Raw genomic sequence first — 144,179 nt, forward strand, 5'->3', positions numbered from 1 at the left:
ACCACTTCCGTCTCTTCACTTCTTTCTTTATGGTCCTCACCACTCTCCTGCTGGACGAATCTTCCCCTCTTTTACTTTAAATCCAATGAAACAGTGACACACTCCTCCATAATGCTGAAACAGCATTATGCTATTATAATAAAAAAAAAGCAGTTCCCTTTAAGCCAGAGAAGTGTCAAATTCATCAGATTGAATTTCTTGATGTCAACTCTTTATTTAACAGTATACTAGTTTGTCCATTCAGTTCTCAGTATTTTTGTTTTGCTTTTTAAGTAAAACAGAACTCATAGCAAACTCCTTAGGTTGGCTTTCTGGGTAATCCAAACATATCTAGCCAGCTCTTCATTCAACTTTACCCTGCTTTGTCCAATCAAGTTCTAAAAGTAAAGTAGATGCAGAATTTGTCTTTTTCCTTCTGTTTCTCCCTATCAAAACAGCAATAGCAATAGAAAACAACCAGCACGTCTGAGAACTTTCATCTCCCTCAATCTGTAGATGACACTGGAGAACAATAAGCAGAATCTCTCTTGCCATGAGCTTACATCTTTCCCCATCCAATCAATAACTCCCAGCCCAACAGCCGAAGCATTCCTATCACATTGACTCCCCTGTTGCCTTCTTAATCGCCTCCTTATGCCTCCTCCACCCAGGTCCCTCCATTCTTCTCCTGCTGGATCCTTCAACTTTCTCAAAGGTAAAATCAGAGCCTCCCAAAGCTCAGTGATTCCTTCCTCCCTTATGAAGTAAAATTCACAAAACCCATCTTTCTGTTAATTACGAAACAAATAGTCATTATTTAATCATCCCATGGTCTCCAGCTTCAGCTCTAAAAACAATTACATGTAAATGAGCCAAGAGACGTCAATGCCCTGTAGCCTTGGTCATTTTTCTGTCCTCATTTTCTGTCCTCATTTCTCTAGTTAGTTCTCATAATGGTCTGTGTCTTTCTACTTTTTATCTGAAAACTGTGTTTCTTTACAGGCAGATTTCATCAGTTTTCCCTACACAAAAGTTCTTTTCCTGCCCTTTTTTCACAGTTCATGCATGAAAGACAGAGTACTTTACATCCTTCCCCAGTGGATTTAAAATTTTTTCTTAACACAACAGCTCATTTTCTCACCCAAATGCTCATTTCCACCCTCCTTTTAGCAACCGAACTGCTCACATGCAAAAGGGGCAGTGTATCTTCTACAAAAAATGAATAAGGGTTAAACTGAATGATTTCTGAAGTCCCTCTGAATCTATGAATCCTCATAAATCTATGATCGTATGGAGTGTTAAGGTTGACTTTGGAGTGATTCGTGGTGTGAATTAGAGAGAAGGGAAAGCGAAGGGAATATAAGCATTTATATAGCAACTACTATGTACCATATGGGTATTTTGGTACAGTGGGTAGGGTGCCAGGCCTGCACTCAGGAGGACTCATCTTCCTGAATTCAAATCTGCCCTCAGACACTTACTAGCTGTGTGACCCTGGGCAAGTCACATAACTCTGCTTGCCTCAGTTTCCTCACCTGTAAAATGAGCTGGAGAAGGAAATGGTGAACCACTCTTTGCCAAGAAAACCACAAATAGGGTCACAAAGAATCAGACATGACTGAAACAACTGAACAACAACAAAAAAATGTGCTAAACACTGTTCTAAGCACTTTACAAATGTCGCCTCATTTGATTCTCACCATAGCCCTTAGAGGTAGGTGCTGTTATAATCTCCATTTTCTAGTTGAGGAAACTGAGGCAAACAGTGATCAAGGAACTTGCTCAGAGTCACAAAGTAGTAGATGTCTGAGGCCAGATTTAAATTCGGGTCTGCCTAGCTCTCTATCGGCTGGCAACCTAACTGCCTCTGGGGGAGGGCTGGTGAGGAGGGGGACACAGTGATTAGTTAATGATGCAAGTATATGCAAATTCAGTGAATGTGAATCAGTGTATGGGGTAGGGAAAGCAATTTGAGGGTGCATTTCAGGCCTTTGGATGTGGATCTTCAAAGGGACTGAAATCTCCCCTTATTCAATCTTTCATTTGAGAATGTCAAAAGAAGGAGAATGAGAAATAAGGAAGCCCTTAGAAAATATGCCCCCAGCTGAATTACAGCCAGTGAGACTGAATATACAACAGATTTAGAGCCTGTCAAATTGTAGCAATTAAAAAAATTAAAGTAGACTGAGGTACAAAGTTCTTACCATAATCAATTTATTAGTAAAGCACAAATTCACCAATAAATAAGATCTAGCTTCCCCCACAAAGCTAAGACCCAGTTATTGGGTTAACAGCATTTTTATAGTTTTGAGGAATACAAAAAAAATAAGAAGGCTAGCACCATAGATGGAAGAAAATGTGATTGGATGGAAATTGGGAATGAGGGCTTGCAACAACCCTCTCCTTTCCTCCTGTGACCAAGAAATATTCATTGTTTGAATCCAGCTGCATCTACAAAGACAGAGATAACAAACCAGACATCCTTGAAGGAGAACTTGGTGGTGCAAAGATACTAGAACACACTCACTGGTCCACCTGTATCCTTTAAGGGTAACAAATTCCCTTGACATAAAAACAAAACAGTGATTAACAGGAGAACTGGATCTCTAAATTTAACTCATTACAAGCCAGCTAAGTTTCTGAGTTAAGTTCGGAAACAAAGAATTATGACTTAGGCAGTTACAGGAAGAAATCGATGAATTGTAAATAGGACCGATTTTAAAAAGACACAATCAATCTGATTATTTCAAAATCCAACCGTATCATTTTATGGATGAAGGAACTGAGTCAGATAGAAGTTAAGCGCTACCTTTCTCTACCCTTCCCTTCCCTATTCTGTTTCTTGCCTTCCCTTCCCTTTCCTTCCTTTCCCTTCCCTTCTTTTCCTTTGCCTTCCCATTTTTCCCTTCTCTTTCCTGACTTTCCCTTCTCTTCCTATTTTTCCCTTCCCCTCCCATCCCTTCCACACTACTAAGGTAAATATCTGAAAAAGGTTTGGAACCCAGATCTTCCTGATTCTACATTCGCTCTCAACATATTGGTATTTAAGTGCCTGCCTGCACAAAGTGATTCTAGAATTCTGGAATTATGCTAATGGGAGTTGCTATATTTCCTTGGCCTAATTTTGAGAATCTTGGGATCTCTTTATGGGGAAAGAGTGCCTGGAGGAAGGCGGTATGAGGAATCCATGGGAATACAAGGAATCGGGGTACAAACTGACCCAGAACTTGGATCCTGAGCTAAGAGCCTGCTTGCACACTCCCCATGTCAAACTGGGAGCTGGCCTGTGACAAGGTTCATTAACATCAGTACAGAATTTTGGAGCCTGGGGAAGGTGAAGAAATAGTGTTTTAGAATAGTGTATGTGTGTGAGAGTGTGTTTGCAACAGGCAGTACTTTATTCACTTCTCAATAATGTCAGGGGCTTTTCTTTAATGAGCCTCTTTTCTCTCTACACAGCCAACTGGCATGTGGTGCATTGTAAACCAGGACCACCACCCCCTCCTTCAGCAGCGGAAAGCAGGTGTTTCATACTGGACTTGATTTCTAGCCAGAGCTTTTAGAGCTAGGGACTGGGGGTGGGGAAGAGTAGGAATAATTAACTCCTGGTTATTGCAGAAATGTGAGAAGCATAGAAAAGGTGTATGTGGAAAAGAAACGATAGCCTCAAATTACCTGCCATTCCCCATACTTTCTAAGACTCTAAATTTACCTTCCCTTAATCTCCGTAGGACTCTGTCCTTCAAAAATATGGAGCATTTTGGGGGTAGAGGAGGAAATCACATCAGTGGAATCAGGTGGTTCTACCAACTGTAATTCTGTAACTTTCTTGGCTTTGCAGGAGCCCTTGGCCCTGTTCTTTAACAGTTCTGTCAAGAAAGGCGAGAAGAGACAATGGTCATTTTCATTGCTTTCCCACCAGTTTGGAAAGGTTAGAAACTGCCAGACTTTTACAATGCTGCAAAATGGTGCCTGGAGATAAATGTGCCAACTTGGACTTGAGAACCCCTTATCTCTACGTTGCAAAGATCCTTGAGTGTCCATTCAACTGGAAGTTTTAAATACTTTGACAATTCAGTTCTAGAATGGCAAGACTTTTGTTTTCCAAGGGCAAAGAGCCTTTCAGGCACTCTGGCATCCTTCTGTTTTTCTTTTTGTTTTGTTTTGTTTTTGTTGTATTTTCTTCTAGGATGCCGAATAGAGAAGAACAGCTGCAGTGGATATAAGAATTGTAGCAGACTGTAGTCAGCTTCCCTTTTATAATTCTTTTCCCTCTCCTTTCCATGCTACCAACCCAACCCCTGCTTCTCCAACCCCTCTCAAAATTATGTAAAAGTGGTATAGTGAGCTCCTTTCCAAACTCCAAATCTAAAGCATTAATCTCCCCTACTGTCTGGAAAGGTGTCAGATGCAGTGATGGGCTTCAACCAGTTCATCCGAACTGGCACCTAATTTTAGGCTGAGTTCAGCAAACAGGTTGTTTTGGAGTTTTCTTTGGAAAACGTAAGGAATAAAAACTTCCCACATTTCTCTAGGACTTTTCACATATTATCTCAGTGGATTCTCCCAACGACTCTGTGAGGAGGCCAGTACAGGCATCATTATTCCCATTTTTCATGTTGCCATTTGGGGCTATCCTCACCCTTAACTTATATTCTTAGGTTTTGGGGCAGGGGGAACCATATACTCCACGTTGAACACAGGTTTGTGGGTCTAAACTATTAAAACTGTACTTCATAAGTTCCTACTGGTACATTTACCTTTAATAGTCAGATGACACAATTTAGCTCAAAGCCAAAATAAGAGGAGAAGCTACAAAACATTTGCCTCATACACCTGGAGTGCACTCTTGCTGCAACTATGCAAAGCATTAGTGTGATGAGTTGGTACGCACATAGAAGACACTAAGAGAAAGGCGTTCATACAGTACACACACACACACACACACACACACACACACACACACACACACACTGGGCCATCTCCAGTCGTCCTGATCTATATTTTACCACTGTATCCAGATTACTCTGGAGAAGAAAGTGAAGCTGGTGACTTTGCACAGCCCTCCCTCACTTAAATCCAATTCACTTGCATGTCATGGCATCATCTTCCTGATGTCTTTGAGAACAAAGGACAAACAACAACCACAACTCACAACCCAGATAATTTCCACCTCCAGAAAGGCAACCCCAGAATGGTTTTTTTTTCTTTTATTATTCCATCATAGCTTATCTTCTGGACAAGTTTCTCTGCTGAGATCTCTGGGCCTGTTCCTTTCCCAAACTTCAACTCCCAATTCTTTCTTGATTCTCAAAGCTCCTTCAGTCTTGTGCCTTGATTTACTAGGCCTGGATACAGGCCCTCACTCCTTACTGGATACAGCATCTGCCACACAATGCAACAGCCAATAAAGAGTGGGGAGGTTAGAAAAATGGTGTCGCCTTCTGCTTCAGATGAAGAGACCATGTTTTTTGTCTCAGGGGTTGGGTTCTTCCACCATAGCTGGCAGTGCTTTCACTTAGCAAAAATCATGTGCATCAGAGCTGTCTCCTTCCTTACTTCACTCCTTAAAATAAGGGCTCTCTTAAATATATATATATCTTTATTTTTATCAAATATTTCCCAATTACATTTTTTAAAGTTTTTAATATTTTTTTTTAAATTTTGAGTTCCAAATCCTATTCTTCCTGTCTGCTCCTCCCCCTACCCCCTTGAGAAGGCAAACAATATGAAAGCAATTATAAATCTGAAGTCATGTAAAACATATTTCCGTATTAGCCATGTTGCAAAACACATACATATATGAAAAATAAATGGAAAATAGTCTGCCTCAATCTGTACTTAGGGTAAAACAAGACTTCTTGAGCTGGGCTCCATGAACTTTTTTTTTTAACTTCAATAACTGCTTTTCAAAATAATTGGTTTCCATCATAATTTTATGTATTTTATTTTATGTGTTTAAAAATGTTATTCTAAGAAGGAGTTCATGCTAAAGGTAGCTTTTTCAGACTGCCCAAGGAGTCCATGACACAACATGGCTAAGCACCCCTGCCTTAGAGAGTGGGCCTTGCTTTTCAAAGGCCTAGACTTAGCTAGTCATCCTTTCATTTTATTTCTATTTTTTCTAGCCATCCTCTAATTCCTCTATTGACTGAAGAATTTGTTTGGTAGTCACAAAAGAATAACAAGTAAAGATACTTCTTTATACTTCCATTGAGGTATTAATATATCATTCCCCCTGTTACCCAACCTTTTTATTCTGTAATTTTACCAAATGGACTAGAAAGGAATACATTGATCAGAGATTTTCTTATCAACTCCCTACCATGACTACCACTTACCCCACCCCCACCCCCCATACACACAAACCGAACAAATGATGAAAGTAAGGACTTGTCCATGGTCCACCTAGTAGCAACTGTCAAGGAGGGATTCAAACCCAGGTTTCTCCTAAATACAGCTCTGGGAATCTTTCCATTCTGTCCCAAGAATCATATTCTAGTCTACGGAGCTAAAATTAGGAAAATTTTGAAGGTGAAGGTGTTTAAAGCACTATACATAGATGTGTATATACATATATGTGTGTATATGTATATATACATTCACATACATACACACAGACGTGTGTGTATGTATGTATATGTGTGTGATCAAGACATCATAGAGTATTGGAGTCAAGGAAGCCTAACTCTTGCTTCTGACCACTTCCTAATGGGAATCCTCTAGGTCACAGCTTGTGTATTGAGTGGCTACTACAAAAGAAACTGAGTCCCTTTCAGAAAGGTTGATGCCTTGGTGCTTTCTATAAATGCTAATCATTCTCTGCTCTATGTGGTATGTAGGTGTGGGTGTGTATGTGCATGTGTGTGTGTGTGTGTGTGTGTGTATGTGTGTGTGGTGTGTGTACGCACATGTTTCGGGCATAATTCAAGTTGTTACTTTGTATTTTTCATCAAATCTGACTTCTTGAATCCAATATCTAATATGTGGAAGGCACTGTACAAGGTACTGAAAATAGAAAGATCAAAACCAAATCCTTGCCTATAAATGTATCACACTCTACCAGAAATCAGTAAATGGTAGTAAAACTCAGGCAAGAAAAGCTTCATTTGAATGGAAAAAAGAATATGGGTCATGAGTTTGGAGAAGGTGAACAAGGAAATACAGACAGAAGGTGTGGTGATTAGGTTCAACTAGAAATGAGAATATACGAGTGTCTCACATTTAGGAAAGCCAATAGGCAATAATCCAAACTTATAAAGCACTCAAGTATTAGGGTAGTTATTTAGAGCAAAAGAGTCTTTGCCACATAAAAAGAGCCATTACAGAATTCTATTAGAGAGATTCCCTAGTGCATTTAAAATATGACTCTGTAACCAGACATAGGAGGAGAACTATGTCTGCTGGAAGAATGGAATTCTTAATGTTTATCTCCTTGAACCCTGGAGAACCATGAGACTGTGATAGAAAGGACAGCCTCCCTCCCATGTTAGGGGAAAGAGGAAAGGTCTTGAGATCAGAGAAAATGGAGCTGGAGGGCAAGCACAACAGGATCCCCTAGGAAGCCAGGGACCTCTCACTCCTGTGGGCAGTGCAAGCGAAAGCAAAGCCACTCCTTACTACCTTCAGTGGGGAGTGGGCACAAACAGACTGTGGGTCCCGTGGTGCAGCTGCACCCTGGCTGCTGCCACAGGCAGGGGAGCAAATGACAAAACACTAAAACAAAGACCCTAGCCAAGCTAAGCAGAAATCATGCAAAACTGATACAGAATGGCTATATGTCTCTGCTGAGAACAGAAATGAGAGTCAGATTTTCCAGTCCTACATTTTGCTCCCATTCTTGCTCCCTCTAGGGAGAGAAATGAGCTCTGTTTCCCAGTCTATGTTTCTTTAGACCTTATTTTGCTTTTCTGTTTCATTATTTCTCAAAAATAAAATCATTAACTTTTTCATTGCTGACTTATGTGCTTACCTAAACGGGCCTAAGAGAAAAGCCCTAAGTGATAAACCACACAGAAGAGAGAAGGAAGATTTTTTAATCTATGAGGAGAGAGACAGACAGACAGACAGACAGAGATAGATAGATAGAGACAGAGACAGAGAAAGAGAGAGAAAGAAAGAGAGAGAGGAAAAAAGAGAGAGAAAGAGCAAGAGAGAGAGAGAGAGAGAGAGAGAGAGAGAGAGATTTTCTTTTTAATTTTTGTTAACTTCTGGGACCTTCTCATCTAGGGTCTCCAGTTGAACAAAAGAGTGGTATTGATTCATATTTTTGTAGCTTCCCAAGAGAAGAAAAGATAAAATGGGTCCAGATCAGCCTCAGATACAAAATGAGTCAGCAGTTTTGGGGGTATAGGGAGTGAAGGGGTGGAACCGTGAGTTAAGATGCAGCTAGTATTTCTGAGCCTATCACCTCCAGTATTTCCTCTTCCCATTATTCTTCCTAGGGCATATTTAGAGGGAAAACCATTCTCCAAGAAGCCGAGTATTGACTAGAGAAAAATTCATTCCTAAGCAGGGGGAGCTAGGAAAGAATAGTGCCCCTTATGTGAAGGTGGGGGCCAGAAAGAGGGAGGACTACCCCCCTACTCACTAGCCCGTTGCCTCCATCATACACACCACTGGTAGAACTCAATTTACAAAGTCAATTTAAATGCCTTTATACAGGAGAAGATCTTTTTAAAACGAAGATTTTTTTTTTAAAAAAATGAACATTTCTATACTAAAGAGACTGCCACTGGAGAGCTTTGAAAAAGTAATTGAAGATAGAAATAAGTATACAAATATAAAGATAAAGGTCTTTGATTGGAAAAAAGAAAAACCAGAAGATGGAGAAAGGCAAATTGCAAAAATAAGGGTGCAAGAATGAGTAATTAAGGACCCAGAAGCAAAGAAAGCCTGTCTTAGAGATGCTGGAGTGGAAGAAGTATTATTACAATGAGAGTCTGAATAGGAAGAGGCAGAGAGGCTAAACAGTAGATACTTGCAGGAACTGAGTCTGGAGCTTCTGCTTTTGACATTGATTTTATGTTTCAAGATGTTATGGTCCTGGCCACTGTTTATTCAGTCCAGAGAGGAATTTCATTGGTGGAATGCTCTGTTAATCTCCAAGTTGCAGCAGTTAAACAAATAATAACAACTAGGCTTCAGTTCCATATTTGTTGTACTTACTGAAAAAAGCTTTATGTTCTCTGTTTCCAATTTAGAAAGTAGGAGAGATGAATGGTTTATATTTTTCTTGCTATGGAAATAATCCCAAACTCACTTGTTTTTTGTATGTGGCCTTTGATTTATTTTTCTCCACAATGGATAAGGAAGAAATGGTTTCTGATTTCTATATTAGTGGATAAAAAATGAGTAGCCATGAAAGACACATGAAGAACACTGAAAGAATTTAAAAGATACAGGTCCTAAAATGAGTGACGGGGGGAAAGAGTCATTGGAAATATCATTAACATCCTCATTACCAAAAGTTTTTATTACATACTTACATTCGTATGGCCTAGTTAATAAATAGACCCAGTCCTAGGTTATACTACTTAAACCAGAAGTAAGCTAGGATGTAAGTTTTCTGGAAGCAGAGAACAGATCTTCTATAGTAAAATGGAAAGAATACCTGTACTGTATTTAAGAGTCAGAGTACTTGGGTTCGTTCAGATTTTGGTTCTGCCACTGGTTTGTCGGGTAACTTTCAACAAGTCACTTAAAATCTCTGGGCCTCAGTTTCTTCATCTCCAACATGAAGATCACGGTAGGAATACCATCTCCTCTATAATGGCAAAGTGAGGTTTTTTTTTTTTTTTCCCCAAAAGGTGATGGTACCATCCTTAAGACTTAATTGGTCCAGATGACCATAGCCTCAATTTTTGATATAACTTCCTGGTCATTTGAAGGTAAATGCCCATCTCTTCAAGCTTAATATACCCTATGGGATTGGTGGACCACCATAGTAAATGTGGAAACAAATGAGATACATAATGGTAATGTAAATTTGAAGATTTTCCATCCATTAATAGGCCCATGTGACCTGCTTAAGCCACATGGAAGCTGAAGTTACATGAAGGGTGGGAGGAACTTGCTGAACAGATGGAAGGGTGGAGCAAGAAAGGTGGAGCAGAAAGGAGGAAGTTAGAGCAGTTAGAGTTGAGGGAGAGAGGAAGCAGCTAGCTGTGAGTTTTTATTTGTGGGAAGGCCCAAGCAGGGGGGAGGTTTGAGAATGGTGATGCCCCTTTCATTGTTATTGTGTATAGACTTCCTTGTTGCTGTGATGGATCTGGCTTTCTGGTGTTGGGATTTGTCTTTCTGGTGTTGGAATAAATGTTTTGGTTCTGTCTTCCATATAGAGAGTCTGTTATATTTTGTGATTCAGAACTATGCTAGCATATTCATAGTTGCTGTAGGTGCTGTGAATATATGGTTTTGGCAATACAGATGCTCCCACCTAAAGCAGTGCTATATGATTGCCAAATATATTTTCCATGCTATTGTTAAGTAAACCTGTTTTGTGAAATGTTATATGGTCTATGAGTGACTTTTAATTCAAATCCTGAGACTGAACCACCAGACTGGCCTTAGTGAGGTCTGGACAGAAAAAAGATAATATCTTTCTCTGTTCCCTACCTGATAAGTTTGAGGCCTCAGTGAAATAACATTTATATCAACTATCAACTGGCTTTATTCTTCATATTCCCCAGTTATTGAATGTTCGTCTATTGTCAGACATGGCTGAATGAAAGAATAACAACTATTGTTTGTTAGCTGAATGAATGACTGAAAAAAATTTTAAGAAAACAACCTTATTTGTGTACTTGCTTCTCCAATTAGATTTTAACCTTGTTAAGCTTAGGAACTGTGTGATTCCTAATCTTTGTGTCTCCTGTGGAGAGCACAGTGCCTTGAAAATGTGAGGGGAGACCAGTAACAATTCACCTGTGTGGGACATGTCCACTCCAGATTCCGAGAAAAAGCAATTGCTGAGCTAAAATCTGCCTTGCCAGTTCACTTCTCTGGGACATCCATCTGAATTTAGGTTCTAAAAGAGGAGGTTATTGAGCTAAGTCCATCTTGGGACTCTATTTCAAAACAGCAGTTTTTCATTAGCACATGACAAGCTGTAGAATTTTGGAGCCAATGAAGAGCTGAGGCTCCTTCAGTGATATGCACATGAAAAATTGGATAACCTTTTTTCTTTTTTGATGGTATTTTATTTTTTTTTCCAATTACACATAAAGACAATTTTTAACATTCATTTTTTTAAATTTTTGAGTATTGGAAAACTTTTTTAGGATAATAACTGAGGAAATTGAAATAAGGGAACTGTTTTAAGATTGTAGGCCAAGTGAAATTTACCTGATTATAGATGAGAGATGAAAATTTGCTTATTGACAAAGCTAAGGTGGGGTCATTCCTAGAGACAACTTAGCAGGTGAATAAAGAAAGGTTAAGAAAAGAGGAGACAAATGAAAATACCAATTTCAGAACTGTTCTAAACAGAGACTTTAATATTCTGTCTGCACCATCACTTGCCAGGTAGATTGGTTGATCAATTAGAGTGTATAGTGTGCGTGATGGAGAAAGAGGAAGGGGGTGGAAGAGGAGGAAGAAGAGCAGCAGGAGAAGGAGAAGGAGGAAGAGGAGAAGGAAAAAAAAGGAGGAGGAGGAGGGGGAAGGGAGGAGAGGAGGAGAAGGAGAATGAGGAGAAGGAAGAAGAGACTTATGAGTGAGGAGGAGGAATGATATTTTGCTCTTTCTTATGATTTGCTTCTGAAAAGAGAAGAAAAGATGACAAAAGCTATTTCTCCATATTGCTGCCCATCACTTCTGAGAGGCAAGGGAGAAGAAGAGTTTTGCACAGCAGTAGAGTTGGAGAAGTTTTTGCGAACTTTAGGATGAAAGTTACAGCCTTTCTCTTAAAGAACATAACACTGTTCCAATTGAAGACATTAGCTAAGCCTAAAGCCAGAAATAATAAAAACTACAGTTACCGTTCAAGAGAAATTCCAGCTGAGCAGAGGAAGAGCTTGAAAGCAGATAATCAGAGAAGCTACCCAGTAAATCATCAAACCCACCCGAGATATTATCCTCATTGGTGATCACCCCTGCACTGGCTACCGTACTGTCTTGTCTTTCCCATCTTGATTCCTTTGGGAATCAGTTTATAGTTCCCTCTATACTTGAGACCCTTCCCTCTTTAACCTATCTCAGATGGGAAACTGCCAAACCCCAACCCTGGATTATCTCTGTTATTGATTGATTACATTTACTTCTATTCACATGATGCTGAATGGAGTTGGAGGAAATCATAAAACCTGCTAACTGGGAAAACTATAAATTTATGTTACATAATCTCAATGGGGCCCTCACTGCAGCAAGATCATCCTTTTTTTTTAAGAAGGGGGAAGGCAGGGCAATTGGGGTTAAGTGACTTGCCCAAGGTCGCACAGCTAGTCAGTGTGTCAAGTGTCTGAGGCCAAATTTGAACTCAGGTCCTCCTGACTCCAGGGCCAGTGCTCTACTTACTGCACCACCTAGCTACCCCTAAGATCATCCATTTATACCTCCCTAATTGATTCATTATCCCACTCACCACAGTAGCTTTTTCAAACTTTTTTATCCCTTCTCAAACATTCCACAGTTCTCCCTCCTTTCATCCTTTCAGTTGAGAACCTTGCTTCATAGTTCACCGAAAAAAATTGCAGTCACTCATACACTCATTCACTCCATCTTCTCCCTTCCTCATCTCACATCCGTCAGAGACCTTCCCCCACTATCTGCTCCTTTAACCCTATGTCACATGAAGAAGTGCCCCTTATCCTTGCTAAGGCAAACCTCTTAACACACATAAGTGATTGCATTCCGTTTCGTCTTCTCCAGCAGACTGCCTCTTCTATTGTACTCAGTCTCTCACTAATTTTACTCTCTCCTTGTCTACTAATTGCTTCCCTGCTGCCTGCAAACATACTCACATCTCCCCCATTCTCAAAAAAAATCTCACTTGAATCAGTTATCCCCACTAGTTCTCATGCTATATCTCTCCACTCTTTTATAGCTAAACTTAAAAAGGCTATTTACAGTCAGTGCCCTCTACTTCCTTTCCTCTCACTCTCTTCTAAATTTCCTGCCTCCTGGCTACCCATCTCATCATTCAACTAAAATTGCTCTTCCCAAAGTTACTAATGATCTCCGAATTGCCAAGGCTGATGGCCTTTTCTCACTTCTCAGCCTTCTTGACCTCTCTGCAGTGTTTGACACTGTCAATCACTCTTTTTTCCTTGAAACCCTCTTCTCTCTAGGTTTTCTTGACACTGCTCTCTCCTGTTCTCCTCCCACCTGTCTGACCACTCCTTTTCAGTATCTTTTGCTGTGTCTCCTTCCAGGTCACCCTTATCGACCATGGGTAAAACCCAGCTCTCTTCTTTTTTCTCTCTATACTATTTCACTTAGCGATCTCATCAATTCCAGTGGATTTGATTATCATCTCAATGCAGGTATTTCTCATATCTATTTATCGGTCCCTAACCTCTCTCCTCATCTCCAGTCTCACATCTCCAACTGCCTATTGGACATCTTGACTGGATGTCCCATAGATATGTTAAACTCAACATGTCCCCCTAAACCCTCCCCTCTCCCAAACTTCCCTATTACTATCAAGGGTACTGCTATCCTCCTAGTCTCTTAAGCTCATAAGATAGATGTCATCCTTGGCTCCTCCTCCCTCTCATCATTTCCATGCAATCTTTTGCCAAGTTCTTTTGATTTTACCATTGTAACGTCTCCGATATATGCACCCCTTCTTTCCTCTAACACTGCCACCATCCTGATGTAAGACCCTCAACGCCTCATGCCTAGACTATTGCAATAGCCTTCTGGTTCTTCCCCCTGCCTGAGTAGCTACTCCAGTCAATCCTCAGATGCCAAAGTAATCTTCTAAAGTGCAGATCTGACCATGTCACTCTCAAGCTCAGTAAACTACAGTGGCTCCCTATTACTTCTAGGATCAGATATAAAGTCTTCCCTTTGACTTTTGAAGTCCTTCTCAAACTACTTTCTACTTTTTCAGTCTTCTTACACTTCTTATACTACATCCCCTGCCACCTACAACAAGAAACTTTCTCACCTCTGTGCCTTTTCACTGGCTGTTCCTGATGCCCAAAATGTTTTCTTTCCTTATCTCTGCCTCCTAACTTCTCTATCTTCTTTTAAGTTCCAGCTAAAATCGTTCCTTTTGCAAGTAGCCTTTCCTGATACTCATCAATGATAGTGTATTCTCTCTGAGATTACCTCCGATTTACCCAGAATATATCTTATTTGTATATTGCATGTTGTTCACCCCTCTCCCCCCAACTTAGAATCCTAGAGCTCCTAGAGATGCTGAAGGGCAAGAGTCATTTTTGCCTTTCTTTTTATCACTGGTGCTTCTCACAGTGACTGGCTCATAGTAAGCACTTAGTAGGTACTTGGTGATTTTGTGTATTAGTCAAGCACATCACAGATTAGCTCAGCATAATAATGCAAGCACCTATCCAAAAGAAGTTCTGCTCATCAGAGAATTTTTATGGATAGTTCTAAGAAAGAATGAGTATGGTAAAGTTGATCATTCCAGAGCTGTGTTATGCTGGCCACATATATTCCCCATACATGCGCTTTATTACCCTGAAATTTTAGGTGTGTTCCCCTTCCACACAGACATTATTTGCATTGGTTGAAAGAGAATAATTGGGGTTTATGAGTATAAGGCTGTGGAATTATGTGTTTACTTTGCATTTTCAGTAACAATTTTAGCTGTTAGTTATCAGTAGCTGATGTGTTAATTGGGGTGTGGGGGCTCCCCAGTGGGGGCTTATGAGCAAGTCATTCCCTAGGTCACTTACTAGAAAGGAAGGCCTTTCCTTTTCTAACTCTTGAAATTACTTTGGATTTACCTATTTGCATAACTGCTAATGATCGCTTGGTGCTAAATTGCAAAGCTGAGACTCAAAGCTAGAACTTATAACTGGTGTGCATTGTACTCTGCCTAACCCAAACCAGCTAACTTTTCAATTCATTTATAACCCTGATAAAAGGTTTGATGAGGGCAGAGGTAGAGACAACTAGATAAATTAAGATCCTTAGATTAGCTTTATTTCTTCTATCCCTTCTATCTCTCCCTGTCCAGCACCACCAAGGATTGCCTTTGTTTGCAAAATTCTCGCTACTGAATTACCAGGGACATCTTGAAAGTTTATGGACACCGGTAGAGACAGAAAATAGGCCAGACATTATGCATTGTCTTTTTGGTCATCCACTTTCTCCTCTGAAGTCAACGTTCCTCATAAAACAAAATGAAACCTCGTAAAAATAATTCCCTGCACTTACTCAAAAGTGGCATCATTTTAACACCAAAAAATAAAATGTGTTTGCCTTCTAGAACTTTGTTCAAAAATTCATGGAAGATCTAATGTATTTATAATATGAGTCACTTCATTCAACTGCATATGCATTATTAAAAGAGGGACCTTTAACGAAAAACATATTGTACTTATTTAGATGGTCACATTATGTTTGTTTATTTGCAATCTCCTTTGTTTTCTGGTTTCCTCTTGAAAAAATTTTTCATCCACTTGGAGGATGATTGCAAGTCTACCGACCTTCCTCCCACTGACGAGCATCTGAGTGGGAATGGCCAAATAAGGCTAGACTTTCAAGTCAGCTAAAAGTTTAGAGTTTATTTCTGAAATGATTTCATGTTTGTTCCTTTCCCAGACCCTGTTCCCTGTTCTTCCTTTCTTTCTAATTGCCACAGTCTGCATATATTAGGGGAGGACTTAAATATCTCCCAGAATCCTCTCTGGTTTTTTTCCAGGCAGTAATGTAAAACAAAGGAGTAAGAAAGAAAGAGAGAAAGAAAGAAAGAACAAAAAGAAAGAAAGGAAGGAAAGAAGGAAGGAAGGAAGGAAGGAAGGAAGAAAGAAAGAAAGAAAGAAAGAAAGAAAGAAAGAAAGAAAGAAAGAAAAAGAAAAGAAAGAAAGAAAGGAAGAAAGAAAGAAAAAAAGGAAAAGAAAGAAGAGAAGGAAAAAAAAAAAAGAAAGAAAAGAAAGAAAAGAAAGAAAGAAGAAAGGAAGGAAGGAAGGAAAGAAAGAAAGAAAGAAAGAAAGAAAGAAAGAAAGAAAGAAAGAAAGAAAGAACCAATTTATTCTTACCCTTCCAAAACGCTTCTTTTTCCTATCTTTAAAGATTTTTCTATCTAATAGTTTCTTCTAACAGCTTATTCCTGCTGAGCATGAAATGTTAATGGTCTTATAATCACATTTGTAAAATTCTTGTGTATATTTTTGCCCAAAAGTAGAAAATATTTTTTTCTATTTTTAAAAGGTAAGGTGTTTTTGTCTTTTAAGGAGAGGAATTGACTAAAGGCAGAATGATACAATGAAAAGAATTCTGGTTTTGGACTTAGAAGAGACGTTAGTTTAAAGGGAGGCAGGGTAGTGTGTCAGAAAAAGTGATGGATTTAGAAACAAAGGGCTTGGGTTCAAATCATGACTCTCCCACTGCCTATGTGGCTTTGGGCAAGTCATTTAATCTCTGCAGGCTTCAGTTCTAGTTCTAACTCTATGATTCTAAGAATCCTATTTCTAGCACTTACTCACTGTTTAACCAGGGGCAGGTCACTTAATCTCTCTTCATCTGTGGGATGAGGGTAAGGATACCTGAAGTACCTATTCCATATGGTTATGACAATCAAATAAGGTAATGCAGGTAAATTGCTTATATAAATATCAATTATTGTAGAAGTGGTGCCCTGGAAGAAACTGGTGAGTTCCCTCAGAGTCCCTCTTATGTCTCCTTAATGAGGTATTAAATTCTCTTGACAAGTTTAGCTACTTCACAAGACTCACTAGTCCTAGGGTACTCCCCTTCCTCATTAACACTACATTAAGGATGATTGATTTATGACCAGTTCATACACCTGGGCTCCACCCCGAACTTGGCCTTTAAATAGGAGGATCAGAAACAGAATGGGAACTACAGAGTGCACAGAAGAGAGGGGTTAGATACTCAGACACTGTGGGAGAAGCTGGTGCATTTGGGAGGCCCCTCTGGGGAACCATGAGGTCTCATCCTTAGTTTGAAAAAAAGGGCAGTGGAGGAATGGCCAAGATTCAAGCTGTAGGAATGCATGTTGCTAGCCAGCAGTGGAATAAAAGGGGCAGAGCATTAGGGACAATGTGCGTTCTACGGTCTGTGGAGGCTTATGGAGGGCAGGGTTAACTCTCTATGGATCCAAATGCTTCCCCTTAGATAAGGAAGAAGGGCAGCGAGGTGGCACAGTGGATAGATATAGTTCTGGGCCTGGAGTCAGGAAGATTCACCTTCCTGAGTTCAAATCCAGCCTCTGACACTTCCTAGCTGTGTGACCCTGGGCAAGTCACTTAACACTGTTTACCTCAGTTTCCTCATCTGTAAAATGAGCTGGAGAAGGAAGTGCCAAACCATTCCAGTACCTTTGCCAAGAAAACCCCAAAATGAAGTCACAAAGAGTCAGACATGACTGAAAAATGACTGAACAGCCAAAGAAAAGGAAGAACTAAAAACCAGGTTAGTGATCTAAATCCACAAGAATTGGCTAGATCCCACAGTAAAGTGGACTGGTGGGAGGAGAGGATGATTCTCTAGCAACAATAAGCACTTTTTGTTTGCGGTGTAATAAGCCAGTAGTCTGGATTACACCATAAAACCCCCAGGGAGCTGGGGTTTACCAGCAAGCAAAGGAGAATAGTCTAGACCAGAGCTGTCCTACCTTAGGTTTTTATTGAAACAATAAACAATATATTTTCATTTGCCATTTTAGTGAGAGCTCTGAGATAGCTCAGCTTAGTTTACTAAAGCATTTATGTAAATTTCTATGCTTGTAGGTGAGCCACATGAGGCCTACAGGCCGCATTTTGGACAGCCCTGGTCTAGACTGTTTATGGACTCAAGTATGTATTGCCTTTTTTGAGAGGCAAGATGGCAGGATGGATACAGCGTTGGATTGAGTTCAAATCCTGCCTTCAACACAAGCTAGCTATGTGACCATGGGCAAGGCACCTAAAATCTGAGAGCCTCAGTTTCTCCAATTTTCAAATGGAAAATATTCCAAAAATATTATTTAAAATATAAAATAAATATACTTAAAATAGAATTTTTAAAATATAATTAAAATATAAAAATAGTATTTGAAAAAAATAAATGTTTACAGAGTTTCTGTGATGGAACTTTGCAAACCCGAAAGTATCATATAGACATGCAATGAAATCATTTTGTCAGGTTAAATAAAGCCTTCCTACATGCAGTGATTTGTTAGGCCAAGTGCTTACATGGGAGCTGATGGAACTTTTAACTTTTCTAAAGGTAGATGCCAAATTCTGATGTTCCTATGGGAAACCCTGTTTGGGGGCATGAGCCAAGAAGAGAACTTTTTCAGAAGCATCATCCAGCCTCCTCTCTATGTCAGTGTCATTTTTGCGTTACGTGACAAGCTCCAAGCATGCAGATGTATACCATGTAGACATGTAACACAAGGCACAGTGCTCCTGAACTATGCCTTTTCACATTATCTCATACCAAAATACAGACAGGGCTGCTTACTCCTCCATTTAATCTAAATTCTCTGGTGGTCTTGTCTCTAACCCTACCCTACCTCTCTGTAGCTCCATAGGCCTCGTACCTATGACAGTCTGATTTCAAGGCCCACATCCAGTTTTCCCCTGCAGTTCAAAAAGTCCTGGGTTGTCAATGGAGTAAACAGCTACTGAATTTCTGAACATTTATTTTCAATTTCCCTCTAGTGACTATTGATTTCCTCACTCGATTTATTTTATATGTTAAGCTCTAGTATCGCCTCAAAACATCATTACTTTGCCAGATGGTCTATGGATTTTAATGGGGTAAGAAAGAGGAAATCAAGGATAAAGGCCAAGTAATTCAAGACTATTTAATTTTATCTAATTTAATTTTATAAATTAATTTATACTAATATTTATTTATTTATACTATATTTATACTATTTAAAACTAATTTAATTTTATAAATTTTAAATTTATTTAATTTTATTTAATTAATATCTTCATTTTCCAAGCTTTGAAATAGGGCACAAAAGCATGGAAAAGACCTTAGTGACTATCTGCCTTACAGGATAATTTTAAGGCTCACACTTTGTAGATCTTAAAGCACTAAGTTGTTATTGATTTCTTCTCCAACTCTTTCATACTATAAATGTGAAAAATCAACCTCAGAAAACCCACCTACACAGTCTAACCAATCTCACAGGGCCAATTGGTGACAGCAAGAGTCAGGCTCAAAATTCTTGTTTCCTGACTCCAAGTCCAATGTTCTTCCCAAACAAATAAAGTATTTTGGAATTATACCCTCTCCAGGCTGCTCTCCTCTCTCTCCAGACTTTCTTTACATATCCCTGTGGATATGCCACCTGCCTTGTCAGCTTAGTTTCATGTGTTGTCTTCCTCTATTAGAATGTAAGCTCCTTAAAGGCAGGAATTGTCCTTCCTTCTGCTTTCATTTGAATTCCCAGTGTACACAGTGCCTGGCATATACAGGGCATTCCTAAAGTCTGGACACATAGGAAAATTGACAGCAATGTGGAGTTATTGCATTGAGTTCACGTGAATCTTGCAAAGCACATCAACCTTTGCATCAAAAATGATGGAAATCATATTGAAGATGTTATTTGTTAATATTCCAATTAAATAAGATGTGGTTGAAAATTTCATTCATTTCATTTCTTGAAAATATGCATTTTTGCCTATGTGTCCAGACTTTAGGAACACCCTGTAGTAGAGCCTAATAAACTCTTGTATGCTTTCTTTCTTAGGTTTGTAGGAATTTATTTTTCCTAAAGTTCTCCACAACAGATTGCTCACTCCCTGAGGAAAAAGATTATCACCTTTGTGTCCTCCTCAGTGACTAATACAGTGCCCAGCTAAGTGTTTTGCACATAGTTGATGCTCAGTAAATGTCTAGGTGAGTTGAGTAGTTATTCCCTAAATTTGATATGAGCTTTTTTATACCATTTCCGATCCTGGATTCTTAAATTTGCTGCCCTTCTTATACTGATTCTACTATCTCTCTTTTCAGCATTTCCTTCCTAGAGACATAAAATTTTCAGAAATGTTGATGTAATAAGAGGGAAAGGATGCTGATTTTATGGAAACACTGGTAGAAGTTGTGATACTTTTTTTGTTTCTGAAGCTCCTGTTTAAGAGAGAGACAGACAGACAGAGACAGAGAGAGACAGAAACAGAGAGAGAGAGAGGGAGTGATGGGATGACAGAGGGAGGGAGGGAGGGAGAGGGGGGGGGTGAGAGAGAGAGAGAGAGAGAGAGAGAGAGAGAGAGAATGTTCTTAATACAGGCTCACAGGTAAGCCTAGGACTATTTGTTCAGAAATTCCCTTTTTCCCGTTCTCCTTGCAGGATCCAATCCTACATAGTAAATACCCACTCAATTTTTTTTAAATGCTTACATTTGCCTGAAGACAAACACATCGTGAAAGAGCTGACTATAAATAAACAAGATTTAAACATAAAGGATGCCATTTTGCCAGGCAGCAGCGAGTCACAGGTGGGGAAGAAGCAAGGAAAAGATAAAATCACCCGGTTCCTGTGAGGCAGCAAATTCTCCAGACAAGTCACTCCTTAAACAGGCCAATGAACCAGACAAAGCTTGAACTGAACGTGATTCTATTCAGTTTAGGGTAGCAGCACCTTTCTCTTTAAATCTGCTGGCCACTGGCATTGACCCATATCCAAACAACCCAGTTTCCTATCTGGTGGCCCAAAAGTTCCCATTATCACTCCTCTGTGTCCCTGTGTCCTCCTCCTTGCTCCTTCAGTCCTTCTTTTCATCTGAGAAAAAGTACACTCCTCATCAGACTTTTTGCCAATAAATGGCCATGTCTCTATCAATCAAACTGTGGATATGTCACTCTAACCTCTCTGGTTTCAGTTTCCTTATCTATTAAATTAGGGACTTGGATTAGAAGGCGTCTCATTTCCAGTTCTAGTGGTATGTGGTTCCATGACTCTGTGACATTCGTTTAGGAGCATAAAAATATATTATATAAAATTTGGTTTGCTCATAAAATAGTTGGCAGCTAGGGGGCTCAGTGAATACAGTTTTGAGCCTGGAGTCAGGAAGACCTGAATTTGAATCTGGCCTCACTCTATAGCTGTGTGACCCTGGGCAAGTCACTAATCTCTGTTTTCCTTAATCCACTGGAGAAAGAAATAGCAAACTCCTCCAATATCTTTGCCAAGAAAACCCCATACGGGATCATGAAGAGGCAGGTACAATTGAATGACTCTGGAAGAGAGAGTGAGGATCATGACTTTGCCTTTCTTAAATCCACTTTAATCCAATTCATGCTCAAGTCAAGACATCACTCTGTGATGTCATTGGTCCTCTTCAAAAACAAAGGATGAACATTGGATGAATGAAGGAAAAAAGCATTTGTTCAGCACTTAGTTTGTGGTAAGCACCATGTACACCGGGCTTGCACAATCTGTGGCCTGCCAAAGGATTTCGGGAGGCCCATGAAAAACATTTTTTTGCAGGCTGCCCAGAATCTTTTGGCGAGCCACAGATTGTGCAGGCCTGCCACGTACAAATAGAAATATAAGATTTTCTAATGGGGGAGACGACAAACATGGAAGATTTTAGCTGAGAGTCAGTTGGAAAGGTCCCATGGTCCTTAGGGAGCAGCAGTAAAGCACATGGTCATGCCTCTTCCTTAATGTTATGCCAGGCATGGCAAGAAACCCAGAATAGGTAGGAGGAGAACCAGGAGAGAGGAGTATTCTGAAAACCTAGAGAGGAGAGAGTATTGAGGAGAAGAGGATAATCAATAGTGTCAAACACTGCCGAGAGGTTGAGGAGAATGAGGACTGAGAAAAGGCCAGACCTATTTTTATTTTAAAAGTACTTTAGTTGTAATAGTCTGGGTTTAAACCTAACAATGCCTTCTCATCTTGTGCAAACCATGTTTGTGTCCTCCCTAACAACCTTGACAAGGACACCACTTAACATGCTAAGGCCTTTCTCTAGGTTTCCTGACACAGCTATCCTTCTACCCGCAATGAGTGGACCATCTCCTTTTCGACACTTACTTAAAAGATAACTAGGACTGGCCCCACTCCTACCACCACATTTTGGGGGTTTCCCACCTTCCTATACCGTTCTCAAACAACTGATTTTGTTGAATGTCTGAATGGGCCCATGAAAAAACAGCTTCATCACCGTGACTGAATTATAGTGATTGGGTGTTTCATTTCTTCCAGGTGCTTTTATAGTCAAGAGTAAAAAGTGACATTGATCATCAGCTCAAGCCATTTTTCTTGAGGCTCTGTGTTTTCTTTTTGTTATGATGTTACTATCTTCTTCTGGGTTTACCTGTTGAGCCTCTCTTGAACCATGTTTATGTTTCCTGCTATAAGACTTTGTGCCAGGGCAAGAACCTGCCTTCTCCATGCTTTCAAAGGAAGAGTTTGGTTTCCTGGGTTCCTAACACTGGTTTCCACCTTCCCTGAGTCATCTGTGCTCTGAACACTAGAAGGTTTCTGTCCCTGACCTCCACTCTCTAGATTGTCCTAGGTCAGAAAACTATAGTAATTAGGCTTCCTGACTCATCCTAAATTCAAGATAAATGGTGTTCGAATCTCCCTGGAATATTCTAGATCATAGCACTGCATCTGTGGCCAGAGTGCTACAGGATTCTGAATCTCCAACCCTAAACTTTCCTCTCAGATCATCCTAGGCTTCCTGCCTATCTCTAATCCTTTGGAATAAAGGGCTATAGTTCTTAGTTGCTCCTGGACTGTCCCTCCTCAGGGCTGGCAGACTTCTAGCCTGTTTACCTTAGCTCATTCTGGCTTTCCTGGCATGAACACTCTCCTAGCACCCAAAAGTTTCTGGCTGTCTTTTCATGTAGTCCTGGGGTAAATGAAAGAAATCACTATTGTTTTGCTTTGTATTTCTTGATCATTTTTTTTCAATCTGGTGCCATATTTAGATCTTTGCTGAAGCATATATTAGAGTTAGACTCCTCCATGACTTTTCCCATTGCCTTAGCCTGAAGGCAATGTACATATTTTTCACTCTAGATAGCACCTACATATATCCCTCCTCATCTCCATCTCCTGGCTTCCTTAAAGGCCCAGACAAGTACTTCCCCCACACACAGCTTCTTAAGTAACCTTTCCTGATCCCCTTTAGTACTACTGCATTCCCTCTCTTGATTATTTCAAATTAATCCTATTTGTACAGAGCTGTCCACATATTGTCTCCCACATTAGACTCTGAGCTCCTTAAGGGTGAGGACTCTTGGCTATTTTGTTTTGCTTTGTTGCCATTTCTTGATCCCTAGCACTTAGTTAATACAGTGCCTGGCATATAGTAGGCACTTAATAAATGCTTGCTGATTTGACTTGACTACACAAAAAAATTGAACATGTTCTAGGACGTAAAAACCTCATGAATAAATGAAGAAAAGCAGAAATCCTTTAAACATTCTTTTCCAACCACAACACAATAAAAATCACATTTGGTTAAAAGCACAGGAAGAAATCATTCAAATATAAATGGAGACTAAATAATTAATAAGCTATTGGTAGGTCAAAGATGGGCAGCAAAGTGGTATACTGGACAGAGTGCTGGGCCTAGAATCAGTAAGACTCATCTTCCTGAATTCAAATCTGGCCTCAGACACTTTTGTGTCTGTGGTCCTGGGCAAAATGCTTAACCCTGTCTGCCTCAGTTCCTCGTCTGGAAAAGGAAATGAGAAACCACTCCAGTTTCCTTTCCAAGAAAACCCCAAATGGGGTCACAAAGAGTTGGACACGATTGAACAACAATAATAAGGTCAAGGAATATATCAGAGAAATAATGGAATATTTCTTCAGAGCAAATGAGTAAAAGATACAATAGCCGAAACTTCTGGTTATTTCTAGTTGTAGATGAAGTAGCACTTAAAGGAAAATGGCTAGGTAAACTTCTGGGCAAGACGGTTAACTGAACAAAGATAAGTAGCCCAATTCTTGTACACCTACTCCAATAAAAAAATAAAATAAAATACTACCAAACCAAATAGTGACAAAGAAATATAGCAAGTAATTATAGTGACTTTTGCTACACTAGAACTATACAAAAATCATCCAGAAGCTTAGGTGCAATAGGGAAGAAGGATACCAGAAAAGCCAGAGCCAATACAGGCAAAAAAGAGCCAGAAGACTTCTAATGTGACCAAAACCTGGCCAGAGATGTCTAGCTTGCAAGGCTTTGCTCCAGAGGCAAGGATGGCAGAGAACTCTCCCAAGAAAGCTTCAGGGTGGTTGGAAACTTACAGCATAGATGTTTGAAGCAGCAGGCAATCAGAGTGTGGCAGCACTCAGATCCAGCCATCCAGGCACAGGGACTCCAAGGTCTACTACTCTTTCTTGATACATTATAGAGGACCCTGATAGATCTGGTAGTCTGAACCTCAAAGATCCAGGGTGGCTGAATGCTGGGAGGTGGTGGTCAGCACAGGAACCCAGGTGCTCCAAGTCTAAAATAAGCAGAGTCACTGTCCCCAGAAGGACAACAGTGAGAAGGAGCCTCACACTGACACAGAATCCCAATTTGGCAATTAAGTCTAAAGGGATGAATAAACTGAAGAACATTATCCATTATAAAGAATTGTTGTAGAGATTCCCCAAAACTCCAAAGTAAAAAATAACTTTATAACAAATATATTTCATTTTGGTCAGAAAAGGGTATGTTTAAAGGATTTCTGCTTTTCTGCCCTTATTCGTGAGGCTTTTATGTCCTAGAACTTGTTCAATTTTTTATATAGTCAAGTCAAATCAACAACTTTATAACGATAAGCAGAGACTCAAAGTAAAACTGGATTTTTCCCCCACAGATTGCTTGAATACATAGAAGAAATTAAATAAGAAATTTTTAAAAATTTAGTAACAACCATGGGGAAAAGAATAAACAGGAAAATAAATAGCTTAACAGAAAGTAGCTAACCTTAAAGTAATAGAATCTCTGAAAACAAGAATAAATCAAATAGAAATCAACTATTTCATGAGATAGCAAAAAAATTACTAGAACAAAATTAAAAGATCAAAGAAATAAAAGTGTGAAAAATAATATATTATTTGTATATATATTCTCAAATACATATTTGTCAATATATGTCAAATATATAGACATATGTAAACATATGTCAAATGAACAATATAATAATAATAATAATAATAGAATCAAAAATGTAAGTTATCTATCAAAACCAACTGGCCAGAAAAAGAGACCAATGACAGTTAATTTAAGAATCACTAGACTACCAAAAGCAATGATTTTTAAAGGCCTGGATGCTATAATTCAAGAAATCATAAATAAAATCTCCTAAGTTCTGTTAGAACCAGAGAGCAAAATGAAGATAGAAAGTATCCATCAACTACCTCCTGAAAGAATCCTCTAATGAAAAGTCCCAAGAATGGTGTAGCCAAAATCCAGAGCTTCCATAATAAAGAAAAAACATGACAAGAAGAGAGAAATTGCTACTTGTTGTGACCTAGGGGTGGATGGTGTATTGTAAACAAGTAGTCTGGAGAATGATACTGAATGATATGTTGTTATATTTCCCTGAATGTGATTGCAATGTGTAATGCATCTATGTGTTCCAGGATCCATGGCTATTTAGTGTATGTTAAGCCAAGGATCCTGGAGGTGTGGAAATGTTAAGGCAATCAGACTTTTCACTGTTCTTCCCTTTTGGGATGCTAAGACTACCAAGTCTCCCCTTTGTTTGAATTGGTGGGAAACCTTTTGCTGTCTTTGTTTTGGAGTATTTCTCAGCTATTTCTCAGCACTGAGGCAATCAGGGGTCATTGACTTGTATATGATGTGATACTGGGGATGGGGAACTTTCACACACTCAGCCTGGGTAAAGTCAGAGCCCTCAGGGCTTTGAACCGTGTATAACTGAGGGGAGCTTGCTGTTTGACTTTTGGGGCTCACTCATGGAAGGAGTGTTGAGACTCTGGGCAAGCCGTTATAACTGCCCCCGGCTTTGATAACCCAGACAGATATTGGTGCTTCTCTGGTAACTATGAATTGTTATTTGAATCAGACAAGGTCTGTCTGTTGATGTTTATAATTTCTGTTTGTATTTGCCTTGAAGTTCAGGGGGCTGATCTTTTCCCCTGAACTAAGTGAATGATATATGTATGTTTGATTAAAGTGACATTGTCAACCCCTTAAAGTTGCTTTCCTTCAAAAAGCAGATCAAATTACCTGTGTTAGCAGCCCTCTGTGTGCTGGATGTTGTCGGTCTTACACAGCCACAGTAGCTGCTAGCCAAATTGTTGTTACAGTCATTCAAATGTGTTGAAAAGACTTCAACTGAATAGCAGCTTTGATTTATAAGGGTCAAGAGAAACCTGGAAAGGTATATTTATTTGAGTAAGTTGAAGGCACTGGATTTTTTCCCCTCATGACTCCTTTTCTCCTTTCCATTGGTTGGCATTGCAAGGCCTGAGGGCATGCTCAGTGCAAAGTGTGCATGCTTTGTGTTCAGAACCAAGGCTTCAGTGAAGTTGTATGACACAACACAGGCAAGCACTGCCAGAAAAACCTTGGATCCATTAAATGGTTGATTTTTAATTAATTTTTGGCCATTGCATGTTCAGAAACATTTTACTGTTGCCAAATTTTTTATAATCCCATATGGGGTTGTGACCCACAGTTTAGGAAGTGCTGCACTAGATGATGATGCAGTGCTAACATTCTAGTAGAAGGATAAGAAACCAGTGTTCCTTCAAATCCCTAATGTTTTCCAAGGGTATTGAGGGAATTAAATAAGAAAAACAGAAGAGCTGTGTTGAATTGGTTCTGTTCTGAAGGTTTGAAGAGGAAAAAGAGAAAGGAGGGCAAAAGGAATATATTAGCATAGAAAGGAGGGGGAAAGTGCTATTTTTCATAACTGTGGCATGTAAGAAATGCATGCAAACATGGAGATGCGGCAAATGGGAAACAAGTTAACCTCACTCATCTGAAATGTATAAATGCTTGTTGACCATACACATACACACACAGACACCTATTCTCAATAAAGTCATACTAATACTCAAACAGGTGGAGGTAGAAGGAAGTCTATTACAGTGGAGGGAAATACCAAGAAGAAAATAGTTGCAAGCAAAACAAACTCCCTGATCCTGAAGAGGAATTAAAAGGGAGGAAAATATAAGAAAATAACAAGAATTGAAGGGGGAGGCCATGAATTGGGTGATGACTGAACAAATTTTGGCATATGACTATAATATAATATTGTGTCATAAGAAATCATGATGTGAGAAATGTGGTTTTGGGATCACTGGACTTCCTAGGCAGGGCCAAAGTCCTGAGAAGAACCCTGTGATAATCCCTAGGGAAGGCTGTACAGACCACAGGACTCCCAGAGAAAGACCAAGTGGTAATCCCCCCTTAATCTGTGGGGATCACAGGACCTCCTAGGGGTCAGACCCTAAGGAGGACCCAAGTGATGGCCCCTTTAGAACGGCAGTAAGATCACAAGGCTCCCGAGACAGGGCTGGAAGTCTCAAGTAATGTCCCCTTAAGAAGGCTGTGCAGACCACAGGGTTCCCCAAGGGAATCAGGAGTGGTAGCCCTTCTTAACACTGTAGTGGGGATCAAGGCAAGATCCAGGAGTAAGCCCAGTACAAGCTTCTGCTGCCTATTGCTTCCCTTCACTTGACCTTAGGAAGATCCATGTGATTTGCCCATTCTCACCCAAAGAACAAGACCAGAGTGGACAGAGGAAGGCATTTTATTACGCTCCTCGAGAGAGCAGGTGTAGTGCTCACTAGAACACTTACACAGATACAGCTGCAGGAGCAGGGGTAACCATTCCCTCCACTCCTGCTAGGGTTACAGTTAATTTACAATCTTTATTTTTTTATGTAGTTTGTATAGGTAGGATAATAAGGATACAGAAGCAAAAGTAATTAGATTTTCCTTGTCTTAGTTTAGGATTAAACTACATTCTTTTACTTCCCCTACTTTCCCTCTTTAACATATGCAAATTATGCAAATCAGTAGATTCTTGACCAAGACCAAACCCTAGATAAGCTTGAACTGGTTCAAGTGGGTTTGGCTTCTCTTAATTCCCCAGACTGCCTTCTCAAAAAGCATGCACATGCGTACAAGCCTCTGACCTCTCACCTGACTGACCCTGAGGCCTGGTTTCTGCTAAAGCTGGGGTGGGGGAGGGGAGGGAAGTACACCTTTAGTTCTGTGGAAACAAAACTCCTCTTCCCATTTCTTACAATGAGATGACTTCAGGGAATCCTGGGAAGTGTGAACCAATATAGAGTAAAGTAAGCACAACTAGAAGAACAATTTATACAAGGATAACATTATAAATAAAAACATCTTTATTAAGGACTCTGATCCAAATAATGACCAACCCCATGATGAAGCACACTGTCTACTTCCTAATACAGGTGGTGAACCCAGGTGCACAAAGAGACATCTTTTTGTACATAGCCATTGTGTGGATTTGTGTTGGTTAACCATGCTTACTTATTACCAAGTTTCTCTCTGCCTCTTTTCCCCTGCATCTCCCCCTCTTCCCCTCACATCTCTCTGGCTCTCTCTCTCTCTGTCTCTCTCTGTCTCTGTTTCTCTCTGTCTCTCTCTCTCTCTGTCTCTCTCTGAGAGAGAGGAAGGTGACTGTGAGGTAAGCAACAGTGATACCAAAATAAAAGAGGACTATCAAAAGTTTTACATCTGCACAGAAGAGAACAAAATGAAATTCATAAGGAACTACAAATAAGGACAGTTCCAAAAGTAATATGTTGAATTTATTATATACTTTTTCTTAAAGTGGTATAAAAAAATACAGCTCCACATATAGTCCACTTTTTGTTTTCTGCTACAGACATGAAATTGTTCATTTTGGAGTATTTCATTTGCAGTGAAAATGTACTTTGATTTTTTAAATGAAAGAAAATATGTATCTCTCTAAACATTCATCAACAAAAGACAGAATTAATTGCTTGATGCATGCAACTAAAAAACTAGAAAGGCAATGATTCAACAACCTCAATAAACACAAAAATGGAAATCCCAAAAATTAAAAAAGAAATAAATGAAATTGGAAACAAACCAAAAAATTGAATTGATTAGTAAAACTAAAAGTTCTTTTTAAAAAATAAAATAGAATAATCATAATTGATCCCCCAAAAAAGGAAGGCAAATTTTCAAAAATAAAAGGAAGAAGGAAAATTCATAACAAGTGAAAAGTAAAGGAAAATGTTAGAAAATATTTTGTCCAATTAAATGCCAATAGAACTGATAACTTAAATGAAATACACAAATATTTACGAAAGTAAAAAACACCCATGTAAAAAGAAAAAAAAGAGAATTCAAATAACTCAACCTCCAAAAACTAAATTGAAGAAGGCCACAAAGGAATTCCCAAAGGAAAAAAATAGGACCTCTAGAAGGATTTACAATTGAATTCCATAAAACATTCAAAGAACTAAAAATTAACTCCTACTTTACACAAATTGTTTGCAAAAAATGCATAAGAATGGATCCTACCAAGTTCCTTCAGTGTCAGATAGTGTCCTGATGACTAAATCAAGAAAAGAGAAAGTGGAGAAAGAAATCAATAGACTAATATTTCTAGTGAATATGTATGCAAAAATATTGAATAAGACATTAGCAAGAAGGCTACAGCAAAATTTCAAAAGATTTTACTCTGTAACCAAGTTTGTCTTATTATTATTTATTTATAGTTGCTGTTATTATTTCCAAAATCGAGGGCTTCCAGATCAAAGAAAAAATACTGCAAGCAACCAGAAAGAATTCAGATACTAAGTAGCCAGTCAGGATCACACAGGATTTAGCAATTACCACTGTAAAGGAAAGCAGAACTTAGAATATGACATTCTTGTGATGGCTAAAATCTTAAATAACTGAGGAAATAAAGTTCTAGCTTCTAAGTGCATCAATTTATTATGCAATGCATGCAAATTGCATAACAAATAAGGACCATGCCTCCTCAGCTTGGCACTGGAGCCTGAATACAGGTGGAGGCAGATTTAAAAAATAAAAAACAATTAATAGGATATAAACCAGGATACAATATTAGTTGATCTGATTTCTAACTAGAAGAAAGAATCATTAGGTACTTTCCAAGTTGAGAGGGGGAGAGCAAACGTACAATTCTCTGGAATCAGGAAAAGGTGTCTCACTCCTCTCTAAGTGTCTATATTCAATCAAAGGAACATGGAAACAGTAACCGATTGGCCAGTATGGGGCCAGTTTTCAGATAAGACACATAGGTTGTTTGAAATGTATGATGGTGAGAAACCCCTTCATCAGTCTTCAGATCTGACTGGGTTTCTGGTCAGCATAACCTAGGTCCTTAATGAAGGGTCTCTAAGCAACAAGAGAGGTGGCACAGCTTCCCAGCCACACAGAGCTAGGTTCAAACAATGCAGTAAGGCTTTCTCACAATTCCCATAATTGAATAAAGCTTTCTCATGAGATATAAATTGGACCAGATCCATAATTGAATAGAAAAAGAACTGAGCTAGATCCAGAATTGAGTCACAAGATGGAGTCAGTGGGGTTCACTCATTTCCTACAATTCCCATATTCCAGAAAGCAAAGGATATGAACTTACAGGCAAGGATAACTTACCGACTAAAACTAAGTAACTTGCTACAGGGGGAGGGGGGTGGATCTTTAATGAAATAGAGGACTTCTGAGATAGAAATTGGACTAGATCCATAATTGAATAGCAAAAGAACTGAGTTAGATCCAGAATTGAGTCACAAGACGAAGTCAGTGGGGTTCACTCATTTCCTACAATTCCCACATTCCAGAAGGCAAAGGATATGAACTTACATGCAAGAATAACTTACTCAGTAAAACTAAGTATAATGCTACAGGGCGGGAAATGGATCTTTAATGACATAGAGGACTTCTGAGCATTTCTGATTAAATCAGAGCTACAGAGAAACATTGAAGTTCAAACACAAGAGTGAAGAGCAACGTGCAAAGGTAAACATGAATGAACAATGATAAAGAACTAAACGAGGATAAACTGTTTACATTCAAATATGAAGAGATGAGATATGTGTCCTGTCTGAGCCCTATCAAAATCAGTTTGATTTTTTTTTTAATTAAAGAGGCCTTCCCTTAACTCAGCTTAAAGAGGACTATTCACTGAATGGGCTTTACCTCACTCAAAGAGAGAACCTGAAAAGACCTTAGCCTAAACGGACTAGGGTCTCCCATTGCATCCTGGGCCATCTCCAGTCATCCTGGTGAATATCAGGTCACTGGACCTAGATGGCTCTGGAGGAGAAAGTGAGGCTGGTGACCTTGCACAGCCCTCCCTCACTCAAATCCAAGTCAACTGCAAGTCATGTCATCATTTCCCTCATGTCATGGTCCTCTTGGAGGACGAAGGACAAACACAACAAGCAATTAGACAAGCCTGGGAGTGGTTCTGATATGTCTTCATAATGTTACAAAAAGAATGGAAAGAGAAGGAAAGAGGAATATATTGAGGTGAAAGGGAAAGTAAGGTTATGGGAAATTAGCTCATACTATGAGTTTGCACAAGTAGACATCTGATACAAACAAGGATGGGGGTGATGAGTGGCTGACACTTGAACTTCATCCTCATCTGAGCTGGTCAAAAGAAAGAAGATGAGCACAGAGTAGAGGACAGAAATATATTTCACTCAATAATGAAACAGGAAGAAAGGAGAGAAGGAGGGGAGAGGGAATTAAAGTGAGGATAAATTAAGGGAGTGATTGGTCCTAAGCAAACAGATTCTAAGTGATGGGGTACAGTCTCTGGGAACCCCCTTGAGTCCACCTTGAGTCTTCCCACTTGATCTAGCTTTTCATGCCCAAATAACCTAGCCTAGCCCTCCATTGTCTGATTACCTTCGGATTGCCTCCTGTGGCTTTCCACCCTTGATCCTATCAAAATATCTATACCCAGATCTGTTACCCTCCATTGTCTGTCATCTCCAGGTAGCCTTCAGCTATTTCCCACCCTTAATCCCATTCCTGAGGTCAGAACCTCACCCCAGTCCCCCAGTCCCATCAAGATCCTCCCTCTGCCCCCTCCTCCCATCACCCCAGACTACTTGAGCACCCTTAGATCCTTCCCACAATCTTTCTATATATAAGATCCATCTTGCCTCCATGAAGGTGCCCAGATTTAATCTAGCTTAGATTCTATGTGGCTGGCTTGCCAATGTAAGCATCACAAATGCTCAGGCTCCTTAACAGTCTACCCAATATGGTGAATCTTCAATAAGTTTTGGTTTTCTCTTTGGCTGAAAGAAGCCTTGAGTTGAATTCATTCGAGCAGGACCTGGAACAGCACGTTGGTATTTTGGGTTCCTGAGCACCCTAAACCCCTAAAAAACCTCAATATAAGGATTCTGCATCACAGGGTTTAGGGAACAAGGTGCCCCCAGGACCTAGAAAATCCAAATAAAAAATTTTGGCCCTCCTTTGTAGGAAAAAAGAAGTCTGAATTTTTCCTTTTTCTTGTATGGGGTGTTTACAGTGCCTTATTATAAAATTCGGGTTAAGTATTCGGTCATAGGCTCTGTGTCATATGCAGCTTCTGCAAAACTCCCAAAAAATTCTCATTTAATTTTTTATGCCAATCTGCAATATGTTGAAACTACAATAGTGACCTGCAATATATTGATCCCTCCAAGATGTGGAAGGAATAACTATACAAAAATATTTATAGCACTTTTTTTTGTTTTTTTTAATTATTTTTTTTTTATTTTTAGTTTACAACACACGGTTCTACATAATTTTGAGATCCAGACTTTCTCCCCTCCCTCCCCTTCCCTCCCCAAGATGGCATGGAATCTCATATAACTACCATGTATAACTTCGCATTGAATTAATTTATGCACTAGTCAAGTTGTGGAGAAGAATTATGACCAATGGAGTGAATCATGAGAAAAAGAGACAGAACCAAAAAAAAAAAACCCAAAAACAAAATCAAAAGAGAAGAAAAAAGGCGAGCATGAAGTGCGCCTCAATCTGTATTCAAACTTCACAGTTCTTTCTCTGGATGAAGGTAGCATTCTCCATAGTGAGTCCCCTGGAGTTGTCCTTGCACCTTACGTTGCTGAGAAGAGCGAAGTATGTCGGGGTTGGTCCTCACAGAATCCATATATCTGTGGTTGTGTACAATGTTCTCCTGGCTCTGCTCCGCTCACTCAGCATTATATGATGTAGGTTTTTCCAGATTGTTACGAAGTCTGTATCATCCCCATTTCTTATGCCACAATAGTATTCCATTACCTTCATATACCACAACTTGTTCAGCCATTCCCCAATTGATGGGCATCCCTTTGATTTCCATTTCTTGGCTACCACAAAAAGAGCCACTTTTATAGCACTTTTTGAGGTGACAAAGGATAGGAATCTGAGAGGGTGACCATAAATTGGGACATCCTCTTTTTGTATCCCCAGTGCTTGGCACAGTGCCCGGTACATACCCAGTGCTTAATAAATGTTATTGACTAATTGAATGGATGAACAAGTTGTGATACATAAATGTGATAGAATACTATTGTGCTGAATTCTTATCAGTGTAATGACAAACCAGGATTCCCAAGAACTAATGATGAAAAATGCTATAGAGATACTTTCCCCTGACAGAGAGGTGAAAGACTTGGAATGCAAAATGAGGCAAATATTTTTAGACACAATGTGGAACTTTGTTTTGATTGATTATACATGTTTGTAATGAATTTTGGTTTTCCTGTGTTTGGTTTTCCACTTCTCAATGGGGTGGGAGGATGAGAAGGCAGGTCTTGGCTAATTAGAACAAAATATTTTTTAAAAAGAAAAGAAAAAAGGAAACTTGGGGACTCCAATCAATGCACTGACCAACCACAATTCTTGAAGACTCAGGGTGAAATGTGATGCCAGCTCCTGACAGAGGAGACAGATCAAGAGCATAGATTGACACAATTTTTTTAGACATGACCAGTGAGAAATTTTGCTTTACTTGCCTATAGATAATTGTAACAGGGGTTTTGCTTTCTTTTTTTTTTTCTTTTTTGCTTTCTCAGTGGGGGGGGGAGGGGTTAAAGAGGAAGTGGGAGAGAGAAAGGAATGATCTTTGTTTGAAAATAAAATTTAATTTGAAAAATAAATTCAGCACACCATAAGGATCTACCATTGCAATCAATTTTTTAAAATGCAGGTACCTCTGGGTAGGATAAGAAGAATCATCACAAAATCACAAAGAATCACAGAATCTCAAAGTTAGACAGGGCCTCAGATGTCACGTAGTTCAAACAGTATCTGAAAGGGAGTCCTCTCTGCAGCATTATCTAGTCTAAGCCTAACCCCCTCCAGTGATGGGAAGCCCTCTATTGCCTAAGGCAGAGAAATGGTACAGTGGATGGAACGTTGGGCCTGGAATCAGAAAGACCCAGAGTTCAAATCCTGCCTCAGACACTTTACTGTGTAACACTTACTAGCTTGACAATTTGCTTAATCTCTGTCTGATCCAGTTTCCTCAACTGTAAGATGGGGATAACAATAGCACCTACCTCCCCCAGTACTAAGGACCGAATGAGATAAGACGGATAAAGCACTTAGCACACTGTATTGCACATAGTAGGTGCTTAGTAAATGCTTACTTCATGCATTCATTCATTCATTCCTAAGGCAGTCCTTTCCTTTTTTGTCCAGCTCTAATTGTTAGGAAATTTCTCATCATATAGAACTTAAATCTACCTATCAGCAGCATCTGGTCATGACTATCAGTTCTGCCCCCTGGGGCCAAAAGGAATAAATCTAATCATTCTTTCTTATCACTTCAGAATTTGAAGAGAGATAATACCTCCCCTGTTAGGGATGGGGCTATACCAATACTCTGTTCAGGTTTGATGTTGGGAAAAAGTGAGGTTCTTCCAAAGGCATTGACCAGTTAGCAAAAGGGGGTGTACTTTGTCCTAACACAATGAGGATGCAGTTGCTTATTTAGGCATGCTCCACTTCATCTCCGTATGGAAATATGATCATCTGATCCTCACAACAAGGGGGGTAGGTGCTATTATTATCCCCATGGTTCAATGATTGCACTTTATAATCATCTCATTTGATCCTCAGGACAACCCTGGGAGGTGTGTGTGTGTGTTTTGTGTTCGGTCATTTTTCAGTTCCATCTGACCCTTCTGTCCCCTTTTGGTGTTTTCTTGGCAAAGATACTGGAGCAGTTTGCCCTTTCCTTCTTCAGCTCATTTTACAGAGGAAGAACTGAGGCAAGTGACTTGCCCAGGGTCACACAGATAGTAAGCATCTGAAGCCAAATTTATCGCCACTTTACAAATGAGGAGACTGAGACAGACAGAAGTTAAGTGACTTGTCCAGGGTTACACAGCTAATATCCAAGACAGAATCTGAACTCAGCTCTTATCTCCCTGACTTCAGGTCCAATGTGCTATCCACTGCACCATCTAGCTCCCTGACTAATTTAATCAGATCATTTTCCTAACACTTCTGAGATCCACTATAATAAAAGAATCATAGAAGATATACAAAGGGCTTGTTTAGGAGTGTGAAATACTTTAGTGTCTAGGTAAGGCTAACGAGGAATTAATCGATTAATTTATTAAAAGTATATACTATGTGCCAAACACTATGCTAAGAGCCGAGGATGAGGCAAAAGAGGATTTCGAGCAATCAGAGGAGTAGCACGAGGGCATTGTGTGCCTATAAATCGAGGAAGAAATGAGGAATGAAATTCCGGAGGAAACGAGAATAGTTAGTGGGTTAGTGCTAAAGACGAACCTTGCCCAGGGTCACACAGTCAGTGTGTGTCTGAAAAGATTAAATCGCTTCTGTGTCATTTTTTATAGATCCTATTGACAATCGTTTTTGTTCTGTAACTGCCTCTCATGTTTCTTTGTCTTAGAACTCAGAAATTCAGGTGGCTTGTAATGGGTTGTTTAGAAATCCAGTTCTCTTGTTAATTACTGTTCTGTTCTGACCTCCTGGAATTCTGCTGTCCTTGGGGTGATGAGGGTGGACACCAGGGAGTCTGATCTGGCATCTTTACACCACCGAGCCATCGTTCAAGGATGTCTGGTTGTTAACCAAAGAAGGTTGGGCCACTCTATCTTTTAACTTGGCAGGTGGATTCAAGCAGTAAAGGCTTCTTAGTCAGAGTGGGGAATGAGGGGGCTGTTGCTCACCCCTCGATTCCCAATGTCCAACCATGTTCCCCTTGCCTCAGCTACGTAAGCAATCATGTTGTCCTCAACCCCATGAGGTCATCTCTCCTGTTCAATTCTTTGTGCTAACTTTATAAAAATGAGTTGAGTCTTCGTCTCTGGATTTTTGTTGTTGTTGAGTCATTTGCAGATATGCAGCGGTTTGTCATTTCCTTCTCCAGCTCATTTTCCAGATGAGGAAACTGAGGCAAACAGGATAAGTGATTTATCCAGTATCACACAGCTAGTAATTATCTGAGGCCTGTCTCTGGATCAAATCAAGGCAAGCCAGAGACCCCTTTATTAATAGATTTGGTACCCTATTAATAAACTGTTATCTTGCTGGGAGAGAACATGCCTCAGTCTATCTATGTGGACTTTTTACTCAAGACACACCAAAGATATAATTTGAGTTCACATCTTCATGACTTCAACACCAACTTACTATTGACTATCCAACACCACCTCTAATATTCCTTTTATAAAGTAAAGAAAAACAAAACGTTTTATGATATAAAAAAATAAAAACAGCAACTTAGATGTTTTATAAGTGTTTTGAAATAATCGTTGCTGATATTTACACAAAACTTCAAATTTTGCAAATACTTCATATATCATCTCATCTGAGCTTCACAACAATGCTACGACGTAGATAGTAGAGGTATCATTATCGCTATTTTGCAGATGGGAAAACTGAGTCCCAGCAAAGTTAAGGTACTTGCCCATGTTCACAAGCTAGTAAGTATGGGTGGGGGGATTTGAGCCCAAATCCTTCTGACATTAGGGCCAACTATCGCCCCCACAACTATCTCCCCCACTAGCTTTCATAGCAGGCTATACTCTTATACATCATAATCCAGGCTTCAAACACAAATTCGGAGGCCCTATTCTTTTTTTTTTCAGGCATCACTTCTGGATTCCCTCCACATAGCTCAGTCCCAAGGGTTTTCATGGAGCATTTTAGTGCCTTCTAGTCTGCCAAAGCAGAGATGTTCAGAATTTTTCTAAATTTGCTTCGGCCTGGGTTCCGTTTGAATATGAGAGGTCAGCTTGGTTTCCACTCTAAAAACAAACCAAACCCTAGAAAAAGGTAGAAGACTATTAGCTGGTTTCCAAAACGCTTGAGGTATATTTTTTTCTTCACGTGTGTATTGTCACTGCAATGCAGCCAATTGTGAGATGAGAGAATTCCCCAAGGAAACACCTTGACATATTCATAACATAATCGAAGGGATTTTTCATCTAAAATCTGAAAATCCCCTGAGGAACTTCTAAAGAGGCTTCAAAAATAAGTTTCTTGGCTTTTTCATACTGCTTATGAGTTTCATACTGTCAGGAATTCCAAGAGATAGAGAGACACTGAAAATGCCCTTGTGAGTTGGGCCAGTGAAAGTTCATGGTTTATTCATGAGGCTCCCAATTTGGTCTGAGAGGAATAGCAGGACAAAGGGCTTGACAGCCATCCTGACTAGCTGGAAATGCAATCAGATGAAGTTAGCCATTGGAATTGCTGTTAGACTCAGATTGGATTTCCAATGAGTTTCAGCTGAATTCGTCCTGAAAACACAAAGCAGCTGTCCTTTCCATTTTATACAAGGGCATCGAAACTACAAGAGCTAAGCCAGTTCCACTGAGAGAGCTTTGATGAGTTCTCCCAAATCGAGGAGGGCTCAGGCACTTGGGAGGGGCCTTTCCCAGTCAATTACCCATAAGCATTAGTACATACACACACACACACACACACACACACACACACACACGCGTGCGCGTTTTCATTCCTTTAATGTGTAGCTAGCTTATTTTTTAGCAGAACAGGGGACTGAATTAGGCAGTGAAAGACAAAACTAGAGAGTGTTATGTCAAGACCTTGAGAAGTCTCCTTAGACTTCTCCTTAGCTCCTTAGCCGGTAAAATCAAATCTCCAGGGCAAATCAAAATACCAAGAACAGAACAAGGTCTCTGAATTCCTACCCAGGACAGGACTGGATGTGTGATTTCATTGGTATAAGGAAGTATAGCAACTCCCTTTACCAATACAGTCTTACAGAGTTGACTGGGGCTCTGACAGGTTAAGTGATTTTCCAAGGGTCACAGATCCAATACGTGTCAAAGGTGAAACTTGAACCCAGGTCTTCTGACTCCAAAGCTAGTTCACTATACACTACACTGTACTGTTTCCTGTGTTTGGTTTAATCTTCATCCATATTGGGATTTTTTGTTGTCGTTGTTATAACCTATTGCTTAGAACTTACACCTCTGAGTTCACCCAAACCTCTGATTGAGGATGTCTCTAAAGCTTCTCAATAATATGTAGCCTCTGTGCCTTGGGGCTACCTCCTCCTGGGGCTCAGGCCCAGTAAACAAATTAATTTGACTCATTCTAGGGGTAGTAATTCTTTTGCAAGTATCACGCTAACATAACCTAAATCTCATACAGGTTTCTTAAAAGGCATTTAAAGAACAAAGAAGGAGTGCTTTTTCTAGGCTAGGCAGCTGGGGAGTGGTTTTATCCCATGCCCTTCCTCACAGCATCAATCATAGTGCCCCATCCCACTCCTCCCCACCAAAAAAAATTTTTTTAAAAATTGGTAAAGGCCCAGTAGCATGAATACAATTTATGACCTCACTGGAGACAAATGTTGGTGTCTCTGCTCTTCTGCTTCTTTCTGGGATCTTAGATTACTCCCCATTACAGTATACATAAGCCTGAGCTGTTTCCTATTTCCCATCAATTATTCTTACATTTCTGCGGCATTCTGTAAGGCATCACCAGACCAGCACAGTACCTTCAGTCCCTAGCTTGGCTCAGAAAACTACCACTCATCGAATAGTACATAAGTTCTCATGTTCATATTCAAGTCTACATACCTAACAGTCACCAAGATCCCAGAGATCCTGTGCTCTCTTCCTCAGGGTTTTCTCCCAGAACTCTTTGCTCCTAGTTTTTTATGAGTACACACCCTAAGACTTTTCTCCCATATTATACACGGGAGAGGCAAAAGGCCTATTCTCCTTGCAAATGCCTAAAATTTTTTGGCATGAATCCTGCTCTATCCATTTTTGTTTTGTTTTCTCTCTCTCTCTCTCTCTTTTTTTTTTTACTGGAGAAGACTGAGATGTGCTGAAAGTTTGATGGTATGTGTCAAAGGCAAGTGGAGACAGGGCATAAATTACCTGGTCCATAAAATGGTATGTTGAGTCTTGACTACATTTTTAGACACAATCACCTCAAGTAAAGACGCAGTGTTAGCTAGAGTGTGTACCGAATGCACAGAAAACTAACACAGAAGTTTCCTATTATGTTTATCATATCCCTGACCGGGAACTAGGTGAAAAATCATTTTAGAAAACATTCGTGAAAGAGAACATTTTTTTTGGTCACGCTATTCCTTAGTGAATAGCAAGTTCTCTCTGCATGCCCAGTGGGAATGTGTTGTAGCATTTCCACATTGTCAGAGTTCCTTTTGCAATTGTCTGTAGTAAACCTGCTGTTATTACTATAAAGACTATACTCAGTAAAGACTGCACGTTGTTTCCCATTCTTGTGTACAATCCGTAGGAAACTAGGGTGATAAATTCAATGACTCAGGGCTCTGTGAGTTGTATACCAAATCACAAAGCCTATGGCCAAATTATTGTCAGCACCTGATAAGCTGAAAATCTGGGTGATTTAGATAGTATAGGTCAATTAGGGGAAAGAAACCCTAGTTTTCTTCCCTATTTCAGGATTTTTTTGGTTGTGGAGACCTGGCTTAAAATGGATGACTGACACAGAACTGGGAATATAAACCCCATTTAATTAAAGGCACATTAAGGTATTGTGCCTTCAGAAATGATGAAAGGGGACGTTTCAGAAAAACCCGGGAAGGCTTGTATGAAGACAGCAAGAACAAAGAGAAAAATCTTTCCAGTAACCAGAACATTATAAAGACAAGTATTTCCGAAAAACTTGAGAACTTTGATCAATACAACGAAGAATCATGGTTCCAGAAGACCAATGGTGAAACATGGTACCTACCTCTTGACAGAGAGGTGATAGGTACTAAGTACGGGATAATATATATTTTTTGACATGCCAATGTAGGGAATTTGTTTTACTTGACTTATGTATATTTGTTACTAGGATTTTATTTTACTTTTTTGCTTTCCAATGGGGAGGAGAAGATGAGAGGAAAAAAGTGAATGTTTGTTAATTTTAAAAAGTTATGGGAATAGAGTTTTTAAATCCCAACTCTTTGGAGTCAGAGAGACAAGGATCTATCTTGATAGGTAAAGGTTAACAGAGGCAGCTAGGTGGTACGATAAATAGAGCACAGGCAGATGAGTTCAAATGTGGCCTCAGACATTTATTGGCTCTGTGACACTGGGCAAGTCACTTAAACTTGTCTGCCTCAGTACTAAAGTGAGAATGGTATTAGCATCTACTTCCCATGGTTGTTGTGAGGGTCAAGTGAGATGAGAATTGTGAAGCACTTAGCCTAGTGCCTAGCTTAAAGTGGGGACTGATATAATCAGATTAGTTCTGTGTCTTTTTTTAATTGATCCTATTCGTGGTTAATTGATTTTGTCCTGTAATTAAGTCTTGGTTCTTTGTCTCTGAACTTAGTGTAGAAATTCAGCTGGCCTGTAACGAGTTAAATTTAGAAATCCAGTTCTCCCGCTATTCACCGTTTTATCCTTGCCTCGAGGAAATTTGGTGACCTTGGAGGAGGCAGGTAGAGACCAGGGATTCTGGTCTAGTGTTTTTACACCACGGAGCTATCCTTCAAGGAGCTGAGTTTGCTGCATCTGCTCCTCTGCTAACCTCACCTGCTGCCCTAAATCAAGAGCTTCTTTGTATTGGGCTGCGATGCATTGTTCCCACTCTTTCATCATCTGAAAAGTAGAAATCATTCTTAGGTTTCCTGCAAAGGATGGAAGCTCTGATTTTTTCCTGATGCCATTTGAAAGAGTGGGGATAGTGAACATTCCAGTTCTGCCACTCATTACCTTATGACTCCGAGTAAATTACTTAATAACTGCTAGCATTTATAAAGCACTTTACATACATTACCTCATCTGATTTTCACAAACTTGTGATGCTGGCATTATTCCCGTTCTACAGATGAGGAAAGTAAGGATTAGAGAAGTCAAGTCACTTACAACCAGTAAGTGTCCAAGGCAAGACTTGAACTCCCATCTTCCTCACTCTAGGTCCAGCATCACTGTGCTGGCATCATGAACCTCTCTAGGCCTTGGTTTCTTCATTTTTAAATTGAAGGATTTGGACTCTTAAATTTCAAAGGGCCCCTGCCCTTCCAGCTCTGGATCTACGATTCTACATGAATTTATTTTTCTGATTGGGCTTCTTCTCAAGCTCTTCATGTATTAGGATAGCTCATCTATTGTGAAACTGTAACAGAGAGTACTTCAGAAAATACCTAGCAACATACAGCCATTCCCTTATTGAAAGCACATTTTATCAGCACAATGTCAATTAGATAGGTCTAACAGAACATTTGTATGATCCCACAGCACCTTAGCCTGTGCAAACTACATAACAGGTTAGACTCCTTTATTATTATGGCTGTACAATATTTATGTCAGAATGTAGAAGAAGTCAGATAAAGCTCCCTCAATTTCCCATGCTAATGATTATTATACTTGCAAAAGTACACACATTCATATACATCCTTCCTTACTTAGATAGTCAGTATGGGTAAATCATGGAAAAGAAACCCTAGTTTTCTTCCCTATTTCAAGATTAATTTGGTTGTGGAGACCTGGCTTAAAATGGATGACTGACAGAACTGGGAATATAAACCCCATTTAGTTAAAGGCACATTTAGGTATTGTGCCATGAAAAATGAGGAAGGGGGACATTTCAGAAAAACCCAGGAAGGCTTGTATGAAGCGATGTAGGGTGAAGAGAGCAAGGACAAAGAGAAAAATCTTTTCAGTAACAAGGACATTATAAAGACAAGTATCTCTGAAAAACTTCAGAACTCTGATCAGTACAATGACCCATCATGGTTCCATAAGACCAATGATGAAACATGCTACCCACTTCTTGACAGAGAGGTGATAGGTACAAAGTACAGGATGATATACATTTTTTGACATGCCCAACGTAGGGAATTTGTTTTACTTGACATGTATGTTTGTTACTAGGGTTTTGTTTTTCTTTTTAGCTTTCCAATGGGGAGAGAAGGTGAGAGGAAAAAAATGCATGTTTGTTAATTTTAAAAAGTTACGGGAATAGAGTTTTTAAATCCCAAATCTTTGGAGTCAGAGAGACAGCCCTGCTGTTTGTGGCAGGAAATTTTTTTAGGAATCAGTGATCCCCCATCAACCAAAAGGGTCAGCATTAAGGCCCTGTCTCCTATTCCACCTTTTGCAACCGGCGTTTCCCAGGCAGCTCCCCTTTTGCTAGTCCCTTCCCTATAAGTTCACCTTCCACTTATATTTAATACGTCTGTTATGTAGAAGGCCTGAACTAAGGTAGTGATTATGTGAGCAGAGAGAAAGGGCAGGAGGTGAGTGATGTTGTGAAAGTAGAAACAGTAAGATTCATCAACTGATTAGAAATATGGGATGAGAGAGAGTAAGAAGTCAAGGATGATGCCAAGGTTACTAACTAGGTAACTGGAAAAAAATGGTAATAACTTCGAAAGAGATGGGAAAGTATGGGAAAGGAGAGGATGTTAGGTCACTGATAAGGAGTTCAATTTTAGATATGTTGAGTTGGAGATGTCTCTAGGATTTCCACTTTGAAATGCATGGGAGGTGATTGGTGATATGAGACTGAAGCTCAGGGAGAGACTGGGGCTAAATATATAGATCTGGGAGTTGTCTGTATAGAGATAACAAAGCCATAGGAGATGAAAGTGTAGAGGGAGAAGAGAAGTGGGCTATAGGACAGAGCCTTGGGGAATACCCGAAGTTAGTAGATATAATATGGGTGATAAGTCAGCAAAACAGGTTTAAAAAAAAAAGAAAGAAAAAAAGTTATCAGACAGATAGAAGATACAGTAGAGAATAGTTGCATGAAAATTCAGAAAAGAAAGAGCATCCAGGAGGAAAGACTGATCAACAGTGTCAATAGCAAAAGATAAGTAGAGAGGTATTAGAACTAAGATTTGGTGATTAAGAGATCAGTTGAGTGCTGAGGTCAAAAGTCAAAGGGTTGAAGAGTAACAGAGAGAAGAGGAGACACCAACTATGGACAGCTTGGTCAAGCAATTTGAGTGAGAAAGAGAAAAGAGATAGGAGGACAGCCTGGAAAATAGTAGGATGTAATGATTTCTTTTCTAAGAATGGGGTAGGTAGACCTGGACATATTTGAAAGCAGTAGGGAAGACAGTAGATAGGGGAAGGTTGAAGATCAGAGGGGATGGTTAAGGAGGTAATCTGCTGGTTTCCTTTTTCAGTTGACTGATCTGTTCATTTTATAGGACTTCAAATTGGTTTTCACAAAGCTGGTCTTTTACTGTTTTCTAAATCTTCTAAGATTTCTATCTAGATATTAAAAGAGTAACTAAGCTTACAATAATAGATCTTAATTGTTATATTGGCACAATGAGATATGATTCCTTAAGATAATTAGGTTCTAAATAAGATAGAAATATATTCTTTTAAGCCTATAATAAACAAAATGTTAAGATTTAAAATCTCTATAAACTATAATCCCAGATTAAGTACCCTCTCCCTCTCCCTCTCCCTCTCCTTCTCCCTTTCCCTCTCCCTGTTCCTCTTCCTCTCTCTCCTTTGCCCAAAGGAAGGTTCATTTCAATGGCCAAAGGCTGCCTCCTTAACTTTGTGTTTACTGGCTAGATTTCTTTCTCAAAAACCAAGCCTTAAACCCAACTCATTCTGGAGCTCATAGATTGGAAAATAGGTCCCAGACCTCCTAGCACAGAGTGAACATAGATACTAAATAGTAACTGTTTCTCTTTTGGCCAGGAACCCTGAGGGTCTTCCCCTCATAGTTTGATTTTCTTTTAAGTTTTGATTGAAGGGGCTGTCCCTTGATTAACTTCTGAAAGAGGCCTATTCACTGAATGACCATTACCTCAATCAAACTGAGAACCCGAAAAGACCTTAGCCTGAAAGTGTCTCCCATTGCATCCTGGGCCATCTCCAGTCATCCTGATGAATATCTGGTCACTGTATCCGGATAGCTCTGGAGAAGAAAGTGAGGCTGGTGACCTTACACAGCCCTCCCTCACTCAAATCAAAGTCAATTGCAAGTCATGTCACCATTTCCCTGACGTCATGGTCCTCTTCGAGAATGAAGGACAAACACAACAATCCTTGAAGGATGTCTGGTTTATTATCAAAAGAATTCTGGTCCAGTATCTCTAACCTTGCAGTTGGACTCAAACAACAAACATTTCTTAGTCACAGGAGGAAAGGGGGGGGTTATTGCTAACCCCCCATTCCCAATTTTCAACCAATCATATTGTCCCCCATACCTTAACTCTGCAATCAATCATAAGTTTTCACCATTCATGCTGTTGAGCTCTTTTGACTCATCATAACTTGTTCCCCTCCTATGAAGTCCTGTTCTTTGTTCTGTATTCCCCAAAACTATAAAAGAAAATTGTCCCCCTCTTTGGGATCTTAGCTTTGCTGAGCAAGCTGAGATCCTACTTGATGGTAAATTCATACTTTACTAATAAATTGATTATGCTCGGAACTTTGTTCCTCAGTTTACTTTATTTTGACCATAACAGTACTTAATGCTTGTTTCCTTCCTTCCTAGATGAAAATTCCTCTTCTCTTCAATTTCATTCTGCTTGAGCAATGCAGAACTACTCATCAACCAGCATATCGTGCTTGTTCTGGGCTGTATATATGAGCACTAATGGGTAGAGGTGGTAGAGAGGGCGGTATATATTAATGCCATTTCTCCATAATAGCCAATCAACTAATAGTGTAGCAAATTCCTGGAATATAAAGAACACTCTAGTTCTAAGTGTATTCTGGCCTGTTGGGCTGACAGCCAAGGATGAAGGAGGGAGCCAGAGTTCAAAGCAAACTGAGAACTGACCAGCCTCCTCCTCACCCCTCTTCCATCAGCTCATAGCTAGAGATGTTTTGGCACATGTCAACCACCCGTTGACAAGCCAGGGAAGGCCTGAAATTGGAAATAGCCTGCAGCATTATGGGACACACTCTGGTCAGAGACTCATGTCTGTCAGATGAAAACTCAGAGCGTGGGCAAAGTCACCCTCAGATCCACTCCAGCCTGCCCCATAAACTAATGCCATCTTTTGTATTTGTGCCTACCATTCCTGGAAAGCAGCATGTGGAACCAAAAGTAGCCTTTTGTTTCCAGCATTCTGCCATGTCCATAGTGTGGTCTGAGACCCCTTTTCAACAAAGGAAGTCCTCCCAAACCCACACAGCCAAGAGAACTAACATCAACTCGATAAAATGATGAAACAACGCAGTTACGCACCCAAGTCTCTGTCTTTGCTGCCAGCAAAGACAAAAAGAAGGGTCACAGAGACAAGGAAGCAAAATCCTGGCAGGAACTACTGGATCAAATTTCCTCTCTGCTCCAGCTGGAACATCCTCTCCTGCACATTGAAGGGTGGGGCAGGATAGAGCAGTAAAGGGGAGCCTGGGGAAAAACAAAGAACATTGTCTACCAAGGAAGAGTCAGAGGGCTGGATTGGATCATGGGACAGGAGGTTTTGAAGTCATGGAAGAGGTTATTCCCTCAAGGGTCAGGTCTAGGGGGTGTTTCCTGCAGGCTGGAGACTGGCCCTCTGGAGGGAGGCCTTCCTTACCACATTTCTCTTGCTCCTCCCTCACTGAAGGCTCACCTTTGGATCACTAACACCACTTGCATAATGGGTAAATATTTGAAATCGCCACATAAAATGTGAAGAAATATCCTCACCTTGCAGGACACAGTGGGGGTTTTCATATGGAAATGGATTGCTCTGGAAACTTCCCTAACCCCTTTATTTTAACCCTTTTCTTTTCAGGCAACACAATGCTCCTCATGACATAACAGCCGTTTTGTTCCCAAACTACTCGAGAAAAATAAATGTGTGTTTCTACTCAATTTTTTTTCCTTCACTGCATTGTTTCTTTTCATGGAGAGAGTCACTGGATCAAGATGAAGGGATTTCAAAAGCTATGTAATAACATTTGAGGGTGGGCAACATTTTTAGCATTACTGCCAGTAATAAAAAACAGCAAATGGTTGGAGAAATGGCAGCAAAAAATCAGGAACTACAACAACAGTTGTGTTCAATTAAGGGCAGGCATTAACTTAATGCTCTAGAGAGAAGCTTCTGGGCTCATAGGAGCATAGGATTTAAAGATCAGCTAATCCAACCACCCCCCCCCCCATTTTATAGATGAGTAAACTGAGGGCCAAAGAAAGCAAGTGGCTTTCCCAGGGTCATGTCAAGTACACTTTCCCCTTGATGTCCATTTTAAAATTACAAAAACAGGGCGGCTAGGTGGCGCAGTGAGTACAGCACCAGCCCTGGAGTCAGGAGGACCTGAGTTCAAATGCTACCTCAGACAATTGATACACTAGCTATGTGACACTTAACCCCAATTGTCCTGCCTTCCCTGCTACAAAAATAAAATAAAATTACAAAAACCCTCAACTACAGAGGGGAAAAATGATGAAAGGGCCCCTGCCCTACACTCAGAGCTACAATTTAACAAATTACACAGGTAGCAATTACAAGGTGAAGGCAATCAGGAAGCCTTAAGTATGAGAGATGGTGAAGGTTTTACTCTGGGGGACTGGGGAGGGGAGAGGACACAACACATACACAGATAATTCAGGACAAAAAATATATAAAGAAAATGCAAAATAAGTCATTTCGAGTTGAGGAGAAACATTACTGAAAGAACTTTCATTCTTTCAGGGGAGGCAATATATTATGAATATTATTTTGTAATATATAATATAATTGATATATGAGATATAATGCATCATATATGATTATATACAACATATTCATTATCAACATTATATGTTTAGTATGAATATTTTTATAATATGGTTGATGTATAATCAGATATAACATGTATATATGAATATGTTTAGGTATATACATGTACATATATGATATTTCATATCTGATATTATATATTAACTATACTATATCATTGTAATGTATGTAATTTAATTGTACTATGTATTATATAATAAATTATATTAATATAATTTTTAAATTATATGTAATTGAATATAATATAATAAATTATATATCATAGACTATATATGCTATATCTGATGAGTGAGAAAGAGAAAAGAAATAGGAGAGCCTGGAAAATAATAGGATGTAATGAATTTTTTCCATACATCTGATATATCAAATATGTATTATATATTACAAAATAATCTTCATACTATATATTATGTTGACAATATGTTATGTAATATATAGCTGATATCATATGGGAGGTAGGCTCCATATAGGAGGCGATAGTTGAGCTGAGTCTTGAAGGCACTAAGGAATCCTATGAGGTAGAGGTGAGGAAGGAATGTATTCCAAGCATGGGGAATAGGCCTGAGAGATAGTGTTGTGTTATCATGACACAAGGTCAGTTTGTTTGGACCAGGACAGAAAAGGAAAAAAAAATTGATATAGAGAAAGATAGACATGATAGATACAGATGATAGAAAGATAGATAGACAGACAGATAGATAGACAGATGGATGGATAGATAGATAGATAGATAGATGGATGGATGGATGGATGGATGGACGGACGGACGGACGGACAGACAGACAGACAGACAGACAGATAGATAGATAGATAGATAGATAGATAAGATAGATGGATGGATGGATAGATAGACACACAGACAGACATAGATAGATACATAGATACATAGATAGATCTGCATTTTAAACATCTCAGATTGAATGTCCCATAGACATCTCAAACTTAGCATGTCTAAAATTTTTGTTGTTGAGTCCTGTCTGACTCTTCATGACCCCGTTTGGAATTTTCTTGGCAAAGATACTAGAGTGGTTTGCCATTTCCTTCTCTGGCTCATTTTCCACATAAGGAAACTGAGGCAAACAAGGTTAAATGACTTGCCCAGGATCACACAGCTAGTAAGTATTTGAGGCCAGATTTGAAATCAAGAAGATGAGTCTTCCAGACTCCAGGCCTGGCCCTCTATCCACTGGATCACTTAGCTGCTCATGTCTAGAATAGAACACAGTGTCTCCTCCCCAGCACTACACTCTCCTCTGTTTCCAACTTTCCCATAGGTCCATGCCCAAGCACCACTTAATGGTTATTTTTTGGTCCCTGATGGCTCCGAATGAGCTCAGAATGCTCAGAAAGAAATTGTTTCTCTTTTGGCCAGAAACCCTAAGGGTCTTCCCCTCCCAGTTTGATTTTTTTTTTAATTAAAGAGACCATCACTTGGCTCACTTCTTAAACAGCCCTAATCATTGAATGGGTGTTGCCTCAGTCAAAGTGAGAACTGGGAAAGACCATAGCTTAAAAAGGCCAAGGTCTCCCACTGCATCCTGGGCCATCTCCATTCATCCTAATCTCTATCTGGCCACTGAACCCAGATGGCTCTGCAGGAGAAAGTGAGGCTGGTGACTTTGCAGAGCCCTCTCTCACTTAAATCCAATTTATTTGCAAGTCATGTCATCATCTTCCTGATGTCATGGTCCTCTTTGAGAACGAAGAACAAATCACACATACAACACACACAATGAGGGTACCACCGTTCTCCAAGTAATCCAGGCTCCCAAGCTGAATGTCATCCTTAACTCACTCCTTGTACTCTGTTTATCCAATCTATTGCAAGACTTGTTTCTGATACTGCAATAGTTCTCCTATATGTCCCTTTTTCTCCACTCACACAGCCACCACCCTGGTACAGGACATCATCACATCACACCTAGGCTAAAGCAAGAGCCTTCTGATTAACTTCCTTGCGTCAACTCTCTTGCTGCTCCAATGTATCCTACACTCAGTTGCCAAAGTGATTTTCCTAAAGCATGTCTTGAGATGTCACCCCCCTTATTCAATAAACTCCAGTGCCTCCCTATTACCTCTAAGATAAAACTATAAAGGCCTCTGCTTGGCATTTAAAATCCTTCCCAACCTACCCCTTCCTACCTGTCTAGTTTTATTACACTTTACTCCCAACACTTTACACCCATTTGCTTTTATTTGAACACAAACACTCCATGTCCCAACTCCATGAATTTTCAGTGGCTGCCTCCCATGCCTAAAATGCTCTCCCTCCGCCTCTACCTTTTAGATTCCCTGGACTCCTTTAAGATTCAGCTCAAATCCCACTTTCTGCAAGAGACCTTTCTCAGTCCCCTTCCCCAACTCCCTGAGATCACCTTCCATGTATATTCCATATATGTCTTTTTTATAGTTATTTGCATATTGCCTTTCCCATTAGAATGTGAGCTCCTTGAGGTCAGGGACAGTGTTTTTGCCTTTTTTTTTAATCCCAAGTGCTCAAAACAGTGTCTCAGTTAACTAATTAATATTAGGTATCTACTATGTGCCAGTGGTGGCAGATAGTTGGCACTAAATAAATGCTCTTTGACAGACTGGAAAAGATATGTTGGTCACAGGTTGGAAAGAGTTTTAAAGTGCCAATGGGATTTATTTTTGATTCTAGGCATAAAAGTTAAGTAACACATATAATTATTGAGTACTTACTGTGTGCCATTCAGTATTCCGAGATAGGACAGCAGGGCATGTGATCTTTAAGGACATGCATGATTAACTTTCCATTTGCCTTCCATTACCCTTGAGGATTCGAACTTTCTAACTGTCACGTGGGTGAGTGGGAGTCATTGGAGTGTATTGTAAAAGGAAGTGATCTGATCTGAACTTAAGAAAAACCACTTTGTCAGTTGTATGGATAAGGGATTGAAGTTGGAGGAGAATCTAACCAGACCAACTCAGAGTCTTACAGAGTTGCCTAGAGCACTCAGAGATTAAGTGACTTGTTATTTCCAAGTTTATTATACATTCCTCCCTTTCACATACTTCATGATTGAGCCAAACACTCCTTCTTACTGTTCCTCACTCACAACATTCCACCTTCCTTCAGGGCCTTTTGTACAAGCTGTCTTCCATGTCTGGACTGCACACTCTCCTCACCTGTAACTTTTAAAATCCCTAGTTTCCTTCAAAGTTCAGCTCAGTTTCCTGATCCCCCTAACTGCCAGGGCCTCCCCCTACAAATTCCCTTGTATTTATTTTATATATAATTTTATGTATGTGTTGTCTGTCTTTGAGGCCAGAAACCATTTCACCTTTGTCTCTGTATCTCTAGTTCCCAACACAGTGCCTGGCATATTCACTTAATAAGTGTTTACTGATTGATTGGTCACACAGTGACCATGTCTGCCAGAGACAGGTCTTGAATCCAAGCCTTCCCAACTCCAAGGTCAGCCCCTTATCTAATGCATCATACTGACTCTCATTCCTATTTTTTCCAAGTCATATGTAATATATTGCTCATTAAACACCAGGAGACTGGGCTTCCCAAGTCAATTTCATTATCTTGTTTGTAGGTTAAACTTAACTAATCTGAACTTCTCTGTCTGATCACCCACTCCCCCACCCCCATGACATAGCCCACCCTTCAGCCAGATTCTACTTGTTAGCCAGATTTCATAACTTCAAACAATCCTCTTGTAATTTACTGGTTACTTTCCTTTGGAAGAAGAGGGGAAGAGCATTTTATTTATTTTTACATGTTTTATTATCTCTCCCCCTCCCTCATCAAAAAATAAAAATAATCCATAATAAATATGCATAGTCCATCAAAACAACCAAAATGTTTTATTCTGCATTTTAAGTACTAGTTACTTTCAAAATTAAACTCCTTTGCATTAGTAGTATTTGCTGGTTCCAAGCTTCATCCTGTTCTTTTATCTAAGGATATGTACACACACACACACACACACACACCTCTCTAGACATAAAAGTTAACAGCGCGTATGTGAATAATGAATAAAGTCGGTTTCTTCTAGTGATCTCATAGACGGGGATGTTTCATAGTCCAATATAATCATTTCAAAACATGATAGATTATCCTTGACCAAAAGTTTAACTAACACACACTTGTGAGCGCATGTGCATGCATGCACACACTCACTCAAAAATTCCAAAAGAGTAGATAACTTGTGCAGGAGTTTCTTTAAGTGGTTTAATTTAGGAAAGGTCATTCATTTTAAAATGTATTCCCAATACCACCTGTCCATCAGATGCATAGTCAATATTAAAGGGAGATAATGTGATATTGAAATGTTTAGAATCTGGGAGAGATTCCCTCAGCATCTGGCTCAATAAGGTGCTCAATAAGGAGATAACTAAAAAAGAAATGACATCTCCCCGGGTCCACATTACTAACAACGAATGGTTTTGACTGTGTTTACATAACCATATCTATATCGAACACTGGTCCTCATGGGGGCATCCGAACTATGTTAAAAAGCAAGAAAATGGTTTTGGGGATTACAAGCATTTGATTCAATGATTCAAGCTGTGTGGAAACAATTGGAGGGTGCTTATGCTTAAGTACTTAGTTTCTAAATACAAGTATTGTATTTATAAAACCATCATCTCCCTTTGGAAGATGTAACCCATCCAGTTTACCACAGCTGTCAGCAAGACCAGCCACTACAGATGAATTAGCAACTGTGGTGGCATGGGCCAGAGGGAAGATGGCAGGGATGGTCAAACCATTTTAGTCGTCTTTATGTAGATGAATTATGTTTCAAGAGAAGATATTTGGGGGAAGGAATAACCGAACAAATTGTGGTGTATGAATGCCACGGGATGCCATTGTGCCTTAAGAAATGATGAATTAAAAATTCAGAGAGAATTCAGATGAATTAAAAAAAATCAGAGAGACTTAGGAAGAGAGTAAAAGGACTGGAACAAAGTAAAAGAAAACAACAAGGAAAGACTTCCAAGTTCTTTCCAGTCTAATGACCCATCTTGACTCCATAGGAATGAAGGGAAACAGAGCTCTATCTTTTCGACAGATGTGTGGTGGACAATAGGTGTGGAATGAGACATCCTTTGTCAGAAACTGTCAATGTTTTATTTTGTTTAAATATACTTTGTTATAGGTTCCTATTGTGGATTGGGAAATTATAATAATTTTTAAAAGTGATAAATAAAATATATTCATTGAAAAGTAAAGGCAGTTGTTCATTTGGTGGGTAGGATGAGAGACAGACACTAACAGAGAGAGAGAGAGAGAGAGAGAGAGAGAGAGAGAGAGAGAGAGAGAGAGAAACAGAATTCTGGCACCCTGAACCCCAAAATGACAGGTTCACAGTTCACAATGCATCGTGCAGATATCATGTTAGAAGCAACCTCAGACACTGGGGAAAAAACAGAGCCAGTTAGTATTTTGCTCATAACATGTGAAGCTAGAATTTTGTTGGTAATTTCTATTTTATTCACTGATATATTGAATATTTTTCTGAAAGAGAAACAGTTCCCTAATTCCAAAAAGATAATAGTTGCTCAGGAAACCAAAGGAAGCATTGTGACAATATTTCCCAATTTTGGTACTGCAGTTGTGCGTGCAGCACCTTTCAGGAGAGCTGGGAGAGCCTGTTCCTGTTGCCCATTCTTTCCTGTAGGACCACTCAATTCCCATCTGGATCTGATTTAATGATGGATCTCTGTTGCTTCTATTTTTTTCCACTAAAATTTTCCTACATATTTCCATTGTGTCACATATTTCATAACTGTAGCTTAAATATCTGGTTTCTTGAAAAGGTTTATGTGCCAGCAAATCTGTTTTGTTTTAGATAAGGCTCCAATGCTTATAAGACAGTAATATGGTACATGCACCTGGGGACCCCTTACAGTCTGTCCCATATTTTGTGCAGAGAAAACTTGTGATTACATTTTCCAGAGCATAAAATATTTTTTTTGCTTTTGGTGGGGATTGGAAGGGATGGGGTGAAATATTATGCAAGTATACCAAATGCAGCAAATTTTTTCCGAGGGTGAAATGTCAATGCTGTTGAAGGAATTTCCAATAGCATCCCTTTGTAATTACGACCCATGGCCAATGGAGTATCCTCCCAGGAAAGGAGCTCTAGCTTTGGGCTCTCACAGTGTTCAGATTCATTTGAAGAACAGTCTGCCCCCAAAAAGGAAATTCAGGATTTTCTAACAGTCAGTGGCTTATATATATTCCCACCCCAAAGTAGAAATACAGGGAAAATGTCCAAAGCAAAGCTTAGGTATGCTTCATATGTCCAAGTTCTCTAACATGAATTGAGAGAGTACTTGCTTGAAAGGGTATTTAATGCACAAAGTAGATACCACATATAGGTCAGCTACTTATTTCCTCCCCCACATTAGAAATATAAGACATTAACAAATTCTCAAAATCTGAAAAAAATAAAGTATTATACTTATACTCTTCCAGGACTTAAAGACATTTTGTGGAACCACTAAACCAATATTTCATACTCACTTTAGATCTGTATTATACAAGTAACTTACTGGTCCAGATCTCCTGGTCAGCTAGGCATGGCTCTCCAGTCCTTTCAGATTCAGGATGATCCTATCTGGTGGTCATTCACTCCTCTAAGAAGCATTAAGTTACAAGGAGCACCTCTCATGGGCTGTCAGCATCAGTGCCAGGAGTCTAGGAATTCAAACTCACAAGGAAGCCACCAAACCTGAAAATGTCCATTTCTCAGGATTGCTGTTCAAAACATCTGCTAAGGGGAGGCGGGAAAAAACCATAAAGCAGAAGAGGCAGCCAGAGACTTGAGATTAAGGCTCATGCTAGCCCTTACAAACACGTGTTCTCAATCCCATGTGCTTACTGTTGCCATCATCATTCAGGGGGTAAGGGGAGAGAAGTGCCCTCTCCACTTTCCTGAAAATCCAAGGAAGACCTCATTGAGCTTCAAAGTGATGCTCTTTTTTAAAAGGAAGAAGTTTTCTATAGCTCTTAGAGATTCCTCCTGATTCTCTAGCATATCATCTTCAAAATAACCTTGCAAAGGCACCACCTTTGGGTGCTGGGTCATGCATATCCTTTACCATTGGACCAGAGCTCATGTTACACAGAAAGGGACCAGAGTACATCTTGCTCCATGGGAGGTAGACAATCTAACAGGTTTCCCCCAATTTTAGCTATTATTTCTATTTTGGTGGTTGTTTCAGGCCATGATGATAGCTAGCTCAACAAAGCACCCACAATCTGGGTATGCATGCAAGTGGTCAGTTTTCATCCTGGGTTACAAAAGATATTGTTTTCAAGCTTTGATCTAATGACACCTAGTGAGCACAGCTGCCTGTGATCTTCCCATTACCCTGTGAAAATATAGTCGGTGACTTCAGGGAGAAATGGCTTGCATGGAGCTCAGAGTTCTGTCAGGTCTGAGAAAGTGAGAAGCAGGGAAGGCAGAGCTTATATATGCCCTACTAGACAATTGTTTACCCAGAGTCCCATGTTTCCACCTTAGGTCATCTCCATGGGATTAGCTATTCCTAGGTGTACCATGTTTGTTTCAACATGCTATAGTCTAATTCAACTCCTAATCTACCACCATCCACACCTTGAACCCCGAACTCTCATGGCCTGAGCTGCCAGGGTCACTGACTGCCACAAATGGCTAAGAGGACCCAGTCATTGGTGCCATGTTCAGAATGGAAATATTAGACCCAAATGAGTAGAATTCCATGCATGGTAACTCCCTCCTCCAGTCCCATTAAATCAGGGGTCAGCCTGAAGTCCATGAGCCGAGTGGTTTTGCATCACCCCACCTATAAAGTCCTTCCCAAACCTAATAGGTCATATGGGTATTGTTGCTTATCAGTAGCCTCATTCACAAAAAGCCAGTCTTGATTCTTGGCAGAGTTACACTCATGTCTGGCAGCTAATGCAGTTCATCCTCCTGTATATTAGGCATTTTGGGCCTGGAACCGGGTGAAAAATGTCAATAGGTCAGTGGTAATTGCTAGGAATATTAGCCTTGGGTTCACGTGATGGAGACATCTATCTCTAACCAATTCAATGCCTCTTTCCTGGAGCTGTTCTAGGGACTGGTTGATCATTCTATGTATACCCTGAAGGTTAATCCTTCCACGTTCATGTTTAATACTACTCATAAATCCCTCCCTGAGTTCTGCCTGAGGCCAGAAGGACCTGAATTCAAATTCATTGGGCTCTTACTAGCTGTGTAACACTGGGAAAATCATTTCATCCGTCTGCTTCAATTTCCTCAACTGTAAAATGAAGACAGTACTAGCACCTATGAGGATAAAATGAGAAAATATTTGTAAAGCACTTAGCACTCTGCCTAGCACATAGTAGGCACTCAATAAATACTTGTTCCCTGCCTTTCTTCCTGATGGCCTCTCACCCAGATTCAGTTTTCCTAAAGTCTCCCATTGTATACTTTGCTTGGGGTCCCTCCTACTATCACTTGGACCTTAGAGACTTAGAGGCAATCCAACTATCCTTACCCCAAGTTCCTATCTGAATTCACCTTCTGCCTTGGTTATGTGATGACATCACCACTTCCCCAATGAAATAAAGATCTTTCACTCCTCCTTTTGTCACCACCGCCTAGCATGGAACAAAACAATCTCTTCAAACCATCAGGAAAGAAAACCGACCCATAGATTCAGCAAGACATTGACGATGCTTCTAAAGAGGACTTTAGCTGGTCCAGGCATGGGGAAAGGGTTGGGTTGAGTTGTATAATATTGAGTGTCTCTTCCAATCTCCTCAAAATTGAGACCCTCGTTAGGGAACTGTTGAAGGGGGATGACAGTCATCATAGGCAATGGTCCTGATGTCATGTGACCATTGTTTATGGGGGGAAATCTGTCCAGAAAAGAGAGGTCAGAAATGTGCAGTTTGGTTTCCAACAAGTTTTTCTTATCTTTTCTTAGCCTCTATTAAATTGTTTTGCAACATATTTCTTCATTATTTTTTAATCTCATTTTCACAATATTCTAATGTGCCTGAGTATTTCTTTGCAAAGTTCCTCAATTTCAAACCAGCTTCATTGTCTTCATTTGTACATGGAAGTTTCCAAAGTTGAATTTTGTCTTCCCTTAAGAAGTGGGTCAATCTTACTTGAAGATATTTTTGTGCCAATCTGTGGGCACACTGGAAAGCACTCAAAAAATACAGAGTACCCACAGATTAGCAGCTACACTCACTCCTCTACTCATTAGAACGCAGTTGGGTACCCCTGATGGGGATCCTGTAACTGCAGCAAGGTTACTACTCCCAGGCACTTAACCTCACTCTTTTTCAGGTTAACCTGACTTCTGCCATCATTCCATCGCTGAAATGTCAATGGAGAAGCCTCTCCTAGATTGATATCAATATTTGGTCTATAACTGGCCTAATTTCTTGGTGGCATATTGCACTGCCTCTGATACCTAGATTAGTGACCTCTCCACCTTACAAATTAGTTTGGTGACCTGGGAGGTATTCAGGAGCCACTGGTGTTTGGTCAAAGTAATGATAATTGAGTGGGCTTCTTCCCATTCCTGAATAGAAGGGGTTATGCATCACCATAGCCTTACCTAAACTGCCTAACTTGGGTCATTCAGTTCTCCTATCCAGGCACCTTTGAAGGGGGGAAGTCCAGAGTACCCCACTATCCAACTGCCCATCCACTACATACTATCTGTCAGTACAACCCATCATTCAATCCCAAATATCTAAAGCAGTAACTTCATGAATAGTTGTGGATAGATCCTCCCAGCCTGCATACAGTTGGGGTATAGTCCTCTTTCCTTCTCCAGCTTTAATTTCTAGAAAAGTTGGACTATTTCTTTCCCTTGCTTCTCTATTACGAAGGGACAGATATTCTTATAATACCTCATCTCTTCCAGCCTTTCTTCTTATTTCTCCATGAGGCCATGTTCCCAGGTTCCAAAGGTCATCTTTCCTGGTGCCATAAGGAGGGTTTGTCCCACAAAGCCCATAGTTCTTTCGTAACCAGATACTAAGAGCTCCAGTGGAATCAACATGGCATTAGGTCATACTACTGATCTGCCTTAGCACAACAACTGTTTAAAGCAGATTCTGTTGCAGTGAAGCATTTGTTGTCTCATATGAAATTAATCAATCAATCATGGTGGCTTTACTGAGATACAAAGGATACAGCTGTCAGCAATGGTACAAGGATGCATGATGAATTCAGCTTTCCAGGTCTTCCCTGGGAAAATCTGATGACACCTAGGGATTCCCTTAAGTCTGAGAAACTAGATAGGATGCCCTTTTTGTACTTTTCAAGAGGCCCCTCTTATCAGGTAATGGTCTACCTAAGGCCTCTATTTGGGCCTTAGCTTATCTCCCTGGGGGGGGTGGGGAATTCTCTGTTGACTGATACTAGCTACACTCTGTTGTCTATCCATGTTATAGACTAATTTGTTTTTTGGCTTTTGGCAGTTGCAGAGATAAGAAGGAAGGAAGGAAGGAAGGAAGGAAGGAAGGAAGGAAGGAAGGAAAGAAGGAAGGAAGGAAGGAAGGAAGGAAGGAAGGAAGGAAGGAAGGAGGGAGGGAGGAAACATTTGTTAAGCTTCTTCTATATACCAGGCACTACACTAAGAAATATTACAAATTTACAATTATCTCATTTGCTCCTCACACCCACCCTGTGAAATGAGTGCCATTATTATCCCCATTTTACAGGTGAGGAACCTAAGGGTAACATAAGTTAATTGACTTAGGGCCCAGGGTCACAGAACTAGTAAGTGTCTGAGGCAAGATTTGAACTTGGGTATTCCTGATTCCAGGACCAGTGCTCAATCCACTGTGGCACCTAACTTGCCACCAAGAGGCTACGGAATTAAATACAAAATCTTCTGCTAGAGATGTTAAACTCTTCACAACTTGGCTCCTTCCTTCCTTTTCAGTTTTCTTAACACTTTTCACACTGCCATGTCCTACCCTATTCTATGATCCAATAATACTGGATTTCTTGCTATTCCTCAAGGAAGACACTCCCATCTTCTGATTTCATGCCTTTTCACTGATGGTTTCCTGTGCCTAAAATTCTCTATCTCCTCATCTCTGTCTACCAGCTTTCCAGGTTTACTTCAAGAATTATCTCAAATCCCAAGTATGGCAAGAGGCTTTACTTGGTCCATCACCACCCTCACTCCAGTGCCTTTCCTCTGAGATCTTCCAACTCTTGTTGTTTTTCAGTTGTTTCAGTCCTGTCTGACTTTTTATGACCCCATTTGGTGTTTTCTTGGCAAAGATACTGGAGTGGTTTGTCATTTCCTTCTCCAGTTCATTTTATAGATGAGGAAATTGAGGCAAACAGGGTTAAGTGATTTACCCAGGGTCACCCATCCACTAAGAGTCTGAGGCCAGATTTGAACTCAGGAGACAAGTTTTCCTGACTCCAGGTCAAAACCTCTAGCTACTGTACCACCTAGCTGCCTTATCTTCCTCTGTCTATATTTTATATGTACATAATTGTGTTTGTTTCCTTTATAGGAATGTGAGTTCTTTGAGAACAAGGATTGTGTTTTTGCCTTTCTCTATATCCCTACCACTTAGCACAGTGCCTGGCAGACAATAAGTGCCTAATAATCGATAGGACTCCTGATAAGGAGGTCAGGCAGATACTGTTCCTGTTGGCAATTTTTTCCTATAGGATCAGTCATTCCCATCTGGATCTGATTTAACTATGAATCTGTTTCTTTTTTTTTTCGATTGAAATTTTCCCAGATTTCCATTGTGCCACATATTTTATAACCATAGCATAAATATCTAATTTCTTGAAGGTCTGAGTGCCAGCAAATCTGTTTTGTTTTAGATAAAGCTTCAAAGCTTATGCCACTAATGCAGAGCCCATACCTGGAGACTTCTCCCATTCTGTCCCTATTTTGCTTTTTAAAAAAAATCTTAGTTATTATACTTTGCAGAGCACTAAAAAATTTTGTTTGTTTGTTTTTGGTTATTTGGGGTGGGGGTAAACATCATCTGAATACCCCAAATGCAGTGAATTTATTCTTTCTTAATGGTATTTTTGCAGATATTATTATAAGAATTTTGAGGGTACTCCTTCATAGTAAACAAAGGCCAGAAACTTTTGAAAGTGGAGGAGACTCCAATATCTGACCAGTCACCTTTGCTAGCCAGTTCTATATGTAGGAAAATACTAAGAGAGTAATGAGTCCCTAACCAGGCTACCATCAGTGTGGGTGTGTTCAGGGAAGACTAGTACCTCTGGTGTGAAGGCTCCTGAGCCCTTTTCAGGGCTGCTTTCCACCTTTGGGGGTCACCTGATCCACCTAACTCTCACCTGTGGCCCCAAGGAGCCATAGCATACACAGCAGCCACACCCCAGCAAACTGTTTTGGGAAAAGGGGCTAAATTAGATTGAGGAAAACTGAGGGGTCTTAAACAAGACAGTGAGTTAGGGGGATGTCTACCCCAAGCATGAGAAGAATGCCCCTGACAGAATGGGCAGGTGAGAACATTATGTTCCAATAGCCATGAAAGCAGCAGAAGCAGGCACTGTGGAGCTCTTAGAGCTTGGTTAGACATCAAAAACACCAAGGTCATCCACTGCATCTCAAGCCATCCCCAGTCATCTGGACTCTGTCTTGCCACTGGACTGTGATGACTCTGGAAGAGAGAGTGAGGCCAATGACTTTGTGCAACTCTGCCTCACTTAAATCCAATTTACACACGAATCAAAAGACATCACCCATACCATTTTACCATTTTCACCTCCTTCAAAGTCCTGCGGTGACGGGCAAGTGACGAAGTAGCAGGTATGGATACACTGGAACCTGTAGTCACAATCCTGCTCACAGGTGATCCAAGTCATAGGGTCATTTTCTTGCTGGGAGCAGCAGTGGGATTTGGCAGCCCCCAGGTGTCTGGGCAGCCTTTTAAGGATCACACTGCTCACTTTCTAGTGTGAGGAAAAGGCTAGAAAAGGTGCCCTAAAAATTGTCTGCTTACCTACCTTTGGCCTGATTACTGTGGCAGGCAGAGATCCCACCCTGTTGTCAAAACACACACACAAAAAAATGTACAAAAACTTCTACAGAGATGATACCACTCACCATCAGTACATGAACTGTATGCACTCTTAGGGACAACACAAAATCCAGTAGACCTAAAAGACAAAAAGTTCTTGCTGCAAGAGAACTCAGCAGGTATTGCATCCAAATAGCAGCACTGAGTGAAACAAGGCTGGCAAATGAAGGCTGAATCATGGAAGTTGGAGCTGGACACACATTTTTATGGAGTGACCACAGTGAAGAGGAGTGCCATGAAGCTGGTGTAGGTTTTATGACTGAAACTAATATAGTCAACAAGCTTGTATGCCTCCCAAAAGGAATGAACGAAAATCTCATGACAATGTGATTGCCATTTGCAACATGCCACCATCATCAGTGTCTATGCTCCCATCATGATGAACCCTGATGAAGTCAAAGAAAAATTTTATGAAGACCCTTAGCATCAATGTGCCAAAAGAGGACAAGCTTATAATTCCGGGAAGCTTTAATGCTAGAGTAGTCTTGGGAAGAATGGAGTTGGAAATAGCAACAGCAGTGGTCACTTACTGTTGAAGTCTTGTGCATCTTATAACCTTCTCATCACCCACACTGTCTTCTGCTTACCTAAATGCAATAAAACTTCGTGGTACACCTTTGCAGCAAACATTGGCATTTAATAGACTATGCGATTATAAGGAGAAGAGACAGACAGGATGTGAGAGTAATGAAAGCAATGTGTGGCTCAGAGTGCTGGACTGATCATAGACTTATCCTCTCCAAGCTAAATATTCACATTCAACAAAAGCAGCAGCCCCAAGGCAAAATGACTACCAGAAGAATTAATGTCAACAGATTAGAGCACTTCTCTGAGAGGGAACAGTTTGTTGCTAACTTGGAGGGAAAGTTGAGCCAGCACACACTTGGCAACAGTGGAGCAGAAAAGGATTGGGCAGCTTCAGAGATCTGGTATATAGCACTGCATTTGCTCATTTGAGTCAGAACACTCTCAAACACCAAGACTGGTTTGACAAAAATGATGGGGAAATTCAGAAGCTGCTAAATGAAAAACGAGAACTCCACAGGGTTTACCAGCAGGATAATTCATCCATTTCTAAAAAGGCAGCATTTAATTCCTTCAAAAGTAAAGTACAAGCAAAGCTTAAAGAGATGTAGGATTCTTGGCTCAGTAAGAAAGCACATGAAATTCAGTTTTATGCTGATAGTAATAATCCAAAACACTTTTATGATGCCCTGAAGGCTATTTATGGGCCAAAGACCTGTGGTGCATCTCAACTACTCAGTGCTGATGGAGCCACGTTGATTAGTTATAAGGACATGATCCTGGAGAGAAGGGCTGAACACTTCCATAGTGTCCGCAACAGACCCATCATCAATCAATGCTGAGGCCATTGACCCTTTACCTCAGGTTGAAATAAATCCCTCCCTAACTGAAGCTCCAACTGAAGAAAAGGTTTTGAATGCCATTAGGCTCCTTTCATGTGGCAAAGCACCTCATGCTGATTCTATTCCAGCTGGGATTTACAAGGTAGGGGGTCCATTGACCATATAAAAGCTGACTGAAATTTTCCAGCTTATATGGCAAGAGGAGGTTATCCCCAGGGAGTTCAAGGATGCCTCCATTGTCCATCTCGATAAAGGTAGAGGAAATAGATTGTTCTGTGACAATCACGGGGTCTCTGTCTTAGTCATTGCTGGCAAGATTCTTACCAGAGTCCCCCTTAATAAGCTGATCTTTCACCTGGAAGATGGTCATCTACCTGAGAGCCAGTGTGACTTCAGAAGGGGCCAAGGAATGGTTGATATGGTGTTTGCTGCCCAACAACTCCACTAAAAATGCCAAGAGCAAAATAGAGTTCTCTACACAACATTTGTAGATCTGACCAAGGCCTTTGATACAATCAGTCATGAGGGCTTATGGAAAATTATGTCAAAATTTGACTGCACAGAGAAGTTCATCAGTATTGTACATCAATTTCATGATGGCATGTTTGCCTGGATTCTGAATAGTGGACGATGCTCTTGTGTTTTGCCAGTCACCAATGGAGTGAAACAAGGCTGTGGGCTTGCCCCCATGCTTTTTAGCCTGATGTTTTGTGCCATGTTGTCAAATGCTTTCAGTGAGGCTGAACATGGTATCACGGTCAACTACCACACTGATGGTAAATTCTTCAGCTAGAAAAGGTTACGAGCCAAGACCAAAATGGAAGGAGTGTTGGTGCACAATTTTTTGTTTGCAGATGATTGTGTACTCAATGCAGCCTCTGAAGATAATATGCAACAAAGTATGAATCATTTCTTTTAACACCAAGAAAACACAGATACTCCACCAGCCAGCACCACACTACCATGGAACCACTGGTTACAGCAAATGGAGAAATTTTGAATGCTGTGAATAAGTTCACTTACCTGGGCAGTATACTTTCTAGGGATGTACACATTGATAATGAGGTTAATGCATGCATTGCCAGAGCTAGCTCAGTATTTGGGATGATTTGAAGGAAAGTGTGGGAGAGAAGTATTACACTGACTACCAAACTGAAGGTCTACAGAGCCGTTGTACTGATTTCATAGTTATATGCATGTGAAACCTGGACAATAGACCAGCACCATGCCAAGAAACTGAATTGCTTCCATTTGAATGGTCTTAGGAAAATCCTGAAGATCAACTGGCAGGATAAGATACCAGACAGTGAGGTCCTTTCTTAAACTAAAGTGCCAAGCATTCAAACTCTGCTTCAGAGAGCACAACTCCGATGAGCTGACCACATTGTTGGAATGCCAAACATATGCTTGCCTAAAAGAATATTTTATGGAGGACTCACACAGGGCAAGAACTCAAATGGTGGTCAGAAAAAGTGATACAAGGACACTTCTCAAGTTCTCTCTTAAGAACTTTGGAACTGTGTGAAATGGGAGACACTGGCATGGGATTGCCCAGCATGGCATGCCCTCATTAGAGAAGGGGCTGTGCTTTATGAGCAAAACAGAATTGAAATAGCTCAAAAGAAACATGAGATACACAAGTTTAGAGAACCCACTCCAAATGTTCACTATTTGTGCCCGACCTGTGGTAGAGCATTCCAAGCTTGTCCTGGTCTGATCAGCCACAGCCAGATGCATTGTAACTTGACTCTAACATAGTGATGTTATTTTGGTCCTGTTCAAGAATGAAGGACAACAACCAACCAACCATCAGTGCTGAGGAAAATGGGACTCAGCTCACCTCCACCACCCAACATTACTTCTTTTAGGGATCTTCTAAGTTGATGACTCCTAATGGACTGAATCTCAATTGAAATATGTTCATTTAATAATATTAGTTAATATTTTTATTGTACTTCAAGATTTACAAAGTGCTTTGCATAGGTTATCTCTTCTGATCCTCACAGCAACCATGTGAGGTAAACACTTGCTATCCCCATTTTACAGATGAGGAAACTGAGGCATGAAGAGCTTACATGACTTGCCAATGGTCACACAGATGTTAAGCATGTGAGACAAAACTTGAACCCAGGTCTTCTTGATTCCAAATTAAGCACTCTACTCACAACACCACCTAAATGCCTCTTAATTTCCTCAAAAGACAGGGGTATTTAATTTAATGAGTATTTAGTCAATCACAGGGCTAAGGAGCATGTTAACTTATAGGGAAATGTATAGCTTAGTACCAACATGTACTACACTATGAATGTACTTAGTTCAAACATGTAAGCGTAATGGAGCCTTCTCACTCCACCCCAAAAAGTGTGCCCAGGAATTTTTAACCTTTTTTTGTGTTGTGGACTCCTTTGGACCAATCTGGTGAAAGTCTTCTAAGAATATTTTTAAATGCATAAAATAGCATACATAGGATGACAAGCTCAGACCCCGTCATCTTATTTGGTTAATGCCACTTTTTTGCATGAAGAACGTGGGAAATTTGCTCCCTAGAGAATATGATTGTATGTAAGCAAAGTGTCATGGTAAGACTGTAGAATATTCATGAACATTTATGTAATTGGCTCCAGTTGGGTTACCATGTGGTTGGTAGGAGACCTGTCTCATTGGCTGCATTGCTGTGACACCCTCAAAAAGGCATGAGTCAGTTTTGCCCATCTCTTTCCTTCATTTCTTTCTGGGGAAGGTTGGTGACACTTTTATGAGCCCCAGTGACAAACTATACTATAAAGGGAAAAGTCTTTAGGGCCTTCTTCCCCTCTGAGACCATCTGGACCCCAGTAAATCATCCTTAGTTTCTGATATTTTGTATTTATTCTTTTCCATTCTAGATGTAAGGAGTGGAAATCTCTAACCTTTGTAAAGACTGAGCCATAGGAATCAAGGAGTGAGAATCCAAGCCAGGTATTATAGCCAACACAGCATTAATACCCCAAGAAGCAAGGAAGATCTACCAGCAGGACTCTAGCCCACAGAATGACTCACCTAACAGTCATGTCATATCTAGACATGAACTTGATGGGACCAATGCTTTGTAGGAATTGAGCGAAGTTTTAAGCTCATTCCTTCAAAGTGGCATAGGGGGAAATGTTTCTGTGTTTTAACTTGCTATATCATTTTTTCAAAGGTGTTTATTTTTAACAGTCTTTTTTTATTTTGAATTCCACATTCTCTCCGTTCCTCCCCCACCTATTGAGAATCAAGCAATAAGATATTAATTATACATGTGAAACCACACAAAACATATTTGTATATTAAACATGTTGCCAAAAAAGCAAGAAAAATAAATGAAAAATTATGCTTCAATTTACATTCAGAGTTCATCAATTCTTCTCTGAAAGTGGAGAGTATTTTTCCCTCAGGGGAAATCATTGTATTGATAGAACTGCTAAGTTTTTCACTACAATCATTACAATATTGCTGTTACTGTGCACAGTAATGATCTTCTGGTTCTGCTCACTTCACTCTGCACCAATTCAAATGTCTTCCCAGGTTTTTTTGAAACCATCCTGCTCATTATTTCTTAGTTCTTTTTTTTTTAATTTTTGAGGGGGGAAGGCAGGGCAATTGGGGTTAAGTGACTTGCCCAAGGTCACACAGCTAGTAAGTGTATCAAGTGTCTGAGGTTGGATTTGAACTCAGGTTCTCCTGACTCCAGGGCCAGTGCTCTACTCACTGCGCCACCTAGCTGCCCCCTGCTCATCATTTCTTATAGCCCAATAGTATTCTATCACAATTGTATACCACAACTTGTCCAACCATTCCCTAATTGATGGTCATCTCCTCAATAACCAATTCTTAGCCACCACAAAAAGAGCTGAAATAAATATTTGTATATATTTGTGTGTGTGTGTGTGTGTGTGTGTGTGTGTGTGTGTATCCTTTCCCCTTTTCTTTGACCTCTTTTAGATACAGACTTAGTAGTGATATTGCTGGGTCAAAGGGTATGCAGAGTTTTATGGCCCTTTGGGCATATACTTGTTATATCTTTGAAGTAAGTATCCCTTTGTAAAAACTATCTGGTGTTAAGTGATTAAATGTTTCTGAGATGCTAGTCACTGACCCTAAAAATGGGAGGAACAAAGCTAATGGGAGCTCAAACCACTAACTGTAGGGAGAGACCCTCCACAACCTCTCAATGTACCCTAGAACACTGAGAGAAGGTGTACTCTGCATGGCTCTGAGAGAGAAGGCCAGAACATGAAGGGAACACCAGGGAAACCAATTTTATTGAAATACAGTCTGCAGACAGGAAGATTCAGATCACTTGTGATCTGGTGGTGGGTCTAATAATTCAGTACTTTCAAAGTAACCATGACTACAATTAATATTTTGAAATGTCTAAAACAACTCTAAATATCTACAATTTTGATGACAAAGTCACAGGTACTGCTAATGAGGCTTGTTAGCTGAATAGAATTTTAGAAAAGTTAGGTACAATGGAGATCTGAAAATTATCAAATGAAAATAAGAAGGAGTATATGTATTCTCAGCTGTGTATGGAAACTTCATAAAAATGAACCATGTTTTAGAGCTAAAAACCTTGGAAACAAATGCAATAATGTAGAACTATTAACATCTTTTATGAATCACAATAAAATGAAAATTATATAGAATAAAGGGCCCTTGAAGAGGAGATTAAAATTAGAGACTAAATAACCTTATCCTTGAGAATGATTGGATCAAAGAAAAAAAATCATAGAAACAAACAATAATTTCATTTAAAATCAGGACAACAATGAGACGAAACTTCAAAATTAGGGATGCAGCCACAGCTGTATTAGGGGAAAATTTATATCTCTAAACATTTTCATCAATAAAAGAAAGAGCAGGTCAATGAATTGAGCACAAAACCAAAAAAAATAAAAATAAAAAACCTTTAAAAACCAACAAATTTAAAACCAAAATAGAAACCTGAAAATGAAAGAAGAGATTAACAAAATAGGAAAATTTATATGTATGTATATATTATACTATATATGTATTATATATACAGAATGAGAGGGGGAAGAGAGAAAGAAAGAGAATTAAAACTAAGACAGTTTTTTGGGGAAAAATAAAATAGATAAGCTATTTGCTAACTTGTTTTGTTTTGTTTTGTTTTTAAAAAAAAAGAAAAAAAGAAAAAAATTCCTCTCCCTTTAGCAATCTTAACTAAAGGACTTTGTTAATAATTTATGTAAGCTTCTTGCAGGATAGGAATTTTTTCAATCTTTATATGGGTATCTCCAATGTCTAGCATATATTAAGTATTTAAACATGTATTATTAATTAAATTAAGTATGAATTATTAATCAAATGCTTATATATGAGGCAACTGGGTGATGCAATGGATAGATCTCATGGCCTGGAATCAGAAAGACCTGAGTTTAAATATGACTTCAGACACTATCTGAGCAAGTTACTTAATCCATATGCCTCAGTTTCCTCAACTGTAAAACAGGGACAAATAGCACCTACCTCCCAAAGGTATTGTGAGGATCAAATGAGATAATATTTGTAATACTAGGACAGTGTCTGGCACATAGTAGGCCCTTAATAAATCTTTTTCCGCTCCCTTCCTCTTATTGATTAAGTGATTGTTTCACTGCCCATACCTGGAAAATTTGCTTTTTTAAAGAGGAAGCAGCAACAAATTCAATTCAAGTCAATAAATTTAATTTGACAAACCTTTCCTAAGTATCTGCTATGTGTAAAGCACTGTGAATAGGACCTGGTTAATAAGTGCTTCTGAGATTCCCAGGTCACAGAGCAGCAAGGTGGTAGAAGGACTAACCAGGGGTGGGGAACCTTCAGCCTCGAGGCCGCAGGTTCCCCACCCCTGGACTAGACATTTTCTTTGATCCCTATAACCTCTCAAACATCTCCAAAACAGAAATTATGTGCCAAGTATAGACCAACGTCAGCTGTCTCCATGTTCTAGGACACTCAGCATTCAAAAGAAGGTTAAAAAAAAGGCTAAACCCAAAAACTAACGCTCACCGACCCTCAGGTCACTCAGTATCCTGCCCTTACTTCCCATGCTGCCACACAGCAAGGCTGCACTAGCAGACCCAAAGACATGACCAGGCTTACAACAAAACCCACCTGCCCCTGTATCCCTGTTCCCCCTTCCTCTTTCCAGTGCTGTGGGGACTCTGGATCCAGACTGCAGAAGTTTGCTTGGTCCTCAACCAACAACTTGGCCATAGTCCTTCAGGAGCTAAAGACTTGTGGGGACTACAACCTGGAAGGACCGGTGCTGCAAAATCTGAACTAGCTGGGCCAGGGCAGAGAATGGAGGGACAGGGGGAGTGGGACAGGTCACTAAGATAGGACATTGGGGGAAGGGGTGCAATACACACCACAAAGCCTGAGGGGAAAAGCACAGCATCCAGTTGGGGCCAGTTCTGACCACTCAAAAGTCAATTTGGGCAGAGACCTACATTGGTGAACTATGAATTGCCTGATTTGGGAGGAGGCTGAAATACTTTGAGATCCACCTCCTAAGAAAAATAAGGTAGGAGCTGGGCAGGGTGGTAGAAAGAGGAAGAGGGAGGAATGAAAGTACTAAAGATTTCAGGAAGAAGAAAAGTCAAAACCTGGAACATAAACAGATAAATCAACTGGAAAAACAGTAACAATGGAAGAAAATATGGCTCCCAGATCTAGTAAACGAGTTCGGGTATCTATGAATAAATAATGCAAAATAAAGAAAAATAAAGTTGAAGAGAACATGGAATTATAACACATTGTTCTTGAGTAATCTAAAAGAGAAATGAAGATTATGAGAGAAAATTCATGTCCTGCACAGCAAAAATAATGGGCACAATAGAAAAATTGGCATCTGCAATGGCAAGCCTTAGCAAAGAACAAAATAAAGAACAGTGGATTAGGAATGTAAATTCACAGACGTGGTGGACAATCTAGAAGAAGAGGAACAATGACATTAAAAGAAAATACGGTCATTCTGCAAACAAAACATACTGAACTCAAAGACAAGGTGTGTAGAAACAACCTAAGGATCACAGGTCTCCCAGAAAAACACAACAAGACAAAAAACCATAACATTATTACAAAAGAAATAATACAAGAAAACTGTCTAGAACTTCTAAACGTGGAACATGAAGCAATAGAAACAATTCACAGATTACCTCCAGAAAAATTTTTTTAACATGTCTGAAAACTCCAGCACCCAAAGTGGTTAAATTGAACAATTCATTAACAATTAATTAAATTCAGAAACAATAAATTCTGCAAGTCATCAAGAGAAAGACCTTCAATACAAAGGAAAGGACATTCAAGTGATACAAAACTACTCCATACACACTAGGGGGGGAAACAGGGCCAAAACTAGGGGAAATGGAATAATATGTTCTAAAGAGCACTAGAGCTCAGGATGCAGTCCAGGGTGACCTACCTGTTCTACAAATCGGAGCTTAACCATACGGGACAAAAGATGAACAGTCAATGAATAAAAAAGAGATTGAATTTTTTTTTTAAGAAAGAAATCCAGAATTTATGAGATTACTTGCCTTTCTAATACCCCAAACAGCAGAAATGCAAGAGGAGTGAATAAATGTGGCAAGCAAGGAGAGTAACAGCAAGAGAAATACAACAGAGAGACCAATAAGATACTCCTTTCAAAATATACACAAGGAGACAAGGGCAAATGCAGAAGTCTGGCAGAGGCAACAGTGGAAAGGCAGACATGGGACATTATGGACAGAACCTGGTGACATTCTGCATACAGATGAATGCTTCTTTTGTAGGGCGACATTACACCGTGGGAGGATATATAAAGGAAATTGGCAACAAAGTAGATGCCTGTCAACTGGCAAAGGTTGAAACAAGTTGTGGTACACAGATGTAATGGAATATTGTGCCCCTCAGAAATTATGTGTGTGATAAATACATAAGAAGCATGGGAAAATCTATATGAACAGATGCAGAGTGAAGTAAGCAAAGCCAAGAAAACAATAATACACAATAACTACAGCAATATAAATGGAAAGACACCAAAAATCAAAAGTAAATGTAACAAAATCATAAAGATCAAGTGGGACTCAAATGAAGACAGAGGAAAAGACACCCCCAATCTACCCCTTTGTGGAGGTGGGAGGTTCACAGGTGTTACACATTGCACTTATTTTTAGACATTTTCAATGTATCAAACAGTTGTACTGACTTTTTTCCCCTCTCTCCAAAAAATATTATTTGTCATATGGGATGGCTCTCTGGGAGGGAGACCCATGGGATACAATGGTGTAATGGCATACTATGGTGATGTAAGAAACAGAAAATATCAGTTAAAACATTTTTTCAAAACTTTTAAAAAATAAGCTTGTTAATTGATTGAAATACTCAAACGGAACTATGATCTCCTGGATGAGGATATTCCCTTCAATGGTGCAGATTGCAGTCCCTCCAAGCCCGTCCATACTGAATGACTTTTATCCAAGTGCTCACATAGGTTTACTACAGTTGAGATACTCAATAGTCAGGTGGCCATCTTCACTTTGAAGACAAATTAGTTTATGAGTAGAGTGCTCAGACATTCCAATGTTGCCCCTTACTCTTACCACATAACTCTCACTACATAACTAGCCCACTTTCATCTATTGTGGTTCATTTTCTGAGCTGTTTGTTTTGTGTTACATTGTGTTTACACTCAGTGAGGGAGAAATTTGGGGGAACAGGGTTTATCCCAGCACCCCCTAAAATGATATCACTTGGGTGCTCACCTACTCTGTCGATTTATAAGCTTGAGCCTGTACACACAGGTTAAAATTAATTTTACCCACCAAAAAGGAAGCAGATATGACATCCTCCACATATAAAAATTAAGACTGAAATAAGCACTTTTAGACTTCACCCAAAACATCTCAAGATTCCCATTACCCCAGAAATTTCTTTCCACTGAAAATATCAGTCTCTGAAAACATCAAGTAACACTATCATTTCAAGAGCCAGGTATCCTGCACACACATGGAGGACACATATGACTTGAAAGGCTGGTTACTTTAACAATGAATGTGCTGGTACATGAAAAGAACATGAAGAAGAAACTGAACTCTGACTACCTGCAATAACCATTGCCGGTCTCAGAAAAACAGTGTATCCCTCCTCTTGGCAGAGAAAGGCAGTGGGCTACCAGGCCAACGTGTTGCCTGTATTTTCAGAGAAAGTCATTGGATCACTTGTTTTTATCTTAACTGTTTTTCTGTGCCACAAAGAAGGGTCTAATTCCAGGGAGTGATGGGTGGTACACCCAGAAATAATTGATATAAAACAAAAGGCATGAATAAAACTTATTTTTAAATAAATATGCTACCAACCCAGCCCCAATACTTCTGGAGCTGCCAAAGGCTTTCTCTTAGAACTGTTAAATGTCAAAAAATAATTATCACTCTGGCAATGTGTTAATGACACAGCTAGGGGGCATAAACAAAAGTAATCCTTCCTGTCTTCATCTGTCTGGACACAGTCAAGAAGGGCTGCTGGCTAAGCCATCAGCCTCCGGCTGGCTGGATTTGAAGAAGGATGGCAATCAGCCTAATACAGGCATATTCTCCTTACTTCAATCAATCAGTCAATGAACTAAATAAACATTTATTCAGCATCTCCTCTGTTCTAGGTATAGGGCTAGATGCTAGAGATACAAAGAAAATAAGTATGTCACTGATGTCAAGGAATTCACATTCTATCAGAGAAAATATGTATACATGTAGGAATAGGGATAGAGACCTGACCTATAATTTTACTGGTATAAGGAACTCCCTGGTGAGACACCTACTTCTACCAGTGCAGGCCAAAATTTTTCCTGCAAATTACAGTCTTAAAAAGCTGCCAGGAGCACTGACATATTAAGTGACTTATCCAGGGTCACACAGCCAGTACATGTCAGAAGTGACACTTGAACCTAATTCTGAGGTTGGCCTTCTATATACTGCCTCACTGACTACAAAGTACAGAATGCCCCAAAAGTCACTTAGTTCACTGCACTAAGACTTTGGGGACACCTTGTATATACAAAACAAATATGAAGTAATTTCAAGGTACAGGATACCAGCAGCTAAGGGAGATCAGGAAAGCCTTCCTAGGAGGTGATAGGAAGCTTAGGGATTCTGAGAAATGAAGGTGGAAATGGAAGGTGTATAATCTCTGCAAATTCATGGAGATAGAAATTTTAATGTAATGTGTAAGAAACAGGAGTCCATTTTGGCTGAAATGTAGAGTGTGCAAAGGGTAGTAATGTTTGATGCCTGGAAGGTAGGTTGAAGACAGATTGTGAGGGCAAACCGAGGGATTTGTGTTTTATTTTAGAGGCAGTAGGCAACCCCGAAAGCTTTTTGAATGGGGGAATGACATGGTTAGAACAGTGTGCTAAGAATGTCACTCTGTCAGCCCTGTGGAGGATGAATTTGAGAGGGGAAAGACTAGAGGCAGGAAACCCAATTTAGAGGTTGTTACAATAGACAAGTGGTGATGAAGGTCCAACCTAGACTGGTGGCCTTGTTAGTGGACAGAAGGGAACAGATACAAAAGATGTTGAAGCTGAAATGACAACACTTGACAACTGATAGGATAATAGGGGAGGGAGTGAAGTAGAGCAAAGAATCTAGGGTGACTGCAAGATTGCAAATTTTGAACTGTAGTGCACTTGCCAGAAATAGGAAAGTTAAGAAAATGGATGAATATAAAGGCAAAGATAATGAGTTCTGTTCAAGCCCATGTTGCTTTGAGATGCCTATAGGATATCCAATTGGCAAAGTCAAATAAGTAGTTGGTAATGGGGAACTAGAGCTCAGGAAACAGGTATGAGCCAGACTGTGTATATGTTAGTGTGTGTGTCCGTGTGTGTGTCTCTGAGAGAGAGAGTAGGTAGCACCCCCTCTGAGATGCTCCCCCAACCCCCACTGACAGACTCTGTCCCCCAAAGGACAACAATGTCAAGTTCAAGGTTCTCTCTGGCTCTTCCCTCCTATAATTATTGAACTCAGAAGGTCCCCTCCCCCGATGTGTATACCTTCGATAATTAGCCAGAGGACACAATTAGCAAAAAAAGCAAAGACATTTACTTAAATGGCATAATACAAACAATGATCTCCCCATAAATCTAACGTATCCGCCCCTACAATTCTATCATTAGTGGGAAGAATAGGCACACACATAGAATACACTAGTAAAGAGATACACACATGGGGAACACATATGACCAAAGTAACTCCTACCTCCAGCCCTACAGGACCGCAACATCTTCTTTATTCTTGTGGTACCATCACACTGCTCCCCTGGATGCAGCATTCCTGCTAGGATGACTGCTCCATTGAGCTCCCTGGGAATACTTCTCTCAACATTTCAACTTGTTTCTGTATCTGGATTCTATGGACCTATTATCTGCCGGACATGAAAATAATATCCAGTTAGATATATAATTTTACAGTTGGAAAACTGTTCCATTTCAAGATGTCATTGCTATAATGGTGATGGCAGTAAAGGGAGAGAAAGGCATGTGTGTGTTCACGCACTCAGCGTGCACAGGCACACACACACACACACACACACACACACACACACACACACACACTTTGGAACTTTGGAATAGGTACAAGGGAAAAGGCAAAGAATGATTCCCACTCAAAGCTGGATTCTTTCTCCATAATTGTCTCTCTTCTCAAACTGCCTGATAGAGCTCCTCTTTATATTGAATTACTCCAAAACTTTCATGAAGTTTGGGAAGCTTGGTCACACTTTCTAAAACAGCAAGGTTAAAACACTGCTTTTATACCTGCATTACATGTATGTATACATGATAGACCTATATGGGTACCATCTAGATATATAAAGATGTGGCTCACAGGTTGCATAAATAGATATGATCTGGGATCTAGCGCACCTTTATGAATTGGAGGAGGTGAGCTTTACCTGTAGTACTAACAGTTTACTTGGAAGGTGGGAAAGGCTGGCAGGATACAGGACCTCTGAGGTTGGGAGATCTTTCCTATCTTCAAGAAGGGTATCAAACTATACTTATGTTGACCTTCCTTCCCTTGAATATCTATAGTCTAGGTGCAGGGATAGGGAACCTATGGCCTTGAGGCCACATGTGGCCCTCTAGGTCCTCAAGTGTGGCCCTATGACTGAACCCAAACTTCACAGAATAAATCCCCCTAATTAAAAGGATTTGTTCTATAAAACTTGAATTTACTCAAAAGGCTGCACTTGGTTACCTAGAAGGCTACATGTGGCCTTGAGGCCGCAGGTTCTGCCCCGCCTCCCCACCCCTGCCCCCTCCCCTCCCCCCCCCCCCCCCCCCCCCCCCCGCCAAGGTGTAATGGTAATTTAAATTTGAAGATCTTTCCCACTCATTAATAGGCCTATATGACCTGCTTATGTTACAGGAAACCTAAGTCATATGTGGTGGGAGGAGCTTGCTGAACAGAGGAACTGGGAGGGTGGAGCAGAAAATGCTCTGAGCCATTAGAGCTGAGGGAGAGAGAGTGATTGTTGGTGGCAAGGCCCCAGCAAGGGGGAAGGAATGGTTTTGAGATGGAGTCATTCTCTGCTGTGATAATGTATATTAATTTCTTTGCTGCTATGATGGATTGGACTTACTGGTTTTGGGATCTGGTTCTCTGGTGTCTGAATAAATGGTTTACTTCTTCTGCCTTCTATATGGAGAGTCTTTCATACTTTGTGATGCAGAATCACATAGGCATATTGACAATTAGCACCTATATTGTGATTATTGCCTTGCTAATACACAGAGGTACAGGCCTAGATTGAGAATGAAAGTCACTTACTTCCCTAATTGCTCTTAAATGGGGTAAGGTTAACTTTTAATTTACACCTGCCAACTTCACACCTTCCCACAAAATGTTGGTCACATGAAAGACCATCATCACTGGACAGTGAATGTCTTTACCAAAGAAAGCAACAAACAGAAATCAGAGGGGTTATATAGATTGGAATATACCAAAGAGCTCCTTAATTGGAAATAAGGTAAGATCTCTGGTCAACCGAGCAGATGGAGAAACATCTCAGCAAGAAGAGGTCACTCTTTATGGTTGCTGACACTGGCAGTCAACAGACATTACTGGGGCGGGGGGCGGGGGAGTGGAGGAGGTGGGCAGTTAACTCTCCTACATGTCTGCCACTCCAGAATCCAATTAGCTTTCTCTCTCTCTCTCTCTCTCTCTCTCTCTCTCTCTCTCTCTCTCTCTCTCTCTCTCTCGCTCTCGCTCTCTCTCTCTCTCTCTGTCTCTCTCACTCTCTCTCTCTCTCCTTCCTCCTCCTTTCTTTCTCCCTCTGATTTTCCCAAATGTCCTCTCTTGAAGTCTGTTTCCAAATAACTAAAAAGTCAGTCCTTTTTCCCACTCATAGAATTGTAGCTTGACATTCTCTCAGACAAATGAGAGTTACATCTCCTGAACACAGCATAGAATCTTCAAAGCAAAACTGCCCACTTCGTATTGTGTCTCCCCCATAGATTTATCAGTTTTTCATATTAAAATATTTCCCTTGGTGCATGTGTGTGTGTGTGTGTGTGTGTGTAAGGGAGAGAGACAAAGAAACAGAGCCAGAGAAGAAAAAAGAGAGAACGAAAAAAAGAGACCCCAATCCAAAGCCTTGGGGCGAACCTCTAGTTGGATGCAGAATATGGATGATGATCCAGCGAAAGATATTGCAACACCAAACAAGCAGGAGAAAACCCACAGCAAAAGTTTCCCCAAAACCCAGAGAGGAGAAAAAGATGTTTAACCTTGTCAAATGCTGCAGACAGTTCAAGAGGGATAAAGACTAAGAAAAGACCTATGGACTGGACAATTAAGAAACCATTGGTTTTTGGAAAAAGAAGTTTCAGTTTTTCCGTGCAGGCCCTTTAGTTAAGTCCTCATGGAAAGAGGTTGAGAAATGAGTGGGAGGAGAGAAAATAGAGGCAACAAATATAGTAAGATTTATCTAGGAGTTTGGCTGTAAAAGGCAAAAACATATAAAATAATAGTTTGAGGGGATTCCTGGAGTATTTTAGCTCATTGAGGGGGAGGGAGGAGAGAGATAAGGATAAAGGAGACCTGAGCACATTTGCAACCAGCATTGAAAGAGCCTGTAGTTAGCGAGAGATTAAAGATTAGTCAGAAGTAGGGGATAATTGTGTAGACATTCTGCCAGAGGAGACAGGAGGAAATAGGATCAAAATTAGAAGTAGAAGGCCTTAGTGAGTTGGAAGGCTACCCCTTCATCAGAAATTGGAGCAAAGAATGAAATAATGTGGATAATTTCAAGGAATATTATGACAAAGTAGGTGAGATGAGGTCGTTCAATGGAATGTTCTCTATTTTGTTCGTAAAATAAGAAGCAAGGTCCTCTTCTAAGAGGGAGGCAGTGATGGGAAAGACTTGAGGAGAGAAGAAAAGCAGAGAATAACTACTATGAGAATGTGGCAAGAATAAATAATCAATAGTTGCTGAGTCATTTCGGTCATGTCCGACTCTCCATGATCCCATTTGGGGTTTTCTTGGGAAAGACGTTGGAGTGCTTTGCCCCTTCCTTCTCCAGCTCATTTGACAAATGAGGAACTGAGACAGAGTTAAGTGGTGTGCACAGGGTCACATAGCTAGTAAGTGTCTAAGGCTGGATTTGGATTCAGGTTCTCCTGATTCCAGGGCAATGCTCTATCCACTGTGCCACCTAGCTGCCCAAAGATAGTCAATTAGGGAAGAGTAAAAGGATTGCCTTTTAATAATGAAGGCAGTGATATTTGATGACATGAAATGCAGTAAATCCAGTCCATATGGTTACATGATTTTCTCCAGCCAATGTAGCAGCATATGAGTGTTTATGGAGGGGGTATATGGTTAAAGTCATCAAAGGTTGGAGATAATGGAAGATGAGCAGTGATGAGATGAGAGGTCAAAGGATTCTAGAATAGAGGACAAGGTGATGTGATTAACCATAGAGTCAAGATTGGGGAGGGAAGAAAGTGAGACCAGAGAAAGAGTGATGACTTGGGACAGCAATCAGTCAGTCAATAAACATTTATTAAGAATCTATTATGTGCCAGGCACTATGCTAAGCTCTGGGGATACAAAGAAGGGCAAAAGACAATTTCTGCTCAATTAGCTTAGCCTAATTAGAGAGAGAAGAGGCAAACTAGGTACAAACAAGCTATATACAGGATAAACTGGAAATAATCCACAGAATTAAGGGGTATTGGGAAAGACTTCCTCCAGAAGGTAAGATTTTAACTGGGGCTTGAAGGAAGCCAGGGAAGCAAGGAGATGGAGATGAGGAAGGAGAACATTCCAGGAATGGAGGAGAGCCAGTGAAAATGCCCCTGAGTCAAGAGATGAACTGCCCTGTGGGAAGAATAGCAATGGGGCCAGTATCACTGGATCACAGAGAAAAGTGGAGGGAGGAGGAGTTGCATGATACTGGAAAGCAGGGAAGGGCAATTTAAGAAGGGATTTGAATGCTAAACAGTAATTTTATATTTCATCTTAGAAGTGATAGAGAACTACTGAGGGATGAAAGAATTGGAAAACATGAAGATAAACAACAGGTCATGGATGAATGATAGGCTTAGGAGGAATAATGTAGCTGAATCTGTTTCACAGATTCTTTGCACTTTATAAATGTTTCTTATAACGAATAACTAGCAGAACAGTTTCTTAGAGTGCTTTAGTCATTTATGAAAATACAAAAACCAATAAGGAGCCAGTTATTTCAAAAATTGAAGGGGGCTTTCTTCTTGGTATTTTGTGAGATAGGTGGAGCTTGCTCACGTGAAGATATTTGGGCACTCTTATCTGAGTTCAATTAATTACAGGAAAATCATTCTTCACAACTCCCTTCCTCTCTCTCCCTCCCTCCCTTCCCTGATACTTCAATTCTGCTCCAAGGCAGATAAAAACACCGGATTTTTTCTTCATGGATATTCATTTTGGCAAGAAGCATGAACAAGTGGTTGCCAGATTGTACTTTTGCAAATATCAATACATTAATGAACATCTATCATGCGCCTATATATGAGGGATTATGCTAGGTACTGAGGGAAACACAACAAAATTTAAGGCAAAGGCCCCAACCTGAAGGAATTTACATTCTAATAACAACTAGCATTTACATAGTTTCTTAAGGTTTGCGGAAGACTATAAATACTATCTCATTTTTTTCCTCACAACAACATTGGAAGGTAGGTGCTATATATAATCCCTATTTTATAGATGGGGAAAATGAGGAAGACAGAAGTTAAGTGACTCACCTAGGGTCACACAGCTAGTATCTGAGGCCAGATTTGAACTCAAGTTTTCCTGATTCCAGGTTCAGCGCTCTATCCTATCCTGCACCAATCTACCTGCCTCAGTCTAGTTCAGGAAGAAAAGACATATATACCTAAAGAGTTTATAAAAACAACATAAGAGACAAAGACTACTGGTTAAGATGGCAATGTGACAAGAAAAAGGTCATAAGAAGCCCACATCTTCCACATAAACTCCATAAAATATCTAAAAAATCACCAGAAAAATCAATGATTAAGAAGACCAAAGAGAAAACAGTAGAAAGCTTCTCTGTCCACAAGATGATAGTGAAAAGCCTTCCGGGTACTGACAGGGGATCCAGAAAATAGAATGAATGGGTTGGAATCTGTAAGCACTTTGAGTAAGTAGTAGGGACATGATAGGGGGAATTTAACCTAGCCTGATCTCACAGGGTTTGAAGCCAGCAGGCACTGTGAGCAGGGATGCAAGTGGGAGAGGTGTTGAACCCAGCCTGTTCTCACAGGCCACTTTAAAAAGAAAAAAGCAGAAGGAAATTCAGAAGGGGACAAAGACAAGTAGAGTTAGGTTGGTATTACAGTGTTCAATTGAAAAAATACTTTAAAAAACATTCTATACCAAGTAGAAATTCATGGTTTCATATAGAATCTTCTTTTTCTGTACATTGTATGTATGTGGAAATGTTCAAGCTTGCTGATGCTTTTCAAGTTCATAATAAAAAAATAAGCATGAGGGCTAATATACAACCCAAATTGTACCCCAGTATCTATCTAGAAGATATTAAAAGACTAAAAATCCCTCCATTGCATTAGGTAGGTCCTTAGGGGAGAATTTATGGAAAGAGTCACATGGATGAGAACCACACAGGATAAGAAAATATAGGTGAAGAAAGAACCCACATTGACAAGACCAAGAATCCATTATGTTTGAAATAATACATCAAGGATTTATTTGTGTGTGTTGGCAACCAAGTTGCTGTGAATATTTTTATGATTCTTTTGAAAATTCAAGGTATAATCTTGAAAAATTAGTGAATGAAGATTTCCTATTTTCATGGTAATTGAGTTCATCTTACATTTAAAATGAAAATTCATTATTATATATTCCTCCATTTATAAGAATTAAATATTTGATTTAATGTTAACTTTTTTGAAAACTGTTGATGTTTACTCAAAAAATTTATTGAGTATCTGATATGAATAAGGAAATATGTGGGATATAAAGAATAATAAGACCATTTTTTCATGTAGTTTAAAATAAAATATTCAACATGCTAACAACAGTATAAAATGTAGACTAAGACATTTTTTCCTGTACAGAGAGCCACTAATCTAAAATTTATTTTTCCTAATCTAGCATTTGAATCACTACTGTTGGGCCCAAAGGAGCTGTGGTACTTAATGTCTCCTTGTTCTTTATCCAGGTTTTGGACTGAGCTCAGACCTGGGGATTCTGCCTCTGAAAAGAGGAACTCCATTTTCCCTCCCCAGGACCCCAGGGAAAAATGCAGGAAAGCTTATATAATGCAAGCTCTGGGTTTACTCTTCCAACCCACACTCAGAAGAGCAGTTGGATCCTCAGAATGTAGTATAATGGGAATTTGTTAGAATTTGTTATTTTTTATTCCCTCTTATTCCTCCTACAACTTTTAGTTAACTGAAAGCCTGTCTTCTGTTAATATTAACCGCACCTGACCAAAACCTGTCCCATGGGATGTGAAAATTTACAAAGCCTTAAACATTTCTTAGATAAGAAGTCAGAAAAAGAATCTCAATTGTCCATGACTCCTTGATAACAGGTAAATCTTCCTCTTCTATTAGCCTATTTGTGACCCCTCTAAATATCACTTAATCTATAATCTGAATTAGCTTACCTAGAGTTTGTTTAACAAGGTTTATTTCCTTAAGGGATGTATGAGATTATGTCTTTGCTTAACTGAGTTTATTCAACTTTTATGACATTGAAGAAGGTATGGAATTATGAATCTATCTTCCCTTTAACTTTTATGGCCTAAGAGAAATGTACAATATTGCAATATGTAGAAGAATTATTTCTCTGTCACTCTGACATAACTTTGCTTATAAGAAGGTGTGTTAGAAACCTAATGATTTAAAAGAAAAAAAAAGAACTTAATGATTATTCAGATTTTCCCCCCACTAAAGCTATGCTTGAGCATAATATTTCTACTTTTACTTCTATATTTCCATATTGTGGGATATTTTTGTAGCAGTCATCTAAAACATGAACTCAGAGAAGAGATATTTCTCCCTTAACAGTAGCTACTACCTCTCCCCTCTGAATTCTAAGGTCAACCCTTGAGGGTTATGCAGTTCCTGAGGGACTCAGTATGTGTGGGGTAGGGAGGGGAAGGAGTTAAAACTGTTGCTGATAATCCCTCATCTAGTATGTGCCATCAACATCATTTAACCAGCTAATATCTCCTCAATATCACAAAGGAATAGCTACTGAGAAGACATAGCAAAGACTAAAGTATAACACCCCCTCCTCCAGATAAGGGGTAGCTGTACTCTCCCCTCTACACACCCACTCTGTCCCTGTGAATACTTGATTCTACTGGGAGTCCTTTTCTCCCTTCACAGAGTCCCTACCAAGTTCACTTCTGAGCGCAGCATAGCTGATGGACAAATCACACAGGATACCCACTCTCCCCACTATTATTTGATATAGTTAAATGCTAGTGATAGCAATATGACAAGAGAAAAAACTAAAGGAATAAAGATAGAGAAAGGGGGGAAATCCCATATCAAATGAATAAAATATATGGGAATCAATCTACCAAAGCACACAAAATACTTGTATAGGTTCAACTATAAAGTGGTTTGTTTGTTTTGTCAAAGAAATAAACAACAACTTAAGGAGCTTGAAGAACAGTCAGTGCTCCTGACTAGACTGTGGCAATGTAATAAAAATGACCATGTTACTACGTAAAGTTATTTTACATTTTTAAATCTATACCAATCGAATCATCAAAGCGATACTTTATAGAGTTCAATGAAACAATAACAAATTTCATTTGGAAAAGGAAAAAATCTAGACTATCAAAAGAATTCATGAAAAGAAGTAGGGACAAATGGGAAATCGCATTTCCAGACCTCAAGCTATATGATAAAGCAGCAGGCATCAAAACTAACCAGCATTGGTTAAAAAAAAAAATAGAAAGGGAGATCAGTGAAACAAAGTAGACAATGGAAGATCAGAAGCAACAAAATTCAATAACCCATTTTTTGATAAACTGGAAAATACAATCTGCTTAGGTAAGAATTTTGTATTTGATAAAAACTTGTGGGAAAACTAGAAAGCAGTAGTCTCGCGTAAATTGGGCTTAGACCAGCACCTTATAGCATATTCCACAATACATTCTAAATGGCTGCATAACTTTAATATTGAATAGCAGATCATAAATAAATAAAATTAGAAAAGATTATGTACTTCTCACAGCTATGGGTAGGAGAGATATTCTTAACCAAACAAGGGCTTAAGGCAATGGATAGAGCTCTAGGCCTAGAGTCAGGAAGATTTGAGTTCAAATCCAGCCTCAAACACTTACTAGCTCTGTATCCCTGGCCAAGTCATTTAACTTCACTTTCCTCATCTGTAAAAGGAGCATCTATCTCCCAAGATTGTTGTGAAAATCCAATGAGATAATAATTACAAAATTCTTATCAAAGTGCTTGGCAAATAGTCAGTGTTATAAATGCTATTATTTTATTATAGAGGTGATTACAAGAGATAAAATATATCATAACTTTGATTACCTGAAACTGTTTCAGTACAAAAATAATTAGACCGGGGCAGCTAGGTGGTGCACCGGCCCTGGAGTCAGGAGGACCTGAGTTCAAATCAGACCTCAGACACTTGACACACTTACTAGCTGTGTGATCTTGAGCAAGTCACTTAACCCCAATTGCCCTGCCTTCCCCCCTCAAAAGAAAATAATTAGACTAGGATATAAGAAGAGAAAGCAAGCAGTCAAATGGGGGAAAAAATCTTTTGTTATCAAATTTTTCTGACAAGCGTTCAGTATCCAAGCTCTACAGATAATTAACATACATATATATCAAGTATGTATTGTGTAATATAATAAATGTATATAACATGTTATAAATGTATACAACATAATATGTTTTGTATAATATATAATATATTATTTTAATATATAATATATTATTTTATAATAAATATATGTTTATTCTTATATATTATAAAATACTATTTTAATATATAATATATTATTTTATAATAAATATACATTTATTCTTATATATTATAAAATACAATAATCTTATACCTTTATATTCTTTATGTTATATCTCATGTATCATATGTTTATATTATATTACATATTATACTATATATATAAGACTACAAGCCATTCTCCATTAGCTAAGTGGTCAAAGAATAAGAACAGTTTTCAAAAGAATAATTGAAAACTAATAACCATAACATGAAAGAATTCTCCAAATCATTAATAATAAGAGAAATGTAAGTCAAAACAACCTTGAGGTTTCAAATGAGATAATATTTGTTTAAGAAAAGAAGGTAATTAGCACAATGCCTGGCATATAAATGCTTGTTTCCTTCCCTTTCCCCCAATCACTTCAAACTTTGCATATTTCCAAAGATCACAAAAGATAGTAATAGTGTTGGAGGGATTGTGGGAAAATAATCACATTAATGCACTTTTAGTCAATATGTGAATTAATGTAACCACTCTGGAAGCAATTTGTAATTATGCAAATAAAATGACTAAAATGTCTAACCCTTTGACTTAAAGATTTCAGTACTAGATTTATACTCCAGGAGTCCATTGTCAAGAAGAAAGTCCCCATATACACCAAAATATTTATAGAACTTTTTGTGATAGCAAAAAATGAGGAACAATATGAATGTACATTAATTGGGAAATGGCTAAATAAACTGTGGTACATCAATGTAAGGGATTATTACTGTGTTGCAAGAAATGATGAACATGATGAATGCAAAGAAGCATGGAAAGAGCTACATGAACTGATGCAAAGTGAACAAAGCCAAGAAAATAATATCCTGAGTTACTACAACACTGTAAATGGAAAGAAAAATCACAAAAATATCAAGACTGAATGTTCCAAACTTACAAAAATAAGCATGGTTCCAAAAAAAGAGATCAAAGAAGACATTCATCTACAGAGGTGGAAGGTCCAAGTTAGTCATATGGTGCATATATTTTCAGCTTTTTTTTTTTTTGATGTATTGATCAGATATGCTGGGCAGGTTTCCTATTCTTTTTCTTTCTTTTTGCCTTCAAAGTATATTTGTTATATATTATATATTTGCATTATATGAGATGGCTCTCTGGAAAGGAAAGAGAAGATATACTGAGTGAAGTTATGGTGATATTTTAAAAATGACTAGTTAAAAACTTATTTTAGAAAGAAAATTAGTTATCTTTAATTGCTGAAAAAGAAAATAGTTGTAATATAAATCTACATGTAATGGGGCTTTGCACATGCCCAGGTCACATAAAATGGAAGTACCTACATGGAAGATGGCAAAGATTTTCTTTCAGGAGAAGATATTCTATGTTTCCCTACCAAGCAGGTGGGATTGGTCTCTTTTCATTGATTTCAAAGCTGAACTGGTTGCATCTTTAAAACTACTAGACTGACACAATCTTGCTCTTTCTCCCCATCAGCATCCAAAGGGTAAAGGTACTGTTCACCCCAAGCACAGGCACCTGTAATGGCAATCAGGGTGGAACTTTTTTGTTGTCTTTTGTTTTGGAGGGCTTCTCAGCACTAAGGCAATGAAGTGCCTTTGTGTCTTGCCTTTGTTTGAATCAAAAGTCATTGATTGAAATTGGTATACATGATGTGGTGCTAGTCATGATTAGAGATCTTTCCCACACCCTTTTGCTAAGTAGATGCTAAGCCTCAGGCCTACACCCTTTTGCAAAGTAGGCGCTAAACCCCAGGGCCCTAAACAGTGTATATATGCTCCAAGGTTAGCATTTTGCTTTTGGGGCTCACTCATTGGAAGAGTGTTCCTGTGATTTGGCTAGACAAGACTCTGGATAGCAGTTAAGGGGCCCCTCAGCTTTGAAAATCCCAGATGTTGATGCTTCTATCTCTGGTAACTATGTATGTAATGTCTTGGTCAGACAGCTAGAAGCCCATCTGTTGATTTGTGTTATTTGCTGTTTATATAATTTCTGCTGGTAATTTCTGTTTGTATTTTCTCTGAAATTCAGGGTGCTGACTTTTTCCCCTGAACTAAGTAAATGATACACACATATATACATATATATATATATATATATATATGTGTGTGTGTGTGTGTGTGTGTGTGTGTGTGTGTACATATATATATATGTGTGTGTGTATGTGTATACATATATATGTATGTATATATATATATATGTATATACATACATATATATGTTTAATTAAAGTGAGATTATAAACCCCTTAAAGTTGCTTTCCTTAGCAAAGCAGCTCAACGAACCTGTGTTAGCAGCCCTCCTATATGCTGGTGTTATTGGTCTTACACAGCCACAGTAGCTGCAAGTAATGTTGTTGTTACAGCACCATTAACTGAACAAGGAATAGGGGCAAGGTTCACCTCCCCCTTTCCCCTTTCGACCCTTTAACCCTGAGAAAGGAGCTTGGGTTTTTAGTCTGATTCATTTGTGCTTTCAATTCTAGATACAAACAGTGGAGTTCATGAACCCAGGAGCTCAAGCCAGAGTGGCCTTAGAGTCAGGATTACAGGCTAGATATTACTGCCACCCCAAGCAGGGAAGTCTTAAGATTTCAGAGTTATGAATTGTAAGTTCAAAGGGCCTTTGGACTTGGAACTTGGTGGGACTATGATGTTTAGGAACTGAACCAAGCTGTGTACTTAATTCCCCCTTCCCTCCACAGAGACTGAAGTGGTTTCAGGCAGAATTCTGATCCCCCATGGGAGGGAATGTTTCTATGTTCTTGAGGGTAACCAATAGGCCTCAAACCCTTTGGTGAGTTAGAGGAATGTCTACCCCAAGCCTGGTAAGACTTCGCCCATCAGAATGGGTGGATGAGAACAATTTATTCCAGTAGCCACAAAGGTGGGTAAAGCAGGCACCATAGAGCTCTTAGAGTTGGGTCAGGCATGGAAGAAGCCAAGATCATCCACTGTATCCCAGGCCATCGCCAGTTATCTTGACTTTTGTCTTGCCACTGGTCTTTGATGACTCTGGAAAAGAGAATAAGGCTGACAACTTTGTGTGACTCTGTCCCACCTAAATCCAATTCACATGCAACTCAAGATATCACCTAATAATGTCATTGGTCCTCTTCGAAAATGAAGGCAGACAGCAACAATCTTTGAAGTAGATATTCCTTTTTAAAAGCCAATCTGACTGTTAAATGGCTTAATGGAATTTGGATTATGGGGATCCCCTAAAATTAAAGGACCACAATCAGTGAGGCTTGACAGTGGCAGAGCCTATACACCTCCAAACCTCCTTTAAAGATACCAGAGAACTCTGGGGAGGGAGGCCAGGGTAAAAACTGTCAGATATATTTGCCTTTAATTAAAAAGAATTTTTCCCAGAAGAAAAAAATAATATTAGAGATGAGTCCCATTAAAAATTCCATAAATTCATCAATTTGTTTATCCGAGAGGCCATTTGATATGCCAAACAGAATTAGACTTGAAGTCTAATTTAGGCTAATTTAGAATTCCTCCTCGGACACTTAGTGCAGTGTCATTCTAGGCAAGTCACTTCAATCCTTCTCAGTCTTGGATTCATCGGTAAAATGAGGATAATGGGGGGCAGCTAGGTGGTGCAGTGAGCACCAGCCCTGGAGTCAGGAGGACCTGAGTTCAAATCCAGCCTCAGACACTTGACACACTTACTAGCTGTGTGACCTTGGGCAAGTCACTTAACCCCAATTGCCTTGCTTTCCCCCTTCCAAAAAAAACAAAAAACACCAAAATGAGGATAATAACGGCACCTACTTTACAAAGTTGTTGTCAGGATCAAATAAGATAACTTATGTAAATTGTGTGCTATATAAATGTTAGCTTTTATTTGAAATACAGGGCCTGGGGGGCTAGCTATCAGCTATGATACTGCTTTGATACTTAGACTCATTTGGATTTCAGATGTATGGATAGACAACATATTCAGCCCAAGGAAGTTCTGCTATGTGCCTGTGTGCATGTGTGCCTGTGATTAGGCAAACACCAGGGCCAGGAGAGGGTCTAAGCAGGAAACCAGAAAAATTTAAGCCAAAAGGCAAGTTAAGTTAGGGCCATACCTTTCGGCACCATAAATCCTTCCATTGTCCTCCCTTCCCCTCCCTTCCCAGGACCTGGAATCAGAAAGACTTGAATTAAAATCCAGCCTCAGACACTTACTAGATGTGTGACCCTGGGCAAATCACTTGAGCTCTGTCTGTCTCAGTTTCCTCAACAGTAAAATGGGGATCATATGAGCACTTATCTCCCAGGATTGTTGTAAGAATCAAATGAGATAATAGTAATAAAAGCACAGAGCAGGCGCTATATAAATGCTTATTCTCTTCCTAGTAACTAAATCCAAGATGCTGAAATAAGCAAGGAAGCCAATTCTGAAGCCTAGACTTAGTCTAGGTAACAAATCACATCTCCCTGCTTCTAGCCTCTTTCCTGCCCAATCTATCCTTTTCCTGCCCAATCTGCCCTTCAAATAGCTGCTAAATGCTCTTTCTAAAGGACAGGTTTGACCATGTCATCCCCCTGTCCCATATCATTCAATAAAACTTCATTGCCTATAGGTGATTGCTAGGGTGAGCTCAAAACTCTTTAGGGCTTTGCTGGCCATATCTACATATGAAAAGATAGGAATGTGGCTAAGCAGGTAGGGGAGACGATTATCTTGCCCCCTGGGCATATTTTTGTTCCTGTGCCTCACTCCCACCCCCAACTCTCTACTTTCGTCTATATGGGAGAACACAAAAGGTTTAGAGTAGATTAAAAAAAAAACCGTGGCACCCTAAACCCCAGAGTTGTTTGGTAATTATTAGAATAGTTTTTACAAGGATAATTATCAGCTATAGTCTAGACTTCAGAGATTAAAATTAGGACATATATATATGAAATGCTCACCATAAGCTAGAGTGAGGCTGCTCACCAACACCCCAAGCCCAAAGATCAGGAAGTTTAGCCCAAAGAAGAAACAGACTTAAAAAAAAAAAAAAAGAAACAGACTTGAACCTGAAGACATTCACAACTTAGTTAGAAACGTCTCTGTTCTTTGTTCTAAAGAACCTAGCTACAGATCAGAGGCCCCTCATAAATCAAAGCCATGATGGAAAGAAGCTGAGGTTTTTCCCATAGGACACTGGCTATTCTATGGCTGTGACAGTTGCTTCTCTGAAAGTGCTTTTAAAATTATCTGGCTTTTGATATAAAAGAGCACCACAGAGCCTACTCTTCTCTTGAGGTAGAAACATAGAGCTAAAGGCAAAAGCTGGAAACAAAGAAACTCTCTAGCCCCACCACCACCCTAAGGGGACCATTTCTTACAGCAAGACCATTCCTTAGAGCAGGACCAATCCATATAGCATGCTGCAGTAACCATACAGCCGGCAGAGCAGCATCTGGCGGAAATTACCTACTCAGTGGAAGAGTAAGAAGCAGAGCAGCGCCCAATGAAGCATCAAAGACTGTCCAAAAGAACAAAGGCCAGAGACAAAAGCATCCAGGAGAGACATATCCATTTTAGACAGGGATGCTTGGGTAACATAACCAGTGGAGACCAGTAGGGAGCAGACCCAGCAGGAGGAGTGCAGTGAGCTCACCAGCACACATAAGCAACCCTGTAGTGTCAGAGAAATGAGTCTTCCCCGCCCCAACTCCCACCAGCTTATGCCCTGGACATATATAATAATAGTTAACATTCATGTAGTATCTACTATACATATGCCAGACACTGTGCTAAGCACTTTGCAATTAACATTACATCTAATCCTCACAACCTTGGGCAGTAGGTACTGTTACTGTCCCAGTTTTACAGATGATGAAGTGCAGGTTCATACAGCTAGTAGTAAGTTTCTGAGGCTGCATTTGAACTCCCTAGTTTGCGCCTCTCTACTCATGTTCCCTACATACGCCCACTCTTCCCTCTGACAGTGGAGAGTGTCCTTCAGGTTTATAGGGGGAAAGTTTTGTTTCTACTTTTCTTGCTATGCCTTTCCATTAAATGCTTTGAACCAACTGCATATTATGGCTTGCAGACAGAGAATGGAATAGAATGGAATAGAATAAATGGAACAGAATAAAAAAAAAAAGAGAGAGATAAAACTCAACGCATTTAAGCATTTGGTTTTTGTTAGCACATGCTCTAAACACACTGGGGAATGGAACAAGGATTCAATTTTTAAAAAAAACACTATTGTTAAAACTACATAGCCGTGTGACCAAAAAATGAGAGGCATCATGTCATAGTGAATACAGTACTCAACCTGATTTCAGGAAGACCTTGATTCAAATACTGCCTCTGCCACCTTTTAAGGACCATTGGCGAACATTGGACCTCTCTAACTCGCACATTCTTCATTTCTATAAAGGAGAAAATAATGCCTGTGTTACCTATCTCACAACATTTTTATGAGGATCAAATGAAATGGTTTTGTTCTTGTTCAGTCATTTTTTAGTCACATCTGACTCTTTATAACCCCATTTGGGGTTTTCTTGGCAAAGATACTGGAGAGATTTGCCATTTTCTTCTCCAGATCATTTCACAGATGAGGAAACTGAAGCAGAGTTAAATGACTTGCCCAGGGTCACACAGCTAATAAGTGTCTGAGGGTCACTTGAACTCAGGGAGACGTCTTCCTGATTTTGGGCCCAGCACTCTATTCACTGCACCAGCTAGGCAATGATTATATGTGTAATCCAGTCTTGCCCAGCCCCTCAAAGTCATTACCACGTCAACTTGGTGAGTTAACATGTCTTCTAATGCATCATATATGCATCCATCCCCAAGTTCCTTTGGTTTAATTCATGATCTTAAGTGAACTTCCAAGAAGAAAGTAAAGGGACTTGGGGGAAGTTGGCTTGTTTCTACCAAGCAGGCAAACTCTTAGCCTACCAAGTTTCCATAATAACAACCTTGAACAGTAGGTTAAGCCTGGGTTACATGGATAAAGCACTCTGACAATGTTAAAGTGCTATAAAATGTCTGTTATTATTATTACCTCACATCATACACCAAATAGACTAAATGGATCAATGATCTAGGTGTGTTAAAAAGCACTTAAAAACTGAAAGAAAAGAAAATAGGATAAACCACAGAGAGGAGAAATCGTTTCGTCAATTTGGGGAGAAATTACAAGAGGTACATTGACAGGTTTGATTTTTCAAAGATGAAAGGGGTTTTGCACAATAAAAAACAATGCTTCTAACATTAAAAGAAACAAAATAGAACAGTAAATGGATCCAATAAAGTCTGACATCCAGGATCCATAGGGAGTTGATTAATATCCTTAAGAGTAATACACACTATCCAATTTTCAAAGGACATGAACAGTTTTTGAAAGATAAAATATGAACTTTTCATAATCACATGAAACAACACTCTAATTCAACATTACTAAGGAGGACACAATGGAAGAGTAGGAAGAGTGCTGGATTCAGAGTCCAAAATTGGAGGGCCTGAGTTCAAAGCAGACTAAAACGCCACTCATCCCCTCTCCCCCTTTCAGAAATATTAAGAAAATGTTTAAAATTATCCTCATCTGAACAGCTAGCACCTATATCACATATTAAGTTTATAAGTACATTTGTTGTTTCATTTGCTTCTTACAGCAACCCTGTGAGATAGGTGTTATTATCCTCTCCATTTTACAAATGCAAAAACAGGTTAAGTTAACTTGCTCAGGGTCACAGAGCTAAGAAGTGTCTGAGGCTAGATTCAAACTCAGGTATTTCCCATTCCCAGTCCAATGCTAGCACTGTAACTTAACTAGCTAAGCTTTGGACTAAGTTACAAGAGCAACCTTCAACAGTCTTTCTTTAACTGTCAGTTCTGAAATAATGTCCTGCTCCTCTCTATCCTATTAGCCCAAGGACTCTTCTTTTAAGGTAATTAGGGAGGTGTCCCACCCAGAACTAGGGCTCAGGGCTCTTGATTGACCCACCTAAAAATAGCAGCCTATTTCCCAGTGCCCTGAAGGGCTTAGGATAAAGAGCCAATAAAAGAAGTTAGAGTTCTCTCTGATTACCAGTGACCAGCTTGAGGGGAGTAGTCACAGATTGTTTGGTTTTAGGGAAATGATTCTCCAAGTATAGGACCAAAAAGATTAAGGAAGGGATTATTGTGTCGTTTGCTGCAAAATATTAGCTTTTTACCTTGCCCTGAGCTTTATAACTATGTTTGATCATGTGAAATTTTCCCCATTCAAGATTCTTATAAAAGTTACTTCAGAAATGTCTTGTGTTTGAGAGACATATCTCAAAAGCACAAGGGGATTCTGTCACTTTGGACATTTCTTTCTCCAAACAGAATAATACTGGGATTGGAATGATAAATTAATTTTTAAAAATTTCTTTCTGGAAGGCTTGAGCCTACAATGTACAGTTTTAGAATTTTTTTTCTTTGATACAACTGTACTGTGTAACTTTGTGTTTGTCCTTTGTTCTGGAAGAGGACCATGACGTCAGGGAAATGATGACATGACTTGTAGTTGACTTTGATTTGAGTGAGGGACATCTGTGCAAGGTCACCAGCCCCACTTTGTCCTCCAGAGCCATCTGGATACAGTGGCCAGATATTCACCAGGACAATTGGAGATGGCCTAGGATGCATTGGGATACCCGGGGCCTTTCAGGCTAAGGTCTTTTCAGGTTCTCACTTTGAGTGAAGTAACTTTAGACAAATCACATAAACCTTCCTGGCCTCAGTTTCCTCATACATAAAATTAGGGGATTGTCCTAGACTTCTAAGATCCCTTCTAATTCTAAATCTAAGACCCTATGATCCTGAGAAATGCAAATTGAGATAATTTTAGGATGCTACCTTATTATCTAATTGAATGATTTTTTTCACTTGTTTCTTTTTTTATCTTGACTTTATCAGATTTGTTTGTGCAAAAACTTTTTAAGATTATGTAACCAAAATAAACCATTTTGTACTCTGAGATCCCTTATATCCCTGTTTGGTCATGATGTTTTATCTATAGATCTGATAGGTAATTTTTTCCCCATGTTTCTCTCATTTGTTTATGATGTGACATTGTATGGCCATGTATCCATTTGAGCTTATCTTAGTGTAAAGTGTAAATTGTTTGTCCTAGATCTAATTTCTTCCATGCTGCTGTCCAGTTTTTCCAGCAGTTTTTGTCAAATACTAAGTCCTTACCCCAATAGCTAAGGTCTTTGTGTTCCTCAAATACTAGGGTACTAGGTACATTTTCTTCTGTCTTTTGTGTAACTAATCTGTTCCACTGAACTAAGTCTCTATTTTTTAACCAGTTTTGTTATTTCAGAATTACTGCTTTATAGTACAACTCCAGGTATGGCTGTGCTTAGTTCCCTTCATTCCTTCTCTTCATTATTTCCTCTTGAGATTCTAAGGCTTTTTTGCCTCCATATGAATTCGTTATTCTGTTTTCTATAAAGTAATTGTTTGGTAGTTTGGGATGGTGTTAAATAAGCTACTTAATTTAGTTAATACTGTCATTTTTATTATACTGACTCATCCTACCCATGAATAATTAATATTTTTCCAATTATTTAGTTCTAACTTTATTACTGCAAACAGTAGACTGAAGTTGTATTTATATTGATTCTTGTGTGTTACATTAATAGATGTTGTTATTCAGTCATTTGAAGTCATGTCCAACCCTTCGTCATCTCATTTGGAGTTTTCTTGGCAAAGATACCAGAGTGGTTTGCCATTTTCCTTTCCAGTTCATTTTACAGGTGAGAAACTGAGGCAAACAGGGTTAAGTGACTTGCCCAGGCTCACACAGCTAGTAAGTATCTGAGGCTGGATTGGAACTCAGATCTTCCTGACTCCAGGGATGGTGTTCTATCTACTGTGCCACCTCGCTGCCCACATTGATAGGCAGACTTCCAAATATTTTATACATTCTGTGGTTCTTTTAAAAGGAATTTCTCTTTCTATCTCTTCCTGCTGGCTTTTATTGGTATTATATAGAAATGATGATGATTTATGTGGATTTAGTTTACATCTTATAAGTTTTCTCAAGTTATAAATTCTTTTAATTAAGTTTTAGTTGACTGTAATATTCTTTAAGTACACCACCTTCAAAAAGTGATAATTTGTTTCTTCTAACCTATGCTTATTCCCTGAATTTCTTTTTCTTCTTTTATTGCTATATCCAGCATTTCTAGTGCTAAAATAGATAATTTCTATTATATAAAATTAAAAATGCTTTGCACAAATACAAAAAAGCTAAGATTAAAAAGGAAACAACTGGGAAAAATCATTGCCTTTAATTTTCTCTGATAAACATCTCATTTCCAAGATATGTAAAGAACTGACTGAAACATACAAGAGGAAGAACCATTCCCCAAATGATAAATCATCAAAGAATATAAACAAGTAGTTCTCAAGGTAAGAAACCCAGGCTATTAACAGCCTTTTGAAAAATTGTTCCAAATTACTACTAGTTAGAGAGATACAAATTGAAGTGATTCTGAGATTCAACCTCACATCCATCAGAGTGGCAAAGATGACAAAAAAAGAAAAATGATAAATGTTGCAGGAGCTATGGTAAAACAAGAACTTTTGGTGGACCTGTGTATTGGTACAACTATTCCAGAAAGCAACTTGGAATTATATACTAAGACTTACTAAACACTGCATGTCCTTTGATCCAGCTATACAATTACTAGGCCTATGCCTAAAAAAGATCAAAGAAAGAGGAAAAGGTCTTATATGCACAAAAATATTTATAGCAGCTTTTCTTGAAGTAACAAAGAGCTGGAAACTATGGAAAGGCCCATCAATTAAAGAGTGGCTAATTTAGTTATGGAATATTAATGTAATTATTGTATTATCATGCTATAAGAAACAAGGAATAGATGATTTCAAAGACACATGGAAAGACTTAGATGAACTGATACACCATGAAGCAGATAGAGAAGATTAATTTATTCCATAATATCAATATTTTCAAAATGCATAATTTTGAAGACTTTTATAAACTGATGAAGAATGAAATGAGCAGAACCAGGAGGAAAATTTATAAAAATAGCACTATAAAGACAAATGACTTTGAAAGTTGTAGAAACTGTGATCAACACAATGACTATTCATGATTCCATAAGGTTAATGCCGAAATATACTCTCAACTTCTTGAAAGAGATTTAATAGATTTAGGGTGCAGAACAAGACATATATTTTGCATATAAAGAACAAGGAAATTTGCTTTGCTTGACGATGCATGTTTGTTACAATTTGTTTTCTTTTCTCTTTTTTTAGTAAGGTAGGAGTGAGAGCAAGAGAAAATCAATTTCCGTTCATAAAAAAGCAATTTTTAAAAATAGAGAGAGGGGAAGTAGTACAGATGTGAAATGTTACATTCACTATCAGATGAAGTTACTGTATTTTTTAATGTTTTGCTCAAGGGTTTTATTTTGTTACAACAGACCACTTAGGGAGTGAGAACAATGTGCAAATGTTTGTAATGTAAAAACAAAACATAGCAATAAAAACTTTTTAAAAACACAACTAGGATGGCAAAAATAGAAAAAGAAAATTATAGAATTCATTTTGTCAAGGATATAGAGAAAGAGGCACACTGTTATTGGTTGCTGCAGACTTTCTGAAGAGCAATATGGCAGTATACTACTAGTCATAAATTGATTATACAATCTGTGATAATAAAAAAAAGATCTCTCCAATTTTGGGTCAGGCAGACAGATGACAAGATTTTATTAGCTATCTCTTCTTTAGACACATTTTCTCCTGGCTAGTACCCCTTTACCAGCTTTTCCCTCCCTTTTCTTTTTCTGGAAATTATCTTCATAGTCAATCCTCAGCACCTCCCTACCTGTGACATCAGCCTGAAACCAGACAAGCCTATCCATGGTGCTGATGAAGGGTTGTTAGCTGAAGCCCTGATTTGGAAGAGTTGGCATGCCTCATCTCCAGTTCCTTCCTTAAGTGTCTACTTAAACTATGGGAGTTTAAATGCATCAAAATTTTTAAAAAATCTTTTTTGTGAAACCTCTCTTAATTCTCCAAATCGTTGAAATTTCTGGGAGATAATTCCTTACTAGAGACAGGGTAATATACAAGTACTGTAATTGATGTGTGATCTCATCAATTCAGGTGTTTTGCCTAATGATGAACATCCCATCCCATCTACTACTGTCTATCCCATGGGACTATTGTCCAGATCCTCCCAGAAGTTTGCCTGAGAAAATCCACCCAGCACACTGGAAGCTTCCTCACACCTAACATTCCAAGAATACCAATGGAGCACCCTGGTTGTGTATCTGTCATCCCTCATCATTGCCAGCCCATCTTCTCTCCCTGTCTTACAATTTCTTGACCTCATCTTTTATTCCTAGTCCTTGGTATTCCTCAGTGGTTATGTTACAGCTTGCTTACATCTACCACATACCCTCTGTTACCCTCTGTGCAATACTCATTTTTAATTCTTCAAATTGTATCCTGTGTCTCTGGTGTGCTTTGTAAACAATCAGAGAAACTTTCCTTTCTACTTCATTTTTTATCCCACAAGCACAGATGATTCTCCGTCTTTGCTCCTCTTTCTCCCCCTCCTCCTAAGTTTTTTTTTTTTTTTGGCTCTCTCTGTCTCTGTCTCTATCTTTCTGTCTCTGTCAGTCTCTCTGGCTCTGGCTGGCTGGCTGTCTCTCTCTCTCTCTCTCTCTCTCTCTCTCTCTCTCTCTCTCTCTCTTGGTCTCTGTCTCTCTCTCTGTCTCTCTCTGTCTCTGTCTCTGTCTCTCCCTCTCTCTCTCTCCGCCCCCCCCCCTCTTTTTCTCTCTCTGGCACTTCACAAAATGGAAGAAAAAAGAGATTGAGTATGTACCAGCCTAACTGTTTAAAGTATCTTTTTTTGACCATTTAGATAATGAGGGTCATGACCCTTTGAAGACCTGAAAAGGTCCTGTGACAGGCCTAGAGGACAAGGTAAAGGTCAGGTTTAGAGGGTAGAATTGAAATTCTAACTTTCTGCCTCTATTTCTCTCTATGAAGAGAACAAACTTCAATATAAAAATTGGCATTATGCCTTGCTGAATCACACTGTCATTTGGCATAAAGACCTCACCAGATTTCCAGGTCTGACAAGCAAATCTTGGGACTCAGATACTTAGAAATCAGGTATCTTTATGGATGAGTCCTCTAGTTTCTGATTCCCTTTTGTCTCTGATTCCCTTTTGCAGGAAAAGCCTCGTGTCCCTCCCTAAAATCCAGACTCCTTTGACCTTCCTCATAGTGGTTACTATAATCCACCTCTTGCCCAAGCTTGTCCAGTGATAACCAACAAAACTCTGTGTGCAGTTGGAGACCAGATTGCTGACAACACACAAGAATGGGCCTATATTCCCAGATTAGTCAAAGTATTTGCTCGTAACTTCAGATAAACCAAGAAAAGTTCACTTGACTCCTCTGTCTTTCTAAGAAGGGAGCAGACTAGGTTAGCTTAAATCCCTTTTAATCTCCTTTGGGAAATTCCCCTCTTCCTCTGGATCTTGTGTGGAGAGACTGACCTTCTTACATCTATAGCCTTCCTTCTGGCTGGAGAAAACAGCTATAATACTTGCTAAAGAGACAGAGTTGGTTTCACACCTTAGTATTAATTACTCTTCTCTGCAAGTCAATTCATAGGAAACGCCTGGTGAATGGAGCTCCAACCTTTAGAAGAGAGTCTTTCAGGGTTCCTGAAGTAACTACAATGTAGATGTAACCACCGGAGGAGCTCACTAGACAGTGGCTACACCAAAAGCACATACAGAGTTAAAACCCTCCAGCTCGGTTACTAGCCTGTGGGCAGAAGTCCTTGCTTCTCCTCCCCCTTCTAAGGTTACATTTCTTTTGAAGTGTCCCCCGGAAGCCGGTAAAGAAGAGAAATCCAACCAAAGCCTGGAAGATGAAAAGCAGCTGTTCGCTCTCAGCCCGTGGCCTTTCTGTACCTTTATTATATAATTACCCCCAAAAAATCAGAAAATGAATTTAGGGTGTCTATATACCTATATGATCTCTGAAGATCTTTATCACAATTCTCACTCTCACAGATGAATCTCAGGTGTTGGAAGAAGGCTACATTTCCCCCTTAAGAGGTACCCAGGAGGAGTTGAAAGTGATTCTCTATTGCCATTAGCTCAATCCTGTAGCAGTGTGCTTCCCCACAGCTAGGTGGCAGAGTAGATAGAGAGCTGGAGACCGGAAGACTTGAGTTCAAATTTGACCTCAGACACTTTACAAGCTGTGTGACCCTGGGCAGGTCGCTTAACCTCAGTTGGCCTCAATTTTCTTAATTGTAAACGGGGATAATAATTGCAATTATCTCCCAGGGTTCTTGTGAGGATCAAAAGAAATAATATTTGTATAGTTTTTAGTACAAGACCTGACATGTAGTAGGTACTTGATAAATGCTTCTTTGCTTCTCCTTTCCCTTCCCTACAAGATTATCAATTGAGAATCATCGTAGTCATCCAGTCTTAAGTAGCTTTTAGAAAGGGGTATTCATACTGAATGAATCTGTGACCAAACAAGAGACAGAGAATTACAAAATGCAAAATGGATAATTTTGATTATGTTAAATTGAAAAGTTTTGTACAAAGCCAATGCAACTAAGATTAGGACAGAAGCAGAAAATTGGGAAAGAATTTTTACAACCAGGGTCTCTGATAAAGGCCTCATCTCTAAAATATACAGGGAACTGAGCCAAATTTATAAGAATACAAGTCATTCCCCAATTGATATATGGTCAAAGGATATGAACCCTTCTTTAGAGGAAGAAATTGAAGCTATCATATGAAAAAATGTTCTAAATCACTATTGATTAGAGAAATGCAAATCAAAACAACTCTCAGGTACCACATCTCTCCTGTCACCTTGGCCAACAACTCAAAACAAGAAAATGATAAATGCTGGAGAAGATTAGGAAAATTGGAACCCTACTACATTGTCAGTGGAGTTGTGAACTGATCCAACCATTCTGGAGACCAATTTGGAACTATGCCCAAAGGACTATAAAAATGTGCATACCCTTTTACCCAGCAATACCACTTCTAGGGCTGTATCCCAAAGAGATCATACAAGTGGGAAAAGGACCCATATATACAAAAATATTTATAGCAGCTTTTTTTGTGGTGTCAAAGAAATGGAAATCAAGGGAATACCCATCAATTGGGGAATGGCTAAACAAGTTGTGGCTAAACAAGAAATGAGGAACAGATGGACTTCGTAATAACCTGGAAAGACTTACATGATCTGATACTGAGTGAGGGGAGAAGAACCAGGAGAACATTATACACAATTACAGACACACAGTATCTGTACTGACTAACTTTGGTAGACTTGGCTCTTCTCAGCAATGCAAGAGATCTCTAAGAAAGCTCCAAAAGACTCATGGTAGAAAAAGCTATCCACATCCAGGGAAAGAATTACAGAGTCTGAATGAAGATTGAAGCAAATTATTTGCTCTCTCTTTTTTGTTCCTTTTTGGTTTTGTTTCTTCTTTCTCGTGGTTCATTCCATTGGTTATAATTTTTCTTTACAACTTGACTATTGTGAAAATAAGTTTAATGTGAAGGTATATGTAGAACCTATGTTGGATTACATGCCATCTTGGAAGGGGGAGAGGAGGATAGGGAGCAGGAGAAAATTTGGAGCTCCAAAACTTGTGGAACTGAGTGTTGTAAACTAAAAATAAAAAATAAATTCTAAAAAAATGTGTGGCAAACACTCTCACAGGTGCATATAGAGTCCAAGAGAAAGTAGGTTCATACTTTGAGACTGCATATGACAAAGGGGTAATTGAAAGGTCTTGGGTTCTATAAATCCTTTTCTCCCATTGATTTCCCCTTAAACATGGTGTAGTTTCTTTGCCCAGACTCCTTGTGAAACCATGAATCTACAGCTAATCTGTTCTTGGCTCCCAATGCAGACACTATTGACAGCTGGTTCTAGAACACCAATGGAAAGATAGGAAGTTCAAAATCCTCCAGACCCTCCAGAAGCTCTCATAGACCTCCCTTGGCTAAAAGGTACTGGAGGAGGAGGTTAGTGAAGGCAGAGTCCTATGCCAAAGTGGAAGCTGAGGCTTCTCTCCACTCCCACCCTAGGCAATTCTTCCTCAGATGTTTTTACTCTAATGCCAGTATGCTCTGACCTCTGGCTCCAAACTAGCTCAATAATTTATAGAAGATCCTTTAGTTTCCTCAGGCTATGCTCCTAATGCAATATGTTTTCCATCATTCCATCCTGTCAAGTCACTTCAATATTTTGGCCATCAATTTCCTATTATGTAATATAAAGGGATTGGACTAGAGATCTCTAAAGTCACTCAGAGCTCCAAGTCCTTGTGCTTCTGTTATCTACAGGGCATTTGGCACCGAGGGAATATAATTTAAAACCTCAATTGAAATTTCTTTGGTAGGAAAAAGTTCCCTTTGATGTTGTTCATGAGGGTGATGTCTTGACTTGCAAGTGAACTGGATTTAAATGAGGCAGGGCTATGCAAAGTCATCAGCCTCATTCTCCCCTCCAGAGTTATCAGAGTCCAGTAGCAAGAGATAGGCCAGGACGACTGCCAACTGCTGATGGCCCCAGATGCAGTGGGAGACATTGGCCTTTTTAGGCTAAGGTCTTTCCTAGGTCTCAGTTTGTCTGAGGCTCTTTCTGATCAGTAGATCCAAAGTGTTAGTGGATCTGACTTTTCTTTCTTTTACTTTCTTTTCTTGTGGCTACATTCCAAAATATTTTTCACATTCTGAGGCAATGTAAGTGTCACTCACTGACTCAAAAACTAAGCTTAGAATGAGTGGTCACTGGACAAAACAAACATAGACCCTAGAAATCTTATGATGGAAAACTGATTTAATTTCCATCTTGACACAAACAGGATAGTTTGCTCATTTCAATTCAATAAATAAATATTAAGCTTCTCTTGTGAGTAGGACACATTGCTGGATGCTGGGGATACACAGACAAAAGTGAAACCATTCCTACCCTCAACAAACCTGCCTTCTGCTGGGAGGATACAACACGTATACACAGATAAGTGAATACAAGGTATCATATGGAGGAAGAAGGCACTAACAACTGAGAACATCACGAAAGGCTTTACAAAGCTTATGACACCTGAATCAGGATTGTGGAGTGATCAAATCTCAGAGCTGGAATGGACCATCCAATCCAACCCACACATTAAGAAGAATCTCTTGTTTAATATAACCCAAAAGTAGTCATTGAAGCTTTGTTTCCAGGCCTCCAGGAAGAAGAAACCAACTACCTTCTGCAGCATATTATCCAGCTTTTGTACCACTCTAATTTTCTTTGTATGTTCTAGTGATGCCTTTTGTCTTTTTTTTTACTGGAGTCCAAAAGACATGAGTTCAAATCCAGCCTTAGATACTTACTAGCTATGTGACACTTGGCAAATCACTGAACTTTTGTCTGCTTCTGTGTGCTTATCTGTAAAATGAGGACAGTAACACCATCTACCTCCCAGAGCTATTGGGAGGATCAAATGTGATGTTTTAAAAGTGCTTTGCAAATCCCAAATTGATACATGAATGCCCTTATTATAAAATGTAACATAGAATTCATGAAGCAAAGGAAAGTAACATAAGTAAAATAAAACTGAAAAGGTAATTTGTGTTAGACTGTGAACAGCAAGTTATGGAGGTAGTATTTTATCGTAGAGGCTTGGAAAGCTTTGGAGCAAGGAAATGCCTTAGGCAGATAATTTGCCGATTGTGTAGGTTGGATAATGGAGAAATTGGAAGCAGGAAGATCAATTAAAAGTAGGTAACTAGGGCCTGAATTAGGATGATGGCTTTGTGAATGGAGAGAAGGGAATGTATATGAAATATCTTACAAAGGTAAAAGAAATAAGACTTGGAAAGTGATGAAATGGACAGGGTGAAAGAAAAGAAAGTCATGGATGACTCAGATATTATAAGCCTAGGTTGAAGGGAGAATAGTGATGCCCTAAACAGAATACGGAAATTTGGAGGAGGGATAAATTTAAGGAAGAAGATAATGAGTTCTATTGTGGATAGATGGAGCGTGAACTATCAAGGGGACATCCAGCTGCAGATGTGCAATAGTCAGTTGGTGACGTGGAACCAAAGCTCGGGGGTGAAATTGGGACTAGATTTGAATCCATTTGCATAATGATGGTAATTTAACCCATGGGAGCTGATAAGATCAGATATAATGTGAGAAGGTAAGAGATCCCAAGACTTATCGCTGAGGGACACTTGTCCTTAAAGTCAAAAGTCAATGATGATACAGCAAATAATACTGAAAGAATTATTCAGATATGTGGGACATAATAAGGAAAGAGCACTGTTTCTGGAACAGTGGCAGCTAGATGATGAAGTGGATAGAGTGCCTGGCCTGGAGTCAGGAAGATTCATCTTCATGAATTCAAATCTGGCCTCAGACACTTACTAGCTATGTGACCCTGGACAAGTCACTTAACCCTGTTGGCCTCAGTTTCTTCATCTGTAAAATGAGCTAGAGGAGGAAACGGCAAACCACTCCAGTATCTTTGCCCAAAAAACCCCAAATGGGGTTATGAAGAGTCGGACATGACTAAAATAACTGAATAACAACAAAACTATTTTTGGAAGTTGAGGTTGGGGAAGGAGGGAAGGGGAGAGGGAGAGAGAGAGAAAGAGAGAAAGAAAGAGAGGGGGGAGGGAGGGAAGGTGAGAGAGGGAGAGGGAAGGAGAGAGAGAGGGAGAGGGAGGGAGAGAGAGAGGGAAAGGGAAAGGGAAAGGGAGGGGAAGGGAGAGAGAGAGAGAGAAAGAAGGAGAGGGAAAGGGAGAGGGAGAGGGAGAAGAGGATAAGGTTGTCGATAGCAACACAAGTTGCAAGGGAGGTCAAAAATGATTTGATCCCAGAGAATGTCAACAGAATTAGCTCTTAAGAGATCACTGAAAAGAGAAGTTTCAGTAGAGCACTGGGATCAGAAATCTAATTATAAGAAGTTGAGAAGTGATTGAGTGGTAAGGAAGTAGGGAAGAACAAGAGTAGATGAATCCTTATAGGAGTTTGGTAGTAAAAGAAAATAGAAATATAATAAGATAACTTGAGGAAGTGGCTGGGTAAGGGAAGGGCTTTTAGGGACAGAGGGCACCTGACCACAGGAAAGGAGCCAGTGGGGAAGTAGAGATTGAAGACAAGAGGGAAGGGAACGATCTCTGTGGGATCCATAGGCACACGTCCTTGGAGAATAGTGTAAAGCAAGAGAGAACAGGTGAAGATGTCACAGGATTTGAACATATGGAGTAGGAAAGTTGGAGAAACTCAGGACAGATGACCTTAATTTTCTCAGTAAAATAGACTGTGAGTCCATCAGCTGTGGGGGAGGCATAGGCAGCTTGCGTAAAGAGGAAAAAAGTGAAACAGCTGCTTCAGGGAGTATACTAGTCTATACTAAGCTAAGCAGCTGGGCAGAAATCAGAGCCCAGGTGAGATTAGATAAACATCAATTTGTAGTGAAGCCAGGCAGCACAAATGCATGATTTCCTGTAACTTCATTCAGCAGCATAGAAGTAAGAGCAGAGAAGACAGATAGTTGGAGTGACTCCGAGTTGAAGACTGGCAGTGTTCTTTAGAACATCAGGACAAAAGACACAGAATTCAAGGAGAGAGGAAAGTCTACAGCTAAGTCCTAATTAGTGCAAATAATGAATCCCATCAAAGAGTCATCTTATTCAAATTTACACTGAATATTTCCATTGAGCTAGAACCAATTACCGTATTTTACATAATTATAATTTCAAATAGTACAAATTTGAATTATGGGATTTACTTTTTACACTAGTTAGGACCTAGCTGTACAATTGAAACTGGTCAACTACAGGGTCAAGACCTTGAAGAAAAGAGGGATCAGAGCAGGGGTGATAAATTGGTAGAACAGAGAAGAATGGAAGGACTAAAGGTCCTGTTGAGAGAGAAAAGGAGAGAGTATTAAAGAGAATGAGGAGGTCAATGGCTTCACAAGTTGCAAGGATATTAAGAATGATTTGGACTGAGAGGCCATTGGAGTTAGCTGGAAAGAGATTGCCAGAAAGAGAAGTTTCCATAGAGCATTGGGATCAGAAATTTGATTATTAGAAGACAAAGAATGGATTTGGAAAATTGAGACATGTAGGTCACAGGAACTGGGGAAGCTGATGAACTATATAAGGCATTCTGTATAAGGTGTTCTAGTAGGCATCAACATGTTTACTGAAGTCTCCAAGTTTAAGCACAGAGATGAAGGGAAGAGGAAGAATTTGATCTAGACACTGAACTCCTTGAACAAGAAAACAGAACACCATGGAGGATGTTCAAGGATGAAGCTCTGGACAGCGTAACACAGAGAGACAGACTGAGGAGAAGAGGTTCAGAGTAACAGCTGCAGAGGAAGGGTCTGGACGTGACAGTAAGGAGTAAAAAACAAGTCAATTCCTCCTCCCAGCATTGTTAGGATGGGGAGAAGAGAAGTAGCAGTATATACTAGAAAAGGTGGCCTGGGGTATAGGTCCTTCTGGCAAGAGCCCTAATTCTGTTTAGCCCAAACATGAAAAGAATGTGAGGTGCAAAGGTCTCAGGTGAATGACGACTTTATTAACATGAAGGAGAGCTTGGGATTCCCATGCAGCCATGATCCACAGCAAGTAAGCAGCTACCATTTCTCTGGGAGGGACTTAGCCACTTTTAGAATCCACTAGGGTCTCTTGCCACTAGGATCCTGTTGAATAAATGGACTAAAAAGAAAAATTAACACAGAGCCCCAAACTAACCAGACAACACTCAGCCCAGCTTATACACTAAGAACATATCTTTCCACATAGCCCAATGTAACAAGTCTATTACTTCTCTGGAACTAAATCCTTTATTACACAATGGGTCAAGCCAGGACAATCTGATGAAGAATATGCTTATGTTTTCACTTTTTTTATTTTAGTTATTTTATTCTGAACTTTTCATAATATAGCAGAATAGAAAAAAGATGATTGCACATGAAACTGCTTACATTTTCAAAATACATCTTGCAAAAATGACCCTTCCATATTTCGGTACATCTGTGAATGAACAGTACATAATCACCAGTGCACTCCCTCCACCAGGGCAGATTCCCACTTAGCCACCCTTTTGGATCCTGGGTCATTCTTGCCTTTGCCATTCCACAAATGCCCTCTGAGAGGCAGCATGGCATTGATCAATGAGCCATAGATATCCATGGCATGGATAGAAAGCCAGGAAAGATCTATATTCAAAGTATACCTCTGAAAAATATTGACTGCATGGGTTATGAACTGTTCAGTGCCCCCAAGCAGCACTTTAAGCTGTTGAACGCTGGTGGGTAGGCATAGAAATTGCCAACATTGAGGAAACCACAAGTTTGGACCCCTCCCAAAAATGTTCTATAGAGGATGCACCCAATGTCTTTCAGGCCTTCCTCTAGGTCTTTTAATATTTTGCAGATGCTGAGGCAATAGTCACCTTGTCATCCCTTATTCTCACTACATGGTGGCCTACATCCTCAGTCATACCCCTAGAACTCTCAGGGAAAGATGTAGCTAGCTGTCCTTAGGGGACCCAACTTACCAATGAAACTGAGAGTTGGGATGAGGAAATCCCAGCCACTCCAAGTTCATTACAAGCTATATATGGTAAAAATTTACAGGTGGGGCCAATTCTTGGCAATATTATAAAAGAGGGAAAATGAGCCTTCGAATACCCTCATTTCCCCTTTCTGAGTCCTCTACCCCCTTTTCAGCCATCTTCATGCTTCACAGCCGCCATCCCATTTCCACTATGGCATAGCTCTCCATGGGTCAGAGATATTCTGGGACAAGAGGACCTTTCTAAAGTCCTCCAGATCATTGTAAATATACAGCCTTGCCTTCTTTGCCTACTTCCTAAGGTTGTTCCTGCTTACAAAATACCTTTTAAAATTAAAATATTGATTTTCACCCTTAAAAGAAAGAAAAACAAGTGTGGGGTGGAGTTCAGGGAGGCACTTGCATTTACTCATTAAATGGAAAGGACTTGTATTTGACATGCTGGAAATTTTTCAGGTATGTGCCACTGGCCCTGTGGAATAAATGGCCCATGAACTTAAATACTAAGACTGACAAAACCCATCACAGGCTGATTTTTGGTCCTTCAGAAATGATGACAAATAATCTAATCATAAACGAGTTAGCACAAACATTGTCTCCTCCTAAATCAATTTCAGGGGAAATGTTGTTAATCTTTTAATTACATACTATGTTTGTCTGTCAAACCAACTCTCACTCTGATGAAAAGTACTTTGCTATCACAGAAGCCTGTTGATAAATCTCAGCTCAAGGAATTTGAGCGTGACAGAAAAATTCCCTTCTTTTAAAAAAATAGTAGAAAGTGGAAACCATAATCCTTTTAAGAAAGAAAGCACTATATAAGACTAATCACCAACCATCATCCACACTAATACCAGTTTCCTGCCAGAGTATCTGTGCACAAAGACTACTGAATAGGGCTTTCAATATTGGGCAGCCACTGCTGTCATAGATACTAAAGGCACATTTTCAAAAGGGTATTTGGGAATTAAAATGAATAGGAATTACAAATGAAGTCTCCACATATCACTAAGTTATCATATCCTCAAAGGTCTATGGAATTAATGCCTCTTTTGTGAGAGAATTATAGGTTCAAGAGTTATAACAAAACTTCAAAATCATTGAGCCCAATGTCCTGATTTTACAATTGAAGTCCAGAGAGAGTTGAAATAATGTTTGTAAGGTACTTTGTAATCCTTAGAGTACTGTATAAGTGCCAGTTACTACTACTACTACTCTTACGACTACAACTACTACTACTACAACTACTACTACTACTACTACCTAGGTTCACACCACTAGTAAGTAGCAGAGCCAGAATTAGAACTCAGGTCTTCTGACTTCAAATCCACCATTCTTTACACTCTGCTGGAGTAACTAGGTGGCACAGTGGATAGAGTGGGTCTGAATCAGGAAGACATGAGTTCAAATCTAGCCTCAGATACTTACTAGATACGTGACCTTGCTTACAAAATACCTTTTAAAATTAAAATATTGGTGAGAAAGTGAGAAAGTCACTTAACCCATTTGCCTCAGTTTCCTCATCTATAAAGTGAGCTGAATAACCACTTCAGTGTCTTTGCCAAGAAAACCCCAAAATGGAGTCATCAAAAGTTGGACATAACTGAAATGACTGAACAAATTTATCAGATTTATAGAAGAGATTTTTATTTTCAACTTTTCTTACACTAAATACCTCGTATTTAAACTAACTGAAACTTTCAGCTGACTACTACAAGGTGTGTGTGCTGCCCATGTGGGTTAGCAGCATGTTCACATGAGTTCATCTAAATGTGGCTGAACCAGGAGGCAGTGAATAGATAGATATCTCCAGAATCTCACCCACCGGTCTCCAAGGGAGACTTTGATTCCTGCCAAGAGGGGAGCAAGAGATTGAGACCAGGAGGTTGGTGAACTCTGTTCTCCTCAGTCAGAGTATACCAGACTAAACCTATATCTAGATGTCTCCCTAAATATTGTCAGTCTAAGGAAAATCATTTTTAGATTCAAACTACTTTTCTTAGTAACTATCTGTGGAGGAAGAGTGCTATAAGCTATATCCTAAGACATGATTCCCACTCAAATGAGACCATCACATATGTAGAATAGTGAATAAGCCCAATCATCTAAGCGGATAGCAAACAGCAATCAGACAATAATATAACAGACAATCAACAGAGGGAATTAAACTCTCCCACTAAAAGTAAGATAATCTCAGCTCGACTGAGTGAGAAAGTTCCCAGTCTCATCCAAGGGAAAATTGCCCAAGTCTCTAGTATTGCAAATTGGAAACAAGAACATACTCAGGGCTCAAGCTCCTCTACACATACGCTTCTTCTTGAAGACCTTCTCTTCCTCCAGGGACCTCTTCCTGAAAAGAGCCTGGAACTGTGAGTGTCCTCTCTCGAAGCTGGAAGCCAAAAGAAGTACTCTACTCTCCCAAGCTCTGACCAACTCCACCCCTCACACAGCCCAGACAATTGAGTAAGCAATCATTCTCTCTGCCAATGAAGAGAATCTTATTCAAATGCCTAAGCTTGACCCTCATGTTACACTAGTAAAGGTAAATATATTGGGGGTCTTATAAGCTGCGATTTTAAATACGTATGGATCCACAAAATACCTTGAACTTGGGATAGCCTTGTCTAGGGGTCACATAAATAGGTCCCTGCCCTCCTAGCACAGAGTGAATGTAAATACCAAACAGTAACTGTTTCTCTTTTGGCCAGGAACCCTGAGGGTCTTCCTCTCCCAGTCTGATTTTTTTTTTTGAGTTTTTATTAAAGGGGCCATCCCTTGATTAACTTCTTAAAGAGGCCTGTTCACTGAATGGGTGTTACTTCACTCAAAGTGAGAACCTGAAAAGACCTTAGCCTGAAAGGACCAGGGTCTCCCAATTCATCCTGGGCCATCTTCAGTCATCCTGGGGAATATCAGACCACTGGACCCAATGGCTCTGGAGGAGAAAGTGAGGCTGGTGACCTCGCACAGCCCTCTCTCACTCAAATCGTCAACTACAAGTCATGTCATCATTTCCTTGATGTCATGGTCTTCTTCGAGAATGAAGGACAAACCCAACAACAACATGAATTGAGAGGGTGCCCCCAGGTGCTATGTATAAAAAAAGACAAAGCCACTATGACAGGGAGAAGTGATGTGTCCATGGTCACATACAGCAAGTTATTAACAGGGTTAGGACTCAAACCCTGGTCTCCTAACTCCCAGCCCAGTGTGTTCTTTCCACTATCCCATGATGCTTTGTTCTCTCTAGTCACACTTGGGGCCATTTTATCTAGCCACAAAATGGAGGCATCAAACCTACCTGCCTATCAGCATTCTTGTGCCATTTTGCCCACCATAAGTTAAATGCTTCATTGTTCTTTTTTTGTAGAAGTACTCAATAAATTTCAAATTATTCCTTGCTTCAAAGCATTCGTGTATTGTAGAGTGAGTTCCTTCGCTATCTCCATGGCAGGCCAAGCTGCATATCATAAAAAGCTTTTAGCTGACAGATCTTAGAATTTCTTTCAAAACACTCTTTTCTTTCTTTTTCAGTTGCATTAGAGTTTGAGGGAAGGGTGCTAAAGAGTTAAATGATAAGTTTTCTGGCATGAGAACAGGAAAAGTTCAAGAGGCCCCATTGTACAGCTGTCATGTCAAGGAACTGCTCCACAGAGCTAATAAATCTGTTAGGGGAAACCTGTGATTTAATCAGCTGCAGCCCCATCACACACAATATTCATACAGAGGATCATCCATCAAAGGTGTCAGGTGTATATTTCATAATGGGAGGAGACATTGTTTAGCACTTTGTGCAAGACTTGAAGACTTTAACCACCATTTAACCAAGCAGGCTTTAGAAGTGTTAAGCTTCATCCAGGTAACTGCTCCCTGGTTTTTCTACCCTTAAAAATGAGTCAAATTCACAGTTTTCTATAAGGAAATCCCCACAAGAGACTGAATTATAAAGGCTGATATGAGAGTCCTTGTTCTTCCACAAGTTTCCCCTTGTAGCAAAAAGAAAGGTGCTCAGGTTTTAGGGAACCTTGTTTTAAAAACACATTTGTAATATGATGGCCTTTCAGGAATATGCTGGAGCCAGCTTATACCATGAAAGTCAATTGTTAAATTTTCAGAATTTACATTTACACCTCAAAAATGGGCAAACACTACAAATCAAGTCTTGATTTATTGTTTCGTTGGTTGTCTGGACTTAAGAAAATGGAAGAGAAAATATTAATACTGCATATTCGACTTAAAAGCGTCTTAAACATTTTTTTTTCTGGAAAATTGGTTGTTAAACACTCAACCAGTACAATACCTAAATACAAGATATGAATACGTGAAAAAATGAATGAAGAAAGCATTTATTAAGCACTTACTGTGTGCCAAGCTCTGTGTTTAGCCTTGAGGATATCATTTTTAAAAATACATCAGTCCCTTCTTCCGAGACCTCACATTCCAAAGGGGAGAAAGAACATATGGAAGGTTTCAACTAAAGTAGAACGGAAAGATCCCATGGTTCTTAGAACACAGCAGCAAAACAGATGTTAATGCTTCTTCTTTATTGTCATTTTCACTGATAAAATGATATCGGTTTCTGACACTGAACCCTTTAAAGGAGGCAAGGTCCTTAGTGATGAGAGCTTTCTCTTCTGAGTCTTCAGGGGCTACGGCTGCAGTCATTGCCAGGCTACATCTCCACAGGTCACTTCTCGGGTTCATATTCTGGGCTTTTTGTGACAACATGAACTGAAGAGGGGTGTGGGAGGGAAGGATCATCCTCATTTCACATACAAAAAAGAAAACTGAAACTCAGAGAAGATAAGTTGTCCAAGGTCATACTACTAGTAAGTATGAAAGGCGCGATTCAAATTCAGGGCTTCCCGACTCCAAGTCCAGTGCTCTATCCACCACACCACACTGCCTAACCTCCTAATGGGTGGGGAACCTGAGGCACCGAGGCCACATGTGGACCTCTAGGTAGGTCCTCAAGTGCTACCTTTTGACTGAATCAAATTTGTTCTTCAAAGTTTAGATTCAGTCAAAAGGCCACACTTGAGGACCTAGAGGGCCTCAAGTGGCCTCAGGGCCACAGGTTCCCCATCCCTGTCCAGTTTATGGTAAAAGTCATTTTAAACTGATTAACTTGATATTAAGATTCTCCAAATGCTCTGACTGGCAACCGGCCCCATGTTCATTAAATTAAGCTCATCACTTTTACAAACCTATTCACTGAGATCCTCTGCAATGCAAAACATAAGCTTATTTAACCAAACTGAAAGCAAAAAATAAAATAAAATTAAAAATATATGTTGCCCAGACCATCAAAGATCTGAATACGCAGTTTATCAAGTCAGAGGTAGCTAGGTGACACAGTAGCAGAGCACTGGCACTGGAGTCAAGAAGATCCGAGTTCAAATGTGGCCTCTGAGATTTACCAGCTACGTGACCTTAGGCAAGTCACTTAACCCCTCTGTGCCTCAGCTCCCTCATCTATAAAATGGAAATAATAATAATAATATCTCCCAGGGTTACTATAAGGATAAAATGAGTTACTATATTTGTTAAGTACTTTGAAAACCTTAAGCCACCGTATAAATGCTAGCTATAAATGGTCCATCATCGCTACGTAGATTTTGGACAAATACTACACATAAGTAATGAGCTGGTCCTACAATGTCAGGTTGGACCACATATAGGAAACTTCCTTACGCCTCCACTGCTTGCCACTGCAAAAGTCCCTATCTTTAAGGTTAATGTTCTCCTAGCATTGCTGCAGTGGCTACAATATCCCAACTTCCAACTCCGATGCAAATTTCAGTTGTTTTTCCTTAAAAGGCATTGAAACTATGCTCAAGAATTAATGATCTCAGGGCAATACGGTTCAGGCCATTGAGATAGCTTCCTGGTCACCTGGGTGGCAAGGACGCAAGGGGCTGGAGCTCCTCCTTCAGGTTTGTGACCCCATGCCAGTGTCATGAACAGTAGGAAGCTGTGCCTGGCACTTTGTCTTGGATAAATATCCCTTCCCTGCTCTGAACAACCTTGTCATGCTATGGTTAAGTAAACTTCCTTTTGCGAAAGGTTAGATGGATTTGTTATTGTTGACTCTTCATGACCCCATTTGGGGTTTTCTTGGCAAAGATACTGGATTGGTTTACTGTTTCCTTCTCCAGCTCATTTTACAAATGAAGAAACTGAGGTCAGTAGGGTTAAGTGACTTGCCCAGGGTCATACAGCTGGTAAGTGTTTGAGGCTAGATTTCAACTCAGGTCCTCCTGACCCCAGGCATGGCACTGTATCCACTGTGCCACCTAGCTGCCCCAAATGTATTACCAAGTATCTTATTTTATTCCATTTTCAAGCCTAAACTACTACAGGATTAGCCTCAGTTGGGCTTGATCTTACAGCTGAAAAAGAACATTAATACCTCTGAAGAATTAAAATGACAAATAACTAAAGGGCATGCAGGAACCAGCTTGAAGCAGCTCAGGAAAGCCAATTGTTAAATTTTCAGTGTGATCATTTATACCTTGGAAATCAACAAATGCTACAAAACAGGGTTTTATTTATTGCTTTGCTGATTGTTTAGACTTAAGAAAGGGATGGAGAAAACTTTAGTAATGTACATTATTTTTTCTCAAAGAGCCAATTGTTAAACATTTAGTAGCATACTGCTGCAAATAGCTCAAGTCACAGCAAAAGTTATAAACTCACTTTTTCTCTTCCCTTCAGCTCCTGGAAAATTAAAGTTTTGATTATCACCATAGTTCAGTGATGGAGAAAACAAGATTATCAGAGGAAAAAGTTGAAACAATGATGGGGTGATGAAGGTAATATTGTAAATGGAAAGGTCAATTTCAAGTGGTCAACACTGGCCCTACTAAATCCTTCCCCTTTCTCTTTACCTGATGCTGCAGCTGCTACCTTAGATGTGATTATTTTCAAACAAGTTAAGACACCACAAGGGAGGTATAGTCTATAAACATTATCTTCCCTCAAGTTTGCTAACCTCCAAATGAGCTGTAGGGCAGCTCAGTGGCACACTGGATAGAGTGCTGGGCCTGGAATCAGAAAGATTCATCTTCCTGAGTTCTGCGGTGTTACTGTGATTAAAAGTCTTCCCTGCCCATTAATCCCCTTAATAGGCCTCAAGTAGAGCTAGTTAAGGGAAGCTTGATTAGGGGAGGCTTGTTTATAGGAAGGCCCACAGTCTTTTGCTAATTAGTCACAAGAGTTGTGAAGCCCTTGGGCCCTAAAAAGGATATATATACTCTGAGGGTAGCCATTAAGCTCTCAGAACCGCAAGCTCTCAGAACTGTGGAAGGAGAGGACACAGGCAAGCAGAGAGCTAGGATTTGTGAATGAGTGTTTATGGGAAGGCCTCAGCAGAGGGGAAGATTATGGGATGGCTTGGCTCCCTGCTGTGCTATTGTGTTTTAAGTTCCTGGCTGTTATAATGAAGTGGATTTACTGGTTTGGGGATATAATTGCTGCTATATTGAATTAGAGTTATTGGTTTTGGGATTTGATCCTCTGGTATCTAAATAAATGTTTCACTTCTTCTGCTTTCTATATGGAGAGTTTCTTATATTCTGTGATACAGAACTATACATCCATATTCATGGTCACCGTTGATATTGTGACACTTGCCTTACTGATACAAGTTCAAAACTGGCCTCGGACACTTACCAGCTGTGTGACCCTGGGCAAATCACTTAACCCTATTTGCTTCAGTTTCCTCACATGTAAAATGAGCTGAAGAAGGAAATGGCAAACCACTCCAGTATCTTTGCCAAGAAAACCTCAAAATGGTTCACCAGTCAGTAATGACCGAAACAACTAAACAACAACAACTCAGCTAACACTAAGGTCTGGGAACCTTCCCTTAGGGAGAGTGATTCAGGAAATCTCACCTTTGCCTGAATAGTCCCTTTGTGGGTCAGCACGGGGGAGGGTTATTTGACAAGTGTTGAAAATATGCTCATTAGCCAAAGGTACCTATCTCCAGGATGTTTTTCTATCAATGAGTGAAAAAACTCCACTGAGGCAGGAGTAGAAAAAGGAGGAACAAGGGAAAGCCTCAGCAAATAGTAATATAATGGAGGACCAGCGCATGCAAGGTGTCTCAGTGGATAGGGCTATGACCTGGAGATACCTTGGAGAATCCTTGGAGCACTAACTGTAACTGGATCCAGATAGCTTACCACATAGTGAAGAGGGGGCTCTTTGATGGGCTGCAAAGACATTCAAGTCAAGAAGTCAACAACACACTTTGTAAATGTCCGCCACGGGTCATGCACTGACTGAGGTCCATTGACCTCCTCCTGGAGGTCCTATTATCTCTTTAGCTACCCTATTGGGAGATCTCATTGACGCTATCACTCACTATGTCTGGTGAGAGACGATGCTCCAAGGGGAGAGGTCTCGGGGCCTTCTCCCCATCATAGCCACATGGCTCTAAGAAATAGGACCCAGTTCTTGACCTCTGAATATAGCTAGGTGGTACAATAAATGGAATGCTGAACTTGGAGTCAGGAAGACCTTAGTTTAAATCCTGCCTCAGACAACTACTAGCTTGTGACTCTGGGTATGTCTCAGACTCAGTTTCCTTGTCTTTAAAACAGGGAGAGTTATAATAAATATAATATATATATATAATAAATATAATTATATTAAATATATTAATAAATTAAAGATATATTAAATACATTAAAATATATTAAAACTAAAATATAATATAAAAGGGGCTATAATTATTGCCCCTAGCTCAGATGGTTGTACTGAAGATCCAGTGATATATAAAGCTCTTAGTAAACCTTAAAGCACTTTATGAACACTAAAGGGAATGGAGCCTCTGACCTTGAGAATTTTGAAGGGTCAGAAGAATACCTGGCATCCCAGCATTACAAGGTCTGGGTTCAAAACCAATGTAGGATTGGTGCCCCAAGGAGTGTTCCTTGGTAGTGATCTTCTGCAGCTCCAACAATGATTCATCCAGCTGTGATACTGCCTTTGACCATGAACTTAGTAGGACCAGTGCTATTTAGGTAAGGAACTAAGTTAAACCTACTCTCCCCACTCCCCCACCCTGACCTCAAGACTTCAGGTAACTCTTCATTGATTAGGAATGGCTTTTCTTGTTTTCTACTCCATGGAATATGGTACTCTATTATTATATGTGTGTGTATATATATACGTATTCACCTATGTACATATACACACATACATATATACACACACATATATAATATATTATATATGCATTGTGTATGTGTATCTTCCCCTGCTTTTCAGCCTTCTCTTTTGTATCATCTTCCCCCATTAGATCATAAGCTCTCTAAGGGCAGGATTTGTCTTTTTTTTTCTTCTTTGTATCCCCAGCATTTAGTACTACAGTGCCTGGCACATAGTAGGCACTTAACAAACATTTATGGAACTGAACTGAGATTGAGGTAGTATAGGGAAGAGTATGACCCAAAGATACTGTAGGAGATATCTGTGTGTTTGTTCTTGCTTTAACTGAAGTAAATACAGTTTTGTAAAAAGCTAATTGATTTTAAGAGATTAAATGGAACTGGAGTACTATTTACTGATCCCTAACACTAGAGAGAGAGGAAGGAACCAAAGCTGTTGGGAGTTCAAGCCAGTGGCAATAGAGAAAAAGAAATCTCATAAGCCCCTCAGCATATCCGAGAACCCTGAAGGGACAGGCAGTAGCCTGGCTTTGGGAAATTGAGCTATAGTGAACTCCCTACCAAAATAGGAAGCCCAAAGGGAAGCAGTCACAGAAAACAGAATTTCAACAGATGACGACGATAAGCAATGAAGTCCAGCAGCAGGTCACGGAACTTCCCAGCCTCAGTGGTGATAGATGCTGGAAGGAGCTGAGATACAGATCATGTCAAGAGGCTGCAGGGTACAAACTTAATTGGGAGAAATTCTCTAACCTTAGATGAGACAAGGGGCAAACTGGAACATGAAAAAATCTCTAGTCATAGCACACCATGTCACACCAGAGTAGAACTAAGGTAATAATTGTTAGAATAATCAGGTTTTAAAAACCTGATACTAGGGAGGAAAGTTTTTCTTTGAGAAAAATCTAGATCAACTATCTATACATTGGGCAAATTCACCATATAATAGGCTAAACACGATTTCGCTTTTGAGACTTAAAGCAAGCCTTCTGGGAAAGATTTGGAAGCTAGGGTAATAAGAAATAAGTTGTATTTAAAGCTGATGTCCAGATCATAGGACCATGGGTTTAGATGGCCAAAAAGCTTTGAGGCTCAAAAATCTTTCCACGCCCTGTGTGAATTTTTCAAGGTTGTATTTCCTTCTTCCTTGGCATTTGAGTCAGGGGGAGATGGTACCCATTTGTGTATGGGAGGCTGGAGAGGGTGAGGAGAATGTTGCTTGGTTTCCTCTTGCTAGTCATTTTGATATTCTATCCCAATATTTACTTCATTTGATTTACAGTTCCTATTTGGTCCAGTGCTAGAGAATGCATTGGATGGGTGCACAAGACAAATATTGTCCCCACATCAAACACAGGTAGGAGTGTGGTTTCACTATAGAGTCAAATATTCATTACAAATGAGGGACTTTAATTAGACGAACTTTAAGGAACCTTCCAACTTTCAATCTGTGAAACAGGTGGCATAGTGGATAAAGCACTCATCTTCCTGAGTTCAAATCTGGCCAGAGACACTTACAAGATGTGTGACCTTGGGCAAGTCACTTAAGCCTGTTTGCCTCAGTTTCTTGACTTGTAAAATGAGCTGGAGAAAGAAATGGAAAACCACTCCAGGATCTTTGGCAAGAAACCCCAAATGGGGTCACAAAGAGTCAAACATGGAAGTGACTCAACAACAACAAAAATGAAATAAGTGGAATTATCTTCTCACAAGGGAAAGCAGGGAAATAAGCATTTGTATAACACTTACCATGTGCCAGTCACCGTGCTAAACAATTGCAAATGAGATCATATTTGCAAAGTGCTTAGCAGAACCAGGAGAACAATGTACACAGTAACAGCAACATTGTAAAGATAATCTACCAACTGTGAAAGACTTATCTCACACTACCAGTTAATAATTGAGCAGCAGTCCTAATATGTGTATGTTAACAGTAATAATTGTTGCATCTAGTATAAACTTCTCTGTTTAGCTTTTAAAGCCCTTCGCAACCCGGCCCCAAGCCGTTTTTCCACCTTTGTTATCCATCCCTCCTCCTCCAGAACCTGGCAATCCTTAAACTGGCCTTCTCTCTGTTCTTCACATAAGGCACTCCATCTCCCATCCCTGCTCTCCTCCATGCCTGCAATATATTTTCGCTTCACCTCCACTTTGTAGAATTCTCTCTCTTCCTTCAGGATGCAACTCAATCAACCTCCTTCTATACCAAGCCTTTTACAGTCTCCTCAACTGCTAGCCCTCCCTCTCAAGTGACCTTGTATTTATAGAAGTTTCAGAATTAACTAATGCTAAACTAAATTAACTAATGCTAAGTAATTCAGGATTAACTAATATTTGGGGATTTAGAGTTGTCAAGTCAAGGACAAGTATTCTGCTCTCAGCCCTGAGAAGTGATTTCAGAGAGTCGGGATCCTTAAGCCAGAAGATGGAACTGAGTCACACCCTGAAGTTCTTAAAGAGACACACATAATCTGGAGAAATATATACACACATGTATATATGTACATTTATGTATGTACGCATATGTATATATGTATGTATGTGCACACATATATAATAGATAATAGATATACCTAGATATAGAATGTTGTTTAGTCATTTTAGTCATGCCTGACTCTTTATGTTACCACTTGGGGTTTTCTTGATAAAGATTCTAGAATGGTTTGCCATTTCCTTCTCCAGCTCATTTTACAGATGAGGAAACTGACACAAATAGGATTAAGTGACTTGCCCAAGGTCACGCAGCTAATAAGTTCCTGAGGCCAGATTTGGATTCAGGTCTTCCTGACTCCAGATCTGGTACTCTATCCACTGTGCCACTTATCTGCCACATATACAGATACATATTCACATACACATACACACATATATATATATACATGCATGTATATGCACACATATGCACACACATATGCGTGTGTATCTGTGTGGGGGTATATATGTATACGTATGCATGTATGTATAATAGATATACTCTATTGCATAGAATACATCTATATCTATAGATATTTATATCTGTCTACAGATATTGAGATTGATATCTGTAGACAGATATAATATAGAAAAATACACATATAGATATGAGTTGTTGTGGCAGCTAGGTGGCACAGCACTGGGGCTAGAGTCAGGAAAACTGATCTTCCTGAGTTCAAATATGGCCTCGGTTTCTGTAATTTTCTGGAAGGAAAAGCAGTTTTACCAATTGGTTGATTTTTCCTGCCTAGAAGTCTTCCTAGGTAAATTTTACTTCGTGTTCATGGGAGGGCTTCTGGACTAGACAAATCTATCTTAATCTGACCTATTTCTATCCTTTCATGGTTGCCATTTTTGTCATAAAAATTGTCCAAGGATTCATTGGTAAGTACTGCTGCCAATCACACTTACCAAAATGCAAAGATATTTTAAGAAACAGTTTATTATATTCTCAGCATAGACCCACAGTATACAAAAAACAGCAGGCCCTAACCCTAAGTTTCAGAAACTCTATATAGATTTTAGTTACATCAGGCAGGTTATTGTATCCTATTGTATCAATAGAATTTTATAGAGGGCAGAAGGGGAAGGTAAAGATTTACATACCAAAGAATAGATAACAGAAAAGACAGATCTGCATCAGGTAAAATTATAAATTAGTTAGTAAACACTAAGGATAAAGCTGGACATTGCAGACTAACCATTAACACTGGAGCTATGCTTAGTTACTTGGCATACTCATCTTAAATAAACAGGGGTAATAAAGCTGAGCCAGAAATTCTTTTATCACTAACCAATTAATCACCAAAGCTAAAATTTTATGTCATCTAAATTCTGCAAGTTCCAGCTAATTATGTGACTTGCTGTTTTAAGGAAAAAAATGTTCATAAAGCCAAGACAGAAAAATTTTCTTATCACACCATATAGAGAACTAAAGCAATAACTGCCAGAATAATCAGGACTTAAAAACCTGATACCAGAGGGGAAAGTTTTCTTTGAGAAAAATCTAGATCAGCTATCTATACATTGGGCAAATTCATCATATAATTTGCTAAACTCTATTTCACTTTTTAAACATAAAGCAAGTTTTCTCGGAAAGATTTGGAATCTAGGGTGATAAGAAATAATCTGTATTTAAAGTTGACGTCCAGATCACAGGGCCATGGGTTTAGAGTTGGGAGAGACCCTTAGAGCTTATCTAATGAAACTCCCACATGTTATAGATAAGGAGGCCCTTGAGAGATGAAGTAACTTGCCCCAAATCATAGAGCTCGTAAAGGGATAGAAAAAGTATTTGAATTCAAGTCCTCTGACTTCAAACTAGCATTCTTCCCAATCATCACGCTAGATTTGCCACTGTAAAGTCACATTTCTCCTGGCAAAGAAAAATGAACAAATTGGACCATTTTTGAATATTTGAGGCAAAAAATAAACCTCCACATTTTTGTCTTCATATTTTGATTCTGTGAAAGATCTGTGAATTCATCATCACAAGAACTCCATCTACCCATGAAGGTTAACCTTTTTATTCAATATGATCCTTAAGCGTTTTCCCACGTATCCTCCATAAAGGATCTATTTAATCTTCCTTTCTTAGACTACCCATCTCTAGTGTCTCATTATAATGCAATGCAATGCATGTATTTATTAAGTACCAACAAATTAGAAAACACTGTGCTACATACCGGAGTTACAGAGACAAGATGAAAAACAGTCCAAACAGCTCCAAGTTCTTCCATTCTACTGGTGAGACAACAAACATAATAATTTTAGGAGAAAGCAGGCAGGAGCGGGGGGAGGAGGAGGTGGGAAGGGTTTCCTAACAGAGGTGGCATGTGAGCTCTTGAAGAAAGTCAACAATTCTAAGAGGTGCCAATGGAGGGTGTGCATCCCAGGCATTTGCAAAGACAGTGGCAAGAGATGGTATGTCAAGTTCATGATTAGTTCAGATCAAACATAGAATATATTAACGAGAATTGTGTGAAATAATACTAGAAAGATAGGCTGAAGACAGAATGTAGAGGACTTTAAATGCCAAGGAAAGGAGCCTGTATTTATCCTAGAGCAGGGTTTCTTAACCTTTTCTGCATCATAGACTCCTTTGGCAGTCTGGTAAAGTCTATAGATTCCTTCTCAGAATAATGTTTTTAACTACATAAAACAAAATACACAGGATTACAAAGGAAATTCATGATACTAAAATATGACAATCAAAACATTTTTAAAAACCAAATTCATAGACACCTTGGGTTATTGTTGTTCTTGTTTGTTCTTCATTCTAGAAAAGGACTGTGATATCAAGAAGATGATGCCATGACTTGCAAGTGAATTATATTTAAGTGAGGGAGAGCTGTGCAAAGTCACCAGCCTCACTTTCTCCTCAGCAGCCATTTGGTTCCAGGGGTGAGATATAGATCAGAACAACTAGAGATGGCCCTGCAAATACCCCTGATATCTATTCATTGGCCTCTAGATAAGAAACTTTGTCCTAGAAGAATAGGAGATCACCCAAGGTTATTGAATAGGGAAGGATATGGTCAGACTTGTGCCTTGGAGGGCTTGGGGTTTTTTTGTTTACACTTAAAAGATGGATTGGAGAGGAGCAAGACTGAATTAGGAGGCTTTTTGCACAGTCCAGGTGAAAAAGGCAATGGGGACATGATGTCCCTATGTTTGTAGAGAGAACAGGATGGAAGTGAGATGTTGCAGAATTTGACTATCACCTCTATGCACACTGCCATTGGGAATATGTATGGGAACTTTCTGATCATCAAACGATATTTGCTAAATGCTTCCTGAGTCAACAGAAGAAGAAAGAGTTTACAAAGTGCTAGAGACTTGCTAACTGCTAGGAATACAAATAAAAGTAGAAAGGAAAATAGCTCCTACCCTTAAGGAGCTTATATACTAATGGAGGGGGGGGTGTGGTAGAGGGAGGGAGAGAGAATATACTGGGTCAAGGCATGGTAGAGAAATTCTAGTAAGTCAAACAATACAGCATGGTGAGGCATGAAGACTTGGTTGGCCTGGGTTTCCCCCTTAAAATGGAGGTTCTGGGAGGAGCCAGCCAATCAGAGGGGGAGAGGTCACAGGGGTAAGAAGGTGCTTCCAATGTGAGGAGCCGTCAGGGATTCAAATGAAATATATAAAGTATTTTGCAGACCTTAAAGCACTATAGAAATGCCAGTATTGTTATTCATAATAATAATTATAAATTATAATATATTATTATTTATATGCTATAATAATTATTAACAATCACTAATAATTGTAAGATTATTTTTATTATTATTAACCTAGAGTCACCGGCAGTGTGGTGATGACTTCATTACTGAGCCTTCTACTGTAGTCTTGATGAGCCCAAGCAATGTTTATGGAACAATGAATACATGAATGTGCTGGTAAATTTTTAACAATACTGCTTGAGGATAGGGAACTGGCATCCTGCAGGTGGGAAGGGGAATGAATCTACACACACTTTTATGTTCAATCTGCTTTATTTACATTTTCTCCAACACTTTTTTAAATTCTAGATAATCAACAGAACAATAAATCAAGCCCTGATTTGTAGTGAGGGATTTCTGAAGTAAAATGCTCACACTGAAAATTTAAGGATCAGCTCTAACAAGCCAGTGTGAGCTGGCTGTAGTACAGACCATTCTTAGTTTATATAAGTGGACCTTTCTGCCGACCTCTACTTAAAGCGATTTTTAAGAAATGCGAATTTTTCTGCAGATGTGGGGAAGGGAGGGAGGGAAGCAGGAAGAGGGTCACTTACTGTGGAGGGAGGGAGCTTCCCCACACACAGTTCAAGGACACTTGGGGAGCCAGGGGTGGGGTCAGAGAAGCAAGAGCAGGAGGAGGAACAAGCAGGCCTAAGCCAGCCCCAAGGAGGCCTGGCTGGAACCGAGAGGAAGAAGGGGTAGGAGGAGACATGTGAGGGGTCAGACATGGACACAGACAGGAGAAGACAGGCAATGTTTGGGGTGGGCCACAGACGGACAGAGGAAAGGCATTCAGGTCAGGGGCTGGACATGAGGGGCAGAGGGGCAGAGTGGATCAAAGGTCTCCTCTCTCTGGTGTTGGTCCTAAGCCAAGCCCCAATCAGGTTCCACTGGTGGTCTCCCAGCACATCTATTCTTTTATTTTCACTTAGGTTTTTTTTTAAAAGGTTTGGTTTTGGGGGGTTTTTTGATGGGGGAGTGGGGAGTAGGAAACCATGGAGTGGCAAGCCAAGAGGCAGGAGCAGAGAGACAGCACAGAACTGTATAGTAAAGTTAACATAAGTGTTTTTTGGAATATGGATTTCTTTCAGAATTCTTTACTGTGAAGTCAAGTTTACATAAAATTTACATAAAATAGAACAGTCTATATACCCCTTTCACATTCTGACTTTAATATTACCCAATGTGTTAACAGTCTCTCCCAACTCTGGGTCAACTACAGACTTGATGAGCATATGTTGTATCACTGATAAAAATGTTAAGCCACACAGGGCCAAGAACAGATACCCTGCATTGTACCAACGGAGATTTCCCATGTTTACATTGACCAATTAACAACTACTCTTTGAGGGACTCGATATACACAAAAATATTTATAGTAGCTCTTTTTGTGTTGGCAAAGGAATAGAAACTAAAGGGGTGTCCATCAATTGGGGAATGGCTAAACAAATTATGGTACATAAATGTGATGGAATACTACTGTATCAAAAAAAATAAGGAAGGCAATGATTTCAGAGAAATCAGAACCAGGAGAACAATTTATACAATAACAACAATATTGTAAAGAAGAACAACTTACAAGGATTTAGAAACTCTGATTGACCAACCGTAATTCCAGAGAAGTCATGATGAAGCATGCTACCCACCTCCAGAGAGACCCAGAGTATAGACTAAGGCATTTTTTTTAACATAGCCAATGTGGGAATTTGTTTTGCTTGACCATACAGGTCAACAGGTTTAACAGGTTTTGTTTTTCCTGTTTTATCAATGGGGACAAAGAGAGGTGAGAGTGAGAAAATGCAGATCTGAAAATAAATTGAATTAATTTTTTAATTTAAATCTAATTTTAAATTTAATTTAAAAATCTCTTTGCCTAGCCATCCAACTAATTCTGAATCCATCTGATTGTATTATGATCTAATCTATTTCTCTGCATCTTCTTCCCAAGAGTATCAGGAGATGCTTTATCAAAAGCATTGTTAAAATCTAGGTATTCTATGCATGACATTCTCCTCATCTACTAGCTTAATAAGGAATGAAATGAGGTTAACCTGGCCTTTTCTGGATGAAGCCATGCTGGCTCTTAATAATGGTTCACCAAGATCTTTTTTATTGATCCATTCTAGAATTTTCCCAAGAATCAAAGGCAAGCCCATTGAGCTTCTCCCCCCCCACAAAATACAGTGTTTTCTCTTCTCTGTTCTTGTTGTAAGCAACTTATCCATGTCTTATCTAAAGTAATTCTTACTCATTACCTCCATAAAACATCTCCCAAGATTTTTCAGATAGCAGTGCAACACTTAGTCTGTTTGTCACCCATGACTATATGACCAGCCCACCTCCTATGCCCATCTTACATATTATTAATGATATATTTTATATCGCTACTTGTACACAAGTAGTCATTAGTGTTATGCTACAACCTGGTTATACCTATCATGAATCTCTCCCTTTGGATCATCTTCAATCATAATCAATACAGATTATTCTCAGAAAGTAATGTTCCATGATTCACCATCATGTAGCTTTCGCTGGAAGAATTCTGTGTTTAGAAGTTAAGCTTTCATATTAGGGGATCTTAGGATCACCAAAAGCACAATTTTACAAATAGAATCCAGCCTGTTTAACTCCTCCTATTTATTTCTAGGACCAGCCATGATGCCTGTACCTACTGATATGTTTATCGAATAGTCTATTCATCTAACATTATGTCATAAACTGGGAAATTTTTATCCATCTTTTTTGCTGTGTGAATTGTTATTCCAATCTCTCTGGAGTCACACATACCTCATTAAGAAATACCCATAGTGGATGCTTTCCATGAAACTTAAGTAGTCTTGTAAGAAGTGATGAAGAGTGAATTAAGCAGAAAAAGGAGAAAAATATACAAAATAATAACAAAACCAAAAATAAAGAACTTTGAAAGACTTAAGATGCTGATCAATGCAATGATGAACCGCAATTCTAGAGGATTCATGATGAAATATTTTACCCACCTCCTGACAACAAGATGATGGACCCAAAGTGCAGAGTGAGACATGTATATTTTGGATGTGGCCAATGCAGGAATTTGTTTTGATTTACTATACATTCATTCCAAGAATTTTTGGTGTGGTTTTTTCCTTTTCATTGGGGGCACAGGGGAGAAGGTGGATTTTTTTTAATTTAAAAAATTAACTTAATTTTTCCAAGTCCCTATAGGAATCAATGAAATTAATGCAATCATACCCTGTAATGTCATCTATAAATGGGAGCATCTAAGTAACTCATTCTTCTCTTGGGAATCCATCTTCCACTTGGACTTTGCACAGGAAACCTCCTATGTCACTGAAGAACACTTCTAGTGGGCATCTGCTTGATATGGGTGCCCAAAAGACCTTGGACCAAGGTTTCTCTATGAATCTTATATGAATCCAACATATGTATAAAAGACACATTATTGAAAGAAGCTTTTTGAGGATAGATTTACTTCTACCTAGACAATTGGATTTTTAAAAAAAACAAACCATAAATAATACATACACAGATGAGTAAATACAAAATACATACAAAAAAGAGGAGATAGGATAGGATCTAGCCCTATTATGTCATTGGAACTGCTAGGTGAGGCAACTCCTTCTACCAAGGTAGCACCTCTGTACACCTTATAGTCTTAAAGACCTGAGCAGAACTCCAAGAGACTAAGGGTCACAGTATGTATCAGAGGATGGACCTCCAACCAGGTCTTCTAGAAAAACAGGAAGGAAGTAAACATTTATTAAGTACCTACTATGTGCCAGGCACATAATAAGCACTATATAAATGTTAGCTATTATCTCATTTGATCCTCATAACAATACTCAAAATAGATCTATTATTATCCCCATTTTACAGTTTGAGGAAACTGAGTCAGACAGAAGTTAAATGGATTGACCAGGGTCACCCAGCTAGTAAGTGTCAAAGGCCAGATTTAAACTTGGGTCTTCTTGACTCCAAGTCTGGAACTCTACCCACCGTGCCACCCAGCGTTTTGGTTTTCATCTGCATTTTCAGCTTGGCCACTACCTGTCTCTTTACTAATCAGATCAGATTTTTTCCAATCATCAGATCAGATTTTTTCCAATCACTGACATACCCTAAAAATTCATTGAGGAATGTCTTCCAGCTATTCAGTCTTTATTTTCCACTTCAAGCTAAGTCATCAGATCTCTGGGGAGCTGACTGAATGTATAAAACCACCATTGGAATTTTGATGTGAGATTAATTAGTTTTGAAGAATACAAATAGCAACTCGCAAAATTGGAAGTTAATAAGCGCTGCACCATCAAATACAACAAACCTTCCCTGGCCTTGTCAAAGGTTTGGGGGGGGGAGTGTGAGCAAGGGAGGGAGAGGGAAACTCACTTATGACATTTGCTTTGGCTTCACCTTTTATTGTCAAGTCTTGTTATATAAGGGTGATTGTGCTTCACATTAATTAGCTAAGAGATTTAGACAGTAATCCACTATCCACAGATCCCTCCAATAAGAATTCAGAAAGGAGAAGAGACTGTGGCTCTTTCTTTTGTTATGGCATTTGGAATTAACACAGTGGGAAGATGGGCCATGCTGTCTAAGAGGCCCAGGACTTCCCTTCCAAGCCATGTTAAGCTTGGCATTAATTCCTCTCAACTTTCTGCATACCTAGTGGGCATATCAAACAGGAGGCAGGCCGTGTCAGCTGAAGAGACTAGGGACCACCATTTGAAGCATTTGAATGAAAAGGCATTTACAAGTCTGACAGAAAGAACTATCCTACTGTCATTTTGTGGTTAAAAAAAATAATAAAATAAGTGGGGGAGGGAGAGAATTTGAAGTTTCCCCTGAGGTCCTGTTTTTCCAATCCTACTACCTAAGTCTATGATTACAAGTTGGAAATCAGGTGATGAATAGAAAACATAAGTTCTGGCCTTCTGAATAGCAACCATGTATTTCCACATCAAAATGAAAGAAAAAAGATGCATGTGGGGGGGGGGGTGCTTAATGGACATGATAGCACACGTTTTTTTAAGTATAAGCTGACATATAAAATACCAAATGTCTAGATAGCATTTTCAACTGCAAATTCCCCAAAAAGAGCCATTTTAGGTATACAGAAAGAAGTGACAGAATCACTATGCCAGATCTATCCCAGCTAACTGTGTGACTATAGACAAGTCTCAACCTCTCCAGTCTGAATTTTCTCATCTGTAAAATGGGGATAATCATACTTGTGCTACCTCTGTCTAACATTGTCATGAGGAAAGTGCTTTTTAAGACTTAACAACCTTATAGAAATGTGAATCATTATTATTAAAGATGTTTTTGATAAGAGAGGCAGCATGGGAGTAGTGGGTAGAGTGCCAGTCTCTCAGATTCAGAAAGATCGAGGTTCTAATCTGGTACTTACTGGCTATATTACTATGGACATGTCACTTAACCCCTCAAAGTCCCAGGCAACTCTCTGAATTGCAAAATAATTGCCAATTTGCATAGGTAGAGGGAATTTCCTCAATAGGAACTTCCTATGCTGATAATGTCACAGGGCCAGGCTTTTTTTGTTGTTTTAATGATTTCTATCTTGATAATGAAAAAAGAGAGAGATTAGACAAGTAAAAATTTAGAGGGGCTCCTAATGAACTGGATTCACAGTCCTAGCTAAAGTCTTAATTTTTCATAATATAATACCCTACACAATATGTGTTTTGTTATTGTTGTAAGAATAAGTTTTATTGATGTCTTGTGTTTTTGTATCACAGTCATCTCTGGAAATATCTCTCCTCCCATCCCTCTATCCATTGAAATTGAATCTTCTCAAGTTTATGACCAAACAAGAGATAGAGAAGATTACGGGAAATAAAATGAATAAATTTGATCAAATGAAATAAATAAGGTTTTGCACAGACAAAACCAATGCAGTCAAAATTAAAAGGAAGGCAGGAAACTAGGGGGAAACATTTTACAGCAAGTTTCTTTGATAAAGTCTTCATTTCTTAAATATGTAGGGAACTGAGCCAACATTTATTAAATTGAGAGCCATTCCCCAGTTGATCAAAGAAGACATCAAGGCTATCAATAGTCACATGAAAAAATGCTCTAAATTATTATTGATTAGAGAAATGCAAATTAAAACAACTCTGAGGTGCCACCTCACACCTATTAGATTGGTTAACATGACAGAAAAGGAAAACTACAAAGGCCGGAGGAGATGTGGAAAATGAGGTACACTAATGCACTTCTGGTGGGGTTGTGAACTGGTCCAACCATTCTGGAGAGCAATTTGGAACTATGCCAAAAGGGCTATAAAACTATGCATACCCCTCAACCCAGCAATAGCACTACTAGGTCTGTATCCCAAAAAGATTTTTTTTAAAAAGGAAAAAGGATCTATTTGTACAAAAATATTTATAGCAGTTCTTTTGTAGTGGCCAGGAATTTGAAATTGAGGGAATGCCCATCAACTGGGGAATGGCTGAACAAGTTGTTGTATGTGATTGTAACGAAATACTATTGTGCTAGAAGAGATGACAAGTCAGATTATTTCAGAAAAAACTTGGGAAGACTTATATGAACTGATGCTAAGTGAAGTGAGCAGAACTAGAACATTGTACATGGTAACAGTAACATTGTGCAATGACCAACTATGAAACTGATCAATACAATGATTCAAGACAGTTCCAAAAGACCCCTGACAAAAATGCTATTCACCTTCAGAGAGAGAAGTGATGAGCTCTGAGTAGACCGAAGAATACTTTTTTCACTTCCTTTATTTTTCTTGCTTTTGTGTTTTGTTTTTTTAATAATATACTAATATGGAAATGTATTTTGCATGGCTCCATATATATAATTGACATCATATTGCTTGCCTTTTCAGTGGGTGGGGAAGGAGCTGAAGAGAGAGAAAGAGTTTAAATTTTAAAATTTTTAAATGAATGTTACAAATAAATAATTTTTTAAAAAAAGAAATTAAACCTTCCCCTATGACAAAGGAAAAACCAATTAAGCATAAATACTCAAAACTGACCACATCTAAAGATGCATATTCATATTACTTTATGTCCTAATAATCCCTTACCTCTCTGCTGAGTGGAAGAATGTTTCATTATATATTCTACAGCACCATCTAAATTAGTTTTTCAATTACTTACAATTTAGCTTCCTTTTAGCAATCTTTCCCACAATGTTTTTGACAGGTGGCGTAGATATGTGCAGTCAGCACGTACTAAAGTATCAGCAGAGAAAATGGAATTAGCTATGGCTCCAGGACTTTCTCAATGGCCACTCACAGAAAAGTAGAATAAAAATGGCTTCCTAATACCTGTAATAAAGCCACTGTAGAAAGGGGTGATCATTTGACTTAAACAAAGCTTCCTTTGTGAAAATATCTGGAGCCAACAGTCCAGAGGTATTTCACTGGGAGATATAAAATAGGAGATAACAGTGTTTGCTTAGAGATTCTGGTACATATATGTGCTAAGTGGATTCCACTCATCTTCTCTAGATTCATTTTGAAGCCATTTACATGAAAATACTGTCCCAAACATTTTCTCTAAGTCTGTTATCAGATTTGGATCTGGGTCCCTGGCCTGTTTCTTTAAATCATTATTTCTATAATTATCTCTTTGGCTAAGCATTTAAGAATGTAAACAGTAGTCTACCTCAGAGGCATCAAACTCGAGGACCATGCCAGCCCACAAAAACTCCCCAATGCAACTGAACTAGGTTAAAATCTAACTGGGATAAGGAGGAAATAAAAATGCAATACAACACAGATAATGTTCATTTGTGATTTTCTAGGTCAGTATGCCTCCCAAAGGCATGTATTTCTATTTTAGTTTGACACCACTCATTTACATTGCCTTAAATCCCACTAAACTTGTTGTCACTGAAGTAAACCCTTTTTAATACAAATAAAGTGTTATTCTTTCTACTTAATGATTCATTTTTCCTAATCCACATGAACATATGATACTTATTCCTTCTCTATTTGCCAAATTTAGATGGAACAGTAGAGCAGGCATCAGAGAAAGGAACTTATCAAACACCTGTACCCACAAAGATGTGAGAACAACAGGTAGGGAGCAGAATATCTGCCTTAAAAGCACAGACCCCAAGTCAGCCATTGCCATGGAGAGTGCCAATGAACATGAAGCTTCCTTCATTAGCATGACTGTTTCAAAGAATTTTTTGTGTCTGAAGAGCTAACTGGACACAATGGAAAGAACACTGGAACCCTGGGATAAGAAGATGCCAAGCAGGCTAGAGAGCACTGAAACAGATCCCAACTCTGCTACTTGCAACCTATTTGACCTTGGGCACATCATACAACTAACTCTCTCTACACCTCAGCTTCTTCAACTCCATATCTCTAAAGTGAGGAGACTAAATGTCTTCTAGGTTCTCTAATAGCCCTATATCTATCAATCAATCAACAATGCTCCATAATGGAGCAATAGTAAAAGACCATAATCTATTTTAAGGGAGCAAATATAAGCTAAATTATCAAAACCTATGGGAAAAGATGTGCCAATTCCCTAAAAATCTGGGAAATATAGACAGTATCAAATAGTAAAATTCAACAGGACTATAGTTTGTGGCAGACCATCATGCGAAATAAGGTTGAAAAAGTAAGTTGGAAGAAGATTGGGGAGACCTTTGGAATTTGGATTTTATTCAATAGTCAATGAAAGAGTCTCTAAAACTGGGTCAGGAAAATGGCACAATCAAACTGTTTATAAGGTAGACAACTTCTGGCAGTGGGATAAGGTGAGAGAAAGGAAAGATTCAAAGGTGATTCAGACTAGGATTAATAGTAGTGTCAGTTATAGCCAGGTCTGGGTTTGGAGATATTGAAGTTAGCAAAAACTAGTGATTACCTTTTTATTGGCCCCTGGGGTTGTAGTGTGTCTATAGCTTTTGCAAGCCTTCTCTTTCTCCCGGCTTCCTTTCCTCCATCCACTGGGTATGGTTGACTTCTAGTCCTCACCCTTTACTCCACTCCAGAAGTAAAAGTCCCAGTGACTATGCCTGAAGGAAAACAATACAGTAGTTTAAACATATTAGGCACTTAGTATAAGGTGCTGAATTAATTTGGCTTCTGAGTTACATCTCATCTGGCCTTCCTCTCTCATAGTGATATCAATAGGACCCTACAATCATACCCTTGAATGTTCCCAAAGGGAACATTAGGCCCTAGGTCCACATATTGAAAGAAAATTTAGCCCCCACTTAACCTTAGGTTGACAAAAAATAAGCTTTAAAGTATGAATTAAGTGTTTTCACTGAAACTATTTTGGTGTTTTTTCCAAAAAATAGTTTTCTCCATTGTATTGATACATGGAAGAATGTCTAGCTCTTCATTTCTTTATTTTTGTGCTTTTCGGTAACATTATTCCATTTTTATTTTCTCTTGTTTTTTAACTTAACAACATAAATTTAAAGAATCTGTGGCTTTTCCTTAGTAATAGTATTCGATGATGTCCTGAGCTTTATTTTCTATGAGAGTCAACTCTAATTTTGAAGTCAACAAAGTTAGTGTTGAGCACCCATCCAACTCTCTCCCGTGATGACTGTCCAAAAATAAATAAAAAAATAAATAAAAGCATTAACATTTACAAGGCGGGGGGAGGGGCGAACACATTCTCTTTGGACAGGCTGAGGTGACTTTCTGACCACTTGGTTCAGGTCAGGATGTTACTGGCTTTAAATCGCTGCAAGATTTCCAGAATCTTCAGAAAAGGTTCCTAGATCCCAGACAGAAAAGAATTCAAGTCCCTAAGTATACAACTAGGCAGCATTTGGGAATTAGGTTTGTGGAAGGAAGCAAGCATGACAATATGTCACTGTGTTGAGTTAATTGCAGCATCTAAAATAACTTTTACTCTGATCTTAGAGACTGCCAATGTAAAGAGAAAGACTTAGGAAATGCCAATGGTGTTTATGTAAGACACAGATTCTTAGCCTTTGTCTGTACCTTCCCTTTTGCAGTCTGGTCAAGCTTATGGACACGTTAGAATATTTTTAAAATAAATTAAATGATAAATGTTTAATAATTAAAAGTAATGTTAAATTTCAGTTAAAGATGAATAAAAATAAAATGTTATTTTTTTTCCCCATCCAAGTTCATGGTCCCTCTAAAATATTATCCATGGATCCCTTGGGAGCGAGGGAACTTCAGATTAAGAACCGCTGACAGAGTATTCTAATATAAGTGTTAACAATAGACAGAGCTATGATAAGGGTTCTATCTTTCCTAGTGTAAGGGAGGGGAGATTTAAGTCTGTTCTTCAGCCTCTTAATTGAGGCAGTCACAGAATGTAGTCATATATAATGGGGTTGTAATGTGTAAACAAGATGTATCTACAACCTTATCCCTTTATGAAGGTACAACACCTCTCCTATTGAGTCAAGAAGGGAACAAAATGATTGGCTAAGAAAATAAAAAATGGTCACACCTCTGGGGGCTTTAAATAGCTCAGCTCAAAGGAGCTCAAAGAAGTGAAGGCTCAGAAGAGTTATGGAGTAAAAATCCTGCATGGGGAATAAAAGGGAAATTCTCTCTCCTCCCTTTCCCAATCAACTAAGAAGCTTCAAAGAGGATCTTCTGAACCAGTAGGAGACACCTTATCCAGTGAGGAAAAGAGAGATGCAGACACAAGTAGTAGTAACCCAAGGGAGCTAGTCCTGGCAACTGAGAGAGGAACAAATCCAAGCCCCCTGACTTCAAGACTAGCACTCTTCAGAATTACTTCTATAACTCCCAGGAAAACGTTTTAAAACTGGATGGGGGGGAGGGGGGAATTGGAGAGATAGGGAAGAGACAAATGAAGAAAACTTATTACATCAGCATTGACCATCAACTGATTTGTCACAACCAAAATTTTCTCTTATGGTTGGAGTGTTGAAGGCAAAGCTATGTCATTGGTGACACCAGCAATCTCCTCACTCCCTGCTTATTTTCTCCCATTTCCCTTGTGGCTACCACTCAGGGGCACATTTCCTCTGCATCTGGAGAAATCCTTCACAAGCCCAGGCTTTCCCTTCAGGGTCGCTCGGTGACTTATTGCCAAGAGACAGTCATTAAATTTTTATAGCAGCAGAAGTCCATTGACCAGCATTACCGTGTAAACCATCTGTGCAATAAAAATCCTGTGTGTCAGAATTCAGAAGCCAGAGCAGAGCGGGTCATGTTCCGGACCAATCCCTGGGGTTGGGTTTCTTGCTACACAGAATCTTTTCATTATTTCAGAACTGGTGCCTCTCCCACCTGTTCTCCTTCAAAACATGTCAGTTCTATCAGTTAGAACATATCCTTCTAGAATGGTATTAGACTTATGAATGAACCCAAAGTAGCCTAAAGGTTTCCAAAGTAAAGAGTTCAGAAAGTGTCACTTAAGATGATTCTAGGACTTTGTACTTTAAAAGCAAAGCTTCCTTTCTAGAACCTTCTTACCCTAAAAGTTAGCCTCTATTCTAATCAAGTATGTGATTCTGAGATGAGGATTTTGAGAGGCAGAGGTGAAGAAGGGGTACACTCTAGGCATGACGGGGGCATGTTCCAATGCACAGAGGCAGAAAACAGCATGCTGAATTCAGGTAAAAGCTAGTAGCCTAGTTTGGCAGGAGCACACAGTGGGAGAGGATTAGTAATATGAACTAAGACTGGGATGGTAGGTTAGTGTCAAGTTGTGGAGGACCTTAAAATGTCAGGACATAGGTGGACATTTATACTTTAAATGTAAGCAGTAAGTAAGCACTAAAGGTTTCTGAGCCCAGGAATGACATGGTCAAATCTGTGCTCTTACATAGAGTAATTTGGCAGCTAAATGTGGAGAATGGGTCAAAAAGGGAAGAAAATGGAGGCAAGGAGAACACTTAGGAAAATGTAATACCTGGGGAGGGGTAATGAGGATGATGGCAGTGTGGGTGAGAGAAGAGGACAGATTTGGGAGCTGCTGACATTAAGAGAAATGGAAAGCAAGTGGCTGCTTCCTTTCTACAGTAACCATGATCTTTATGATTTCAAGATGGCTGTCTTCACTCAGCTTACTTTTTCCCCAAGTTAACCTAAGTTGGGTTTTAAGGCAAAGCAATACGGTAACATGAAAAGATAGCTGAATTTAGAGTTCAAATCTCACCTCTGCTACTTACCAGCTGTGTGACCTCTCAAGTCTCAGATCCTTATCTATAAAATGAGGACCTTAGATTAGATGGCCTCTGTGGTCCTTTCCAGGCAGCTAGGTGACACAATGGATAGAGCACCAGGATTGGAGTCAGGAAGACCTGAGTTCAAATCTGGCCTCAGACACTTACTAGCTGTGTGACCCTGGGCAAGTCACTTAACCCTGTTTGCCTCAGTTTCCTCATCAGCAAAATGAGCTGGAGAAAGAAACGGCAAACCACTCTAGTATCTTTGCCAAGAAAACCCCCAAATGGGGTCATGAAGAGTCAGACAAAACTGAAAAAGGACTGAACAACAATGATCCCTTCCAGCTCTAAATCAATGATCCTGCCAGAAGCAAGGAGGTAACTATTACATACTGTTTCTTATCTTTGAACAAATCTTAAATTTTATCAAAGTGAAAATCTTCTGGATGCCATAGGCATAGTGTGAAAACACGAAAGTATTCTGTGAAAATATACTTCTAGCATTATCCTTCTAGATTTCCCCTTGTCCATTAAACTCTTAAGTCATGAAGCGCTAGTTTTCAGGCTAAAAGCCAACAGGGTGGCTTGTGGATTGGCTCCCTTCAATAAAACCACAAACCTGTGGTATAGAGAAAATAAGTCCTGTGGTCTTGGGCTCAAAGTTCTATTTGCTGGTGGACGGCAGGATGGCAGAGGGGCCAAGTGAGTACAAGTTATCAGTGAGGAAGTTGGTACTCTGTACCATGTTTGCATTGTACCACTTATGGGCTAAAGAAGAGCGTTGTGGGAGGACGATGCTAATGAACAGCGCTGGCCCAGACTTTAAATTTGTTTGCACTGATTTCTATAGCATTGGTCCCTACAACACAGGCATGAAATCCAACTTTGGGGTCTTTCAGGGAGAGAAACGGTTCCTTAGAAAGGCATTGACTGCCACCTTGTGGACAGAAGTCAAATTTAATGGTTGCTACTAGAAACCACAGGCATACACCTTTGCCAATTTCCTTCCCACTTGGCCTCTTCTCAAACCCAATCGTTGTTTACTTTGCTTTTAAGTAAACTGAGTCTACTGTGACTATACAAGAACCTCCAATTTGGTAGTGGGAAATATGACTCTCCTAGTGTGATGGTCATTCCGTGTCAAACTTGAGCCTGGTAGCTCTGTTTTGAAGAGTGCTGGATTTGGAGAAATAAGCCTAGGGTACGAATCCTAGCTCCACCAATAACTATCTTTGTAATCTTAGACAAATCGCTTCTCTTTTCTGGGCCTCTGTTTTCCCATCTATAAAATGAAGAAGGTCAACTGGATGATTTCTAAGGTTGATTTCCTGGTCTAAAATCCAAAAATCTAAAATACACAGAGATCAAAAATTTCTAGTCCCTAGAAAGTTTCTAAACCTCACTGACAGTTCCAGGAATGAAAGCATAATCCCAGATAATTGCATTTACAAGAAATGGCCTGCCCATAACCTCTCCAAGAAATAACTCTGTATATCTGTATATGTATGCCCAAGAAAAAAAGAATCTCCCTGAAAATGTCTAATGTTACCCTTTGGTTGGATATCCATTTTGTCTGTTTTTATACTCAAATATAGCTATCTTCACATCTATGGACACAATAGGCATACTTTTAAAAAAGTTTTTATTCTATTTGCGTCTATTTATCTTTGTGTTTTCCTATGCAAAAAAAAAAATAAAGCAGGGAGAAGATAGTTCCCCCAGCTAGACCTACAGCTAGATCCCATCTCTGACATTGTGTATCTCTGAACAATACACTCAATCCCTCAAGGCTCTAGGCAATTCTCTAAGACTATAAATTGCAGAGAAGGTGCCAATATGCACTCGTAGAGAGAGTTTCCTCACCTTGGAGCTTTCTATAGCAATGAAATCACAGGTCCAGTCCCTAAACCTATATTTGAAGATACACCTACCAAGCACCTTTTATTTGAAGATACTGTGCTAGGAAGGGAATTCACTAGCTGGTGACTTTCTTTTTTCTTTTCCCTCTAATATCCAAGTGAATAACCCACATACAGAGCTGTAATTTCCTTGTAGTGGTGGGTCTTGGCCCTAGGATACTGACATTTTGGTGGTAAGTTTTGTGTAGGGGGGAAGAGTAGAGAAAATACCATTCTTTCCCAAGAGGAACCTGGGGGTATGTTGGAGCTGACTCTAACCGGCTTGTGAGAGCTGGTTATTGAATTTACACCCTAGAAATCAATCACTTTAAATCAGAGCTTGATTGTTTTGCTGATTGTCTAGACTTAAGAAAGTATTAATAATGCAGATTAAACTTAAACATGTGTGCACACACTTTTTTTACCAGCACAGTTTTGTATTGCTCTATAAACATTAAGTTCAGCAGGAGCACCGTAGAATGTTCAGAAATTAAGTTATCACTAGACTAGAGGCCACCTGCCCATAGACTAATAAGAAGAAGAAGGGCAGGTAAGTGGCACAGTGGGTGGAGTGTTGGGCCTGGAGTCAGGAAGACTCACCTCCTTTAGTTCAAATTTGGCCTCAGACTTGTATTAGCTGTGTGACCCTGGGCAAGTCACTTAACCTTGTTTGCCGCATTTTCCTCGTCTATAAAATGAACTGGAGAAGGAAATGGCAAATCTCTCAAAATAGGGTCATGGAGAATCAGACATGATTAGAAATGACTAAACAATGATAGCAATCTTATCATTTATGTAGTGGTCTAAGGTTCACAAAACGTTTACAATCCACCATCTCATTTGAGCTTCAGAATGCCCTTGAACCTTCCCATTAGTGATTGCCATCCTTATTTCTTGTCTCATCATGGTCCTCTGCCAGCCTATACCACTGAATGGTATAACCACAGCACCCTTCTCACAGGTCCCCTCCCCCCACCTTTAACTCCCATAGTAACGGAAGTCCATCCATTCTTTCTCCCAGGACAACTGTCCTCTGCATGGCTACTTCCTGGCTGCCACCTTCTAACTCTCTGTTCCACGTAAAAATACTCTTATTTTGCTCTGCCCACAATGATAACTCTTAGAGCAAAACTTTTACTAGAATCAATTGAAATTGTCTGAAATAGTCATTCACTCTGAATTTTGTACATACACACATATATGAAGTATTTGGAATTCTATCCATTTGGTAACGTCTTAAAGCTACTCCCTTCACTGAATAATTTTGCCAGTAACAGAAAGCAACTCTTGGTAGAATTGAAAATTTCCCAATACAAGCAAGCCCCTGGGGCTTTCTTCACAATCTAACCCTTTTTTAAAGAACAAAAACACAAAGACATAAAGATGCAAAGGTGCTAAGCTTAAGGAGGAAAGAAAGGGAAAGAAGAGAGGGAGAAGAGAAAGGAGGAAAAGGGAAGGAAGGGAATGGAAGGGAATACTTGTAGGTCCCCACTCAGGAACGTTCTTGACATCAACTTTTGTGTAGATGTTTAGCTATGTGGGAGGACTGTGATGTAAAGCAAAATCAGGAAAAGAACAGAACCCAGAACCAGTTTCTCTTAGTGAAAGCCAGAAGTCTCATAAGTTCCAAATCAAACTGACAGAGAATGTGGAGGGAGGAAGAAGGGGAGAAAATATAACAAAGATGCCAGGTTTTAGAGGAGACAGCATAAGGGAAAAGCAGGAAAGGAAAAGAGGAAGAATCCACATTCCCCAACTGCAGCCAAGGAGGTTGCTATTCAGGCCGATGTTAGCAGATCAGAACTAGTTAGACTCTCTATACACATCCCAAGGTGTCTCCAAAGCACTTCAATTACACATCATCACAAATCTCCCTCAGCAGGCTCCCCAACCTATTCCACATTGGGAATTGTATCATCAGCAGTCTTTGCATGCTCATAGAGACTGGGCTCATTGACTGCCTCCCCTCCCCCCACCCAAGATGAAAGGAAGACCATCTGACAGAGAAAATCTTCTACAAAATAGGGAAGGTCAGGAGGGAGGAATGAGGCTAAATCAACAACCACAGCAACAAGCTTTGATTAAGCACCTAATATGGGCCAGGAACTGTACTACAGATAGCTAGATGGTGCAGTGAATAGAGTGCTGGATGTGGAGTTAAGAAGACTTATATTCAACTCTGACCTTAGACACTTGCTAACTGTGTGATCCCAGGAAGTCACTAAATCTCTCACTACTTATCTGTAAAATGAGTATAATAATAGTGCCTACCTCCCAGGACTGTTGTGAGGATAAAATGAAATGATATTAACAAAATGCTTAGAAAATCTTAATGTGCTATTTAATGCTTAATATTATCACTGTGGTGATGATGATATACTGGGATACAAAGATGAAAGTTAAACAATCCCTGCCCTCAAGGAGTTTACATTCTAATGGAGAAGAAAACATGAATATATAAGTATATGCATAACATAGTCTATGGATCTCCAGAATATTATGTATATACTTATCTATGTCTGCATAACAGCCTATTCAAATGTACTTATGTATATTTAACTATGCATATATACAGATGTAGCTGGTCATGATTCCTGAATTAGTTACTATTATTGCTATGGTCTACAAAGACTACATCTAGAATTTCTGCTTTTTTACATTTATTTGCAATTTCTTTGTGCCTTAATATATGGTCTTTTTTTTTTATAAAAGTGCCATGTAGTGCTGAGAAATATATATATAATTTTAAATGGTCTCATTCAGAAAGCACTACAAATGTTTTCAAATTCTCCAACTATATCCTTAAATTCTCCAACAGTTGCTTTTTAAGTTTTTATTTTATCTTTCTGTTAAAATTTTCAAGCTCTGACAAAGGGACATTAAATTCTCCTACTATTAATATATCTGTCTTTTTGTATCTATATCTTTTTGCAGGTAAGTTAATTTTTATTTTATGAATTTAAATGCTATGTCATTTGGTACATACAAGTATCATATTGATATTGATCTCTTGTCTAATGGTTAATGATTATTTTCCTTCTATGTCTCATTGATATTATGAATTTTAATGTTTGCTTTATCTAATAGCATGCAACTCCTGCTTTTTTGAACTTACGTGATCCATACTAAAATTTTGTTCCAGCCTCTAATTTTGATTCTTTGCTCTTTAGAAATTTGGTTGTAAGCACCAGATTTTGAGGTTTTATTATCTTAGCAACTCTCTTTAGTTTTATTAGAGTTGGGTTTATGTTTTCCTTCATTTATATCTCTAGTATTGCTTCTTTTTAATTTAAAAAAAATTAGGACAGTATCTGTCCATCTCACCCAGGCTGGAAATGTAGATGCCCTTCACAAGTTAGATTCTACTGCTTATTGGCATGGGAGCTTTGACCTACTCCATTTATGACCTGGGCCCATTCTCCACTTTCCATGCAACCTGGTCCCTGTTCCCCATCCCCACCCCATTCCCATGGGTTCACCATATTAATTCCAAAATTAGTGCAGACTCCTGATTGGCTCAACCTACTAAAGTTCAAAACTCAGGAACTCAAGAGATCAAGCTCTCCCAGTAATTGAGATTATACTCATGCACCAAACAGCCTTTTCATTTTTTAAATGAAATTTCACTTTGTTTGCTATTTTGTTGATTTAATTTTTCTGCCCTCTTCTTTTTAATTAGATTGGCTATAAGTTTATCAATTTTATTAGTCTTTTCAAAGAACTAGTTTTTAGTTTTGTTTATCATTTCTAGGTTTTTTTAATTTCCAGTTCATCTATTTCTACCCTAATTTTTAATATATTCTCTTTCATGAATATTTTTGGTTTATTTGTTCACTTTCTGATTTTAATTATGCATATTCAGATCATTAATCTTCTCTTTTTCTATTTTTGGAATATGTTTTTAAGGTGCTTATTCTGGGTTCCTTCTTCTAAATAGTTTCTAGGCTACTATTTTATAAAGCTTGCCCCTGGTCCCCTTTCTTCTGTTGTGCTTCACACATAGATATACCAATTCCTGCAGATGACAGAAAGGATATTGCCCCATAGTAGGAATTTTCCTTTGTCTCTGATTTTGCAGTTTATTACTGATTTTTGCCTTCCTGGTGGTCATTTTTTTCCCATTTGCCATGAAATCTCTGCCTTTCCACTCTTCTGGGCATCAGCTGCCCCCAGGAGCTCTGATTCCCCTTCTGAGGCAGGATGAATAGTTGCTCTAAGGATCAAATACCTGCAAATTATACCCATTATAAAGTCCCCTTCAGTCTTTATGGAATATCTTTTGTTTCCCATGGGAGTATTCATCAGTGGTACTCCTTTCTCTCACCAATAAAACAAGATTTCACCTTTTTTCTTTCCCTTTTCTTCGATTCCTCCCTTTGCCTCTTTGCCCATTCTCCTTTGGGCTCTCTTCTTCCTGGGAAAGACCACAGGACCTATTTTCCTTTCATCACTAGCATTTGATTTGATTCCCCTTTATTCTTCCTCTTCTTCTTATTCACACTCTCATTTTGTAATTTAATTCCACCAAAAAAAATTTGATTCACCTGTCAGTGGGGTGTTGTATTAGTTCATGATGTTTCAGGTCTGTTTCTCCCCCATTACTTCTACTTGCCTTCTTTCACCCTTGTCTCGTGCATTTAGAAAGAAATCTCTTAATGGTCTCAGTTATGTTGTTGTCGTTGTCCTTGGTTGCTGTATTTGTTTATATTTCTTGAGTTTCTGTGGTCTGTGGTCTTGTGTTCAAGAAGCAAATAATCTCTTCAGATCTAGTTTTCTTTCTGAGAATGTGTTATTGAATGTCCTTTTTTTCATTAACAGTAATTCTCAGTTTTTCAGGGTAAGTCACTTTGGTTGCATCTCCAGCTCCTTTGCTTTTCAGAACACATTATTCCATTCCCTGCTATGATTTCTGGCATGTACAGAATGGTCTTGTGTTATTTGAATTTTCTTCCTTTTATGCTTGCAGGTCTTTCTCCTGATCACTTACAGAATTTGTTATTTTCAGTGGAATTATTAAATATAACTACTATATCTTGGAGTTTGCAGCACAGGATTTTTTTTCTGGCAGCAGTCTGTGGACTTTTGATTGACACTTTGTTTTCTAGATTTGCATCATGGTGTTCAGGTTTTTTTGACTTGTCATGTTCTTCTGGGAGCATTATAATCCTTAAGTTGTCTTTATGTAACTATGAGCTTCCAGATCACTATGTTTTCCTTATATGGAGATAATGTTTTCTTTTAAGGTCATGGCTTTTTAGCTTCTCTTCTTCCAGATCATCATTCACTTCTGTGTATTCTCATTCCCAATCAGTTGCTCTCTCTTGTTTCTTTGGTGAGACTTGACACGATGGATTCTATTTTTTCTAATTCCCCCATTATTTCTGCTGTGCAGGACATAAATCCTGCTTTCACAATTCCTATTTCTATTTTAAACAATTCAAGAACATCTTTCTGTGGTTCCTTGCTTTTGTGGGAATCTACAGGGTCTTCTGTCTCATCAGGTACTGAACCATCTTCCTTCATCTTGCAATATTTATTTATAGTTTTCTGGGCTCTTTTACCAAATCTGGAGGATATATTTTCTTCTTTTATTAGTATTTTCACTATGGATTTGTTTCCTTATGCTTTGAGTCCTTAAGTGAGTTTTCTTATTCCTGATATCTTTGGTAATGTCAGTCTTAATCTTCTCTTGTAGTTTCCTATCCTTTCCTTTTTGAGTGTGGTTTCTCTGCAGGCTGGATCTTAAATTTTTCTGAGCCTCCTCCCATGCTAGGCAATTCATAGTTCACCAGCCTCAGTCTCTGCTTTAGGTGACTTCTGGGGGTACAGAAATGGCCCTAGGTGGATGCTGGGCTCTTTCCTTCAGATTCAGTGGAGTGCCACAAATTCATACACATGTCCTGCCCAATTTCCTCTCTTTCTCGGTTCTGTGACCAAAAGCATTGCAGCACAGAATTCTGTTATACTGCCATCACGGCCTGAGCAAACTTCAGCCTTTTGGATTTGTGCAGCACTGGAAAGAGGAAAAGGAGCTAGAGTTGAGTTTCATTGCAAGTCTATGGGTCAGCTTGCAAAAACCTTGCTACTATAGCATGGTGGACAATGGAGGAAGGAGTGCTTAATCAGTATGTCAGGGGCTAGGAAATGTTCATCCTTTCTGCTGTTAAGTGTGTCAAATGTATGAGGCCAGATTTGAACTCAGGTCCTCCTGACTCAAGGGCTGGTGCTCTACTCACTGCACAACCTAGCTGCCCCTAAATCTTTTTCTAAAAAGATTTTTTCCTTTTCTTTTTCTAAGTCAATACTTTATGACTTAAGTTAATATTTTATGAATAGTTTTGCCACAGGTCAGGCACTAATACCCCATGTGAACATTTGGGATGGCGTGTCTCTAAATTTGCACATCTCAAATTTCTTTTGAGCTACTGCAATTCTGCTTTTGCTCAAAGAGTACAGCTTCTTTGATGCAGATGTGCCATTTTGGGTGATCCTGTGCCAGTGTCTCCCTTGCGTCACAACAGAGCTCAAAGTTCTTCAGAGAGATCTTGAGAGGGTCCTTATACTGCTTCTTCTGACCTCTGTGTGAGTGCTTGCCTTTTGCGAGTTCTCCATAAAATAGTCTGAGCAAATGCACGTTTGGCTTTCGAACAATATGGTCAGTCAATCAGAGTTTCACTCTCTGCAGTAGAGTTTGAATGAAAGGATCTCAGTGTCCAGTACTTTAGGTGATCTTCAGAATCTTCTTAAGACAATTCAAAAGGAAGCAGTTCAATTCAATTGAAAATTTAATAATTGGCTGCTCTAGCGGTGGCAGCGGTGGTGGTGGTTATAGTGGTAGTGGTTCTCCTTCATACTCGAAGAGAACTAAAATGATATCACTATATCAAGGTCAGTGTACAGTGTGTCCAACATTGACCCCAACATAGTGATATCATTTTAGTATAAGCTCCTCAGAGATCAGCAAATGCTATTATAAACCAGGGCTTGATCTAGTGTTCTGTTTTATCCCACACAGCCTCTCAAACAATTTTATAGCATTCCATCATTATATAACTATCTGCAGCTTAGACTGGACTTATTTTAAAAACTTATTGATCATGTACATCTCAAATCATGCCTATGCTTTCACATAAAGCTTAGTGTTTGGAGAACTGAAACCAAGATCTCTGGAACTTTAGCCTGAAGTATAAAATTGACTTCTGGATTCTAGTTCTCTCAAATTTCACTTCAGAATATTAGCTGTGCCTGTTTTGTTCTAAATACAAATGTACTGCCCTGAAGCTGTGTCCATAAAGCAAAAGTGAAATGAAGATTTAATTATTACCCAGTTAATGTGATCAATATGCGAAATTCATACACATACACATATACCCATCAATTATGTGGAATGAATTGTGTGGTTTGGTTATCTACATTTTTCAAATTACCTGGAAAGTAGCCTAATCTTTGTTTCATTTTTGTTGCATAGCCTCAATTATGTGGAGGATAATTTGCATAAAAACATAGAAATTGTGGTCATACTATTTAGAGTTCCCATGTAACCCTTTAAAGCTTCAAAGCCAAAAGAAGGGAGGTATATGTTATTATATGTTCTGGTTTTAGTTCCCTACTCCTTTTTTCCAAAGAGTCAGGGTTACTTTGGGGGTTCACAAAAAATGAAATTTTGAAACTTGATTTGATTCTCCTGTTCATTTCTCTCTTAAATTTACTGGAAATTGCCCTCTAGTATGATTTTGTGATAAGTTAACTGCCACATACAGGGAAGAAAAGGCCACATGCCCTGAACTCTTCACCCTTAAGAAGTTTAATAAAGGACATTCTTTGTAGCCAGTAGAGGTCTTAGTAGTTGGATTTCTACCCACAATCAGAGGACTGCAGAGGTCTGCAGTCTCAGATGAACTACCGGGGAAATGAATGGGGTGGGGTGCAGTGGAGTGATGCAGTAAAAATGGTAGTTCCTCAATTTACCACTAGAAATGTTGCAATAGCTCAGATTGGGTGGCAGCAGCAATGGGTACTTCTCCACCCATTGTTTGGACAACGCAGAGGCTCCAGTCCCAGATCAATAAGTGGCAGATTGGGTGGCAACACCCAGGCATCTCAGGAGGGTTGGCGCATCAAGGATGGTCTTCTAGCAGTTATCTGGACAATGCAGAGACCTACAGTCCCAGATCAGCCAGTGAGGGGCTAGGGAATAAAAGCATCACAGTGTGACCCCAAAGAAGGCTCATCCGGTTTTCCTCTTTATACAAAAAAATTTTCCATCTCTGTTATACATTCAAAATGTTTGTTTTTTGGTTCCCCCAGATACTAGTGCAGTGATCAAATAAATGGAACGGTAAAATGTTGCCCCAGTGACACTTTCAGCAAAGCTAGTATCAGGAGAAGAAAAAAGATGTAGACATTGAAATATAAAAGTCCTGTCAGGTGCAAAAGAAATATTTCACATTGTGGAAGGGGTTTGAGGTTTGAATAGCTCAATTGTATACAAAAAGACCAACAAAAATAATGAATTTACCACAAAATACAGACTAGATCCATACACTTGTCTCTAGTCACTCATTTGTATGAGACCTCAAAAGGAATCTGGGAAATATAATTGACTGAATCAGGACTAATCACCACTAGTGAAGGTAAAGTCCTTGGCTGAAGGAACTGGCCCTGAAAGAGGGGCCAGATCCCTCAGCATCTCCTACCTCCTGCTTGGCAGAGACAAACCTCAGAACTAAGGCTCTGAGAGGGTCAAAGAGGAGAGGCTTCTGCTAATCCTAGTTTAAGGGTCACTGCCCAAGCTGAAAAAACATGGTAACACTCCAAATGAAATGACCATTGTAACACTCCAGATGAAGAAAGTACAGAACCACCCAGCCAAGCCAGGTAGCTGAATGTGGTTTTAAAAAGGAAGGAAGGAAGGAAGGACAGAAGTCTGGAGGGAAGGAGGGGGGAGGGAGGAAGGAAGAGAGAAAGGAAGAAAGGAAGGAAGGAAGAGAGGGAGGGAGGGAAGGAAGGAAGGAGGGAAGGAGGGAGGGGAGGGAGGGAAGGGAGGTCAGTTGAGCTGGGTCTCCAACAGAAATGTTATTTCCTGTAAGGAGTCACTACAGTTTAGCTATGCAATGATTCATCTATTCTTGACGTGCCCCACAATGAACTTTAAGAGAACTTTAAAGAAAAAAAGAACATCAATTCCTGCAGTTCCAAGTTTGTGAATTGCCTTAGGTATGAGTGTTCCCTACCTGTGTGCCTCACTATCATTATACTTTTGGTTTATGCCAACTCTTCCCCATTTATAGGACATGCTTTCTATTTGTGGAAGAGTGGGTCCCAGGTGTTGAGGGAAGTGCTTTAAATGTATTATTCTTATCACTTGAGTTCTTGGTATATAATTTGCTAAAGAACTGAGTCTCCTGGCTGATTATTAAGAGGAACAACACCAGTGAGGGCTCTTAATCAATAGTGTTGGGAACAAAGTCATCTGCCAGATTATCCCTCTTATACTGTGAGAGTAATAGCAGCCACCCTCCAGGGGACCCAATGTATCAGTGCCAGTGCAAGTTGAGAGAGTGAGCCTACAGGGAGTGTTACACAAGTTTAGGATGGGAACCATGATCTTCCTTGGAATCATAGTGCTATTTAAAAAAACTTCATTTGAGTTAAGATTAGTATTACTGCAATTTTGGAAATAAGGGTGGATCGTCTAAGCAGCACAGTGGTAAAAGATAAAATAGTGAAATTACAACAAACTGCATAGATAAGAAGAAAAACAATCAGTAGAAACTGAAACAGCAAATATGTCCATATATACATTAGAGTCAGGGAAATTTCTATATCTAGATGATGATATCAGTCATTATCTAACGTATTCACAAAAGTTTTGTTGACCCCAGTACAGCTCTTCCAGACTAAGATTATTCATTCCAATTATTCAGAGATCAACTTTTAAAAATGTTCTTTTCATACAAATAATTACAGTTATTGTGTATATAGTTCTTCTGGTTCTGTTAATTTTGTCCTGTATCAGTCCATACAGATGTCTTCATCTGTAAAAAGGAAATAACAAAACATGTACCACCTGTCCCACACAATTATTTTGAAGATCAAGTGAAATGACATATGTAAAGCACCATATAAATATGAGCTAGGAATTAGCGACTTGTCTAAGAGTGACCTTGGGATGTAGGTTCCCTCCCCAAAGAACATTTCTGATTTTTCCTCAATGTTATCCCAAAATCAATAATAGGATTGCAGAGGATTCTGGTCCAATTTCTTCATTTTATAGGTGAAGATAATTTAGCCAAGAAAGGTTAAGTATCCAGATGTTTTTGTTTCTCTGACTTCCTCTTTCTTCCTCTCTCTCTCTCTCTCTCTCTCTCTCTCTCTCTCTCTCTCTCTCTCTCTCTCTCTCTCCAGTTTGGCTTTGGGCAAATCATGTCATCACTCTCATAGTCATTTTTTCTTATGAAATAACAATATTCCATTATATTTACAGACTATAATTTGTTCAACTATTCAACTGATAAGCACCCAGTTTCCAGTCTTTTGCCATCAGAAAATTCTGTTAAAATATTTTGATAGATATGGGACTTTTTCTGCCCAAATTATGAGATCCTAAGTCAAAAGGTGTGCATAGTTCAATAATTTTTCTCATATAATTTCCAACCTTTTTCTTTAATTGTTGGACCAATTCACAGCTTTACTAACAATGTATTCATTTGAAGTTTATTTTTAAAGCAATTCAAAGTAAATGTATATGATTTAGTACTCCTTGTCACTCGTTTTCCAAACATAAGGAACAGAAATATACATGAATATATTCACCAGCATATATTCCTCTGAGTTTTACAAAAATCCATATGGTCAGAAGATTTGCATTTCTTTAGAGAAGTCATTCATAACTGATCTCTTCCTGCACCCCTGGTGCAGGAAATTAGCTCTGCTCTAAAT

The sequence above is a fragment of the Trichosurus vulpecula genome, chromosome 1, assembly GCF_011100635.1.
Source record: "Trichosurus vulpecula isolate mTriVul1 chromosome 1, mTriVul1.pri, whole genome shotgun sequence".
Lineage (NCBI taxonomy): Eukaryota > Metazoa > Chordata > Mammalia > Diprotodontia > Phalangeridae > Trichosurus > Trichosurus vulpecula.